Below are 143,413 nucleotides of genomic sequence, written 5' to 3'. Positions count from 1 at the left end.
TTTTTCAGTTCCTCGTGACTGTTCCTTATTCCCTTGATCTCTGTGGCAAGAGATTCTCTGCTGTCCTGTATACTGTTTTCAAGCCCAGCGATTAATTTTATGACTAGTATTCTAAATTCACTTTCTCTTATATTATTTAAATCCTTTTTGATCAGTTCATTAGCTGTTGTTATTTCCTGGAGATCCTTCTGAGGGGAATTCTTCCGTTTGGTCATTTTGGATAGTCCCTGGAGTGGTGAGGACCCGCAGGGCACTTCCCCATTGCTGTGGTGTGTAACTGGATTTGGTGGGCGGGGCCGCAGTCCGACCTGATGTCTGCCCCCAGCCCACCGCTGGGGCCACAGTCAGACTGGTGTGTGCCTTCTCTTCCCCTCTCCTAGGGGCGGGATTCACTGTGGGGTGGCGTGGCACGTCTGGGCTACTTGCACACTGCCAGGCTTGTGGTGCTGGGGATCTGGCGTATTAGCTGGGGTGGGTAGGCAAGGTGCACGGGGGCAGGACGGGCAGGCTTAGCTCGCTTCTCCTTAGGTGATCCACTTCAGGAGGTGCCCTGTGGCAGTGGGAGGGAGTCAGATCCGCTGCCGGAGGTTTGGCTCTGCAGAAGCACAGAGTTGGGTGTTTGCGCTGAGCGAGCAAGTTCCCTGGCAAGAACTGGTTCCCTTTGGGATTCTGGCTGGGGGATGGGTGGGGGAGATGGCGCTGGCGAGCGCCTTTGTTCCCCGCCAAGCTGAGCTCTGCCATCTGGGGGCTCAGCAGCTCTCCTTCCCTTTGTCCTCCAGCCTTCCCGCTTTCTGAGCAGAGCTGTTAACTTATGACCTCCCAGACGCTAAGTCGCGCTTGCTGTCGGAACAGAGTCCTTCAGGCCCCTCTGCTTTTCCCAGCCTGACTCGGGGGCTCTGCTTGGCCGGCGAGCCGCCCCTCCGCCCCGGCTCCCTCCCGCCAGTCCTTGCAGCACGCACCACCTAGCCGCCCTTCCTACCCTCTTCCGTGGGCCTCTCGTCTGCTCTTGGCTCCGGAGATTCCGTTCTGCTAACCTCTGGCGGTTTTCTGGGTTCTTAAGGCAGGTGTACGTGGAATCTAAGTGATCAGCAGGATGAGCGGTGAGTCCAGCGTCCTCCTACGCCGCCATCTTCCGGAACTCCTGCTTCAGAGTCTTTGTCTCTCTCTCAGCCCTTTTCTGCTTGCAATGTCCCTCTCTCTCTCTCTTTTTCTCACTCACTCTCTCAAAAGTGAAATAAATGTTTTAAACTGTTAAAAGACATGGGGTATGGGGGCTCTTGGGTGACTCATTGGTTCAACATTTCTTCATTGCTAAAGTCATGATCTTATGGTTTGCAAGCCCTCCCCCACATCAGTTCTCTCCTGTGAGCAGGGAGACGCCTTGGGATCATCTGTCCCACTCTACCCCTCACTGCCTGCTCTCTCTGTCTCTGTCTCCCTCTCCTCTCTCTTCCTGTCTGTCTCTACCTCTGTCTGAAAAGTAATAAAAAAACACAAAAGAGAGGACAATGGTGGAGTAGGTACATAGAGACACAGTGTTCCTATGAGAGATTCAAATGGGATAATTTTGTGGATGAAATGGCTCCTACAATCTCATGGCAAGCTGACTGTGACAGGAATAAGAAACACCTATGGGCAAGGGCAAAGGGAAACCTCCACTGTTTGCAGTAGGAGTCTTCATGGCAAGATACCTTATTCTTACTCGGGAAAGGGAAGAAAATCTTCGGGAGGTCACTCTTTTCCTTTTGTCACCTGATCAAAGGAGAGAGGCAGCAGTGTTACCAGGGGCCTGGTGTTGTGTTTTGAACTGGCCTGTGGTGCAGTAGTTCTTGAATGGTGTATTTCAGTGCTAACAAGGTCCTCGCGACTGGTGCCCACGGGGGAGCCAAGTGGTCTTCAGAGTGAAAGCATCTTTAACATGCAGGGAGGGAGACACGTTGGCTAACCAACATTTCTTTTCTCAGCCAGTCAGACACCAAGTACTCCCAGGAAGGCAATCTTTCCTGGGGGATATCAGAAACTGATTGCTCTTGGTTTAGCCCAGACAAGAGTCAGAGCTCATTAGGAATGCCTGGGCACTCCCTATGTGGGGGATGGCCTCCTTGGCCTTGCCTAGGACCCAAGACGTAATTATCAATACAGCCAGGGAATTGGAATGGCTACACACACGGCCAAAGGCTTTCCTTTCAGCGGAGAATGAGATAAAGTTGAGAAGCAACTGTCCAGCTCCATGTGCCTCTGGTCCCAGAAGTAAGGATCGCTCCCTCCTGATCCCTCTGACCCTGTGTACACACATGCATTCCTGCTGGGCACCTTGGAACGCCCTGGGCTTATCTTTGCCAAAAGGGTACTGAAAGGCAATTTATTTTCTTTTATTTTACATTTCGAGTTCCATCCAAATTAGTTAGCCTCTAGTGCAACAATGATTTCAAGAGTAGATTCCTTAACCCTTCTTACCCACTTAGCCCACACCCCCTCCCACAACACCTCCAGGGACCCTCTGTGTGTTCTCCATATTTAAGAGTCTCTTATGTTTCGCACCCCTCCCTCTTTGGAGATTATTTGTGCCTCCCTTCCTTTATGTTCTTCTGTTCTGTGTCTTAAAAGCCTCAGATGAGTGAAGTCGCTTGATAGTTATGTGTCTCTGACTGACTACTTTCGCGTACCATAAAACCCTCTAGTTCTTTCAATGTAGCTGCAAAAGGCAAGATGACATTCTTTGTGACTGCTGAGCAACACTCCATTGTATATATCGACCAGACCTTCTTTATCCATTGATCCATCGATGGACATTTGGGCTCTTTCCATACTTTGGCTGTTGCTGACAGTGCTGTTATAAAAGTTGGGGCGCATGTGCCCTTCCAAAACAGCCTTCCTGTCTCCCTTGGATAAATACCTAGTAGTGCAATTGCTGGGTCGTAGGGAGGTTCCATTTTTAATTTTTTGAGTAATGTCCACGGTGGCTGCCCCGCTTGCATTCCCACCAGCAATGCAAAGAGATCCTGTATCTCCACAGCCTCGCCAATCTCAGATGTTGCCTCCGTTGTCAATGTTGGTCTTTCTGGCAGGTATAAGGTCGTATCCCGTTGTGGTTTTGATGTGTAATTCCCTAATGATGAGTGATGTTGAGCATTTTTTTCATGTGTCGGATGGCCATCTGCAAGTCTTCTTTGGAGCAGTGTCTCTTTATGTCTTTGGTTCATTTCTTCACTGGAGTGTTTGTTTTTGGCGTGTCGACTTTGATAAGTTCTTTCTAGATTTTGGATACGAACCCTTTATCTGATATGTCGTTGGCACATAGCTTCTCCCATTCTCTCGGTCGCCCTTTAGTATTGAGGACTGTTTCCTTCGCTGTGCAGAAGCGTGTTATTTTGATGAGGCCCCAATAGTGCATTTTCCCTTTTGACTCATGAACGGCAATTTTTCAGCATATCCTGTGGCCCAGCATATTCTAGAGTGACAAGAACGGGGCCAGAATCCCTAGATAATCGTAGAGGAAATGGCTCTGGGACAGTGTGCCTGAATGTATAACAGGGACAACTGCGCTTGGAAAAGAGCACCAGGGTGGGGGAGAATACACAGAAGGCCAAAGTTCTTTATGAACCAAAGATAATGGCATATAGCAAAAAAAAAAAAAAAAAAAAAAAAAAAAAAAGGAAGCAATTAGCATAATCTCTTGGCAAGATGGTTGTCTCAGCAGTAAGAACACTGTGGGGGCTACAAGAAAGGAGACCTCCTGTGTTGTTCCTTCAAAAGGAGATGGAAAGTTTCTGGCATTGGATTTTTCTTTTCTTTTTTTTTTTTTTCTTTTTTGCCCTCTCCTCTGAGACAGTCATGCTATACAGTTAGCAGCTTGTAGGTTGTGGCTGACCCTCAAGTGTTTGGAAAGTGCCTCTGTTGTACTGGTGCTTGCATGGGCTCTTCCTGCATATTCTGCAGGGCCTGAAGGATTCTGGAAATGTGTGAATTGTCTACTCTTCAGAACGCGGGCATCTGTAGAAGATACTGTTTCAATTCTGCTATTCCCATGCCAACTTGTCTTCAATATGTGTCTGTGTATGGGAGGGGAAGGGGGGACAGGGGAGGTCAGTGGATCCTTCTGTGTAGCAGATATTGAATGCTTTCAGACAGCATTGGAGCAACATGGGAACTTTCCACCAATCCCTGGTTTTCCACTGAGTTATTGACAGGCCCATTGTGCCTAGTGGAAACCAGGATATAAATAGATGAACCACAAGGGATGGGCACATGGATGGCTCAGTCGGTTAAGTGGCTGAGTCGTGATTTCAGCTCAGGTCATGATTTCATCCTTGTGAGGCCATGCCCCACATCAGGCTTTGTGCTCACAGCATGGAGCCTGCTTCGGGTCGGGTGTCTCCCTCTTTCTGTCCCTACCCCACACCTGCTAGCTCTCTCTCTCTCTCTCTCTCTGTCTCTCTCTCTCTCTCTCTCTCATTCCCACTGAAAAATGAAAAATATTTGAACTCAGGATTCAGAAAGGAAAGCAAACCAGTGACAGAATGGGAATGGACACATGGAATGCCAAAGTTCCTCCTGAACTACGAGAACGAGAGCAAGCAAAGAATAGAGTGACTAGTAGAATCTATGTGAAGCTGGCTGTCCTCAGAATAGGAAGCACTCTGCAGCGGGGAAGGGGGAACAAAACCCCTGTTTTTACCTGGAAGCCCAGTCCAGAGGAAATCTCCTTCTGGAATTCAAATGAGAACGGGATACAACTGAAAAAGTACCGTATGGCTCACAGTTTCCTTGTTGCAGAAGACTGGTTTTCTAACTCCTCTGGGCCTGCATACCGGCCAACATTCTTTGCTGGGGCCGACCACTGGCACTAGGTTTCCTGATGTTCGCATGGTTCTCAAACACACGAGATGAGAGGCCCCGTAGCCCAAAGTATCCCAGAGTCCAGGAACTTGACCCAAACCCTCACCTAAAATGAGAAAGAATTCGTCCTGAAATCTGGCCCCAAATCCCTACCAGCTGAAATGTACTTTGAGAAAAGACCAGAAATGGTCGTGGATACACAGAGGCCCAACGATCTTTCTTACCCAGTAGACAAGGAAAAAGCAAAGGATAAAGCGACGAGCATAACCTCAAATGTAAGACACTCCAACGAGTTGCACCCAGAGAAAAGTCCCCTGACTAAACCTGATGCCCCAACTGCAAGCAGTGTTTATCTACAAGGTTGGTAAGCCCGGAATGCTTCTGGCCATTGCCGTTTATCCTGCCCTGTCCATCAAGTAGAGATGGACTCTACAGTATTCCTTCAGTGATTGAAACTCTGCTTGTGGACCTTTAAGTGTTTGGAACCTAGCTCTGGTGCAGGTAGAGCATCTGTAATGTAGAGCCTTGGTCTCCCTTGGAGCCATTGCAACCAATTTGTTATTTTCCAAGCCTTGGGACACATTGTGGGATGCCTGGGCTTTCACTGCCTTCACCCAAGTCGAGCCCAAAGGTTGGCGCTAAGCTCTCGCTCTAGTCCTGTGCTATGGGAGAGCAGAGAGTAACTTCCAGTGTAAGGAAGAATGTCCCTCTTGTCTCTCCCTGAGAGACACCTGAGTGCTTGGTGCTTGGCCAGTTCTGGGTAAGGGCAGTGAAGGGTGGACCTCCCTTCATTTCGACTTACAGACGGTTCCCCTAGGCACACTATGCTTCTGGACCTGGGCAGCACAGAAGGGGCTCCTTCAAGGACCACTGCATCAGGTCCAGGTTCCAAACACGTGCCAAATATCTAGCAGCCTAACCCCTTGCCTCTGCATCAATGGTGCATCTCTTTCCTGATGGGAAAGACAGGACAAACCAGCAAATCCGTTTCTGCCTCTCTTTCTGAAGGAAGAAAACACACCTCCTGCAGAATTGCCTGCTCCGGTGTAGCCAATGGAGGTTTCCTTTTACCACACCCTCACGGGTTTCTTCCTGCCCACACAGTCAGCCTGCCAGGCGATAGCAGGAGGCCCTGAATTCTAACCCTACCCATTCACTTCTGTAATGAAAAGCTTTGGTCCTCGGGGTGTCGACTTGCATGTTATTGCTCTTGTGTTCAAACTAGGATCAGTGTGGGGGCCATTCTGAGCCAGAGCCTGAGAAAAGTACTCTGAACTACATGTTTGCAGTATCCATGGGTCTGAGTCAGGTACACAGTCCAGGTCCAAAAATTGGTGTGGGGTTGCCAGTTAGTTCCTGAGCCAAATGGCCACGATCAGTGTCTGGTATCCCAGACGGTTGCCCGTCTGTCCCCGGGGCCTTGGTGTTTAGTCAGCTAGAGTCATGGCAGGGATGGGTAGCCAGCTGGTCACCCTCCCCTGGCTACCAGAGGTGCCTTCCTCCTGTTGAGTAGATGGCTCATGCATGTGCACTCTGCCTAAGCCCCTGGATGGTGCCAAAAGGGACGTTGTAGTAAATGTTGGAGCCAGGCCAGGTTCTAACCAGTTGATCATCAGCCTGCGGCCCCAAACAGCCACAGCGGAATCACTGCTGCCACTGTCCTCTGAAGGAAAGGGCAAGAAACAGACCCAGGTCCAGGGAATTCCCTCTCTTTCTATAGGAGGAAGGCAGGCCCCTTGTTCACAGAGCTCCCGGGAATAGCCAGTAAAGGGCCCCTTCACCAAAGCCCACAGGTGTTGCTTATCCCTGAGACAGCCAGCTTGCTAGCCTTTTGCTGTAGTCACTGCATTACCACCACAGCCCTTTCTGATTCCTACTTAAGACCTCTGGGCCTCCGTGAATCTATTTTCACCACTTTGCTCTACTTTCAAAGTAGTTCCTCGCTGGGTGCATTCCATCTTCCATGTTTTCAGAGGCTGGTCCCTGGTGTTCAGCTGGGTATCCTAGTCCCATTTTTGTGACCGTGTCTAGGTGAGGTCACAGGGTCCCTGGCAAGTTGCTGTCAAAACCATGCAGTCATTCAGGGGCCTAGGCCATTGGAAAGGCCCAGATTAGAACATTGGCAATTTTTCTGGTCCAGAGGATGGAAAGGGGGCTGGCCACCTACTGTGTGGAGGGAACACGAAGCTACACAGCCCCTTTCCAGATTGACCCCATTCCTATTGAAATATTGAAAAATGAGGCCCTGGTTATGCCACTCCCTTCCCAAGGCTTTATGTCTAACTATGTCCCCGTGTAGATTTAGGAGCCATTGGAACTGAGACTCACTAAACCCACACCGAGGGATTTGTTTTCACACCACCCTATGCGTGTTGGACAGGGTCCCCAAGCAAGGCAAGCCAGCCCCTGCTGATGGCTGTACTTGCACTGACTCAGACTTGGGTTTACCTTCCTTCTGGGGCACAGAGGGGCCAGTGGGACCCAGGGGGCATAGGTGGTGGGTGCAGGTACAAAGCACAAGGAGGTTCCTGGGACAGGTGCCAAGGCATGAACAGCCCTGTGCGTCAAGGCAGTGCCCGAGCAACCTCAGTGGTCCAGCAAAGCCATTCGGTGCTCATGGTGTGGCAACCTTGGCATTGGCCTGTGCATTGCTGTCCTCCTTCAGCATACTCCACAATAGCCACAGTGAGAGTTCTGGCTGCAAGGACTAGATCCACAGCCGCCCTTGCAAGGACTGTGGTAGAAGGCAGGGACTGGCACCTAGGCTGGAGCCCATTGGGGCAGCACCTGGTGTTTGCCTCCTTACCAGTTCACTTCTCCCAGCCCCTGTTTGGAGCACTAAAGGCCTCTCACATGTGTACCCTCACAGCAAATGGATAGTTATGGTGGGTTGTGTTGATGAAAGCCAGGATTCACCTATAAGAAGGATGTACTGAGTCGCGGTGTTGGCCAGCGTGCCATATGCCTGCAAGAAATGCAGAGGTTGGTAACAGCACAGCGTTGCCTCGTCTGTTCACATATCATTCAGGTTGCCCTGTTTTAAAAGGAATAGATCTTGCCCTGAGTATCATTCAGAGAGTGTAACAACTTCCCATTTTACGTTACTTCTTGCCTTTTCCAGAGGCTGGAAAACGCGAGAGGCTCTAGTAGGGTGACGGAGATATAAGTCGTTGATGGAGAATCAAGGCCAGTGGACCCATTATGATTAGGTGGAACTCTGGAGAATCCCAACACTCTACAGGAGAACGCTGAAAACATTTGTTCTGTAGCTGTTGTGTAACTAAGGGGACTTAGCTCATCATAACTCGAGGTGCGCCCAGAGCACTCTCGTCCTTTCTTCTCGAGGCTGCGCCAAGGATGGCCCATGGGTCCAGCAGGCACCTACTCATTTCAGGCATTCCTTGCCCATGTTTGGGCCTTTGAGCATGCAGCCAAGCAAATGGATGCGGGTGCCCCATGGCAGAGCTGTCTCTACCCCGTTGCTTCTTTCTCCATCGTCACTTCCCTAGGGTCTACTTTTTCTTGAAGACATCATCAGAGTGTATGTGCCAAGGCACATGTGGGGAAAGTAAAGTGGATAGTAAAATGACCGCACTTGGACAGCAAGTGAGCATGATTAGAATGCTCAGAATATGAGACTTTCTCCTTTCTAAACTCTATTGGTCGTGACCTGCACCCAATCATGATACCTGTGGTCCTGCGGGCCATCTGTGCCCCACATGGAAGGTAAATCCAAGACGGGTAAGTGCAAGTGCTGTCTCAAGGAGTGGTTGAGCTGCTTTGCTGGGCCCCACCTGCGACGTGCCCAGGCCGGTGTGAAAATGTATCCCTGGGCACGGGTCGAGTGAGTGACAGCTCTATGGCTCCTAAGTCAAAACAGGGAAATTGGTAAAGAAACATGGGAGGGCCACACGAGGACCCAGGTTCCACATGTCCGGATATTTCTCTGGGAAAAAGGCTCTGAATGGCACCCAGAGACAAGGGTCTTTGTATACCGAAAAAACGGGACTCATTGAAACCGAAATGTGAATGGCCAAAGTGATTCATTACTGAAGATACGGGGACGCAGGTGAGAATGAAGTGTCTAGAATGACAATTTCCTGGCAAGGTCCTGCGTAAGGAGGAAGAACACCTGAGGCGAGAGAAACACTAAAACTCTAAAGGGAAAACCTCTGGAAAGTCCAGTCTGCAATGGGTCTGCCTGTGTCCTTCTGCAACAGAGGGACAGCTTCTGGCCTTGGCTGTTTTTCCTGCCGTTCCCATCAGGAGACAGAGGCAGCAGGGATTCAGGGGTAGTGGGTCCATGCTCCAGGCTGTCGCTCAAGTGTTTGCAACCGTTTCTGTTATGCGTTCGATGGTGAAGGGCCACTGTCTGCACTGACCAGGTCCTGGAACATAGCTCGTATGCGTGGATTGTGTGCTCTTCAGAATCTGAGGCCAAGCAGTAAGTACTCTCTGAGAGCAGGGCTATCTTTCCTGTGGGTTGTCAGAAAAAAATTTCCCTTGGTGGGCACGGAAGCAGCGTGAGAACTCACCATGCATGCCTGGGAGCTCACTGTGTGACTGACAGCCTCACTGGCTCACCCGGGCTGCAAACCAAGTCCTAGTTAGCACATAGCATTGGCATGGGAATGGCTCTTCTAAGGACAACGAAAGTTTCCTTTCAGATGAGAATGGGAGAAGGCTGAGAGGGAAATGTGTCGCGTCATTTGTGCTTGTCCCAGACGTGAGGTCAACTGCCTTCCCACACCCTTTGGCCCTAACTACACACAAATATCCTCTGTTGGGTACCTTCCCCTGACCTACATCTCTTGTTGTCAATTTAGATCTGGAAGGCATGTTGCAAGGCTCCTAGGGCCCAACTTATTGTGCTGTCAAAAGAACACATCCAGAATCCCCAATTAAAATCAGAGGGAATTGCTCTGAACCATGGGCCCTGATGTGCCCTTGGAAGATTCTCATTTTAGAAAGGGTAAAAGGGGGCACGTGGATGACTCATTCCCCTAAACCTCAACTCTTGGCTTCTGCTCAGGTCATGGTCTCCCAGTTCTCGAGTTCGGGTCCCTAGTCGGGCTTCGTGCTGAGAGCTCGAAGCCTGGAGCCTGCTTCAGAGTCTTTTGTGTGTGTGTGTGTGTGTGTGTGTGTGTGTGTGTGTGTGTGTGTGTTTATTTTTTTATTTTTTAATATATGAATTTTACTGTCAAACTGGTTTCCATACAACACCCAGTGCTCATCCCAAAAGGTGCCCTCCTCAATACCCATCAACCACCCTGCCCTCCCTCCCACCCCCATCAACCCTCTGTTTGTTCTCAGTTTTTAACAGTCTCTTATGCTTTGGCTCTCTCCCACTCTAACCTCTTTTTTTTTTTTTCCCTTCCCCTCCCCCATGGGTTTCTGCTACGTTTCTCAGGATCCACATAAGAGTGAAACCATATGGTATCTGTCTTTCTCTTTATGGCTTATTTCACTTAGCATCACACTCTCCAGTTCCATCCACGTTGCTACAAAAGGCCATATTTCATTCTTTCTCTTTGCCACGTAGTATTCCATTGTGTATATAAACCACAATTTCTTTATCCATTCATCAGTTGATGGACATTTAGGCTCTTTCCATAATTTGGCGATTGTTGAGAGTGCTGCTATAAACATTGGGGTACAAGTGCCCCTATGCATCAGTACTCCTGTATCCCTTGGATAAATTCCTAGCAGTGCTATTGCTGGGTCATAGGGTAGGTCTATTTTTAATTTTCTGAGGAACCTCCACACTGCTTTCCAGAGCGGCTGCACCAATTTGCATTCCCACCAACAGTGCAAGAGGGTTCCCGTCTCTCCACATCCTCTCCAGCATGTATAGTCTCCTGATTTCTTCATTTTGGCCACTCTGACTGGCGTGAGGTGGTATCTGAGTGTGGTTTTGCTTTGTATTTCCCTGATAAGGAGCGACGTTGAACATCTTTGCATGTGCCTGTTGGCCATCCGGATGTCTTCTTTAGAGAAGTGTCTATTTATGTTTCCTGCCCATTCCTTCACTGGGTTATTTGTTTTTCGGGTGTGGAGTTTGATGAGCTCTTTATACATTTTGGATACTAGCCCTTTGTCCGATGTGTCATTTGCAAATATCTTTTCCCATTCCTTTGGTTGCCTTGTAGTTTTGTTGGTTGTTTCCTTTGCTGTGCAGAAGCTTTTTATCTTCATAAGGTCCCAGTAATTCACTTTTGCTTTTAATTCCCTTGCCTTTGGGGATGTGCCGAGTAAGAGATTGCTACGGCTGAGGTCAGAGAGGTCTTTTCCTGCTTTCTCCTCTAAGGTTTTGATGGTTTCCTGTCTCACATTCAGGTTCTTTATCCATTTTGAGTTTATTTTTGTGAATGGTGTGAGAAAGTGGTCTAGTTTCAACCTTCTGCATGTTGCTGTCCAGTTCTCCAAGCACCATTTGTTAAAGAGACTGTCTTTTTTCCATTGGATGTTCTTTCCTGCTTTGTCAAAGATGAGTTGGCCATACGTTTGTGGGTCTAGTTCTGGGCTTTCTATTCTATTCCATTGGTCTATGTGTCTGTGTTTATGCCAATACCATGCTGTCTTGATGATTTCAGCTTTGTAGTAGAGGCTAAAGTCTGGGATTGTGATGCCTCCTGCTTTGGTCTTCTTCTTCAAAATTACTTTGGCTCTTCGGGGCCTTTTGTGGTTCCATATGAATTTTAGGATTTCTTGTTCTAGTTTCGAGAAGAATGCTGGTGCAATTTTGATTGGGATTGCATTGAATGTGTAGATAGCTTTGGGTAGTATTGACATTTTGACAATATTTATTCTTCCAATCCATGAGCAGGGAATGTCTTTCCATTTCTTTCTATCTTCTTCAATTACCTGCATAAGCTTTCTATAGTTTTCAGCATACAGATCTTTTACATCTTTGGTTAGATTTATCCCTAGGTATTTTATGCTTCTTGGTGCAATTGTGAATGGGATCAGTTTCTTTATTTGTCTTTCTGTTGCTTCATTGTTAGTGTATAAGAATGCAACTGATTTCTGTACATTGATTTTGTATCCTGCAACTTTGCTGAATTCATGTATCAGTTCTAGCAGACTTTTGGTGCAGTCTATCGGATTTTCCATGTATAATATCATGTCATCTGCAAAACGCGAAAGCTTGACTTCATCTTTGCCAATTTTGATGCCTTTGATTTCCTTTTGTTGTCTGATTGCTGATGCTAGAACTTCCAGCACTATGTTAAACAACAGCGGTGAGAGTGGGCATCCCTGTCGTATTCCTGATCTCAGGGAAAAAGCTCTCAGTTTTTCCCCGTTGAGGATGATGTTAGCTGTGGGCTTTTCATAAATGGCTTTTATGATCTTTAAGTATGTTCCTTCTATCCCGACTTTCTCCAGGGTTTTTATTAAGAAAGGGTGCTGGATTTTGTCAAAGGCCTTTTCTGCATCGATTGACAGGATCATATGGTTCTTCTCTTTTTTTTTGTTAATGTGATGTATCACGTTGATCGATTTGCGAATGTTGAACCAGCCCTGCATGCCAGGAATGAATCCCACTTGATCATAGTGAATAATTCTTTTTATATGCTGTTGAATTCGATTTGCTAGTATCTTATTGAGAATTTTTCAATCCATATCTATCAGAGATATTGGTCTGTAGTTCTCTTTTTTTACTGGGTCTCTGTCTGGTTTAGGAATCAAAGTAATACTGGCTTCATAGAATGAGTCTGGAAGTTTTCCTTCCCTTTCTATTTCTTGGAATAGCTTGAGAAGCATAGTTATTATCTCTGCTTTAAACGTCTGGTAGAACTCCCCTGGGAAGCCATCTGGTGCTGGACTCTTATTTGTTGGGAGATTTTTGATAACCGATTCAATTTCTTCGCTGGTTATGGGTCTTTTCAAGCTGTCTATTTCCTCCTGATTGAGTTTTGGAAGAGTGTGGGTGTTTAGGAAGTTGTCCATTTCTTCCAGGTTGTCCAATTTGTTGGCATATAATTTTTCATAGTATTCCCTGATAATTGTTTGTATCTCTGAGGGATTGGTTGTAATAATTCCATTTTCATTCATGATGTTGTCTATTTGGGTCATCTCCCGTTTCGTTTTGAGAAGCCTGGCTAGAGGTTTGTCAATTTTGTTTATTTTTTTAAAAAACCAACTCTTGGTTTCGTTGATCTGCTCTACAGTTTTTTTAGATTCTATATTGTTTATATCTGCTCTGATCTTTATGATTTCTCTTCTTCTGCTGGGTTTAGGCTGCCTTTGCTGTTCTGCTTCTATTTCCTTTAGGTGTGCTGTTAGATTTTGTATTTGGGAGTTTTCTTGTTTCTTGAGATAGGCCTGGATTGCAACGTATTTTCCTCTCAGGACTGCCTTCGTTGCTTCCCAAAGCGTTTGGATTGTTCTATTTTCATTTTCGTTTGCTTCCATATATTTTTAAATTTCTTGCTAATTGCCTGGATGACCCACTCCTTCGTTAGTAGGGTGTTCTTTAACCTCCTCGCTTTTGGAGGTTTTCCAGACTTTTTCCTGTGGTTGATTTCAAGCTTCATAGCATTGTGGTCTGAAAGTATGCATGGTATAATTTCAATTCTTGTGAACTTATGAAGGGCTGTTTTGTGACCCAGTAAATGATCTATCTTGGAGAATGTTCCATGTGCACTCGAGAAGAAAGTATATTCTGTTGCTTTGGGATGCAGAGTTCTAAATATATCTGTCAAGTCCATCTGATCGCATGTATCCTTCAGGGCCCTTGTTTCTTTATTGACTGTGTGTCTAGATGATCTATCCTTTTCTGTAAGTGGGGTGTTAAAGTCCCCTGCAATGACCACATTCTTATCAATAAGGTTGCTTATGTTTATGAGTAACTGTTTTATATATCTGGGGGCTCCGGTATTTGGCGCATAGACATTTATAATTGTTAGCTCTTCCTGATGGATAGACCCTGTAATTATTATATAATGCCCTCCTTCATCTCTTGTTACAGCCTTTAATTGAAAGTCTAGTTTGTCTGATATAAGTATGGCTACTCCAGCTTTCTTGTGGCTTCCAGTAGCATGATAAATAGTTCTCCATCCCCTCACTCTCAATCTAAAGGTGTCCTCAGATCTAAAATGAGTCTCTTGTAGACCGCAAATGGATGGGTCTTGTTTTTTTATCCATTCTGATACCCTATGTCTTTTGGCTGGCGCATTTAATCCATTTACATTCAGTGTTATTCTAGAAAGATACGGGTTTAGAGTCATTGTGATGTCTGTATGTTTTATGCTTGTAGTGATGTCTCTGGTACTTTGTCTCACAGGATCCCCCTTAGGATCTCTTGTAGGGCTGGTTTCGTGGTGACAAATTCCTTCAGTTTTTGTTTGTTTGGGAAGACCTTTATCTCTCCTTCTATTCTAAATGCCAGACTTGCTGGATAAAGGATTCTCGGCTGCATATTTTTTCTGTTTAGCACACTGAAGATATCGTGCCAAGCCTCTCTGGCCTGCCAAGTTTCAAAGGAGAGATCAGTCACGAGTCTTATAGGTCTCCCTTTATATGTGAGGGCACATTTATCCCTTGCTGCTTTCAGAATTTTCTCTTTATCCTTGTATTTTGCCAGTTTCACTATGATATGTCGTGCAGAAGATCGATTCAAGTTACGTCTGAAGGGAGTTCTCTGTGCCTCTTGGATTTCAATGCCTTTTTCCTTCCCCAGTTCAGGGAAGTTCTCAGCTATAATTTCTTCAAGTACCCCTTCAGCACCTTTCCCTCTCTCTTCCTCCTCTGGGATACCAATTATGCGTATATTATTTCTTTTTAGTGTATCACTTAGTTCTCTAATTTTCCCTTCATACTCCTGGATTTTTTTTATCTCTCTTTCTTTCAGCTTCCTCTTTCTCCATCACATTATCTTCTAGTTCACCTATTCTCTCCTCTGCCTCTTCAATCCGAGCCGTCATGGTTTCCATTTTGTTTTGCATTTCGTTTAAAGCGTTTTTCAGTTCCTCGTGACTCTTCCTTAGTGCCTTGATCTCTGTGGCAAGAGATTCTCTGCTGTCCTGTATACTGTTTTCAAGCCCAGCAATTAATTTTATGACTATTATTCTAAATTCACTTTCTGTTATATTATTTAAATCGTTTTTTATCAGTTCATTAGCTGTTGTTATTTCCTGGAGATCCTTCTGAGGGGAATTCTTCCCTTTGGTCATTTTGGATAGTCCCTGGAGTGGTGAGGACCCGCAGGGCACTTCCCCATTGCTGTGGTGTGTAACTGGAGTTGGTGGGCAGGGCCGCAGTCCGACCTGATGTCTGCCCCCAGCCCACCGCTGGGGCCACAGTCAGACTGGTGTGTGCCTTCTCTTCCCCTCTCCTAGGGGCGGGATTCACTGTGGGGTGGCGTGGCACGTCTGGGCTACTTGCACACTGCCAGGCTTGTGGTGCTGGGGATCTGGCGTATTAGCTGGGGTGGGTAGGCAAGGTGCACGGGGGCAGGACGGGCAGGCTTAGCTCGCTTCTCCTTAGGTGATCCACTTCAGGAGGTGCCCTGTGGCAGTGGGAGGGAGTCAGATCCGCTGCCGGAGGTTTGGCTCGGCAGAAGCACAGAGTTGGGTGTTTGCGCTGAGCGAGCAAGTTCCCTGGCAAAAACTGGTTCCCTTTGGGATTCTGGCTGGGGGATGGGTGGGGGAGATGGCGCTGGCGAGCGCCTTTGTTCCCCGCCAAGCTGAGCTCTGCCATCTGGGGGCTCAGCAGCTCTCCTTCCCTTTGTCCTCCAGCCTTCCCGCTTTCTGAGCAGAGCTGTTAACTTATGACCTCCCAGACGCTAAGTCGCGCTTGCTGTCGGAACAGAGTCCTTCCGGCCCCTCCGCTTTTCCCAGCCAGACTCGGGGACTCTGCTTGGCCTGCGAGTCGCCCCTCCGCCCCGGCTCCCTCCCGCCAGTCCTTCGAGCACGCACCGCCTCGCCGCCCTTCCTACCCTCTTCCGTGGGCCTTTCGTCTGCTCTTGGCTCCGGAGACTCCGTTCTGCTAACCCTCTGGCGGTTTTCTGGGTTCTTAAGGCAGGTGTAGGTGGAATCTAAGTGATCAGCAGGACGAGCGGTGAGCCCAGCGTCCTCCTACGCCGCCATCTTCCGGAACTCCTGCTTCAGAGTCTTTGTCTCTCTCTCAGCACTTTTCTGCTTGCAATGTCCCTCTCTCTCTCTCTTTATCTCACTCACTCTCTCAAAAGTGAAATAAATGTTTTAAACTGTTAAAAGACATGGGGCTACGGGAGCTCTTGGGTGACTCATTGGTTCAACATTGCTTCATTGCTAAAGTCATGATCTTATGGTTTGCAAGCCCTCCCCCACCTCAGTTCTCTCCTGTGAGCAGGGAGACGCCTTGGGATCATCTGTCCCACTCTACCCCTCACTGCCTGCTCTCTCTGTCTCTGTCTCCCTCTCCTCTCTCTTCCTCTCTGTCTCTCCCTCTGTCTGAAAAGTAATAAAAAAACACAAAAGAGAGGACAATGGTGGAGTAGGTACATAGAGACACAGTGTTCCTATGAGAGATGCAAATGGGATAATTTTGTGGATGAAATGGCTCCTACAATCTCCTGGCAAGCTGACTGTGTCAGGAATAAGAAACACCTATGGGCAAGGGCAAAGGGAAACCTCCCCTGTTTGCAGTAGGAGTCTTCATGGCAAGATACCTTATTCTTACTCGGGAAAGAGAAGAAAAGCTTCGGGAAATCACTCTTTTCCTTTTGTCCCCTGATCAAAGGAGAGAGGCAGCAGTGTTACCAGGGGCCTGGTGTTGTGTTCAAGTGTTTTGAACTGGCCTGTGGTGCAGTAGTTCTTGAATGGTGTATTTCAGTGCTAACAAGGTCCTCGCGACTGGTGCCCACGGGGGAGCCAACTGCTCTTCAGAGTGGAAGCATCCTTAACATGCAGGGGGGGAGACACGTTGGCTAACCAACATTTCTTTTCTCAGCCAGTCAGACACCAAGTACTCCAAGGAAGGCAATCTTTCCTGGGGGATATCAGAAACTGATTGCTCTTGGCTTAGCCCAGACAAGAGTCAGAGCTCATTAGGAATGCCTGGGCACTCCCTATGTGGGCGATGGCCTCCTTGGCCTTGCCTGGGACCCAAGACGTCATTATCAATACAGCCAGGGAATTGGAATGGCTACACACACGGCCAAAGGCTTTCCTTTCAGCGGAGAATGAGATAAAGTTGAGAAGCAACTGTCCAGCTCCATGTGCCTCTGGTCCCAGAAGTAAGGATCGCTCCCTCCTGATCCCTCTGACCCTGTGTACACACATGCATTCCTGCTGGGCACCTTGAAACGCCCTGGGCTTATCTTTGCCAAAAGGGTACTGAAAGGCAATTTATTTTCTTTTATTTTACATTTCGAGTTCCATCCAAATTAGTTAGCCTCTAGTGCAACAATGATTTCAAGAGTAGATTCCTTAACCCTTCTTACCCACTTAGCCCACACCCCCTCCCACAACACCTCCAGGGACCCTCTGTGTGTTCTCCATATTTAAGAGTCTCTTATGTTTCGGACCCCTCCCTCTTTGGAGATTATTTGTGCCTCCCTTCCTTTATGTTCTTCTGTTCTGTGTCTTAAAAGCCTCAGATGAGTGAAGTCGCTTGATAGTTATGTGTCTCTGACTGACTACTTTCGCGTACCATAAAACCCTCTAGTTCTTTCAATGTAGCTGCAAAAGGCAAGATGACATTCTTTGTGACTGCTGAGCAACACTCCATTGTATATATCGACCACAGCTTCTTTATCCATTCATCCATCGATGGACATTTGGGCTCTTTCCATACTTTGGCTGTTGCTGACAGTGCTGTTATAAAAGTTGGGGCGCATGTGCCCTTCGAAACAGCCTTCCTGTCTCCCTTGGATAAATACCTAGTAGTGCAATTGCTGGGTCGTAGGGAGGTTCCATTTTTAATTTTTTGAGTAATTTCCAGAGTGGCTGCCCCGCTTGCATTCCCACCAGCAATGCAAAGAGATCCTGTATCTCCACAGCCTCGCCAATCTCAGATGTTGCCTCCGTTGTCAATGTTGGTCTTTCTGGCAGGTATAAGGTGGTATCCCGTTGTGGTTTTGATGTGTAATTCCCTGATGATGAGTGATGTTGAGCATTTTTTTCATGTGTCGGGTGGCCATCTGAAAGTCTTCTTTGGAGCAGTGTCTCTTTATGTCTTTGGTTCATTTCTTCACTGGAGTGTTTGTTTTTGGCGTGTCGACTTTGATAAGTTGTTTCTAGATTTTGGATACGAACACTTTATCTGATATGTCGTTGGCACATAGCTTCTCCCATTCTCTCGGTCGCCCTTTAGAATTGAGGACTGTTTCCTTCGCTGTGCAGAAGCGTGTTATTTTGATGAAGCCCCAATAGTGCATTTTCCCTTTTGCCTCCTGAAAGGCAATTTTTCAGCATATCCTGTGGCCCAGCATATTCTAGAGTGACAAGAACGGGGCCAGAATCCCTAGATAATCGTAGAGGAAATGGCTCTGGGACAGTGTGCCTGAATGTACAACATGGACAACTGCGCTTGGAAAAGAGCACCAGGGTGGGGGAGAATACACAGAAGGCCAAAGTTCTTTATGAACCAAAGAGAATGGCATATAGCAAAAAAAAAAAAAAAAAAAAAAAAAAGGAAGCAATTAGCAGAATCTCCTGGCAAGATGGTTGTCTAAGCAGTAAGAACACTGTGGGGGCTACAAGAAAGGAGACCTCCTACGTTGTTCCTTCAAAAGGAGATGGAAAGTTTCTGGCATTGGATTTTTCTTTTTTTTTTTTTTTTCTTTTTTGACCTCTCCTCTGAGACAGTCATGCTATACAGTTAGCAGCTTGCAGGTTGTGGCTGACCCTCAAGTGTTTGGAAACTGGCGCTGTTGTACTGGTGCTTGCATGGGCTCTTCCTGCATATTCTGCAGGGCCTGAAGGATTCTGCAAATGTGTGAATTGTCTACTCTTCAGAACGCGGGCATCTGTAGAAGATAGTGTTTCAATTCTGCTATTCCCATGTCAACTTGTCTTCAATATGTGTCTGTGTGTGGGAGGGGAAGGGGGGACAGGGGAGGTCAGTGGATCCTTCTGTGTAGCAGATACTGAATGCTTTCAGACAGCATTGGAGCAACATGGGAACTTTCCACCAATCCCTGGTTTTCCACTGAGTTATTGACAGGCCCATTGTGCCTAGTGGAAACCAGGATATAAATAGATGAACCACAAGGGATGGGCACATGGATGGTTCAGTCGGTTAAGTGGCTGCGTCGTGATTTCAGCTCAGGTCATGATTTCATCCTTGTGAGGCCATGCCCCGCATCAGGCTTTGTGCTCACAGAATGGAGCCTGCTTCGTGTCGGGTGTCTCCCTCTTTCTGTCCCTACCCCACACCTGCTAGCTCTCTCTCTCTCTCTCTGTCTCTCTCTCTCTCTCTCATTCCCACTGAAAAATGAAAAATATTTGAACTCAGGATTCAGAAAGGAAAGCAAACCAGTGACCGAATGGGAATGGACACATGGAATGCCAAAGTTCCTCCTGAACTACGAGAACGAGAGCAAGCAAAGAATAGAGTGACTAGTAGAATCTATATGAAGCTGGCTGTCCTCAGAATAGGAAGCACCTCTGCAGCGGGGAAGGGGGAACAAAACCCCTGTTTTTACCTGGAAGCCCAGTCCAGAGGAAATCTCCTTCTGGAATTCAAATGAGAACGGGATACAACTGAAAAAGTACCGTATGGCTCACAGTGTCCTTGTTGCAGAAGACTGGTTTTCTAACTCCTCTGGGCCTGCATACAGGCCAACATTCTGTGCTGGGGCCGTCCACTGGCGCTAGGTTTCCTGATGTTCGCATGGTTCTCAAACACACGAGATGAGAGGCCCCGTAGCCCAAAGTATCCCAGAGTCCAGGAACTTGACCCAAACCCTCACCTAAAATGAGAAAGAATTCGTCCTGAAATCTGGCCCCAAATGCCTACCAGCTGAAATGTACTTTGAGAAAAGACCAGAAATGGTCGTGGATACACAGAGGCCCAACGATCTTTCTTACCCAGTAGACAAGGAAAAAGCAAAGGATAAAGCGACGAGCATAACCTCAAATGTAAGACACTCCCACGAGTTGCACCCAGAGAAAAGTCCCCTGACTAAACCTGATGCCCCAAGTGCAAGCAGTGTTTATCTACAAGGTTGGTAAGCCCGGAATTCTTCTGGCCATTGCCTTTCCTCCTGCCCTGTCCATCAAGTAGAGATGGACTCTACAGTATTCCTTCAGTGATTGAAAGTCTGCTTGTGGACCTTCAAGTGTTTGGAACCTGGTTCTGGTGCAGGTAGAGCATCTGTAATGTAGAGCCTTGGTCTCCCTTGGAGCCATTGCCACCAATTTGTTATTTTCCAAGCCTTGGGACACATTGTGGGATGCCTGGGCTTTCACTGCCTTCACCCAAGTCGAGCCAAAGGTTGGCGCTAAGCTCTCGCTCTGGTCCTGTGCTATGGGAGAGCAGAGAGTAACTTCCAGTGTAAGGAAGAATGTCCCTCTTGTCTCTCCCTGAGAGACACCTGAGTGCTTGGTGCTTGGCCAGCTCTGGGTAAGGGCAGTGAAGGGTGGACCTCCCTTCATTTCGACTCACAGATGGTTCCCCTAGGCAGAGTATGCTTCTGGACCTAGGCAGCACAGAAGGGGCTCTTTCAAGGTCCACTGCATCAGGTCCAGGTTCCAAACACGTGCCAAATATCTAGCAGCCTAACCCCTTGCCTCTGCATCAATGGTGCATCTCTTTCCTGATGGGAAAGACAGGAGAAACCAGCAAAACCCTTTCTGCCTCTCTTTCTGAAGGAAGAAAACACACCTCCTGCAGAATTGCCTGCTCCGGTGTAGCCAGTGGAGGTTTCCTTTCACCACACCCTCACGGGTATCTTCCTGCCCACACAGTCAGCCTGCCAGGCGATAGCAGGAGGCCCTGAATTCTAACCCTACCCATTCACTTCTGTAATGAAAAGCTTTGGTCCTCGGGGTGTCAACTTGCATGTTATTGCTCTTGTGTTCAAAGTAGGATCAGTGTGGGGGCCATTCTGAGCCAGAGCCTGAGAAATGTACTCTGAACTACATGTTTGCAGGCTCCATGGGTCTGTGTGAGGTACACAGTCCAGGTCCAAAAATTGGTGTGGGGTTGCCAGTTAGTTCCTGAGCCAAATGGCCACGATCAGTGTCTGGTATCCCAGACGGTAGCCCGTCTGTCCCCGGGGCCTTGGTGCTTAGTCAGCTAGAGTCATGGCAGGGATGGGTAGCCAGCTGGTCACCCTCCCCTGGCTACCAGAGGTGCCTTCCTCCTGCTGAGTAGATGGCTCATGCATGTGCACTCTGCCTAAGCCCCTGGATGGTGCCCAAAGTGACGTTGTAGTAAATGTTGGAGCCAGGCCAGGTTCTAACCAGTTGATCATCAGCCTGCGGCCCCAAGCAGCCACAGCGGAATCACTGCTGCCACTGTCCTCTGAAGGAAAGGGCAAGAAACAGACCCAGGTCCAGGGAATTCCCTCTCTTTCTAAAGGAGGAAGGCAGGCCCCTTGTTCACAGAGCTCCCGGGTATAGCCAGTAAAGGGCCCCTTCACCAAAGCCCACAGGTGTTGCTTATCCCTGAGACAGCCAGCTTGCTAGCCTTTTGCTGTAGTCACTGCATTACCACCACAGCCCTTTCTGATTCCTACTTAAGACCTCTGGCCCTCCGTGAATCTATTTTCACCACTTTGCTCTAGTTTCAAAGTAGTTCCTCGCTGGGTGCATTCCATCTTCCATGTTTTCAGAGGCTGGTCCCTGGTGTTCAGCTGGGTATCCTAGTCCCATTTTTGTGACCGTGTCTAGGTGAGGTCACAGGGTCCCTGGCAAGTTGCTGTCAAAACCATGCAGTCATTCAGGGGCCTAGGCCATTGGAAAGGCCCAGATTAGAACATTGGCAATTTTTCTGGTCCAGAGGATGGAAAGGGGGCTGGCCACCTACTGTGTGGAGGGAACACGAAGCTACACAGCCCCTTTCCAGATTGACCCCATTCCTATTGAAATATTGAAAAATGAGGCCCTGGTTATAGCCACTCCCTTCCCAAGGCTTTATGTCTAACTATGTCCCCGTGTAGATTTAGGAGCCATTGGAGCTGAGACTCACTAAACCCACACCCAGGGATTTGTTTTCACACCACCCTATGCGTGTTGGACAGGGTCCCCAAGCAAGGCAAGCCAGCCCCTGCTAATGGCTGTACTTGCCCTGACTCAGACTTGGGTTTACCTTCCTTCTGGGGCACAGAGGGGCCAGTGGGACCCAGGGGGCATAGGTGGTGGGTGCAGGTCCAAAGCACAAGGAGGTTCCTGGGACAGGTGCCAAGGCATGAACAGCCCTGTGCGTCAAGGCAGTGCCCGAGCAACCTCAGTGGTCCAGCAAAGCCATTCGGTGCTCATGGTGTGGCAACCTTGGCATTGGCCTGTGCATTGCTGTCCTCCTTCAGCATACTCCACAATAGCCACAGTGAGAGTTCTGGCTGCAAGGACTAGGTCCACAGCCGCCCTTGCAAGGACTGTGGTAGAAGGCAGGGACTGGCACCTAGGGTGGAGCCGATTGGGGCAGCACCTGGTGTTTGCCTCCTTACCAGTTCACTTCTCCCAGCCCCTGTTTGGAGCACTAAAGGCCTCTCACATGTGTACCCTCACAGCAAATGGATAGTTATGGTGGGTTGTGTTGATGAAAGCCAGGATTCACCTCTAAGAAGGATGTACTGAGTCGCGGTGTTGGCCAGCGTGCCATATGCCTGCAAGAAATGCAGCGGTTGGTAACAGCAGAGCGTTGCCTCGTCTGTTCACATATCATTCAGGTTGCCCTGTTTTAAAAGGAATAGATCTTGTCCTGAGTATCATTCAGAGAGTGTAACAACTTCCCATTTTACGTTACTTCTTGCCTTATCCAGAGGCTGGAAAACGCGAGAGGCTCTAGTAGGGTGACGGAGATATAAGTTGTTGAGGGAGAATCAAGGCCAGTTGACCCATTATGATTAGGTGGAACTCTGGAGAATCCCAACACTCTACAGGAGAACGCGGAAAACATTTGTTCTTAGCGGTTGTCTAACTAAGGGGACTTAGCTCATCATAATTCGAGGTGCCCCCAGAGCACTCTCGTCCTTTCTTCTCGAGGCTGCGCCAAGGATGGCCCATGGGTCCAGCAGGCACCTACTCATTTCAGGCATTCCTTGCCCATGTTTGGGCCATTGAGCATGCAGCCAAACAAATGGATGCGGGTGCCCCATGGCAGAGCTGTCTCTACCCCTTTCCTACTTTCTCCATCGTCACTTCCCTAGGGTCTACTTTTTCTTGAAAACATCATCAGTGTGTATGTGCCAAGGCACATGTGGGGAAAGTAAACTGGATAGTAAAATGACCGCACTTGGACAGCAAGTGAGCATGATTAGAATGCTCAGAATATGAGACTTTCTCCTTTCTAAACTCTATTGGTCGTGACCTGCACCCAATCATGATACCTGTGGTCCTGCGGGCCATCTGTGCCCCAGATGGAAGGTAAATCCAAGACGGGTAAGTGCAAGTGCTGTCTCAAGGAGTGGTTGAGCTGCTTTGCTGGGCCCCACCTGCGACGTGCCCAGGCCGGTGTGAAAATGTATCCCTGGGCACGGGTCGAGTGAGTGACAGCTCTATGGCTCCTAAGTCAAAACAGGGAAATTGGTAAAGAAACATGGGAGGGCCACACGAGGACCCAGGTTCCACATGTCCGGATATTTCTCTGGGAAAAAGGCTCTGAATGGCACCCAGAGACAAGGGTCTTTGTATACCGAAAAAACGGGACTCATTGAAACCGAAATGTGAATGGCCAAAGTGATTCATTACTGAAGAGACAGGGACGCAGGTGAGAATGAAGTGTCTAGAATGACAATTTCCTGGCAAGGTCCTGCGTAAGGAGGAAGAACACCTGAGGCGAGAGAAAAACTCAAACTCTAAAGGGAAAACCTCTGGAAAGTCCAGTCTGCAATGGGTCTGCCTGTGTCCTTCTGCAACAGAGGGACAGCTTCTGGCCTTGGCTGTTTTTCCTGCCGTGCCCATCAGGAGACAGAGGCAGCAGGGATTCAGGGGTACTGGGTCCTTGCTCCAGGCTGTCGCTCAAGTGTTTGCAACCGTTTCTATTATGCATTCGATGGTGACGGGCCACTGTCTGCACTGACCAGGTCCTGGAACATAGCTCGTATGCGTGGATTGTGTGTTCTTCAGAATCTGAGGCCAAGCAGTAAGTAGTCTCTGAGAGCAGGGCTATCTTTCCTGTGGGTTGTCAGAAAATAATTTCCCTTGGTGGGCACGGAAGCAGCGTGAGAACTCACCATGCATGCCTGGGAGCTCACTGTGTGACTGACAGCCTCACTGGCTCACCCGGGCTGCAAACCAAGTCCTAGTTAGCACATAGCATTGGCATGGGAATGGCTCTAAGGACAACGAGAGTTTCCTTTCAGATGAGAATGGGAGAAGGCTGAGAGGGAAATGTGTGGCGCCATTTGCCCTTGTCCCAGACGTGAGGTCAACTGCCTTCCCACACCCTTTGGCCCTAACTACACACAAATATCCTCTGTTGGGTACCTTCCCCTGACCTACATCTCTTGTTGTCAATTTAGATCTGGAAGGCATGTTGCAAGGCTCCTAGCGCCCAACTTATTGTGCTGTCAAAAGAACACATCCAGAATCCCCAATTAAAATCAGAGGGAATTGCTCTGAACCATGGGCCCTGATGTGGCCTTGGAAGATTCTCATTTTAGAAAGGGTAAAAGGGGGCACGTGGATGACTCATTCCCCTAAACCTCAACTCTTGGCTTCTGCTCAGGTCATGGTCTCCCAGTTCTCGAGTTCGGGTCCCTAGTCGGGCTTCGTGCTGAGAGCTCAAAGCCTGGAGCCTTCTTCAGAGTCTTTTTTTTCTGTGTGTGTGTGTGTGTGTGTGTGTGTGTGTGTGTTTATTTTTTTATTTTTTAATATATGAATTTTACTGTCAAACTGGTTTCCATACAACACCCAGTGCTCATCCCAAAAGGTGCCCTCCTCAATACCCATCAACCACCCTGCCCTCCCTCCCACCCCCATCAACCCTCTGTTTGTTCTCAGTTTTTAACAGTCTCTTATGCTTTGGCTCTCTCCCACTCTAACCTCTTTTTTTCTCCTTCCCCTCCCCCATGGGTTTCTGTTACGTTTCTCAGGATCCAAATAAGAGTGAAAACATATGGTATCTGTCTTTCTCTGTATGGCTTATTTCACTTAGCATCAAACTCTCCAGTTCCATCCACGTTGCTACAAAAGGCCATATTTCATTTTTTCTCATTGCCACGTAGTATTCCATTGTGTATATAAACCACAAGTTCTTTATCCATTCATCAGTTGATGGACATTTAGGCTCTTTCCAAAATTTGGCTATTGTTGAGAGTGCTGCTATAAACATTGGGGTACAAGTGCCCCTATGCATCAGTACTCCAGTATCCCTTGGATAAATTCCTAGCAGTGCTATTGCTGGGTCATAGGGTAGGTCTATTTTTAATTTTCTGAGAAACCTCCACACTGCTTTCCAATGCGCCTGCAACAATTTGCATTCCCACCAACAGTGCAAGAGGGTTCCCGTTTCTCCACATCCTCTCCAGCATCTATAGTCTCCTGATTTCTTCATTTTGGCCACTCTGACTGGCGTGAGGTGGTATCTCAGTGTGGTTTTGCTTTGTATTTCCCTGATAAGGAGCGACGTTGAACATCTTTGCATGTGCCTGTTGGCCATCCGGATGTCTTCTTTAGAGAAGTGTCTATTCATGTTTTCTGCCCATTCCTTCACTGGGTTATTTGTTTTTCGGGTGTGGAGTTTGATGAGCTCTTTATACATTTTGGATACTAGCCCTTTGTCCGATGTGTCATTTGCAAATATCTTTTCCCATTCCTTTGGTTGCCTTGTAGTTTTGTTGGTTGTTTCCTTTGCTGTGCAGAAGCTTTTTATCTTCATAAGGTCCCAGTAATTCACTTTTGCTTTTAATTCCCTTACCTTTGGGGATGTGCCGAGTAAGAGATTGCTACGGCTGAGGTCAGAGAGGTCTTTTCCTGCTTTCTCCTCTAAGGTTTTGATGGTTTCCTGTCTCACATTCAGGTTCTTTATCCATTTTGAGTTTATTTTTGTGAATGGTGTGAGAAAGTGGTCTAGTTTCAACCTTCTGCATGTTGCTGTCCAGTTCTCCCAGCACCATTTGTTAAAGAGACTGTCTTTTTTCCATTGGATGTTCTTTCCTGCTTTGTTAAAGATGAGTTGGCCATACGTTTGTAGGTCTAGTTCTGGGGTTTCTATTCTATTCCATTGGTCTATGAGTCTGTGTTTATGCCAATGCCATGCTGTCTTGATGATTTCAGCTTTGTAGTAGAGGATAAAGTCTGGGATTGGGATGCCTCCTGCTTTGGTCTTCTTCTTCAAAATTACTTTGGCTCTTTGGGGCCTTTTGTGGTTCCATATGAATTTTAGGATTTCTTGTTCTAGTTTCGAGAAGAATGCTGGTGCAATTTTGATTGGGATTGCATTGAATGTATAGATCGCTTTGGGTAGTATTGACATTTTGACAATATTTATTCTTCCAATCCATGAGCAGGGAATGTCTTACCATTTCTTTCTATCTTCTTCAATTACCTGCATAAGCTTTCTATAGTTTTCAGCATACAGATCTTTTACATCTTTGGTTAGATTTATCCCTAGGTATTTTATGCTTCTTGGTGCAATTGTGAATGGGATCAGTTTCTTTATTTGTCTTTCTGTTGCTTCATTGTTAGTGTATAAGAATGCAACTGATTTCTGTACAGTGATTTTGTATCCTGCAACTTTGCTGAATTCATGTATCAGTTCTAGCAGACTTTTGGTGGAGTCTATCGGATTTTCCATGTATAATATCATGTCATCTGCAAAAAGCGAAAGCTTGACTTCATCTTTGCCAATTTTGATGGCTTTGATTTCCTTTTGTTGTATGATTGCTGATGCTAGAACTTCCAGCACTATGTTAAACAACAGCGGTGAGAGTGAGCATCTCTGTCGTGTTCCTGATCTCAGGGAAAAAGCTCTCAGTTTTTCCCCGTTGAGGATGATGTTAGCTGTGGGCTTTTCATAAATGGCTTTTATGATCTTTAAGTATGTTCCTTCTATCCCGACTTTCTCCAGGGTTTTTATTAAGAAAGGGTGCTGGATTTTCTCAAAGGCCTTTTCTGCTTCGATTGACAGGATCATATGGTTCTTCTCTTTTTTTTTTTTTGTTAATGTGATGTATCACGTTGATCGATTTGCGAATGTTGAACCAGCCCTGCATGCCAGGAATGAATCCCACTTGATCATAGTGAATAATTCTTTTTATATGCTGTTGAATTCGATTTGCTAGTATCTTATTGAGAATTTTTGCATCCATATTCATCAGAGATATTGGTCTGTAGTTCTCTTTTTTTACTGGGTCTCTGTCTGGTTTAGGAATCAAAGTAATACTGGCTTCATAGAATGAGTCTGGAAGTTTTCCTTCCCTTTCTATTTCTTGGAATAGCTTGAGAAGGATAGGTATTATCTCTGCTTTAAACGTCTGGTAGAACTCCCCTGGGAAGCCATCTGGTCCTGGACTCTTATCTGTTGGGAGATTTGTGATAACCGGTTCAATTTCTTCGCTGGTTATGGGTCTGTTCAAGCTGTCTATTTCCTCCTGATTGAGTTTTGGAAGAGTGTGGGTGTTTAGGAATTTGTCCATTTCTTCCAGGTTGTCCAATTTGTTGGCATATAATTTTTCATAGTATTCCCTGATAATTGTTTGTATCTCTGAGGGATTGGTTGTAACAATTCCATTTTCATTCATGATGTTATCTATTTGGGTCATCTCCCTTTTCTTTTTGAGAAGCCTGGCTAGAGGTTTGTCAATTTTGTTTATTTTTTCAAAAAAACCAACTCTTGGTTTCGTTGATCTGCTCTACAGTTTTTTTAGATTCTATATTGTTTATTTCTGCTCTGATCTTTATGATTTCTATTCTTCTGCTGGGTGTAGGCTGCCTTTGCTGTTCTGCTTCTATTTCCTTTAGGTGTGCTGTTAGATTTTGTATTTGGGAGTTTTCTTGTTTCTTGAGATAGGCCTGGATTGCAATGTATTTTCCTCTCAGGACTGCCTTCGCTGCATCCCAAAGCGTTTGGATAGTTGTATTTTCATTTTCGTTTGTTTCCATATATTTTTTAATTTCTTGTCTAATTGCCTGGTTGACCCACTCCTTCGTCAGTAGGGTGTTCTTTCCGCTGCCGGAGGTTTGGCTCGGCAGAAGCACAGAGTTGGGTGTTTGCGCTGAGGGAGCAAGTTCCCTGGCAAGAACTGGTTTCCCTTTGGGATTCTGGCTGGGGGATGGGTGGGTGTGATGGCACTGGCGAGCGCCTTTTTTCCCCGCCAAGCTGAGCTCTGCCGTCCCTGGGCTCAGCAGCTCTCCCTCCCTTTGTCCTCCAGCCTTCCCGCTTTCTGAGCAGAGCTGTTAACTTATGACCTCCCAAATGCTAAGTCGTGCTTGCTGTCGGAACACAGTCCTTCTGGCCCCTCCGCTTATCCCAGCCAGACTCGGGGACTCTGCTTGGCCAGCGAGCCGCCGCTCCACCCCGGCTCCCTCCCGCCAGGCCTTGGAGCACGCACCGCCTCGCCACCCTTCCTACACTCTTCCGTGGGCATCTCGTCTGCTCTTGGCTCCGGAGACTCTGTTCTGCTAATCCTCTGGCGGTTTTCTGGGTTCTTAAGGCAGGTGTAGGTGGAATATAAGTGATCAGCAGGATGAGCGGTGAGCCCAGCGTCCTCCTACGCCGCCATCTTCCGGAACTCCTGCTTCAGAGTCTTTGTCTCTCTCTCAGCCCTTTTCTGCTTGCAATGTCCCTCTCTCTTTCTCTCACTCACTCTGTCAAAAGTGAAATAAATGTTTTAAACTGTTAAAAGATATGGGGGTACGGGGGCTCTTGGGTGACTCCCTGGTTCAACATTGCTTCATTGCTAAAGTCATGATCTTATGGTTTGCAAGCCCTCCCCCACCTCAGTTCTCTCCTGTGAGCAGGGAGACGCCTTGGGATCATCTGTCCCACTCTACCCATCACTGCCTGCTCTCTCTGTCTCTGTCTGCCTCTCCTCTCTCTTCCTCTCTGTCTCTACCTCTGTCTGAAAAGTAATAACAACACACAAAAGAGAGGACAATGGTGGAATAGTTACATAGAGACACAGTGTTCCTATGAGAGATACAAATGGGATAATTTTGTGGATGAAATGGCTCCTACAATCTCCTGGCAAGCTGACTGTGTCAGGAATGAGAAACACCTATGGGCAAGGGCAAAGGGAAACGTCCAGTGTTTGCAGTAGGAATCTTCATGGCAAGATACCTTATTCTTAATCGGGAAAGAGAAGAAAAGCTTCGGGAGTTCACTCTTTTCCTTTTGATCAAAGGAGAGAGGCAGCAGTGTTACCAGGGGCGTGGTGTTGTGTTCAAGTGTTTTGAACTGGCCTGTGGTGCAGTAGTTCTTGAATGGTGTCGTTCAGTGCTAACAAGGTCCTCGCGACTGGTGCCCACTGGGGAGCCAACTGGTCTTCAGAGTGAAAGCATCCTTAACATGCAGGGAGGGAGACACGTTGGCTAACCAACATTTCTTTTCTCAGCCAGCCAGACACCAAGTACTCCCAGGAAGGCAATCTTTCCTGGGGGATATCAGAAACGGATTGCTCTTGGTTTAGCCCAGACAAGAGTCAGAGCTCATTAGGAATGCCTGGGCACTCCCTATGTGTGGGATGGCCTCCTTGGCCTTGCCTGGGACCCAAGACGTAATTATCAATACAGCCAGGGAATTGGAATGGCTACACACACGGCCAAAGACTTTCATTTCAGCGGAGAATGAGATAAAGTTGAGAAGCAACTGTCCAGCTCCATGTGCCTCTTGTCCCAGAAGTAAGGATAGCTCCCTCCTGATCCCTCTGACCCTGGGTACACACATATATTCCTGCTGGGCACCTTGAAACGCCATGGGCTTATCTTTGCCAACAGGGTACTGAAAGGCAATTTATTTTATTTTATTTTATTTTATTTTACGTTTTGAGTTCCATCCAAATTAGTTAGCCTCTAGTGCAACAATGATTTCAAGAGTAGATTCCTTAACACTTCTTACCCAGTTAGCCCACACCCCCTCCCACAACACCTCCAGGGACCCTCTGTGTGTTCTACATATTTAAGAGTCTCTTATGTTTTGGCCCCCTCCCTCTTTGTACATTATTTGTGCCTCCCTTCCTTTATCTTCATCTGTTCTGTGTCTTAAAGGCCTCAGATGAGTGAAGTCGCTTGATAGTTGTGTTTCACTGACTGACTACTTTCGCGTACCATAAAACCTTCTAGTTCTATCAATGTAGCTGCACAAGGCAAGATGACATTCTTTGTGACTGATGAGCAACACTCCATTGTATATATCGACCACACCTTCTTTATCCATTCATCCATCGATGGACATTTGGGCTCTTTCCATACTGTGGCTGTTGCTGACAGTGCTGTTAGAAAAGTTGGGGCGCATGTGCCCTTTCGAAACAGCCTTCCTGTTTCCCTTGGATAAATACCTAGTAGTGCAATTGCTGGGTCGTAGGGAGGTTCCATTTTTAATTTTTGAGTAATGTCCAGGGTGGCTGCCCCGCTTGCATTCCCACCAGCAATGCAAAGAGATCCTTTTTCTCCACAGCCTCGCCAACCTCAGATGTTGCCTCCGTTGTCAATGTTGGTCTTTCTGGCAGGTATAAGGTGGTATCCCGTTGTGGTTTTGATGTGTAATTCCCTGATGATGAGTGATGTTGAGCATTTTTTTCATGTGTCGGTTGGCCATCTGCAAGTCTTCTTTGGAGCAGTGTCTCTCCATGTCTTTGGCTCATTTCTTCACTGGAGTGTTTGTTTTTGGGGTGTCGACTTTGATAAGTTCTTTCTAGATTTTGGATACGAACCCTTTATCTGATATGTCGTTGGCACATAGCTTCTCCCATTCTCTCGGTCGCCCTTTACTATTGAGGACTGTTTCCTTCGCTGTGCAGAAGCGTGTTATTTTGATGAAGCCCCGATAGTGCATTTTCCCTTTTGCCTCCTGAAAGGCAATTTTTCAGCATATCCTGTGGCCCAGCATATCCCAGAGTGACAAGAACGGGGCCAGAATCCCTAGATAAACGTAGAGGAAATGGCTCTGGGACAGTGTGCCTGAATGGACAACAGGGACAACCGCGCTTGGAAAAGAGCAACAGCGTGGGGGAGAATACACAGAAGGCCAAAGTTCTTTATGAACCAAAGAGAATGGCATATAACAAAAAATAAATGACGCGACTAGCAGAATCTCCTGGCAAGATGGTTGTCTCAGCAGTAAGAACACTGTGGGGGCTACAACAAAGGAGACCTCCTGCGTTGTTCCTTCCAAAAGAGATGGAAAGTTTCTGGCATTGGATTTTTCTTTTTTTTTTTTTTTCTTTTTTGCCCTCTCCTCTGAGACAGTCATTCTATACAGTTAGCAGCTTGTAGGTTGTGGCTGACCCTCAAGTGTTTGGAAAGTGCCTCTGTTGTACTGGTGCTTGCATGGGCTCTTCCTGCACATTCTGCAGGGCCTGAAGGATTCTGCAAATGGGTGAACTGTCTACTCTTCAGAACGCGGGCATCTGCAGAAGAGAGTGTTACAATTCTGCTATTCCCATGCCAACTTGTCTTCAATATGTGTCTGTGCGAGGGGGGATGTGTAGGTGGGACAGGGGAGATCAGTGGATCCTTTTGTGTAGCAGATACTGAATGCTTTCAGACAGCATTGGAGCAACATGGGAACTTTCCACCAATCCCTGGTTTTCCACTGAGTTATTGACAGGGCAATTGTGCCGAGTGGAACCAGCATATAAATAGATGAACCACAAGGGATGGGCACATGGATGGCTCAGTCGGTTAAGTGGTTGAGTCGTGATTTCAGCTCAAGTCATGATTTCATCCTTGTGAGGCCATGCCCCGCATCAGGCTTTGTGCTCACAACATGGAGCCCGCTTCGGGTCGGGTGTCTCCCTCTCTCTGTCCCTACCCCACCCCTGCTAGCACTCTCTCTCCCTCTGTCTCTCTCTCTGTGTCTCTCTCTCTCTCATTCCCACTCAAAAATGAAAAATGTTTGAAATCAGGATTCACAAAGGAAAGCAAACCAGTGACAGAATGGGAATGGACACATGGAAGGCCAAAGTTCCTCCTGAACTAGGAGAATGAGAGCAAGCAAAGAGTAGAGTGACTAGTAGAATTTATGTGAAGCTGGCTGTCCTCAGAATAGGAAGCACCTCTGCAGTGGGGAAGGGGGAATACAACCCCTGTTTTTACCTGGAAGCCCAGTCCAGAGGAAATCTCCTTCTGGAATTCAAATGAGAACGGGATACAACTGAAAAAGTACCGTATGGCTCACAGTTTCCTTGTTGCAGAAGTAAGACTGGTTTTCTAACTCCTCTGGGCCCGCATACAGGCCTACATTCTGTGCTGGGCCCCTCCACTAGGCTAGGTTTCCTGATGTTCGCATGGTTCTCAAACACACGAGATGAGAGGCCCCGTAGTCCAAACTATCCCAGAGTCCAGAGAACTGACCCAAACCCTCACCTAAAATGAAAAAGAATTGGTCCTAATATGTGGACCCAAATGCCTACCAGCTGAAATGTACTTTGAGAAAAGACCAGAAATGGTCGTGGATACACAGAGGCCCAACGATCTTTCTTACCCAGTAGACAAGGAAAAAGCCAAGGATAAAGCGACGAGCATAACCTCAAATATAAGCCACTCCAACGAGTTGCACCTAGAGAAATGTCCCTTGACTAAACCTGATGCCCCAACTGCAAGCAGTGTTTATCTAGAAGGTTGGTATGCCCGGAATTCTTCTGGCCATTGCCTTTCCTCCTGTCCTGTCCATCAAGTATAGATGGACTCTACAGTATTCCTTCAGTGATTGAAGGTGGGCTTGTGGACCTTCAAGTGTTTGGATCCTGGCTCTGGTGCAGGTAGAGCATCTGTAATGTAGAGCCTTGGTCTCCCTTGGAGCCATTGCCACCAATTTGTTATTTTCCAAGCCTTGGGACACATTGCGGGATGCCTGGGCTTTCACTCCCTTCACCTAAGCCGAGCCCAAAGGTTGGCACTAAGCTCTCGCGCTGGTCCTGTGCTATGGGTGAGCAAACAGTAACTTCCAGTGTAAGGAAGGATTTCCCTCTTGTCTCCCCCTGAGTGCTTGGTGCTTGGCCAGCTCTGGGAAAGGGCAGTGAAGGGTGGACCTCCCTTCATTTGGACTCACAGATGGTTCCCCTGGCAGACTATGCTTCTGGACATGGGCAGCACAGAAGGGACTCCTTCAAGGACCACTTCATCAGGTCCAGGTTGCAAACACGTGCGAAACATCTAGCAGCAGAACCCCTTGCCTCTGCATCAATGGTGCAACTCTTTCCTGATGGGACGGACGGGACAAACGAGCAAATCCTTTTCTGCCTCTCTTTCTGAAGGAAGAAAACACATCTCCTGCAGAATTGCATGCTAAGGTGTAGCCAATGGAGGGTTCCGTTTACCGCACCCTCACGGGTTTCTTCCTGCCCACACAGTCAGCCTGCCAGGTGATAGCAGGAGGCCCTAAATTCTAACACAACCCATTCATTTCTGTAATGATAAGCTTTGGTCCTCTGGGTGTCAACTTGCATGTTATTGCTCTTGGGTTCACACTAGGATTTGTCTCAGGGCCATTCTCAGCCAGAGCCTAAGAAATGTACTCTGAACTACATGTTTGCAGGATCCATGGGTCTGAATCAGGTACACAGTCCAGGTCCAAAAATTGGTGTGGGGTTGCCAGTGATTTCTTGAGCCAACTGACCGCGATCACTGTCTGGCATCCCAGACGGTAGCCCGTCTGTCCCCAGGGCCATGGTGCTTAGTCAGCTAGAGTCATGGCAGGGAAGGGTAGCCAGCTGGTCACCCTCTCCTGGCTACCAGAGGTGCCTTCCTCTTGCTGAGTAGAAGGCTCATGCATGTGCACTCTGCCTAAGCCACTGGATGGTGCCCAAAGGGACGTTGTAGTAAATATTGGAGCCAGGCCAGGTTCTAACCTGTTGATCATCAGCCTGGGGCCCAAAACAGCCACAGCTTTATCACTGCAGCCACTTTCCTCTGAAGGAAAGGGCAAGAAACAGACCCAGGTCCAGGGAATTCCCTCTCTTTCTAAAGGAGGAAGGCAGGCCCCTTTTTCACAGAGCTCCCGGGGATAACCAGTAAAGGGCCCCTTCACCAAAGCCCACAGGTGTTGCTTACCCTGAGACAGCCAGCTTGCCAGCCTTTTGCTGCAGTCACTGCATTACCACCACAGCCCTTTCTGATTCCTACTTAAGACCTCTGGCCCTCCGTGAATCTATTTTCACCACTTTGCTCTAGTTTCAAAGTAGTTCCTCGCTGGGTGCATTCCTCCTTCCATGTTTTCAGAGGCTGGTCCCTGGTATTCAGCTGGGTATCCTAGTCCCATTTTTGTGACCGTGTCTAGGTGAGGTCACAGGGTCCCTGGCAAGTTGCTGTCAAAACCATGCAGTCATTCAGGGGCCTAGGCCATTGGAAAGGCCCAGATTAGAACATTGGCAATTTTTCTGGTCCAGAGGATGGAAAGGGGGCTCTCCACCTACTGTGTGGAGGGAACACGAAGCTACACAGCCCCTTTCCAGATTGACCCCATTCCTATTGAAATATTGAAAAATGAGGCCCTGGTTATGGCCACTCCCTTCCCAAGGCTCTATGTTTAACTATGTCCCCGTGTAGATTTAGGAGCCATTGGAGCTGTGACTCACCAAACCCAAACCCATATATTGATTTTCACACCACCCTATGCGTGTTGGACATGGTCCCCAAGCAAGGCAAGCCAGCCCCTGCTAATGGCTGTACTTGCACTGACTCAGACTTGGGTTTACCTTCCTTCTGAGACACAGAGGGGCCAGTGGGACCCAGGGGGCATAGGTGGTGGGTGCAGGTCCCCAGCACAAGGAGGTTCCTGGGACAGGTGCCAAGGCATGAACAGCCCTGTGCGTCAAGGCAGTGCCCGAGCAACCTCAGTGGTCCAGCAAAGCCATTCGGTGCTCATGGTGTGGCAACCTTGGCATTGGCCTGTGCATTGCTGTCCTCCTTCAGCATACTCCACAATAGCCACAGTGAGAGTTCTGGCTGCAAGGACTAGGTCCACAGCCGCCATTGCAAGGACTGTGGTAGAAGGCAGGGACTGGCACCTAGGCTGGAGCCGATTGGGCAGCACCTGGTGTTTGCCTCCTTACCAGTTCACTTCTCTCAGCCCCTGTTTGGAGCACTAAAGGCCTCTCACATGTGTACCCTCACAGCAAATGGATAGTTATGGTGGGTTGTGTTGATGAAAGCCAGGATTCACCTATAAGAAGGATGTACTGAGTCGCGGTGTTGGCCAGCGTGCAATATGCCTGCAAGAAATGCAGAGGTTGGTAACAGCACAGCGTTGCCTCGTCTGTTCACATATCATTCAGGTTGCCCTGTTTTAAAATGAATAGATCTTGCCCTGAGTATTATTCAGAGAGTGTAACAACTTCCCATTTTACGTTCGTTCTTGCCTTTTCCAGAGGCTCGAAAACGCGAGAGGCTATGGTAGGGTGACGGAGATATAAGTCGTTGAGGGAGAGTCAAGGCCAGTTGACCCATTATGATTAGATGGAACTCTGGAGAAACCCAACACTCTACAGGAGAACGCTGAAAGCATTTGTTCTGTAGCTGTTGTCTAACTAAGGGGACTTAGCTCATCATAATTCGCGGTGCCCCCAGAGCACCCTCGTCCTTTCTTCTGGAGGCTGCGCCAAGGATGGCCCATGGGTCCAGCAGGCACCTACTCATTTCAGGCATTCCTTGTCCATGTTTGGGCCATTGAGCATACAGCCAAGCAAATGGATGCAGCTGCCCTATGGCAGAGCTGTCTCTACCCCTTTGCTTCTTTCTCCCTAGCCACTTCCGTAGGGTCTACTTTTTCTTGAAATCATCATCAGTGTGTATGTGCCAAGGCACATGTGTGGAAAGTAAACTCGATAAGAAAATGACCGCACATGGACAGCAAGTGAGCATGATTAGAATGCTCAGAATATTAGACTTTCTCCTTTCTAAACTCTATTGGTCGTGACCTGCACCCAATCATGATACCTGTGGTCCTGCGGGCCATCTGTGCCCCAGATGGAAGGTAAATCCAAGACGGGTAAGTGCAAGTGCTGTCTCTAGGAGTGGTTGAGCTGCTTTGCTGGGCGCCACCAGCGACGTGCCCAGGCCGTTGTGAAAATGTATCCCTGCGCACGGGTCGAGTGAGTGACAGCTCTATGGCTCCTAAGTCATAACAGGGAAATTGGTAGATAAAGAAATATGGGAGGGCCACAGGAGGACCCAGGTTCCACATGTCCGGATATTTCTCTGGGACACAGGCTCTGAATGACACCCAGAGACAAGGGTCTTTGTATACCGAAAAAAGGGTATTCATGGAAACGGAAATGCGAATGGCCAAAGTGATTCATTACTGAAGAGACAGGGACACAGGTGAGAATGAAGTGTCTAGAATGACAATTTCCTGGCAAGGTGCTGCGTAAGGAGGAAGAACACCTGAGGCGAGAGAAAAACTAAAACTCTAAAGGGAAAACCTCTGGAAAGTCCAGTCTGCAATGGGTCTGCCTATGTCCTTCTGCAACGCATGGACAGCTTCTGGACCTGGCTGTTTTTCCTGCCATTGCCATCAGGAGACAGAGTCAGCAGGGATTCAGGGGTAGTGGGGCCATGCTCCAGGCTGTCGCTCAAGTGTTTGCAACCGTTTCTGTTATGCATTCGATGTTGAAGGACCACTGTCTGCACTGACCAGGTCCTGGAACATAGCTCGTATGCGTGGATAGTGTGCTCTTCACAATCTGAGGCCAAGTAGTAAGTGCTCTCTGAGAAAAGGGCTATCTTTCCTGTGGGTTGTCAGAAAATAATTTCCCTTGGTGGGCACGGAAGCAGCGTGAGAACTCACTATGCATGCCTGGGAGCTCACTGTGTGACTGACAGCCTCACTGGCTCACCCGGGCTGCAAACCAAGTCCTAGTTAGCACATAGCATTCGCATGGGAATGGCTCTAACGACATCGAAAGTTTCCTTTCAGATGAGAATGGGAGAAGGGTGAGAGGGAAATGTGTCGCGCCATTTGCCCTTGTCCCAGACGTGAGGTCAACTGCCTTCCCACACCCTTTGGCCCTAACTACACACAAATATCCTCTGTTGGGTACCTTCCCCTGACCTACATCTCATGTTGTCAATTTAGATCTGGAAGGCATGTTGCAAGGCTCCTAGGGCCCAACTTATTGTGCTGTCACAAGAACTCATCCAGAATCCCCAATTAAAATCAGAGGGAATTGCTCTGAACCATGGGCACTGATGTGCCCATGGAAGATTCTCATTTTAGCAAGGGCAAAAGGGGGCACGTGGATGACTCATTACCCTAAACCTCAACTCTTGGCTTTTGCTCAGCTCATGGTCTCCCAGTTCTCGAGTTCGGGTCCCTAGTGGGGCTCCGTGCTGAGAGCTCGAAGCCTGGAGCCTGCTTCAGAGTCTTTGTCTCTCTCTCACCCCTTTTCTGCTTGCAATATCCCTTTCTCTCTCTTTCTCTCACTCACTCTCTCAAAAGTGAAATAAATGTTGTAAACTGTTAAAAGACATGGGGCTACGGGGGTCTTGGGTGACTCATTGGTTCAACATTGCTTCATTGCTAAAGTCATGTTCTTATGGTTTGCAAGCCCTCCCCCACATCAGTTCTCTCCTGTGAGCAGGGAGACGCCTTGGGATCATCTGTCCCACTCTACCCCTCACTGCCTGCTCTCTCTGTCTCTCTCTCCCTCTCCTCTCTCTTTCTCTCTGTCTCTCCCTCTGTCTGAAAAGTAATAAAAACACACCAAAGAGAGGAAAATGGTGGAATAGGTACATAGAGACACAGTGTTCCTATGAGAGATGCAATGGGATAATTCTGTGGATGAAATGGCTCCTACAATCTCCTGGCAACCTGACTGTGTCAGGAATAGGAAACACCTATGGGCAAGGGCAAAGGGAAACCTCCACTGTTTGCAGTAGGAGTCTTCATGGCAAGATACCTTATTCTTACTCGGGAAAGAGAAGAAAAGCTTCGGCAGTTCACTCTTTTCCTTTTGATCAATGGAGAGAGGCAGCAGTGTTACCAGGGGCGTGGTGTTGTGTTCAAGTGTTTTGAACTGGCCTGTGGTGCAGTAGTTCTTGAATGGTGTCTTTCAGTGCTAACAAGGTCCTCGCGACTGGTGCCCACGGGGGAGCCAACTGGTCTTCAGAGTGAAAGCATCCTTAACGTGCAGGGAGGGTGACACGTTGGCTAACCATCATTTCTTCTCTCAGCCAGCCAGACACCAAGTACTCCCAGGAAGGTAATCTTTCCTGGGGGATATCAGAAACTGATTGCTCTTGGTTTAGCCCAGACAAGAGTCAGAGCTCATTAGGAATGCCTGGGCACTCCCTATGTGTGGGATGGCCTCCTTGTCCTTGCCAGGGACCCCAGACGTAATTATCAATACAGCCAGGGAATTGGAATGGCTACACACATGGCCAAAGGCTTTCATTTCAGCGGAGAATAAGATAAAGTTGAGAAGCAACTGTCCAGCTCCATGTGCCTCTTGTCCCAGAAGTAAGGATAGCTCCCTCCTGATCCCTCTGACCCTGTGTACACACATGCATTCCTGCTGGGCACCTTGAAACGCCCTGGGCTTATCTTTGCCAACCGTGTACTGAAAGGCAATTTATTTTTTTTCTTTTATTTTACGTTTTGAGTTCCATTCAAATTAGTTAGCCTCTAGTGCAACAATGATTTCAAGAGTAGATTCCTTAACACTTCTTACCCAGTTAGCCCACACCCCCTCCCACAACACCTCCAGGGACCCTCCGTGTGTTCTCCATATTTAAGAGTCTCTAATGTTTTGGCACCCTCCCTCTTTGGAGATTATTTGTGCCTCCCTTCCTTTATGTTCCTCTGTTCTGTGTCTTAAAGGCCTCAGATGAGTGAAGTCGCTTGATAGTTGTGTTTCTCTGACTGACTACTTTCGCGTACCATAACACCTTCTAGTTCTATCAATGTAGCTGCAAAAGGCAAGATGACATTCTTTGTGACTGCTGAGCAACACTCCATTGTATACATCGACCACACCTTCTTCATCCATTCATCCATTGATGGACATTTGGGCTCTTTCCATACGTTGGCTCTTGCTGACAGTGCTGTTATAAAAGTTGGGGCGCATGTGCCCTTCCGAAACAACCTTCCTGTCTCCCTTGGATAAATACCTAGTAGTGCAATTGCTGGGTCGTAGGGAGGTTCCATTTTTAATTTTTTGAGTAATGTCCACGGTGGCTGCCCCGCTTGCATTCCCACCAGCAATGCAAAGAGATCCTATTTCTCCACAGCCTCGCCAACCTCAGATGTTGCCTCCGTTGTCAATGTTGGTCTTTCTGGCAGGTATAAGGTGGTATCCCGTTGTGGTTTTGATGTGTAATTCCCTGATGATGAGTGATGTTGAGCATTTTTTTCATGTGTCGGGTGGCCGTCTGGAAGTCTCATTTGGAGCAGTGTCTCTTCATGTCTTTGGCTCATTTCTTCACTGGAGTGTTTGTTTCTGGGGTGTCGACTTTGATAAGTTCTTTCTAGATTTTGGATACGAACCCTTTATCTGATATGTCGTTGGCACATAGCTTCTCCCATTCTCTTGGTCGCCCTTTAGTATTGAGGACTGTTTCCTTCGCTGTGCAGAAGCTTGTTATTTTGATGAGGCCCCAATAGTCCATTTTCCCTTTTGCCTCCTGAAAGGCAATTTTTCAGCATATCCTGTGGCCCAGCATATCCCAGAGTGACAAGAACGGGGCCAGAATCCCTAGATAAACGTAGAGGAAATGGCTCTGGGACAGTGTGCCTGAATGGAAAACAGGGACAACTGAGCTTGGAAAAGAGCAACAGGGTGGGGGAGAATACACAGAAGGCCAAAGTACTTTATGAACCAAAGAGAATGGCATATAGCAACAAAAAAAAAAATGAAGCGACTAGCAGAATCTCCTGGCAAGATGTTTGTCTCAGCAGTAAGAACACTGTGGGGGCTACAACAAAGGAGAACTCCTGCGTTGTTCCTTCAAAAGGAGATGGAAAGTTTCTGGCATTGGATTTTTCTTTTTTTTTCTTTTTTTCTTTTTTGCCCTCTCCTCTCAGACAGTCATGCTATATATACATTTAGCAGCTTGTAGGTTGTGGCTGACCCTCAAGTGTTTGGAAAGTGCCTCTGCTGTACTGTTGCTTGCATGGGCTCTTCCTGCACATTCTGCAGGGCCTGAAGGATTCTGCAAATGGGTGAACTGTCTCCTCTTCAGAACGCGGGCATCTGTAGAAGATAGTGTTTCAATTCTGCTATTCCCATGCCAACTGGTCTTCAATATGTGTCTGTGCGTGGGGTGGTGTGTAGGGGGGACAGGGGAGGTCAGTGGATCCTTCTGTGTAGCAGATACTGAATGCTTTCAGACAGCATTGGAGCAACATGGGAACTTTCCTCCAATCCCTGGTTTTCCACTGAGTTATTGACAGTCCCATTGTGCCTAGTGGAAACCAGGATATAAATAGATGAACCACAAGGGATGGGCACATGGATGGCTCAGTCGGTTAAGTGGCTGAGTCGTGATTTCAGCTCAGGTCATGATTTCATCCTTGTGAGGCCATGCCCCGCATCAGGCTTTGTGCTCACAGCATAGAGCCTGCTTCGGGTCGTGTGTCTCCCTCAATCTGTCCCTACCCCACACCTGCTAGCTCTCTCTCTCTGTCTGTCTCCCTCTCTCTCTCTCTCTCTCATTCCCACTCAAAAATGAAAAATGTTTGAAATCAGGAGTCACAAAGGAAAGCAAACCAGTGACAGAATGGGAATGGACACATGGAAGGCCAAAGTTCCTCCTGAACTACGGGAACGAGAGCAAGCAAAAATCGAGTGACTAGTAGAATCTATGTGAAGCTGGCTGTCCTCAGAATAGGAAGCACCTCTGCAGTGGGGAAGAGGGAATAAAACCCCTGTTTTACCTGGAAGCCCAGTGCAGAGGAAATCTCCTTCTGTTTTTCAAATGAGAACGGGATAAAACTGAAAAATTCCCGTATGGCTCATAGTTTCCTTGTTGCAGAAGTAAGACTGGTTTTCTAACTCCTCTGGGCCCGCATACAGGCCAACATTCTGTGCTGGGCCCCTCCAGTGCGCTATGTTTCCTGATGTTCGCATGGTTCTCAAACACAGGAGATGAGAGGCCCCGTAGCCCAACGTATCCCAGAGTCCAGAGAACTTGACCCAAACCCTCACCTAAAATGAGAAAGAATTGGTCCTAAAATCTGGCCCCACATGCCTACCAGCTGAAATGTACTTTGAGAAAAGACCAGAAATGGACGTGGATACACAGAGGCCCAACGATCTTTCTTACCCAGTAGACAAGGAAAAAGCAAAGGATAAAGCATCGAGCATAACCTCAAATGTAAGACACTCCAACGAGTTGCACCCAGAGAAAAGTCCCCTGACTAAACCTGATGCCCCAACTGCAAGCAGTGTTTATCTAGAATGTTGGAAAGCCCGGAATTCTTCTGGCCATTGCCTTTCCTCCTGCCCTGTCCATCAAGTAGAGATAGACTATACAGTATTCCTTCAGTGATTGAAGGTCTGCTTGTGGACCTTCAAGTGTTTGGAACCTGGCTCTGGGGCAGGTAGAGCATCTGTAATGTAGAGCCTTGGTCTCCCTTGGAGCCATTGCCACCAATTTGTTATTTTCCAAGCCTTGCGACACATTGCGGGATGCCTGGGCTTTCACTCCCTTCACCCAAGCCGAGCCCAAAGGTTGGCGCTAAGCTCTCGCTCTGGTCCTGTGGTATGGGAGAGCAAACAGTAACTTCCAGTGTAAGGAAGGATGTCCCTCTTGTCTCTCCCTGAGTGCTTGGTGCTTGGCCTGCTGTGGGTAAGGGCAGTGAAGGGTGGAGCTCCCTTCATTTGGACTCACAGATGGTTCCCCTAAGCACACTATGCTTCTGGACCTGGGCAGCACAGAAGGGGCTCCTTCAAGGACCACTGCATCAGATCCAGGTTCCAAACACGTGCCAAACATCTAGCAGCAGAACCCCTTGCCGCTGCATCAATGGTGCATCTCTTTCCTGATGGGAAGGGCAGGACAAACCAGCAAATCCCTTTCTGCCTCTCTTTCTGAAGGAAGAAAACACACCTCCTGCAGAACTGCATGCTCAGGTGTAGCCAGTGGAGGTTTCCTTTTACCACACCCTCACGGGTTTCTTCCTGCCCACACAGTCAGCCTGCCAGGCGATAGCAGGAGGCCCTGAATTCTAACCCTACCCATTCACTTCTGTAATGAAAAGCTTTGGTCCTCGTGGTGTCAACTTCCATGTTATTGCTCTTGTGTTCAAACTATTATCTGTCTGGGGGCCATTCTGAGCCAGAGCCTGAGAAATGTACTCTGAACTACATGTTTGCAGGATCCATGGGTCTGTGTCAGGTACACAGTCCAGGTCCAAAAATTGGTGTGGGGTTGCCAGTGAGTTCCTGAGCCAACTGACCACGATCAGTGTCTGGTATCCCAGACGGTAGGCCGTCTGTCCCTGGGGGCTTGGTGCTTAGTCAGCTAGAGTCATGGCAGGGATGGTTAGCCAGCTGGTCACCCTCCCCTGGCTACCAGAGGTGCCTTCCTCCTGCTGAGTAGATGGCTCATGCGTGTGCACTCTGCCTAAGCCACTGGATGGTGCCCAAAGGGACGTAGTAGAAAATGTTGGAGCGAGGCCAGGTTCTAACCAGTTGATCATCAACCTGGGTCCCCAAACAGCTAGAGCGGAATCACTGCTGCCACTGTCCTCTGAAGGAAAGAGCAAGACGCAGACCCAGGTCCAGGGAATTCCCTCTCTACTGAAAGGCAATTTATTTTCTTTTATTTTATTTTACGTTTTGAGTTCCATCCAAATTAGTTAGCCTCTAGTGCAACAATGATTTCAAGAGTAGATTCCTTAACACTTCTTACCCAGTTAGCCCACACCCCCTCCCACAACACCTCCAGGGACCCTCTGTTAGCCCAGTTAGCCCACACCCCCTCCCACAACACCTCTAGGGACCCAACTAGAAAAGTTGGGGCGCATGTGCCCTTCCGAAAATCCTTCCTGTCTCCCTTGGATAAATACCTAGTAGTGTAATTGCTGGGTCGTAGGGAGGTTCCATTTTTAATTTTTTGAGTAATGTCCAGAGTGGCTGATCAGCTTGCATTCCGACCAGCAATGCAAAGAGATCCTGTTTCTCCACAGCCTCGCCAACCTCAGATGTTGCCACCGTTGTCAATGTTGGTCTTTCTGGAAGACCATCTGGAAGTCTTCTTTGGAGCAGTGTCTCTTCATGTCTTTGGCTCATTTCTTCACTGGAGTGTTTGTTTTTGGGGTGTCGACTTTGATATGTTCTTTCTAGATTTTGGATGCGAACCCTTTATGTGATATGTCGTTGGCACATAGCTTCTCCCATTCTCTCGGTCGCCCTTTAGTATTGAGGACTGTTTCCTTCGCTGTGCAGAAGCGTGTTATTTTGATGAGGCCCCCATAGTGCATTTTCCCTTTTGCCTCCTGGAAGGCAATTTTTCAGCATATCCTGTGGCCCAGCATATCGCAGAGTGACAAGAACGGGGCCAGAATCCCTAGATAAACGTAGAGGAAATGGCTCTGGGACAGTGTGCCTGAATGGACAACAGGGACACTGAGCTTGGAATAGAGAACCAGGGTGGGGGAGAATACACAGAAAGCCAAAGTTCTTTATGAAGCAAAGAGAATGGCATATACCAAAAAAAAAAAAAAAATGAAGCCACTAGCAGAATCTCCTGGCAAGATGGTTGTCTCAGCAGTAAGAACACTGTGGGGGCTACAACAAAGGAGACATCCTGTGTTGTTCCTTCAAAAGGAGATGGAAAGTTTCTGGCATTGGATTTTTCTATTTTTTTTTCTTTTTTGCCCTCTCCTCTGAGACAGGCATGCTATACAGTTAGCAGCTTGTAGGTTGTGGCTGACCCTCAAGTGGTTGGAAAGTGCCTCTGTTGTACTGGTGCTTGCATGGGCTCTTCCTGCACATTCTGCAGGGCCTGAAGGATTCTGCAATTGGGTGAACTGTCTACACTTCAGAACGCGGGCATCTGTAGAAGATAGTGTTTCAATTCTGCTATTCCCATGCCAACTGGTCTTCAATATGTGTCTGTGCGGGGGGTGGTGGGTAGGGGGGACAGGGGAGGTCAGTGGATCGTTCCGTGTAGCAGATACTGAATGCTTTCAGACAGCATTGGAGCAACATGGGAAATTTCCACCAATCCCTGGTTTTCCACTGAGTTATTGACAGGCCCATTGTGCCTAGTGGAAACCAGGATATAAATAGATGAACCACAAGGGATGGGCACATGGATGGCTCAGTCGGTTAAGTGGCTGAGTCGTGATTTCAGCTCAGGTCATGATTTCATCCTTGTGAGGCCATGCCCCGTATCAGGCTTTGTGCTCACAGCATGGAGCCCGCTTCGGGTCGGGTGTCTCCCTCTTTCTGTCCCTACCCCACACCTGCTAGCTCTCTCTCTCTGTCTGTCTCGCTCTCTCTCTCCTTCCCTCTCAAAAATGAAAAATGTTTGAAATCAGGATTCACAAAGGAAAGGAAACCAGTGACAGAATGGGAATGGACACATGGAAGGCCAAAGTTCCTCCTGAACTACGAGAACGAGGGCAGGCAAAGAATAGAGTGACTAGTCGAATCTATGAGAAGCTGGCTGTCCTCAGAATAGGAAGCACCTCTGCAGTGGGGAAGGGGGAATAAATCCCCTGTTTTTACCTGGAAGCCCAGTGCAGAGGAAATCTCCTTCTGGAATTCAAATGAGAACGGGATACAACTGAAAAAGTACCGTATGGCTCACAGTTTCCTTGTTGCAGAAGTAAGACTGGTTTTCTAAATCCTCTGGGCCCGCATACACCCAACATTCTGTGCTGGGCCCCTCCAATGGCGCTAGGTTTCCTGACGTTCGCATGGTTGTCAAACAGGTCATGGTCTCCAAATTTTCGAGTTCGGGTCCCTAGTCGGGCTTCGTGCTGAGAGCTCGAAGCCTGGAGCCTGCTTCAGAGTCTTTGTCTCTCTCTCAGCCCTTTTCTGCTTGCAATGTCCCTCTCTCTCTCTTTCTCTCACTCACTCTCTCAAAAGTGAAATAAATGTTGTAAACTGTTAAAAGACATGGGGCTACGGGGGTCTTGGGTGACTCATTGGTTCAACATTGCTTCATTGCTAAAGTCATGATCTTATGGTTTGCAAGCCCTTCCCCACATCAGTTCTCTCCTGTGAGCAGGGAGACGCGTTGGGATCAACTGTCCCACTCTACCCCTCACTGCCTGCTCTCTCTGTCTCTCTCTCCCTCTCCTCTCTCTTTCCCTCTGTCTCTCCCTCTGTCTGAAAAGTAATAAAAACACACAAAAGAAAGGAAAATGGTGGAAAAGGTACATAGAGACACAGTGTTCCTATGAGAGATGCAAATGGGATAATTCTGTGGATGAAATGGCTCCCACAATCTCCTGTCAAGCTGACTGTGTCAGGAATAAGAAACTCCTATGGGCAAGGGCAAAGGGAAACCTCCACTGTTTGCAGTAGGAGTCTTCATGGCAAGATACCTTAATCTTACTCGGGAAAGAGACGAAAAGCTTCGGGAGTTCACTCTTTTCCTTTTGATCAAAGGAGAGAGGCAGCAGTGTTACCAGGGGCGTGGTGTTGTGTTCAAGTGTTTTGAACTGGCCTGTGGTGCAGTAGTTCTGGATGGTGTCTTTCCGTGCTCACAAGGTTCTCGTGACTGGTGCCCACTGGGGAGCCAACTGGTCTTCAGAGTGAAAGCATCTTTAACATGCAGGGAGGGAGACACGTTGGCTAACCATCATTTCTTTTCTCAGCCTGCCAGACACCAAGTACTCCCAAGAAGGCAATCTTTCCTGGGGGATATCAGAAGCTGATTGCCCTTGGTTTAGCCCAGACAAGAGTCAGAGCTCGTTAGGAATGCCTGGGCACTCCCTATGTGGGGGATGGCCTCGTTGGCCTTGCCTGGGACCCAACACGTAATTATCAATACAGCCAGGGAATTGGAATGGCTACACACACGGCCAAAGGCTTTCCTTTCAGCTGAGAATGAGATAAAGTTTAGAAGCAACTGTCCAGCTCCATGTGCCTCTTGTCCCAGAAGTAAGGATAGCTCCCTCCTGATCCCTCTGACCCTGTGTACACACATGCATTCCTGCTGGGCACCTTGAAACGTCCTGGGCTTATCTTTGCCAACAGGGTACTGAAAGGCAATTTATTTTCTTTTATTTTACGTTTGAGTTCCATCCAAATTAGTTAGCCTCTAGTACAACAATGATATCAAGAGTAGATTCCTTAACACTTCTTACCCAGTTAGCCCAAACCCCCTCCCACAACACCTCCAGGGACCCTCTGTGTGCTCTCCATATTTAAGAGTCTCTTATGTTTTGGCCCCCTCCCTCTTTGGAGATTATTTGTGCCTCCCTTCCTTTATGTTCATCTGTTCTGTGTCTTCAAGGCCTCAGATGAGTGAAGTCGCTTGATAGTTGTGTTTCTCTGAATGACTACTTTCGCGTAACATAAAACCCTCTAGTTCTATCAATGTAGCTGCAAAAGGCAAGACGACATTCTTTGTGACTGCTGAGCAACACTCCATTGTATATATCGACCACACCTTCTTTATCCATTCATCCATCGACGGACATTTGGGCTCTTTCCATACTTTGGCTGTTGCTGACAGTGCTGTTAGAAAAGTTGGGGCACATGTGCCCTTCCGAAACAGCCTTCCTGTCTCCCTTGGATTAATACCTAGTAGTGCAATTGCTGGGTCGTAGGGAGGTTCCATTTTTAATTTTTTGAGTAATGTCCAGAGTGGCTGCCCCGCTTGCATTCCCACCAGCAATGCAAAGAGATCCTGTTTCTCCACAGCCTCGCCAACCTCAGATGTTGCCTCCGTTGTCAATGTTGGTCTTTCTGGCAGGTATAAGGTGGTATCCCGTTGTGGTTTTGGTATGTCATTCCCTGATGATGAGTGATGTTGAGCATTTTTTTCATGTGTCGGGTGGCCATCTGCAAGTCTTCTTTGGAGCAGTGTCTCTTCATGTCTTTGGCTCATTTCTTCACTTGAGTGTTTGTTTTTGGGGTGTCGACTTTGATAAGTTCTTTCTAGATTTTGGATACGAACCCTTTATCTGATATGTCGTTGGCACATAGCTTCTCCCATTCTCTCGGTCACCCTTTAGTATTGACGACTGTTTCCTTCGCTGTGCAGAAGCGTGTTATTTTGATGAGGCCCCGATAGTGCATTTTCCTTTTTGCCTCCTGGAAGGCAATTTTTCAGCATATCCTGTGGCCCAGCATATCCCATAGTGACAAGAACGGGGCCAGAATCCCTAGATAAACGTAGAGGAAATGGCTCTGGGACAGTGTGCCTGAATGGACAACAGGTACAACTGAGCTTGGTAAAGAGAACGAGGGTGGGGGAGAATACACAGAAGGCCAAAGTTCTTTATGAACCAAAGAAAATGGCATATAGCAAAAAAGAAAAAAAAAAAAATGAGGCGACTACCAGAAACTCCTAGCAAGATGGTTGTCTCCGCAGAAAGAACACTGTGAGGGCTACAACAAAGGAGACCTCCTGCGTTGTTCCTTCAAAAGGGGATGGAACGTTTCTGGCTGTGCATTTTTTTTTCTTTTTTTCTTTTTTGCCCTCTCCTCTCAGACAGTCATGCTATACAGTTAGCAGCTTATAGGTTATGGCTGACCCTCAAGTGTTTGGAAAGTGCCTCTGTTGTACTGTTGCTTGCATGGGCTCTTCCTGCACATTCTGCAGGGCCTGAAGGATTCTGCAAATGGGTGAATTGTCTACTCTTCAGAACGCGGGCATCTGTAGAAGACAGTGTTTCAATTCTGCTATTCCTATGCCAACTTGTCTTCAATATGTGTCTGTGTGGGGGGTGGGGTTAGGGGGGACAGGGGAGGTCAGTGGATCCTTCTGTGTAGCAGATACTGAATGCTTTCAGACAGCATTGGAGCAACATGGGAACTTTCCACCAATCCCTGGTTTTCCACTGAGTTATTGACAGGCCCATTGTGCCTAGTGGAAACCAGGATATAAATAGATGAACCACAAGGGATGGGCACATGGATGGCTCAGTCGGTTAAGGGGCTGAGTCGTGATTCAGCTCAGGTCATGATTTCATCCTTGTGAGGCCATGCCCCGCATCAGGCTTTGTGCTCACAGCATGGAGCCTACTTCAGGTCGGGTGTCTCCCCATTTCTGTCCTTACCCCACACCTGCTAGCTCTCTCTTTCTCTCTCTCTCTCTCTCTCTGTCTATCTCTGTCTCTCTCTCTCTCTCTCTTTCTCTCATTTCCTCTCAAACATGAAAAATGTTGGAAATCAGGTGTCACAAAGGAAAGCAAACAAGTGACAGAATGGGAATGGACACATGGAAGGCCATAGTTGCTCCTGACCTACGAGAACGAGAGCAAGCAAAGAATAGAGTGACTAGAAGAAGCTATGTTAAGCTGGCTGTCCTCAGAATAGGAAGCACCTCTGCAGTGGGGAAGGGGGAATAAAACCCCTCTTTTTACCTGGTAGCCCAGTCCAGAAGAAATCTCCTTCTGGAGTTCAAATGAGAACGGGATACTACTGAAAAAGTACCGTATGGCTCACAGATTCCTTGTTGCAGAAGTAAGACTGGTTTTCTAACTCCTCTGGCCCCCGTACAGGCCAACATTCTGTGATGTGTCCCTCCACTTCTCTAGGTTTCCTGATGTTCGCATGGTTCTCAAACACACGAGATGAGAGGCCCCGTAGCCCAAAGTATCCCAGAGTCCAGAGAACTTGACCCAAACCCTCACCTAAAATGAGAAAGAATTGGTCCTAAAATCTGGCAGCAAATGCCTACCAGCTGAAATGTACTTTGAGAAAAGACCAGAAATGGACGTGGATACACAGAGGCCCAACGATCTTTCTTTCCCAGTAGACAAGGAAAAAGCAAAGGATAAAGCGACCAGCATAACCTCAAATGTAAGACACTCCAACGAGTTGCACCCAGAGAAATGTCCCCTGACTAAACCTGATGCCCCAACTACAAGCAGTGTTTATCTAGAAGGTTGGTAAGCCCGGAATTCTTCTGGCCATTGCCTTGCCTCCTGACCTGTCCATCAAGTAGAGATGGACTCTACAGTATTCCTTCAGTGATTGAAGGTCTGCTTGTGGACCTTCAAGTGTTTGGAACCTGGCTCTGGTGCAGGTAGAACATCTGTAATGTAGAGCCTTGGTCTCCCTTGGAGCCATTGCCACCAATGTGTTATTTTCCAAGCCCTGGGACACATTGCCGGATGCCTTGGCTTTCACTCCCTTCACCCAAGCCGAGCCAAAGGTTGGCGCTAAGCTCTCGCTCTGGTCCTGTGCTATGGGAGAGCAAACAGTAACTTCCAGTGTGAGGAAGGATGTCCCTCTTGTCTCCCCTGAGTGCTTGGTGCTTGGCCAACTCGGGGTAAGGGCAGTGAAGGGTGGACCTCCCTCCATTTGGACTCACAGATGGTTGCCCTAAGCACACTATGCTTCTGGACCTGGGCAGCACAGAAGGGGCTCCTTCAAGGACCACTTCATCAGGTCCAGGTTCCAAACACGTGCCAAACATCTAGCAGGAGAACGCCTTGCCTCTGCATCAAAGGTGCATCTCTTTCCTGATGGGAAGGACAGGACAAACCTGCAAATCCCTTTCTTCCTCTCATTCTGAAGGAAGAAAACACACCTCCTGCAGAATTGCATGCTCAGATGTAGCCATTGGAAGTTTCCTTTTACCATACCCTCACGGGTTTCTTCCTGCCCACACAGTCAGCCTGCCAGGCGATAGCAGGAGACCCTGAATTCTACCCATACCCGTTCACTTCTGTAATGAAAAGCTTTGGTTCTCGGGGTGTCAACTTGCATGTTATTGCTCTTGTGTTCCAACTAGGATCTGTCTGGGGGCCATTCTGAGCCAAAGCCTCAGAAATGTACTCTGAACTACATGTTTGCAGGATCCACTGGTCTGTGTCAGGTACACAGTCCAGGTCCAAAAATTGGTGTGGGGTTGCCAGTGAGTTCCTGAGCCAACTGACCACGATCAGTGTCTGGTATCCCAGACGGTAGCCCATCTGTCCCCGGTGGCTTGGTGCTTAGTCAGCCAGAGTCATGGCAGGGATGGGTAGCCAGCTGGTCACCCTCCCCTGGCTACCAGAGGTGCCTTCCTCCTGCTGAGTAGATGTCTCATGCACGTGCACTCTGCCTAATCCATTGGATGGTGCCCAAAGGGACGTTGTAGTAAATGTTGGAGCCAGGCCAGGTTCTAACCAGTTGATCATCAGCCTGAGGCCCCAAACAGCCACAGCTGAATCACTGCTGCCACTGTCCTCTGAAGGTAAGGGCAAGATACAGACCCAGGTCCAGGGAATTCCCTCTCTTTCTAAAGGAGGAAGGCAGGACCCTTGAACACAGAGCTCCCGGGTATAGCCAGTAAAGGGCCCCTTCACCAAAGCCCACAGGTGTTGCTTATCCCTGAGACAGCCAGCTTGCTAGCCTTTTGCTGTAGTCACTGCATTACCACCACAGCCCTTTCTGATTCCTACTTAAGACCTCTGGCCCTCCGTGAATCTATTTTCACCACTTTGCTCTAGTTTCAAAGTAGTTCCTCGTTGGGTGCATTCCTCCTTACATGTTTTCAGAGGCTGGTCCCTGGTGTTCAGCTGGGTATCCTAGTCCCATTTTTTTGACCGTGTCTAGGTTAGGTCACAGGGTCCCTGGCAAGTTTCTGTCAAAACCATGCAGTCATTCAGGGGCCTAGGCCATTGGAAAGGCCCAGATTAGACCATTGGCAAGTTTTCTGGTCCAGAGGATGGAAAGGGGGCTCGCCACCTACTGTGTGGAGGGAACACGAAGCTACACAGCCCCTTTCCAGATTGACCCCATTCCTATTGAAATATTGTAAAATGAGGCCCTGGTTATGGCCACTCCCTTCCCAAGGCTCTATGTCTTGCTATTTCCCGTGTAAATTTAGGAGCCGGTGGAGATGTGACTCACTAAACCCACACCCAGGGACTGATTTTCACACCACCCTATGCGTGTTGGACATTGTCCCCAAGCAGGGCAAGCAGCCCCTGCTAATGGCTGTACTTGCCTTGACTCAGACTTGGGTTTACCTTCCTTCTGGGGCACAGAGGGGCCCTTGGGACCCAGGCGGCATAGGTGGTGGGTGCAGGTCCCCAGCACAGGGAGGTTCCTGGGACAGGTGCCAAGGCATGAACAGCCCTGTGCGTCAAGGCAGTGCCCGAGCAACCTCAGTGGTCCAGGAAAGCCATTCGGTGCTCATGGTGTGGCAACCTTGGCATTGGCCTGTGCATTGCTGTCCTCCTTCAGCATACTCCACAATAGCCACAGTGAGAGTTCTGGCTGCAAGGACTAGGTCCACAGCCGCCCTTGCAAGGACTGTGGTAGAAGGCAGGGTCTGGCACCTAGGCTGGAGCCCATTGGGGCAGCACCTGGTGTTTGCCTCCTTACCAGTTCACTTCTCCCACCCCTGTTTGGAGCACTAAAGGCCTCTCACATGGGTACCCTCACAGCAAATGGATAGTTATGGAGCGTTGTGTTGACGAAAGCCAGGATTAACCTCTAAGAAGGATGTACTGAGTCGCGGTGTTGGCCAGCGTGCAATATGCCTGCAAGAAATGCAGAGGTTGGTAACAGCGTTGCCTCTTCTGTTCACATATCATTCAGGTTGCCCTGTTTTAAAATGAATAGATCTTGCCCTGAGTATCATTCAGAGAGTGTAACAACTTCCCATTTTACGTTGGTTCTTGCCTTTTCCAGAGGCTGGAAAACGCGAGAGGCTCTGGTAGGGTGACGGAGATATAAGTCGTTGAGGGAGAGCCAAGGCCAGTTGACCCATTATGATTAGATGGAACTCTGGAGAATCCCAACACTCTACAGGAGAACGCTGAAAGCATTTGTTCTGTAGCTGTTGTCTAAGTAAGGGGACTTAGCTCATCATAATTCGAGGTGCCCCCAGAGCACCCTCGTCCTTCCTTCTGGAGGCTGCGCCAAGGATGGCCCATGGGTCCAGCAGGCACCTACTCATTTCAGGCATTCCTTGTCCATGTTGGGCCATTGAGCATGCAGCCAAGCAAATGGATGCGGCTGCCCCATGGCAGAGCTGTCTCTACCCCTTTGCTTCTTTCTCCCTAGTCACTTCCCTAGGGTCTACTTTTTCTTGAAAACATCATCAGTGTGTATGTGCCAAGGCACATGTGGGGATAGTAAACTGGATACTAAAATGACCGCCCATGGACAGCAAGTGAGCATGATTTCTCTCAGAATATTAGACTTTCTCATTTCTAATCTCTATTGGTCGTGACCTGCACCCAATCATGATACCTGTGGTCCTGCGGGCCATCTGTGCCCCAGATGGAAGGTAAATCCAAGACGGGTAAGTGCAAGTGCTGTCTCTAGGAGTGGTTGAGCTGCTTTGCTGGGCCCCACCTGCGACGTGCCCAGGCCGGTTGGAAAACGTATCCCTGGGCACGGGTCGAGTGAGTGACAGCTCTATGGCTCCTAAGTCAAAACAGGGACATTGGTAGATAAAGAAACATGGGAGGGCCACAGGAGGACCCAGGTTCCACATGTCCGGATATTTCTCTGCGTCACAGGCTCTGAATGGCACCCAGAGGCAAGGGTCTTTGTATACAGAAAAATGGGTATGCATTGAAATGGAAATGCGAATGGCCAAAGTGATTCATTACTGAAGAGACGGGGACATAGGTTAGAATCAAGTGTCTAGAATGACAATTTCCTGGCAAGGTCCTGCGTAAGGAGGAAGAACACCCGAGGCGAGAGAAAAACTAAAACTCTCTGGAAAAGGGAAAACCTCTGGAAAGTCCAGTCTGCCATGGGTCTGCCTATGTCCTTCTGCAACAGAGGGACAGCTTCTGGCCTTGGCTGTTTTTCCTGCCGTTCCCATCAGGAGACAGAGGCAGCAGGGATTCAGGGGTAGTGGGTCCATGCTCCAGGCTGTAGCTCAAGTGTTTGCAACCGTTTCTGTTATGCATTCGATGGTGACGGGCCACTGTCTGCACTGACCAGGTCCCGGAACAAAGCTCGTATGCGTGGATTGTGTGCTCTTCAGAATCTGAGGCCAAGCAGTAAGTGCTCTCTGAGAGCAGGGCTATCTTTCCTGTGGGTTGTCAGAAAATAATTTCCCTTGGTGGGCACGGAAGCAGCGTGAGAACTCACCATGCATGCCTGGGAGCTCACTGTGTGACTGAACAGCCTCACTGGCTCACCGGGGCTGCAAACCTAGTCCTTGTTAGCACATAGCATTTGCATGGGAATGGCTCTAAGGACAACGAAAGTTTCCTTTCAGATGAGAATGGGAGAAGGCTGAGATGGAAATGTGTCGCGCCATTTGCCCTTGTCCCAGATGTGAGGTCAACTGCCTTCCCACACCCTTTGGCCCTAACTACACACAAATATCCTCTCTTGGGTGTCTTCCCATGACCTACATCTCATGTTGTCAATTTAGATCTGGAAGGCATGTTGCAAGGCTCCTAGGGCCCTACTTATTGGGCTGTCACAAGAAATCATCCAGAATCCCCAATTAAAATCACAGGGAATTGCTCTGAACCATGGGCCCTGATGTGCCCATGGAAGATTCTCATTTTAGAAAGGGTAAAAGGGGGCACATGGATGACTCATTCCCCTGAACCTCAACTCTTGACTTCTGCTCAGGTCATGGTCTCCCAGTTCTCAAGTTCGGGTCCCTAGTCAGGCTGCATGCTGAGAGCTCGAAGCCTGGAGCCTACTTCAGAGTCTTTGTCTCTCTCTCAGCCCTTTTCTGCTTGCAATTCCCTCTCTCTCTCTTTCTCTCACTCAATCTCTCAAAAGTGAAATAAATGTTTTAAACTGTTAAAAGACATGGGGCTACGGGGGCTCTTGGGTGACTCATTGGTTCAACATTGCTTCATTACTAAAGTCATGATCTTATGGTTTGCAAGCCCTCCCCCACCTCATTTCTCTCCTGTGAGCAGGGAGACGCCTTGGGATCATCTGTCCCACTCTACCCCTCACTGCCTGCTCTCTCTGTCTCTGTCTCCCTCTCCTCTCTCTTCCGCTCTGTCTCTCCCTCCGTCTGAAAAGTAATAGAAAAACACAAAAAGAGGACAATGTTGGAGTAGGTACATAGAGACACAGTGTTCCTATGAGAGATGCAAATGGGATAATTCTGTGGATGAAGTGGCTCCTACAATCTCCTGGCAAGCTGAGTGTGTCAGGAATAAGAAACACCTATGGGCAAGGGCAAAGGGAAACCTCCACTGTTTGCAGAAGGAGTCTTCATGGCAAGATACCTTATTCTTACTCGGGAAAGAGAAGAAAAGCTTCGGGAGTTCACTGTTTTCCTTTTGATCAAAGGAGAGAGGCAGCAGTGTTACCAGGGGCGTGGTGTTGTGTTCAAGTGTTTTGAACTGGCCTGTGGTGCAGTAGTTCTTGAATGGTGTCTTTTGGTGCTAATAAGATCCTCGCGACTGGTGCCCACGGAGGAGCCAACTCGTCTTCAGAGCGAAAGCATCCTTAACATGCAGGGAGGGAGACACGTTGGCTAACCATCGTTTCTTTTCTCAGCGAGCCAGACACCAAGTACTCCCAGGAAGGCAATCTTTCCTGGGGGATATCAGAAACTGATTGCTCTTGGTTTAGCCCAGACAAGAGTCAGAGCTCATTAGGAATGCCTGGGCACTCCCTATGAGGGGGATGGCCTCCTTGGCCTTGCCTGGGACCCAACACGTAATTATCATTACAGCCAGGGAATTGGAATGGCTTCACACACGGCCAAAGGCTTTCCTTTCAGCTGAGAATTAGATAAAGTTGAGAAGCAACTGTCCAGCTCCATGTGCCTCTTGTCCCAGAAGTAAGGATAGCTCCCTCCTGATCCCTCTGACCCTGTGTACACACATGCATTCCTGCTGGGCACCTTGAAACGTCCTGGGCTTATCTTTGCCAACAGGGTACTGAAAGGCAATTTCTGTTCTTTTCTTTTACGTTTTGAGTTCCATTCAAATTAGTTACCTTCTAGTGCAACAATAATTTCATGAGTAGATTCCTTAACACTTCTTAGCCACTTAGCACACACCCCCTCCCACAACACCTCCAGGGACCCTCTGTGTGTTCTCCATATTTAAGAGTCTCTAATGTTTTGGCCCCCTCCCTCTTTGTACATTATTTGTGCCTCCCTTCCTTTATGTTCATCTGTACTGTGTCTTAAAGGCCTCAGATGAGTGAAGTCGCTTGATAGTTGTGTTTCTCTGACTGACTACTTTCGCATACCATAAAACCCTCTAGTTCTATCAATGTATCTGCAAAAGGCAAGATGACATTCTCTGTGACTGCTGAGCAACACTCCATTGTATATATCGACCACACCTTCTTTATCCATTCATCCATCGATGGACATTTGGGCTCTTTCCATACTTTGGCTGTTGCTGACAGTGCTGTTATAAAAGTTGGGGCGCATGTGCCCTTTCGAAACAGCCTTCCTGTCTCCCTTGGATAAATACCTAGCAGTGCAATTGCTGGGTCGTAGGGAGGTTCCATTTTTAATTTTATGAGTAATGTCCACAGTGGCTGCCCCGCTTGCATTCCCACCAGCAATGCAAAGACATCCTGTTTCTCCACAGCCTCGCCAACCTCAGATGTAGCCTCCGTTGTCAATGTTGGTCTTTCTGGCAGGTATAAGGTGGTATCCCAACCATGGGTTGTGGTTTTGATGTGTAATTCCCTGATGATGAGTGATGTTGAGCATTTTTTTCATGTGTTGTGTGGCCATCTGGAAGTCTTTGGAGCAGTATCTCTTCATGTCTTTGGCTCATTTCTTCACTGGAGTGTTTGTTTTTGGGGTGTCGACTTTGATAAGTTCTTTCTAGATTTTGGATACGAACCCTTTATCTGATATGTCGTTGGCACATAGCTTCTCCCATTCTCTCGGTCGCCCTTTAGTATTGAGGACTGTTTCCTTCGCTGTGCAGAAGCGTGTTATTTTGATGACGCCCCGATAGTGCATTTTCCCTTTTGCCTCCTGAAAGGCAATTTTTCAGCATATCCTGTGGCCCAGCATATCCCAGATTGACAAGAACGGGGCCAGAACCCCTAGATAAACGTAGAGGAAATGGCTCTGGGACAGTGTGTCTGAATGGACAACAGGGACAACTGAGCTTGGAAAAGAGCAGCAGGGTGCGGGAGAATACACAGAAGGCCAAGTTCTTTATGACCCAAAGAGAATGACATATAGCAAAAATAAATGAAGCGACCAGCAGAATCTCCTGGCAAGATGGTTGTCTCAGCAGTAAGAACACTGTGCCGGGCTACAACAAAGAGACCTCCTGCGTTGTTCCTTCAAAAGGAGATGGAAAGTTTCTGGCATTGGATTTTTCTTTCTCTCTTTTTTTTTTCTTTTTTGCCCTCTCCTCTGAGACAGTCATACTATACAGTTAGCAGCTTGTAGGTTGTGGCTGACCCTCAATTTTTTCGAAAGTGCCTCCTTTGTACTGGTGCTTGCATGGGCTCTTCCTGCATATTCTGCAGGGCCTGAAGGATTCTGCAAATGGGTGCACTGTCTACTCTTGAGAACGCGGGCATCTGTAGAAGATAGTGTTTTAATTCTGCTATTCCCACGTCAACGTGTCATCAATATGTGTCTGTGCGGGGGAGGGGGGTAGGGGGGACAGGGGAGGTCAGTGGATCCTTCTGTGTAGTAGATACTGAATGCTTTCAGACAGCGTTGGAGCAACATGGGAACTTTCCACCAATCCCTGGTTTTCCACTGAGTTATTGACAGGCCCATTGTGCCTAGTGGAAACCAGGATATAAATAGATGAACCACAAGGGATGGGCACATGGATGGCTCAGTCGGTTAAGTGGCTGAGTCGTGATTTCAGCTCAGGTCATGATTTCATCCTTGTGAGGCCATGCCCCGCATCAGGCTTTGTGCTCACAGCATAGAGCCTGCTTCGGGTCGTGTGTCTCCCTCAATCTGTCCCTACCCCACACCTGCTAGCTCTCTCTCTCTGTCTGTCTCCCTCTCTCTCTCTCTCTCTCATTCCCACTCAAAAATGAAAAGTGTTTGAAATCAGGATTCACAAAGGAAAGCAAACCAGTGACAGAATGGGAATGGACACATGGAAGGCCAAAGTTCCTCCTGAACTGTGAGAACGAGAGCAAGCAAAGAATAGAGTGACTAGTAGAATCTATGTGAAGCTGGCTGCCCTCAGAATAGGAAGCACCTCTGCAGTGGGGAAGGGGGAATAAAACCCCTGTTTTTACCTGGAAGCCCAGTCCAGAGGAAATCTCCTTCTAGAATTCAAATGAGAACGGGATACAACTGAAAAAGCACCGTATGGCTCACAGTTTCCTTGTTGCAGAAGTAAGACTGGTTTTCCAACTCCTCTGGGCCCCCATACAGGCCAACATTCTGTGCCGGGCCCCTCCACTGGCGCTAGGTTTCCTGATGTTCGCATGGTTCTCAAACACACGAGATGAGAGGCCCCGTAGCCCAAAGTATCCCAGAGTCCAGAGAACTTGACCCAAACGCTCACCTAAAATGGGAAAGAATTGGTTCTAAAATCTGGCCCCAAATGCCTGCCAGCTGAAATGTACTTTGAGAAAAGACAAAAAATGGAAGTGGATACACAGAGGCCCAACGATCTTTCTTTTTTTTTTTTGTATTTTACATTTTATTTTTATTTATTTATTTATTTATTTATTTATTTATTTATTTTTTTAATATATGAAATTTACTGTCAAATTGGTTTCCATACAACACCCAGTGCTCATCCCAAAAGGTGCCCTCCTCAATACCCATCACCCACCCTGCCCTCCCTCCCACCCCCCATCAACCCTCAGTTTGTTCTCAGTTTTTAACAGTCTCTTATGCTTTGGCTCTCTCCCACTCTAACCTCTTTTTTTTCTCCCCTTCCCCTCCCCCATCTTTCTTACACAGTAGAGAAGGAAAAAGCAAAGGATAAAGGGACGAGCATAACCTCAAATGTGAGACACTCCAAAGAGTTGCACCCAGACAAATGTCCCCTGACTAAACCTGATGCCCCAACTGCAAGCAGTGTTTCTCTAGAAGGTTTGTAAGCCCGGAATTCTTCTGGCCATTGCCTTTCCTCCTGCCCTGTCCGTCAAGTATAGATGGACTATACAGTATTCCTTCAGTGATTGAAGGTCTGCTTGTGTACCTTCAAGTGTTTGGAACCTGGCTCTGGTGCAGGTAGAGCATCTGTAAAGTAGAGCCTTGGTCTCCCTTGGAGCCATTGCCACCAATTTGTTATTTTCCAAGCCTTGGGACACATTGCGGGATGCCTGGGCTTTCACTGCCTTCACCCAAGCCGAGCCCAAAGGTTGGCGCTGAGCTCTCGCCCTGGTCCTGTGCTATGGGAGAGCGAACAGTAACTTCCAGTGTAAGGAAGGATGTCCCTCTTGTCTCTCCCTGAGTGCTTGGTGCTTGGCCAGCTCTGGGTAAGGGCAGTGAAGGGTGGACCTCCCTTCATTTGGACTCAACGATGGTTCTCCTAGGCACACTATGCTTCTGGACCTGGGCAGCACAGAAGGGGCTCCTTCAAGGACCACTGCATCAGGTCCAGGTTCCAAACAAGTGCCAAACATCTAGCAGCAGAACCCCTTGCCTCTGCATCAATGTTGCATCTCTTTCCTGATGGGAAGGACAGGACAAACAGCAAATCCCTTTCTGCCTCTCTTTCTGAAGGAAGAAAACACACCTCCTGCAGAATTGCATGCTCAGGTGTAGCCAATGGAGGTTTCTTTATACCACATCCTCACGGGTTTCTTCCTGCCCACACAGTCAGCCTGCAAGGCGATAGCAGGAGGCCATGAATTCTACCCCTACCCATTCACTTCTGTAATGAAAAGCTTTGGTGCTCGGTGTGTCAACTTGCATGTTATTGCTCTTGTGTTCAAACTAGGATCTGTCTGGGGGCCATTCTGAGCCAGAGCCTCAGAAATGTATTCTGAACTACATTTTTGCAGGATCCATGGGTCTGTGTCAGGTACACAGTCCAGGTCCAAAAATTGGTGTGGGGTTGCCAGTGAGTTCCTGAGCCAATTGACCACGATCAGTGTTTGGTATCCCAGACGGTAGCCCGCCTGTCCCCGGGGGCTTGGTGCTTAGTAAGCTAGAGTCATGGCAGGGAAGGGTAGCCAGCTGGTTACCCTCCCCGGGCTACCGGAGATGCCTTCCTCCTGCTGAATAGATGGCTCATGCATGTGCACTCTGCCTAAGCCCCTGGATGGTGCCCGAAGGGACGTTGTAGTAAATGTTGGAGCCAGGCCAGATTCTAACCAGTTGATCATCAGCCTGGGGCCCTAAACAGCCACAGCTGAATCACTTCTGCCACTGTCCTCTGAAGGAAAGGGCAAGAAACAGACCCAGGTCGAGGGAATTCCCTCTCTTTCTGAAGGAGGAAGGTAGGCCCCTTGTTCACAGAGCTCCCGGGTATGGCCAGGAAAGGGCCCCTTCACCAAAGCCCACAGGTGTTGCTTATCCCTGAGACAGCCAGCTTGCCAGCCTTTTGCTGTAGTCACTGCATTACCACCACAGCCCTTTCTGATTCCTACTTAAGACCTCTGACCTTCCGTGAATCTATTTTCACCACTTTGCTCTCGTTTCAAAGTAGTTCCTCGCTGGGTGCATTCCATATTCCATATTTTCAGAGGCTGGTCCCTGGTGTTCAGCTGGGTATCCTAGTCCCATTTTTGTGACCGTGTCTAGGTTAGGTCACAGGTTCCCTGGCAAGTTGCTGTCAAAAGCATGCAGTCATTCAGGGGCCTAGGCCATTTGAAAGGCCCAGATTAGAACATTGGCAAGTTTTCTGGTCCAGAGGATGGAAGGGGGCTGGCCACCTACTGTGTGGAGGGAACACGAAGCTACACAGCCCCTTTCCAGATTGACCCCATTCCTATTGAAATATTGAAAAATGAGGCCCTGGTTATGGCCACTCCCTTCCCAAGGCTCTATGTCTAACAATGTCTCCGTGTAGATTTAGGAGCCATTGGAGCTGTGACTCACTCAACCCACACCCAGGGATTGGTTTTCTCACCACCCTATGCGTGTTGGACATGGTCCCCAAGCAAGGCAAGCCAGCCCCTGCTAATGGCTGTACTTGCACTGACTCAGACTTGGGTTTACCTTCCTTCTGGGGCACAGAGGGGCCAGTGGGACCCAGGGGGCATAGGTGGTGGGTGCAGGTCCCCAGCACAGGGAGGTTCCTGGGACAGGTGCCAAGGCATGAACAGCCCTGTGCGTCAAGGCAGTGCCCGAGCAACCTCAGTGGTCCAGCAAAGCCATTCGGTGCTCATGGTGTGGCAACCTTGGCGTTGGCCTTTGCATTGCTGTCCTCCTTCAGCATACTCCACAATAGCCACAGTGAGAGTTCTGGCTGCAAGGACTAGGTCCACAGCCGCCCTTGAAAGGACTTTGGTAGAAGGCAGGGACTGGCACCTAGGCTGGAGCCCATTGGGGCAGCACCTGGTGTTTGCCTCCTTACCAGTTCACTTCTCCCAGCCCCTGTTTGGAGCACTAAAGGCCTCTCACATGTGTACCCTCACAGCAAATGGATAGTTATGGTGGGTTGTGCTGATGAAAGCCAGGATTACCCTGTAAGAAGTATGTACTGAGTCGCGGTGTTGGCCAGCGTGCAATATGCCTGCAAAAAGTGCAGAGGTTGGTAACAGCACAGCGTTTCCTCGTCTGTTCACATATCATTCAGGTTGCCCTGTTTTAAAATGAATAGATCTTGCCCTGAGTATCATTCAGAGAGTGTAACAACTTCCCATTTTACGTTGGTTCTTGCCTTTTCCAGAGGCTGGAAAACGCGAGAGGCTCTGGTAGGGTGACGGAGATATAAGTCGTTGAGGGAGAGCCAAGGCCAGTTGACCCATTATGATTAGGTGGAACTCTGGAGAATCCCAACACTCTACAGCAGAACGCTGAAAGCATTTGTTCTGTAGCTGTTGTCTAACTAAGGGGACTTAGCTAATCATAATTCGAAGTGTCCCAAGAGCACCCTCGTCATTTCTTCTGGAGGCTGCGCCAAGGATGGCCCATGGGTCCAGCAGCCACCTACTCATTTCAGGCATTCCTTGTCCATGTTTGGGCCATTGAGCATGCAGCCAAGCAAATGGATGTGGCTGCCCCATGGCAGAGCTGTCTCAACCCCGTTGCTTCTTTCTCCCTCGTCACTTCCCTAGGGTCTACTTTTTCTTGAAAACTTCATCAGTGTGTATGTGCCAAGGCACATGTGGGGATAGAGAACTGTTTAGTAAAATGACCGCACATGGACAGCAAGTGAGCATGATTAGAATGCTCAGAATATGAGACTTTCTCATTTCTACACTCTATTAGTCGTGACTTGCACCCAATCATGATACCTGTGGTCCTGCGGGCCATCTGTGCCCCAGATGGAAGTTAAATCCAAGACGGGTAAGTGCAAGTGCTGTGTCTAGGAGTGGATGAACTGCTTTGCTGGGCCCCACCTGCGACGTGCCCAGGCCGGTGTGAAAATGTATCCCTGGGCACGGGTTGAGTGAGTGACAGCTCTATGGCTCCTAAGTCAAAACAGCAAAATTGGTAGATAAAGAAACATGGGAGGGCCACAGGAGGTCCCAGGTTCCACATGTCCGGATATTTCTCTGGGACACAGGCTCTGAATGGCACCCAAAGACGAGGGTCTTCGTATACCGAAAAGAGGGTATTCATTGAAACGGAAATGCGAATGGCCAAAGTGATTCATTACTGAAGAGACGGGGTTGCAGGTTAGAATGAAGTGTCTAGAAGGAAAATTTCCTGGCAAGGTCCTGCGTAAGGAGGAAGAACACCTGAGGCGAGAGAAAAACTAAAACTCTCTGGAAAAGGGAAAACCTCTGGAAAGTCCAGTCTGCAATGGGTCTGCCTGTGCCTTCTGCAACAGAGGGACAGCTTCTGGCCTTGGCTGTTTTTCCTGCCGTTCCCATCAGGAGACAGAGGCAGCAGGGATTCAGGGGTAGTGGGTCCATGCTCCAGGCTGTCGCTCAAGTGTTTGCAACCGTTTCTGTTATGCATTCGATGGTGACGGGCCACTGTCTGCACTGACCAGGTCCTGGAACATAGCTCGTATGCGTGGATTGTGTGCTCTTCAGAATCTGAGGCCAAGCAGTAAGTGCTCTCTGAGAGCAGGGCTATCTTTCCTGTGTGTTGTCAGAAAAAGATTTCCCTTGGTGGGCACGGAAGCAGCGTGAGAACTCACCATGCATGCCTGGGAGCTCACTGTGTGACTGACAGCCTCACTGGCTCACCCGGGCCGCAAACCAAGTCCTAGTTAGCACATAGCATTGGCATGGGAATGGCTCTAAGGACAACGAAAGTTTCCTTTCAGATGAGAATGGGAGAAGGCTGAGAGGGAATTGTGTCGCGCCATTTGCCCTTGTCCCAGAGTGAGGTCAACTGCCTTCCCACACCCTTTGGCCCTAACTACACACAAATATCCTCTGTTGGGTACCTTCCCCTGACCTACATCTCATGTTGGCAATTTAGATCTGGAAGGCATGTTGCAATGCTCCTAGGGCCCAAGTTATTGTGCTGTCACAAGAACTCATCCAGAATCCCCAATTAAAATCAGAGGGAATTGCTCTGAAACATGGGCCCTGATGTGCCAATGGAAGATTCTCATTTTAGAAAGGGTAAAAGGGGGCACCTGGATGACTCATTCCCTTAAACCTCAACTATTGGCTTCTGCTCAGGTCATGGTCTCCTAGTTCTCTAGTTCGGGTCCCTAGTCGGGCTTCGTGGTGAGAGCTCGAAGCCTGGAGCCTGCTTCAGAGTCTTTTCTTTTTCTTTTCTTTTTTTTTTTTGTGTGTGTGTTTATTTTTTTATTTTTTTATTTTTTAATATATGAAATTTAGTGTCAAATTGGTTTCCATACAACACCCAGTGCTCATCACAAAAGGTGCCCTCCTCAATACCCATCAACCACCCTACCCTCCCTCCCACCCCCATCAACCCTCAGTTTGTTCTCAGTTTTTAACAGTCTCTTATGCTTTGGCTCTCTCCCACTCTAACCTCTTTTTTTTTTCCTTCCCCTCCCCCATGGGTTTCTGTTACGTTTCTCAGGATCCACATAAGTGTGAAACCATATGGTATCTGTCTTTCTCTGTATGGCTTATTTCACTTAGCATCACACTCTCCAGTTCCATCCACGTTGCTACAAAAGGCCATATTTCATTTTTTCTCATTGCCACGCAGTATTCCATTTTGTATATACACCACGTGTTCTTTATCCATTCATCAGTTGATGGACATTTAGGCTCTTTCCATAATTTGGGTGTTGTTGAGAGTGCTGCTATAAACATTGGGGTACAAGTGCCCCTATGCATCAGTACTCCTGTATCCCTTGGATAAATTCCTAGCAGTGCTATTGCTGGGTCATAGGGTAGGTCTATTTTTAATTTTCTGAGGAACCTCCACACTGCTTTCCAGAGCGGCTGCAACAATTTGTATTCCCACCATCAGTGCAAGAGGGTTCCCGTTTCTCCACATCCTCTCCAGCATCTATAGTCTCCTGATTTCTTCATTTTGGCCACTCTGACTGGCGTGAGGTGGTATCTGAGTGTGGTTTTGATTTGTATTTCCCTGATAAGGAGCGACGTTGAACATCTTTGCATGTGCCTGTTGGCCATCCGGATGTCTTCTTTAGAGAAGTGTCTATTCATGTTTTCTGCCCATTTCTTCACTGGGTTATTTGTTTTTCGTGTGTGGAGTTTGATGAGTCTTTATATATTTTGGATACTAGCCCTTTGTCCGATGTGTCATTTGCAAATATCTTTTCCCATTCCTTTGGTTGCCTTTTCGTTTTGTTGGTTGTTTCCTTTGCTGTGCAGAAGCTTTTTATCTTCATAAGGTCCCAGTAATTCACTTTTGCTTTTAATTCCCTTGCCTTTGGGGATGTGCCGAGTAAGAGATTGCTACGGCTGAGGTCAGAGAGGTCTTTTCCTGCTTTCTCCTCTAAGGTTTTGATGGTTTCCTGTCTCACATTCAGGTCCTTTATCCATTTTGAGTTTATTTTTGTGAATGGTGTGAGAAAGTGGTCTAGTTTCAACCTTCTGCATGTTGCTGTCCAGTTCTCCCAGCACCATTTGTTAAAGAGACTGTCTTTTTTCCATTGGATGTTCTTTCCTGCTTTGTCAAAGATGAGTTGGCCATACGTTTGTGGGTCTAGTTCTGGGGTTTCTATTCTATTCCATTGGTCTATGTGTCTGTGTTTATGCCAATACCATGCTGTCTTGATGATTTCAGCTTTGTAGTAGAGGCTAAAGTCTGGGATTGGGATGCCTCCTGCTTTGGTCTTCTTCTTCAAAATTACTTTGGCTCTTCGGGGCCTTTTGTGGTTCCATATGAATTTTAGGATTGCTTGTTCTAGTTTCGAGAAGAATGCTGGTGCAATTTTGATTGGGATTGCTTTGAATGTGTAGATCGCTTTGGGTAGTATTGACATTTTGACAATATTTATTCTTCCAATCCATGAGCAGGGAATGTCTTTCCATTTCTTTCTATCTTCTTCAATTACCTGCATAAGCTTTCTATAGTTTTCAGCATACAGATCTTTTACATCTTTGGTTAGATTTATCCCTAGGTATTTTATGCTTCTTGGTGCAATTGTGAATGGGATCAGTTTCTTTATTTGTCTTTCTGTTGCTTCATTGTTAGTGTATAAGAATGCAACTGATTTCTGTACAGTGATTTTGTATCCTGCAACTTTGCTGAATTCATGTATCAGTTCTAGCAGACTTTTGGTGGAGTCTATCGGATTTTCCATGTATAATATCATGTCATCTGCAAAAAGCGAAAGCTTGACTTCATCTTTGCCAATTTTGATGCCTTTGATTTCCTTTTGTTGTCTGATTGCTGATGCTAGCACTTCCACCACTATGTTAAACAACAGCGGTGAGAGTGGGCATCCCTGTCGTGTTCCTGATCTCAGGGAAAAAGCTCTCAGGTTTTCCCCGTTGAGGATGATGTTAGCTGTGGGCTTTTCATAAATGGCTTTTATGATCTTTAAGTATGTTCCTTCTATCCCGACTTTCTCCAGGGTTTTTATTAAGAAAGGGTGTTGATTTTGTCAAAGGCCTTTTCTGCATCGATTGACAGGATCATATGGTTCTTCTCTTTTTTTTTGTTAATGTAATGTATCACGTAGATCGATTTGCGAATGTTGAACCAGCCCTGCATGCCAGGAATGAATCCCACTTGATCATAGTGAATAATTCTTTTTATATGCTGTTGAATTCGATTTGCTAGTATCTTATTGAGAATTTTTGCATCCATATTCATCAGAGATAGTGGCCTGTAGTTCTCTTTTTTTACTGGGTCTCTGTCTGGTTTAGGAATCAAAGCAATACTGGCTTCATAGAATGAGTCTGGAAGTTTTCCTTCCCTTTCTATTTCTTGGAATAGCTTGAGAAGGATAGGTATTATCTCTGCTTTAAACGTCTGGTAGAACTCCCCTGGGAAGCCATCTGGTCCTGGACTCTTATTTGTTGGGAGATTTGTGATAACCGGTTCAATTTCTTCGCTGGTTATGGGTCTGTTCAAGCTGTCTATTTCCTCCTGATTGAGTTTTGGAAGAGTGTGGGTGTTTAGGAATTTGTCCATTTCTTCCAGGTTGTCCAATTTGTTGGCATATAATTTTTCATAGTATTCGCTGATAATTGTTTTTATCTCTGAGGGATTGGTTGTAATAATTCCATTTTCATTCATGATGTTATCTATTTGGGTCAGCTCCCTTTTCTTTTTGAGAAGCCTGGCTAGAGGTTTGTCAATTTTGTTTATTTTTTCAAAAAGCCGAGTCTTGGTTTCGTTGATCTGCTCTACAGTTTTTTTAGATTCTATATTGTTTATTTCTGCTCTGAAATTTATGATTTCTCTTCTTCTGCTGGCGTAGGCTGCCTTTGCTGTTCTGCTTCTGTTTCCTTTAGGTGTGATGTTAGATTTTGTATTTGGGAGTTTTCCTGTTTCTTGAGATAGGCCTGGATTGCAATGTATTTTCCTCTCAGGACTGTCTTAGCTGCATCCCAAAGCGTTTGGATTGTTGTAATTTCATTTTCGTTTGTTTCCATATATTTTTTACTTTCTTCTCTAATTGCCTGGTTGACCCACTCCTTCGTTAGTAGGGTGTTCTTTCACCTCCATGCTTTTGGAGGTTTTCCAGACTTTTTCCTGTGGTTGATTTCAAGCTTCATAGCATTGTGGTCTGAAAGTATGCAGGGCATAATTTTAATTCTTGTAAACTGATGAAGGGCTGTTTTGTGACCCAGTATATGATCTATCTTGGAGAATGTTCCATGTGCACTCGAGAAGAAAGTATATTCTGTTGCTTTGGGATACAGAGTTCTAAATATATCTGTCAAGTCCATCTGATCGAATGTATCATTCAGGGCCCTTGTTTCTTTATTGACTGTGTGTCTAGGTGATCTATCCATTTCTGTAAGTGGGGTGTTAAAGTCCCCTGCAATGACCACATTCTTATCAATAAGGTTGCTTATGTTTATGAGTAACTGTTTTATATATCTGGGGGCTCCGGTATTTGGCGCATAGACATTTATAATTGTTAGCTCTTCCTGATGGATAGACCCTGTAATTATTATATAATGCCCTTCTTCATCTCTTGTTACAGCCTTTAATTGAAAGTCTAGTTTGTCTGATATAAGTATGGCTACTCCAGCTTTCTTGTGGCTTCCAGTAGCATGATAAATAGTTCTCCATCCCCTCACTCTCAATCTAAAGGTGTCCTCAGATCTAAAATGAGTCTCTTGTAGACCGCAAATAGATGGGTCTTGTTTTTTTATCCATTCTGATACCCTATGTCTTTTGGCTGGCGCATTTAATCCATTTACATTCAGTGTTATTCTAGAAAGATACGGGTTTAGAGTCATTGTGATGTCTGTATGTTTTAGGCTTGTAGTGATGTCTCTGGTACTTTGTCTCACAGGATCCCCCTTAGGATCTCTTGTAGGGCTGGTTTCGTGGTGACAAATTCCTTCAGTTTTTGTTTGTTTGGGAAGACCTTTATCTCTCCTTCTATTCTAAATGCCAGACTTGCTGGATAAAGGATTCTCGGCTGCATATTTTTTCTGTTTAGCACACTGAAGATATCGTGCCAAGCCTTTCTGGCCTGCCAAGTTTCAAAGGAGAGATCAGTCACGAGTCTTATAGGTCTCCCTTTATATGTGAGGGCACGTTTATCCCTTGCTGCTTTCAGAATTTTCTCTTTATCCTTGTATTTTGCCAGTTTCACTATGATATGTCGTGCAGAACATCGATTCAAGTTACGTCTGAAGGGAGTTCTCTGTGCCTCTTGGATTTCAATGCCTTTTTCCTTCCCCAGTTCAGGGAAGTTCTCAGCTATAATTTCTTCAAGTACCCCTTCAGCACCTTTCCCTCTCTCTTCGTCCTCTGGGATACCAATTATGCGTATATTATTTCTTTTTAGTGTATCACTTAGTTCTCTAATTTTCCCCTCCTACTCCTGGATTTTTTTTATCTCTCTTTCTTTCAGCTTCCTCTTTCTCCATCACATTACCTTCTAGTTCACCTATTCTCTCCTCTGCCTCTTCAATCCGAGCCGTCATGGTTTCCATGTTGTTTTGCATTTCGTTTAAAGCGTTTTTCAGCTCCTCGTGACTGTTCCTTATTCCCTTGATCTCTGTGGCAAGAGATTCTCTGCTGTCCTGTATACTGTTTTCAAGCCCAGCGATTAATTTTATGACTAGTATTCTAAATTCACTTTCTGTTATATTATTTAAATCGTTTTTGATCAGTTCATTAGCTGTTGTTATTTCCTGGAGATCCTTCTGAGGGGAATTCTTCCGTTTGGTCATTTTGGATAGTCCCTGGAGTGGTGAGGACCCGCAGGGCACTTCCCCCTTGCTGTGGTGTATAACTGCAGTTGGTGGGCGGGGCCGAAGACCGACCTGATGTCTGCCCCCAGCTCACCTCTGGGGCCACAGTCAGACTGGTGTGTGCCTTGTCTTCCCCTCTCCTAGGGGCGGGATTCACTGTGGGGTGGCGTGGCCCGTCTGGGCTACTTGCACACTGCCAGGCTTGTGGTGCTGTGGATCTGGCGTATTAGCTGGGGTGGGTAGGCAAGGTGCACGGGGGCAGGAGGGGCAGGCTTAGCTCGCTTCTCCTTAGGTGATCCACTTCAGGAGGGGCCCTGTGGCAGTGGGAGGGAGTCAGATCCGCTGCCGGAGGTTTGGCTCGGCAGAAGCACAGAGTTGGGTGTTTGCACGGAGAAGCGAGCAAGTTCCCTGGCAAGAACTGGTTCCCTTTGGGATTCTGGCTGGGGGATGGGTGGCGGAGATGGCGCTGGCGAGTGCCTTTGTTCCCCGCCAAGCTGAGCTCTGCCTTCCGGGGGCTCAGCAGCTCTCCCTCCCTTTGTCCTCCAGCCTTCCCGCTTTCTGAGCAGACCTGTTAACTTATGACCTCCCAGACGCTAAGTCGCGCTTGCTGTCGGAACACAGTCCTTCCGGCCCCTCCGCTTTTCCCAGCCAGACTCGGGGACTCTGCTTGGCCTGCGAGCCGCCCCTCCGCCCCGGCTCCCTCCCGCCCGTCCTTGGAGCTCGCACCGCCTCGCCGCCCTTCCTACCCTCTTCCGTGGGCCTCTCGTCTGCTCTTGGCTCCGGAGACTCCGTTCTTCTAACCCTCTGGCGGTTTTCTGGGTTCTTAAGGCAGGTATAGGTGGAATCTAAGTGATCAGCAGGACGAGCGGTGAGTCCAGCGTCCTCCTACGCCGCCATCTTCCGGAACTCCGGCTTCAGAGTCTTTGTCTCACTCTCAGCCCTTTTCTGCTTGCAATGTCCCTCTCTCTCTCTCTTTATCTCACTCACTCTCTCAAAAGTGAAATAAATGTTTTAAACTGTTAAAAGACATGGGGCTACGGGGGCTCTTGGGTGACTCATTGGTTCAACATTTCTTCATTGCTAAAGTCATGATCTTATGGTTTGCAAGCCCTCCCCCACATCAGTTCTCTCCTGTGAGCAGGGAGACGCCTTGGGATCATCTGTCCCACTCTACCCCTCACTGCCTGCTCTCTCTGTCTCTGTCTCCGTCACCTCTCTCTTCCTCTCTGTCGCTCCCTCTGTCTGAAAAGTAATAAAAAAACACAAAAGAGAGGACAATGGTGGAGTAGGTACATAGAGACACAGTGTTCCTATGAGAGATGCAAATGGGATAATTTGTGGATGAAATGGCTCCTACAATCTCCTGGTAAGCTGACTGTGTCAGGAATAAGAAACACCTATGGGCAAGGGCAAAGGTAAGCCACCACTGTTTGCAGTAGGAGTCTTCATGGCAAGATACCTTATTCTTACTCGGGAAAGAGAAGAAAAGCTTCGGGAGTTCACCCTTTTCCTTTTGTCACCTGATCAAAGGAGAGAGGCAGCAGTGTTACCAGGGGCCTGGTGTTGTGTTCAGGTGTTTTGAACTGGCCTGTGGTGCAGTAGTTCTTGAATGGTGTCTTTCAGTGCTAACAAGGTCCTCGCGACTGGTGCCCACGGGGGAGCCAACTGGTCTTCAGAGTGAAAGCATCCTTAACATGCAGGGAGGGAGACACGTTGGCTAACGAACATTTCTTTTCTCAGCCAGCCAGACACCAAGTACTCCCAGGAAGGCAATCTTTCCTGCGGGATATCAGAAACTGATTGCTCTTGGCTTAGCCCAGACAAGAGTCAGAGCTCATTAGGAAAGCCTGGGCACTCCCTATGTGGGGGATGGCCTCCTTGGCCTTGCCTGGGACCCAAGACGTCATTATCAATACAGCCAGGGAATTGGAATGGCTACACACACGGCCAAAGGCTTTCCTTTCAGCTGAGAAGGAGATAAAGTTGAGAAGTAACTGTCCAGCTCCATGTGCCTCTTGTCCCAGAAGGAAGGATAGCTCCCTCCTGATCCCTCTGACCCTGTGTACACACATGCATTCCTGCTGGGCACCTTGAAACGCCCTGGGCTTATCTTTGCCAACAGGGTACTGAAAGGCAATGTATTTTCTTTTCTTTTATTTTACGTTTTGAGTTCCATTCAAATTAGTTAGCCTCTAGTGCAACAATGATTTCAAGAGTAGATTCCTTAACACTTCTTACCCAGTTAGCCCACACCCCCTCCCACAACACCTCCAGGGACCCTCTGTGTGTTCTCCATATTTAAGAGTCTCTTATGTTTTGGCCCCCTCCCTCTTTATACATTATTTGTGCCTCCCTTCCTTTATATTCATCTGTTCTGTGTCTTAAAGGCCTCAGATGAGTGAAGTCGCTTGATAGTTGTGTTTCTCTGACTGACTACCTTCGCGTACCATAAAACCCTCTAGTTCTATCAATGTAGCTGCAAAAGGCAACATGACATTCTTTGTGACTGCTGAGGAACACTCCATTGTATATATCGACCACATCTTCTTTATCCATTCATCCATCGATGGACATTTGGGCTCTTTCCATACTTTGGCTGTTGCTGACAGTGCTGTCAGTAAAGTTGGGGTGCATGTGCCCTTTCGAAACAGCCTTCCTGTCTCCCTTGGATAAATACCTAGTAGTGCAATTGCTGGGTCGTAGGGAGGTTCCATTTTAATTTTTTGAGTAATGTCCAGAGTGGCTGCCGCGCTTGCATTCCCACCAGCAATGCAAAGAGATCCTGTTTCTCCACAGCCTCGCCAACCTCAGATGTTGCCTCCGTTGTCAATGTTGGTCTTTCTGGCAGGTATAAGGTGGTATCCCGTTGTGGTTTTGATGTGTAATTCCCTGATGATGAGTGATGTTGAGCATTTTTTTCATGTGTCGGGTGGCCATCTGTAACTCTCCTTTGGAGCAGTGTCTCTCATGTCTTTGGTTCATTTCTTCACTGGAGTGTTTGTTTTTGGGGTGTCGACTTTGATAAGTTCTTTCTAGGTTTTGGATACGAACCCTTTATCTGATATGTCGTTGGCACATAGCTTCTCCCATTCTCTCGGTCGCCCTTTAGTATTGAGGACTGTTTCCTTCACTATGCAGAAGCGTGTTATTTTGATTAGGCCCCAGTAGTGCATTTTCCCTTTTGCCTCCTGAAAGGCAATTTTTCAGCATATCCTGTGGCCCAGCATATCCCAGAGTGACAAGATCGGGGACAGAATCCCTAGATAAACGTAGAGGAAATGGCTCTGGGACAGTTGCCTGAATGGACAATAGGGACAACTGAGCTTGGCAAAGAACACCAGCGTGGGGGAGAATACACAGAAGGCCAAATTTCTTTATGAACCAAAGAGAATGGCATATAGAAAAAAAAAAAAAAGAAGAAGAAGCGACTAGCAGAAACTCCTGGCAAGATGGTTGTCTCAGCAGTAAGAACACTGTGGGGGCTACAACAAAGGAGACCTCCTGCGTTGTTCCTTCAAAAGGAGATGGAAAGTTTCTGGCATTGGATTTTTCTTTTTCTTTTTCTTTTTTGCCCTCTCCTCTGAGACAGTCATGCTATACAGTTAGCAGCTTGTAGGTTGTGGCTGACCCTCAAGTGTTTGGAATGTGCCTCTGATGTACTGGTGCTTGCATGGGCTCTTCCTGCACATTCTGCAGGGCCTGAAGGATTCTGCAAATGGTTGAACTGTCTACTCTTCAGAACCCGGGCATCTGTAGAAGATAGTGTTTCAATTCTGCTATTCCCATGCTAACTTGTATTCAATATGTGTCTGTGCGGGCGGGGGGTAGGGGGGACAGGGGAGGTGAGTGGATCCTTTTGTGTAGCAGATACTGAATGATTTCAGACAGCATTGGAGCAACATGGGAACTTTCCACCAATCCCTGGGTTTCCACTGAGTTATTGACAGCACCATTGTGCTTAGTGAAAACCAGGATATAAATAGATGAACCACAAAGGATGGGCACATGGATGGCTCAGTCGGTTAAGTGGCTGAGACGTGATTTCAGCTCAGGTCATGAATTCATCCTTGTGAGGCCATGCCCCATATCAGGCTTTGTGCTCACAGCATGGAGCCTGCTTAGGGTCGGGTGTCTCCCTCTTTCTGTCCCTACCCCACACCTGCTAGCTCTCTCTCTCCCTCTGTCTCACTCTCACTCTCTCTCATTACCACTCAAAAAGGAAAAATGTTTGAAATCAGGATTCACAAAGGAAAGCAAACCAGTGACAGAATGGGAATGGACACATGGAAGGCCAAAGTTCCGCCTGAAGTACGAGAACGAGAGCAAGCAAAGAATAGAGTGACTAGTAGAAACCATGTGAAGCTGGCTGTCCTCAGAATAGGAAGCACCTCTGCAGTGGGGAAGGGGGAATAAAACCCCTGTTTTTACCTGGAAGCCCAGACCAGAGGAATTCTCCTTCTGAAATTCAAATGAGAACGGGATACAACTGAAAAAGTTCCGTATGGCTCACAGTTTCCTTGTTGCAGAAGTAAGACTGGTTTTCTAACTCCTCTGGGCCCGCATACAGGCCAACATTCTGTGCTGGGCCCCTCCACTGCGCTAGGTTTCCTGATGTTAGCAAGGTTCTCAAACACACGAGATCAGAGGCCCCGTAGACCAAAGTATCCCAGAGTCCAGAGAACTTGACCAAACCCTCACCTAAAATGCGAAAGAATTGGTCGTAAAAGCTGGCCCCAAATGCCTACCAGCTGAAATGTACTTTGAGAAAAGACCAGGAATGTTCGTGGATACACAGAGTCCCAACGGTCTTTCTTACCCAGTAGACAAGGAAAAAGCAAAGGATAAAGCGACGAGCATAACCTCAAATGTAAGACACTCCAATGAGTTGCACCCAGAGAAAAGTCACCTGACTAAACCTGATGCACCAACTGCAAGCAGTGTTTATCTACAAGGTTGGTAAGCCCGGAATTCCTCTGGCCATTGCCTTTCCTCCTGCCCTGTCCATCAAGTAGAGGTGGACTCTACAGTATTCCTTCAGTGATTGAAGGTCTGCTTGTGGACCTTGAAGTGTTTGGAACCTGGCTCTGGTGCAGGTAGAGCATCTGTAATGTAGAGCCTTGGTCTCCCTTGGAGCCATTGCCACCAATTTGTTATTTTCCAAGCCTTGGGACACATTGCGGGATGCCTGGGCTTTCACTCCCTTCACCCAAGCCGAGCCCAAAGGTTGGCGCTAAGCTCTCGCTCTTGTCCTGTCCTATGGGGGAGCAAACAGTAACTTCCAGTGTAAGGAAGGATTTCCCTCTTGTCTCTCCCTGAGTGCTTGGTGCTTGGCCAGCTGTGGGTAAGGGCAGTGAAGGGTGGACCTCCCTTCATTTCGACTCACAGATGGTTCCCCTAGGCACACTATGCTTCTGGACCTGGGCAGCACTGAAGGGGCTCCTTCAAAGACCACTGCATCAGGTCCAGGTTCCAAACACGTGCCAAACATCTAGCAGCAGAACCCCTTGCCTCTTCATCAATGGTGCATCTCTTTCCTAATGGGAAGGACAGGACAAACCAGCAAATCATTTTGTGCTTCTCTCTCTGAAGGAAGAAAACACACCTCCTGCAGAATTGCATGCTCAGGTGTAGCCAGTGGAGGTTTCCTTTTACCACACCCTCACGGGTTTCTTCCAGCCCACACAATCAGCCTGCCAGGCGATAGCAGGAGGCCCTGAATTCTAACCCTACCCATTCACTTCTGTAATGAGAAACTTTGGTCCTTGGGGTGTCAACTTGCATTTTATTGCTCTTGTGTTCAAACTGTGATCTGTCTGGGGGGCATTGTGAGCCAGAGCCTCAGAAATGTACTATGAACTACATTTTTGCAGGATCCATGGGTCTGTGTCAGGTACACAGTCCAGGTACAAAAATTGTTGTGGGGTTGCCAGTGAGTTCCTGAGCCAATTGACCACGATCAGTGTCTGGTAACCGAGACGGTAGCCCGTCTGTCCCCGGGGGCTTGGTGCTTAGTCAGCTAGAGTCATGGCAGGGATGGGTAGCCAGCTGGTCACCCTCCCCTGGCTACCAGAAATGCCTTGCTCCTGCTGAGTAGATGGCTCATGCATGTGCACTGTGCCTAAGCCACTGGATGGTGCCCAAAGGGACGTTGTAGTAAATGTTGGAGCCAGGCCAGGTTCTAACCAGTTGATCATCAGCCTGGGGCCCCAAACAGCCACAGCGGAATCACTGCTGCCACTGTCGTCTGAGGGAAAGGGCAAGAAACAGACCCAGGTCGAGGGAATTCTCTCTCTTTCTAAAGGAGGAAGGCAGGCCCCTTGTTCACAGAGCTCCCGGGTATGGCCAGGAAAGGGCCCCTTCACCAAAGCCCACAGGTGTTGCTTATCCGTGAGACAGCCAGCTTGCTAGCCTTTTGCTGTAGTCACTGCATTACCACCACAGCCCTTTCTGATTCCTACTTAAGACCTCTGGCCCTCCGTGAATCTATTTTCACCACTTTGCTCTAGTTTCAAGTAGTTCCGCGTTGGGTGCATTCCATCTTCCATGTTTTCAGAGGCTGGTCCCTGGTGTTCAGCTGGGTATCCTAGTCCCATTTTTGTGACCGTGTCTAGGTGAGGTCACAGGGTCCCTGGCAAGTTGCTGTCAAAACCATGGAGTCATTCAGGGGCCTAGTCCATTGGAAAGGCCCAGATTGGAACATTGGCAATTTTTCTGGTCCAGAGGATGGAAAAGGGGCTGCCTGCCTACTGTGTGGAGGGAACACGAATCTACACAGCCCCTTTCCAGATTGACCCCATTCCTATTGAAATATTGAAAAATGAGGCCCTGGTTATGGCCACTCCCTTCCGAAGGCTTTATGTCTAACTATGTCCCCATGTAGATTTAGGAGCCATTGGAGCTGTGACTCAGTAAACCCACACCCAGGGATTGATTTTCACACCACCCTATGCGTGTTGGACATGGGCCCCAAGGAAGGCAAGCAGCCCCTGCTAATGGCTGTACTTGCACTGTCTCAGACTTGGGTTTTCCTTCCTTCTGGGGCACAGAGGGGCCAGTGGGACCCAGGGGGCATAGGTGGTGGGTGCAGGTCCAAAGCACAAGGAGGTTCCTGGGACAGGTGCCAAGGCATGAACAGCCCTGTGCGTCAAGGCAGTGCCCGAGCAACCTCAGTGGTCCAGCAAAGCCATTCGGTGCTCATGGTGTGGCAACCTTACCATTGGCCTGTGCATTGCTGTCCTCCTTCAGCATACTCCACAATAGCCACAGTGAGAGTTCTGGCTGCAAGGACTAGTTCCACCGCCGCCCTTGCAAGGACTGTGGTAGAAGGCAGGGACTGGCACCTAGGCTGGAGCCCATTGGGGCAGCACCTGGTGTTTGCCTACTTACCAGTTCACCTCTCCCAGCCCCTGTTTGGAGCACTAAAGTCCTCTCACATGTGTACCCTCACAGGAAATGGATAGTTATGGTGGGTTGTGTTGATGAAAGCCAGGAATCACCTCTAAGAAGGATGTACTGAGTCGCGGTGTTAGGCAGCGTGCAATATGCCTGCAAGAAATGCAGAGGTTGGTAACAGCACAGCGTTGCCTCGTCTGTTCACATGTCATTCAGGTTGCCCTATTTTAAAATGAATACATCTTGCCCTGAGTATCATTCAGAGAGTGTAACAACTTCCCATTTTACGTTCGTTCTTGCCTTTTCCAGAGGCTGGAATACGAGAGAGGCTCTGGTACGGTGACGGAGATATAAGTCGTTGAGGGAGAGCCAAGGCCAGTTGACCCATTATGATTAGATGGAACTCTGGAGAATCCCAACACTCTACAGGAGAACGCTGAAAGCATTTGTTCTGTAGCTGTTGTCTAACTAAGGGGACTTAGCTCATCATAATTCGAGGTGCCCCCAGAGCACCCTCGTCCTTTCTTCTGGAGGCTGCGCCAAGGATGGCCCATGGGGCCAGCAGGCACCTACTCATTTCAGGCATTCCTTGTCCATGTTTCGGCCATTGAGCATGTAGCCAAGCAAATGGATGCGTCTGCCCCATGGCAGAGCTGTCTCTACCCCTTTGCTTCTTTCTCCCTCGTCACTTCCCTAAGGTCTACTTTTTCTTGAAAGCATCATCAGTGTGTATGTGCCAAGGCACATGTGGGGATAGGAAAGTGGATAGTAAAATCACCGCACATGGACAGCAAGTGAGCATGATTAGAATGCTCAGAATATGAGACTTTCTCATTACTAAACTCTATTGGTCGTGACCTGCACCCAATCATGATACCTGTGGTCCTGCGGGCCATCTGTGCCCCAGATGGAAGGTAAATCCAAGACGGGTAAGTGCAAGTGCTGTCTCAAGGAGTGGTTGAGCTGCTTTGCTGGGCCCCACCTGCGACGTGCCCAGGCCGGTGGGAAAATGTATCCCTGGGCACGAGTCGAGTGAGTGACAGCTCTATGGCTCCTAAGTCAAAACAGGGAAATTGGTAGATAAAGAAACATGGGAGGGCCACAGGAGGACCCAGGTTCCACATGTCCGAATATTTCTCTGGGACACAGGCTCTGAATGGCACCCAGAGACAAGGGTCTTTGTATACCGAAAAAAGGGTATTCATGGAAACGGAAATGCGAATGGCCAAAGTGATTTATTACTGAAGAGACGGGGACGCAGGTTAGAATGAAGTGTCTAGAATGACAATTTCCTGGCAAGGTCCTGCGTAAGGAGGAAGAACACCTGAGGCGAGAGAAAAACTCAAACTCTAAAGGGAAAACCTCTGGAAAGTCCAGTCTGCAATGGGTCTGCCTATGTCCTTCTGCAACAGAGGGACAGCTTCTGGCCTTGGCTGTTTTTCCTGCCGTTCCCATCAGGAGACAGAGGCAGCAGGGATTCAGGGGTAGTGGGTCCATGCTCCAAGCTGTTGCTCAAATGTTTGCAACCGTTTCTGTTATGCATTCGATGGTGACGGGCCACTGTCTGCACTGACCAGGTCCTGGAACATAGCTCGTATGCGTGGATTGTGTGCTCTTCAGAATCTGAGGCCAAGCAGTAAGTGCTCTCTGAGAGCAGGGCTATCTTTCCTGTGTGTTGTCAGAAAAAGATTTCCCTTGGTGGGCACGGAAGCAGCGTGAGAACTCACCATGCATGCCTGGGAGCTCACTGTGTGACTGACAGCCTCACTGGCTCACCCGGGCTGCAAACCAAGTCCTAGTTAGCACATAGCATTGGCATGGGAATGGCTCTAAGGACCACGAAAGTTTCCTTTCAGATGAGAATGGGAGAAGGCTGAGAGGGAAATGTGTCGCGTCATTTGCCCTTGTCCCAGACGTGAGGTCAACTGCCTTCCCACACCCTTTGGCCCTAACTACACACAAATATCCTCTGTTGGGTACCTTCCCCTGACCTACATCTCATGTTGTCAATTTAGATCTGGAAGGCATGTTGCAAGGCTCCTAGGGCCCAACTTATTGTGCTGTCACAAGAACTCATCCAGAATCCCCAATTAAAATCAGAGGGAATTGCTCTGAACCATGGGCCCTGATGTGACCATGGAAGATTCTCATTTTAGAAAGGGTAAAAGGGGGCACGTGGATGACTCATTCCCCTAAACCTCAACTCTTGGCTTCTGCTCAGGTCATGGTCTCCCAGTTCTCGAGTTCGGGTCCCGAGTCGGGCTTTGTGCTGAGAGCTCGAAGCCTGGAGCCTGCTTCAGAGTCTTTGTCTCTCTCAGCCCTTTTCTGCTTGCAATTCCCTCTCTCTCTCTTTCTCTCACTCACTCTCTCAAAAGTGAAATAAATGTTTTAAACTGTTAAAAGACATGGGGCTACGGGGGCTCTTGGGTGACTCATTGGTTCAACATTGCTTCATTGCTAAAGTCATGATCTTATGGTTTACAAGCCCTCCCCCACCTCAGTTCTCTCCTGTGAGCAGGGAGACACCTTGGAATCATCTGTCCCACTCTACCCCTCACTGCCTGCTCTCTCTGTCTCTGTCTGCCTCTCCTCTCTCTTCCTCTCTGTCTCTCCCTCTGTCTGAAAAGTAATAAAAAGACACAAAAGAGAGGAAAATGGTAGAATAGGTACATAGAGACACAGCGACTGGTGCCTACGGGGAGCCAACTGGTCTTCAGAGTGAAAGCATCCTTAACATGCAGGGAGGGAGACACGTTGGCTAACGAACATTTCTTTTCTCAGCCAGCCAGACACCAAGTACTCCCAGGAAGGCAATCTTTCCTGGGGGATATCAGAAACTGATTGCTCTTGGTTTAGCCCAGACAAGAGTCAGAGCTCATTAGGAATGCCTGGGCACTCCCTATGTGGGGGATGGCCTCCTTGGCCTTGCCTGGGACCCAACACGTAATTATCAATACAGCCAGGGAATTGGAATGGCTACACACATGGCCAAAGGCTTTCATTTCAGCGGAGAATGAGATAAAGTTGAGAAGCAACTGTCCAGCTCCATGTGCCTCTTGTCCCAGAAGTAAGGATAGCTCCCTCCTGATCCCTCTGACCCTGTGTACACATATGCATTCCTGCTGGGCACCTTGAAACGCCCTGGGCTTATCTTTGCCAACAGGGTACTGAAAGGCAATTTCTTTTCTTTTCTTTTCTTTTCTTTTCTTTTCTTTTCTTTTCTTTTCTTTTCTTTTCTTTTACGTTTTGAGTTCCATCCAAATGAGTTAGCCTCTAGTGCAACAAATATTTCAAGAGTAGATTTCTCGGGGCGCCTGAGTGGCTTGGTCGGTTGGGTGTCCGACTTTGGCTCAGGTCACGATCTCACGGTCCGTGAGTTCGAGCCCCGCGTCGGACTCTGGGCTGACAGCTCAGAGCCTGGAGCCTGCTTCAGATTCTGTGTCTCCCTCTCTCTCTGCCCCTCCCCTGTTCATGCTCTGGCTCTCTCTGTCTCAAAAATAAATAAACGTCAAAAACAAAATTTGTAAAAAAAAATAATTAAAAGGGTAGATTCCTTAACACTTTTTACCCTGTTAGCCCACACCCCCTCCCAAAACACCTCCACGGACCCTCTGTGTGTTCTCCATATTTAAGAGTCTCTTATGTTTTGGCCCCCTCCCTCTTTGTACATTATTTGTGCCTCCCTTCCTTTATGTTCATCTGTTCTGTGTCTTAAAGGCCTCAGATGAGTGAAGTCGCTTGATAGTTGTGTTTCTCTGACTGACTACTTTCGCATACCATAAAACCCTCTAGTTCTATCAATGTATATGCAAAAGGCAAGATGACATTCTCTGTGACTGCTGAGCAAAACTCCATTGTATATATCGACCACACCTTCTTTATCCATTCATCCATCGATGGACATTTGGGCTCTTTCCATACTTTGGCTGTTGCGGACAGTGCTGTTAGAAACGTTGGGGCGCATGTGCCCTTCCGAAACAGCCTTCCTGTCTCCCTTGGATAAATACCTAGTAGTGCAATTGCTGGGTGGTAGGGAGGTTCCATTTTTAATTTTTTGAGTAATGTCCAGAGTGGCTGCCCCGCTTGCATTCCCACCAGCAATGCAAAGAGATCCTGTTTCTCCACAGCCTCGCCAACCTCAGATGTAGCCTCCGTTGTCAATGTTGGTCTTTCTGGCAGGTATAAGGTGGTATCCCGTTGTGGTTTTGATGTGTAATTCCCTGATGATGAGTGATGTTGAACATTTTTTTCATGTGTCGGGTGGCCATCTGCAAGTCTTCTTTGGAGCAGTGTCTCTTCATGTCTTTGGCTCATTTCTTCACTGGAGTGTTTGTTTTTGGGGTGTCGATTTTGATAATTTCTTTCTAGATTTTGGATACGAACCCTTTATCTGATATGTCGTTGGCACATAGCTTCTCCAATTCTCTCGGTCGCCCTTTAGTATTGAGGACTGTTTCCTTCGCTGTGCAGAAGCGTGTTATTTTGATGAGGCCCCAATAGTGCATTTTCCCTTTTGCCTCCTGAAAGGCAAATTTTCAGCATATCCCGTGGCCCAGCATATCGCAGAGTGCCAAGAACGGGGCCAGAATCCCTAGATAAACGTAGAGGAAATGGCTCTAGGACAGTGTGCCTGAATGGACAACAGGGACCACTGAGCTTGGACAAGAGCACCAGGGTGGGGGAGAATACACAGAAGGCCAAAGTTATTTATGACCCAAAGAGAATTGCATATAGAAAAAAAAAATGAAGCCAGTAGCAGATTCTCCTGGCAAGATGGTTGTCTCAGCAGTAAGAACATTGTGGGGGGCTACAACAATGGAGACCTGCTGCGTTTTTCCTTAAAAAGGAGATGGAAAGTTTCTGGCATTGGATTCTTTTTTTTTTTTTCCTTTTTTTTTTCGTTTTTGCCCTGTCCTCTGAGACAGTATTGCTATACAGTAAGCAGCTTGTAGGTTGTGGCTGACCCTCAAGTGTTTGGAAAGTGCATCTTTTGTACTGGTGCTTGCATGGGCTCCTCCTGCACATTCTGCAGGGCCTGAAGGGTTCTTCAATGGGTGAACTGTCTACTCTTCAGAACGCGAGCATCTGTAGAAGACAGTGTTGTAATTCTGCTATTCCCATGTCAACTTGTCTTCAATATGTGTCTGTGCGGGAGAGGGGGGTAGGGGGGAGAGGGGAGGTCAGTGGATCCTTCTGTGTAGCAGATACTGAATGCTTTCAGACAGCATTGGAGCAACATGGGAACTTTCCACCAATCCCTGGTTTTCCACTGAGTTATTGACAGGCCCATTGTGCCTAGTGGAAACCAGGATATAAATAGATGAACCACAAGGGATGGGCACATGGATGGTTCATTCGGTTAAGAGGCTGAGCCGTGATTTCAGCTCAGGTCATGATTTCATCCTTGTGAGGCCATGCCCCGCATCAGGCTTTGTGCTCACAGCATGGAGCCTGCTTCGGGTCGGGTGTCTCCCTCTTTCTGTCCCTACCCCACACCCGCTAGCTCTCTCTCTCTCTCTCTCTGTCTCTCTCTCTCTCTCTCTCTCTCTCTCTAATTGCCACTCAAAAATGAAAAGTGTTTGAAATCAGGATTCACAAAGGAAAGCAAACCAGTGACAGAATGGGAATGGACACATGGAAGGCCAAAGTTCCTCCTGAACTACGAGAACGAGAGCAAGCAAAGAATAGAGTGACTAGTAGAATCTATGTGAGGCTGGCTGTCCTCAGAATAGGAAGCACCTCTGCAGTGGGGAAGGGGGAATAAAACCCCTGTTTTTACTTGGAAGCCCAGTCCAGAGGAAATCTCCTTCTGTAATTCAAATGAGAACGGGATACAACTGAAAAAGTACCGTATGGCTCACAGTTTCCTTGTTGCAGAAGTAAGACTGGTTTTCTAACTCCTCTGGGCCCCCATACAGTCCTACATTCTGTGCTGGGCCCCTCCTACTGCGCTACGTTTCCTGATGTTCGCATGGTTCTCAAACACACGAGATGAGAGGCCCCGTAGCCCAAAGTATCCCAGAGTCCAGAGAACTTGACCCAAACCCTCACTCAAAATGAGAAAGAATTGGTACTAAAATCTGGACCCAAATGCCTACCAGCTGAAATGTACTTTGAGAAAAGACCAGAAATGGACGTGGATACACAGAGGCCCAACGATCTTTCTTACCCAGTAGACAAGGAAAAAGCAAAGGATAAAACGATGAGCATAACCTCAAATGTAAGACACTCCAACGAGTTGCACCCAGACAAATGTCCCCTGACTAAACCTGATGCCCCAACTGCAAGCAGTGTTTCTCTAGAAGGTTGGTAAGCCTGGAATTCTTCTGGACATTGCCTTTCCTCCTGCCCTGTCCATCAAGTAGAGATGGACTATACAGTATTCCTTCAGTGATTGAAGGTCTACTTGTGGACCTTCAAGTGTTTGGAACCTGGCTCTGGTGCAGGTAGAGCATCTGTAATGTAGAGCCTTGGTCTCCCTTGGAGCCATTGCCACCAATGTGTTATTTTCCAAGCCTTGGGACACATTGCGGGATGCCTGGGCTTTCACTGCCTTCACCCAAGCCGAGCCCAAAGGTTGGCGCTAAGCTCTCGCTCTGGTCCTGTGCTATGGGAGAGCAAACAGTAACTTCCAGTGTAAGGAAGGATGTCCCTCTTGTCTCTCCCTGAGTGCTTGGTGCTTGGCCAACTTGGGGTAAGGGCAGTGAAGGGTGGACCTCCCTTCATTTCAACGCCCAGATGGTTCCCCTAGGCACACTAAGCTTCTGGACGTGGGCAGCACAGAAGGGGCTCCTTCAAGGACCACTGCATCAGGTCCAGGTTCCAAACACGTGCCAAACATCTAGCAGCAGAACCCCTTGCCTCTGCATCAATGTTGCATCTGTTTCCTGATGGGAAGGACAGGACAAACCAGCAAATCCCTTTCTGCCTCTCTTTCTGAAGGAAGAAAACACACCTCCTGCAGAATTGCATGCTCAGGTGTAGCCAATGGCGGTTTCCTTTCACCACACCCTCACGGGTTTCTTCCTGCCCACACAGTCAGCCTGCCAGGCGATAGCAGGAGGCCCTGAATTCTAACTCTACCCATTCCCTTCTGTAATGAAAAGCTTTGGTCCTCGGGGTGTCAACTTGCATGTTATTGCTCTTGTGTTCAAACTATTATCTGTCTGGGGGCCATTCTGAGCCAGAGCCTCAGAAATGTACTCTGAACCACATTTTTGCAGGATCCAGGGTTCTGTGTCAGGTACACAGTCCAGGTACAAAAATTGGTGTGGGGTTGTCAGTGAGTTCCTGAGCCAATTGACCACGATCAGTGTCTGGTATCCCAGACGGTAGCCCGTCTGTCCCCGGGGGCTTGGTGCTTAGTCAGCTAGAGTCATGGCAGGGATGGGTAGCCAGCTGGTCACCCTCCCCTGGCTACCAGAGGTGCCTTCCTCCTGCTGAGTAGATGGCTCATGCATGTGCACTCTGCCTAAGCCCCTGGATGGTGCCCAAAGGGACGTTGTAGTAAATGTTGGAGCCAGGCCAGGTTCTAACCAGTTGATCATCAGCCTGGGGCCCCAAACAGCCAAAGCGGAATCACTGCTGCCACTGTCCTCTGAAGGAAAGGGCAAGAAACAGACCCAGGTCCAGGGAATTCCCTCTCTTTCTATAGGAGGAACGCAGGCCCCTTGTTCACAGAGCTCCCGGGTATAGCCAGTAAAGGACCCCTTCACCAAAGCCCACAGGTGTTGCTTATCCCTGAGACAGCCAGCTTGCTAGCCTTTTGCTGTAGTCACTGCATTACCACCACAGCCCTTTCTGATTCCTAGTTAAGACCTCTGGCACTCCGTGAATCTATTTTCACCACTTTGCTCTAGTTTCAAAGTAGTTCCTTGCTGGGTGCATTCCATCTTCCATGTTTTCAGAGGCTGGTCCCTGGTGTTCATCTGGGTATCCTAGTCCCATTTTTGTGACCGTGTCTAGGTGAGGTCACAGGGTCCCTGGCAAGTTGCTGTCAAACCATGCAGTCATTCAGGGGCCTAGGCCATTGGGAAGGCCCAGATTAGAACATTGGCAATTTTTCTGGTCCAGAGGATGGAAAGGGGGCTGGCCACCCACTGTGTGGAGGGAACACGAAGCTACACAGCCCCTTTCCAGATTGACCCCATTCCTATTGAAATATTGAAAAATGACGCCCTGGTTATGGCCACTCCGTTCCCAAGGCTCTATGTCTAACTATGTCCCCGTGTAGATTTAGGAGCCATTGGAGCTGTGACTCACGAAACCCACACCCAGGGATTGATTTTCACACCACCCTATGCGTGTTGGTCAGGGTCCCCAAGCAAGGCAAGCCAGACCCTGCTAATGGCTGTACTTGCACTGACTCAGCCTTGGGTTTACCTTCCTTCTGGGGCACAGAGGGGCCAGTGGGACCCAGGGGGCATAGGTGGTGGGTGCAGATCCCCAGCACAAGGAGGTTCCTGGGACAGGTGCCAAGGCATGAACAGCCCTGTGCGTCAAGGCAGTGCCCGAGCAACATCAGTGGTCCAGCAAAGCCATTCGGTGCTCATGGTGTGGCAACCTTGGCATTGGCCTGTGCATTGCTGTCCTCCTTCAGCATACTCCACAATAGCCACAGTGAGAGTTCTGGCTGCAAGGACTAGGTCCACAGCCGCCCTTGCAAGGACTGTGGTAGAAGGCAGGGACTGGCACCTAGGCTGGAGCCCATTGGGGCAGCACCTGGTGTTTGCCTCCTTACCAGTTCACTTCTCCCAGCCCCTATTTGGAGCACTAAAGGCCTCTCACATGTGTACCCTCACAGCAAATGATTAGTTATGGTGGGTTGTGTTGATGAAAGCCAGGATTCACCTATAAGAAGGATGTACTGAGTCGCGGTGTTGGCCAGCGTGCAATATGCCTGCAAGAAATGCAGAGGTTGGTAACAGCACAGCGTTGCCTCGTCTGTTCACATATCATTCAGGTTGCCCTATTTTAAAATAAATAGATCTTGTCCTGAGTATCATTCAGAGAGTGTAACAACTTCCCACTTTACGTTACTTCTTGCCTTTTCCAGACGCTGGAAAACGCGAGAGGCTCTGGTAGGGTGACGGAGATATAAGTCGTTGAGGGAGAGTCAAGGCCAGTTGACCGATTATGATTAGATGGAACTCTGGAGAATCCCAACACTCTACAGGAGAACACTGAAAGCATTTGTTCTGTAGCTGTTGTCTAACTAAGGGGACTTAGCTCATCATAATTCGAGGTTACCCCAGAGCACCCTCATCCTTTCTTCTGGAGGCTGCGCCAAGGATGGCCCATGGGTCCAGCAGGCACCTACTCATTTCGGGCATTCCTTGTCCATGTTTGGGCCATTGAGCATGCAGCCAAGGAAATGGATGTGGCTGCCCCATGGCAGAGCTGTCTCTACCCCTTTGCTTCTTTCTCCCTAGCCACTTCCCTAGGGTCTTCTTTTTCTTGAAATCATCATCAGTGTGTATGTGCCAAGACACATGTGGGGATAGTAAAGTGGATAGTAAAATGACCGCACTTGGACAGCAAGTGAGCATGATTAGAATGGTCAGAATATTAGAATTTCTCATTTCTAAAGTCTATTGGTCGTGACCTGCACCCAATCATGATACCTGTGGTCCTGCGGGCCATCTGTGCCCCCAGATGGATGGTAAATCCAACACTGGTAAGTGCAAGGGCTGTCTCTAGGAGTGGTTGAGCTGCTTTGCTGAGCCCCACCTGCGAAGTGCCCAGGCCGGTGTGAAAATGTATCCCTGGGCACGGGTCGAGTGAGTGACAGCTCTATGGCTCCTAAGTCAAAACAGCAAAATTGGTAGATAAAGAAACATGGGAGGGCCACAGGAGGACCCAGGTTCCACATGTCCGGATATTCCTCTGGGACACAGGCTCTGAATGGCACCCAGAGACAAGGGTCTTTGTATACCGAAAAAAGGGTATTCATTGAAACGGAAATGCGAGTGGCCAAAGTGATTCATTACTGAAGAGACGGGGACGCAGGTTATAATGAAGTGTCTAGAAGGACAATTTCCTGGCAAGGTCCTGCGTAAGGAGGAAGAACACCTGAGGCGAGAGAAAAACTCAAACTCTAAAGGGAAAACCTCTGGAAAGTCCAGTCTGCAATGGGTCTGCCTGTGTCCTTCTGCAACAGAGGGACAGCTTCTGGCCTTGGCTGTTTTTCCTGCCGTTCCCATCAGGAGACAGAGGCAGCAGGGATTCAGGGGTAGTGGGTCCATGCTCCAGGCTGTCGCTCAAGTGTTTGCAACCGTTTCTGTTATGCATTAGATGGTGACGGGCCACTGTCTGCACTGACCAGGTCCTGGAACATAGCTCTTATGCGTGGATTGTGTGCTCTTCAGAATCTGAGGCCAAGCAGTAAGTGCTCTCTGAGAGCAGGGCTATCTTTCCTGTGTGTTGTCAGAAAAAGATTTCCCTTGGTGGGCACGGAAGCAGCGTGAGAACACACCATGCATGCCTGGGAGCTCACTGTGTGACTGACAGCCTCACTGGCTCACCCGGGCTGCAAAACAAGTCCTAGTTAGCACATAGCATTGGCATCGGAATGGCTCTAAGGACAACGAAAGTTTCCTTTCAGATGAGAATGGGAGAAGGCTGAGAGGGAAATGTGTCGCGCCATTTGCCCTTGTCCCAGACGTGAGGTCAACTGCCTTCCCACACCCTTTGGCCCTAACTACACACAAATATCCTCTGTTGGGTACCTTCCCCTGACCTACATCTCATGTTGTCAATTTAGATCTGGAAGGCATGTTGTAAGGCTCCTAGGGACCATGTTATTGTGCTGTCACAAGAACTCATCCAGAATCCCCAATTAAAATCAGAGTGAATTGCTCTGAAACATGGGCCCTGATGTGACCATGGAAGATTCTCATTTTAGAAAGGGTAAAAGGGGGCACGTGGATGACTCATTCCCCTAAACCTCAACTCTTGGCTTCTGCTCAGGTCATGGTCTCCCAGTTCTCGAGTTCGGGTCCCTAGTCGGGCTTCGTGCTGAGAGCTCGAAGCCTGGAGCCTGCTTCAGAGTCTTTTCTTTTCTTTTCTTTTCTTTGTGTGTGTGTGTGTGTGTGTGTGTGTGTGTTTATTTTTTTATTTTGTTATTTTTTAATATATGAAATTTACTGTCAAATTGGTTTCCATACAACACCCAGTGCTCATCCCAAAAGGTGCCCTCCTCAATACCCATCAACCACCCTACCCTCCCTCCCACCCCCATTAACCCTCAGTTTGTTCTCAGTTTTTAACTGTCTCTTATGCTTTGGCTCTCTCCCACTCTAGCCTCTTTTTTTTTTTCCTTCCCCTCCCCCATGGGTTTCTGTTACGTTTCTCAGGATCCACCTAAGAGTGAAACCATATGGTATCTGTCTTCCTCTGTATGGCTTATTTCACTTAGCATCACACTCTCCAGTTCCATCCACGTTGCTACAAAAGGCCATATTTCATTTTTTCTCATTGCCACGTAGTATTCCATTGTGTATATAAACCACAAGTTCTTTTTTTTTTTTATTAAATTTTTTTTTGCAACGTTTTTTATTTTTTTATTTTTGGGACAGAGAGAGACAGAGCATGAACCGGGGAGGGCAAGAGAGAGAGGGAGACACAGAATCGGAAACAGGCTCCAGGCTCTGAGCCATCAGCCCAGAGCCTGACGCGGGGCTCGAACTCACGGACCGCGAGATCGTGACCTGGCTGAAGTCGGACGCTTAACCAACTCCGCACCCAGGCGCCCCTAAACCACAAGTTCTTTATGCATTCATCAGTTGATGGACATTTAGGTTCTTTCCATACTTTGGCTATTGTTGAGAGTGCTGCTATAAACAATGGGGTACAAGTGCCCCTATGCATCAGTACTCCTGTATCCCTTGGATAAATTCCTAGCAGTGCTATTGCTGGGCCATAGGGTAGATCTATTTTTAATTTTCTGAGGAACCTCCACACTGCTTTCCAGAGCGGCTGCACCAATTTGCATTCCCACCAACAGTGCAAGAGGGTTCCCGTTTCTCCACATCCTCTCCAGCATCTATAGTCTCCTGATTTCTTCATTTTGGCCACTCTGGCGTGAGGTGGTATCTGAGTGTGGTTTTGATTTGTGTTTCCCTGATAAGGAGCGACGTTGAACATCTTTGCATGTGCCTGTTGGCCATCCGGATGTCTTCTTTAGAGAAGTGTCTATTCATGTTTTCTGCCCATTTCTTCACTGGGTTATTTGTTTTTCGTGTGTGGAGTTTGATGAGTCTTTATATATTTTGGATACTAGCCCTTTGTCCGATGTGTCATTTGCAAATATCTTTTCCCATTCCTTTGGTTGCCTTTTCGTTTTGTTGGTTGTTTCCTTTGCTGTGCAGAAGCTTTTTATCTTCATAAGGTCCCAGTAATTCACTTTTGCTTTTAATTCCCTTGCCTTTGGGGATGTGCCGAGTAAGAGATTGCTACGGCTGAGGTCAGAGAGGTCTTTTCCTGCTTTCTCCTCTAAGGTTTTGATGGTTTCCTGTCTCACATTCAGGTCCTTTATCCATTTTGAGTTTATTTTTGTGAATGGTGTGAGAAAGTGGTCTAGTTTCAACCTTCTGCATGTTGCTGTCCAGTTCTCCCAGCACCATTTGTTAAAGAGACTGTCTTTTTTCCATTGGATGTTCTTTCCTGCTTTGTCAAAGATGAGTTGGCCATACGTTTGTGGGTCTAGTTCTGGGGTTTCTATTCTATTCCATTGGTCTATGTGTCTGTGTTTATGCCAATACCATGCTGTCTTGATGATTTCAGCTTTGTAGTAGAGGCTAAAGTCTGGGATTGGGATGCCTCCTGCTTTGGTCTTCTTCTTCAAAATTACTTTGGCTCTTCGGGGCCTTTTGTGGTTCCATATGAATTTTAGGATTGCTTGTTCTAGTTTCGAGAAGAATGCTGGTGCAATTTTGATTGGGATTGCTTTGAATGTGTAGATCGCTTTGGGTAGTATTGACATTTTGACAATATTTATTCTTCCAATCCATGAGCAGGGAATGTCTTTCCATTTCTTTCTATCTTCTTCAATTACCTGCATAAGCTTTCTATAGTTTTCAGCATACAGATCTTTTACATCTTTGGTTAGATTTATCCCTAGGTATTTTATGCTTCTTGGTGCAATTGTGAATGGGATCAGTTTCTTTATTTGTCTTTCTGTTGCTTCATTGTTAGTGTATAAGAATGCAACTGATTTCTGTACAGTGATTTTGTATCCTGCAACTTTGCTGAATTCATGTATCAGTTCTAGCAGACTTTTGGTGCAGTCTATCGGATTTTCCATGTATAATATCATGTCATCTGCAAAAAGCGAAAGCTTGACTTCATCTTTGCCAATTTTGATGCCTTTGATTTCCTTTTGTTGTCTGATTGCTGATGCTAGCACTTCCACCACTATGTTAAACAACAGCGGTGAGAGTGGGCATCCCTGTCGTGTTCCTGATCTCAGGGAAAAAGCTCTCAGGTTTTCCCCGTTGAGGATGATGTTAGCTGTGGGCTTTTCATAAATGGCTTTTATGATCTTTAAGTATGTTCCTTCTATCCCGACTTTCTCCAGGGTTTTTATTAAGAAAGGGTGTTGATTTTGTCAAAGGCCTTTTCTGCATCGATTGACAGGATCATATGGTTCTTCTCTTTTTTTTTGTTAATGTAATGTATCACGTAGATCGATTTGCGAATGTTGAACCAGCCCTGCATGCCAGGAATGAATCCCACTTGATCATAGTGAATAATTCTTTTTATATGCTGTTGAATTCGATTTGCTAGTATCTTATTGAGAATTTTTGCATCCATATTCATCAGAGATAGTGGCCTGTAGTTCTCTTTTTTTACTGGGTCTCTGTCTGGTTTAGGAATCAAAGCAATACTGGCTTCATAGAATGAGTCTGGAAGTTTTCCTTCCCTTTCTATTTCTTGGAATAGCTTGAGAAGGATAGGTATTATCTCTGCTTTAAACGTCTGGTAGAACTCCCCTGGGAAGCCATCTGGTCCTGGACTCTTATTTGTTGGGAGATTTGTGATAACCGGTTCAATTTCTTCGCTGGTTATGGGTCTGTTCAAGCTGTCTATTTCCTCCTGATTGAGTTTTGGAAGAGTGTGGGTGTTTAGGAATTTGTCCATTTCTTCCAGGTTGTCCAATTTGTTGGCATATAATTTTTCATAGTATTCGCTGATAATTGTTTTTATCTCTGAGGGATTGGTTGTAATAATTCCATTTTCATTCATGATGTTATCTATTTGGGTCAGCTCCCTTTTCTTTTTGAGAAGCCTGGCTAGAGGTTTGTCAATTTTGTTTATTTTTTCAAAAAGCCGAGTCTTGGTTTCGTTGATCTGCTCTACAGTTTTTTTAGATTCTATATTGTTTATTTCTGCTCTGAAATTTATGATTTCTCTTCTTCTGCTGGCGTAGGCTGCCTTTGCTGTTCTGCTTCTGTTTCCTTTAGGTGTGATGTTAGATTTTGTATTTGGGAGTTTTCCTGTTTCTTGAGATAGGCCTGGATTGCAATGTATTTTCCTCTCAGGACTGTCTTAGCTGCATCCCAAAGCGTTTGGATTGTTGTAATTTCATTTTCGTTTGTTTCCATATATTTTTTACTTTCTTCTCTAATTGCCTGGTTGACCCACTCCTTCGTTAGTAGGGTGTTCTTTCACCTCCATGCTTTTGGAGGTTTTCCAGACTTTTTCCTGTGGTTGATTTCAAGCTTCATAGCATTGTGGTCTGAAAGTATGCAGGGCATAATTTTAATTCTTGTAAACTTCTGAAGGGCTGTTTTGTGACCCAGTATATGATCTATCTTGGAGAATGTTCCATGTGCACTCGAGAAGAAAGTATATTCTGTTGCTTTGGGATACAGAGTTCTAAATATATCTGTCAAGTCCATCTGATCGAATGTATCATTCAGGGCCCTTGTTTCTTTATTGACTGTGTGTCTAGGTGATCTATCCATTTCTGTAAGTGGGGTGTTAAAGTCCCCTGCAATGACCACATTCTTATCAATAAGGTTGCTTATGTTTATGAGTAACTGTTTTATATATCTGGGGGCTCCGGTATTTGGCGCATAGACATTTATAATTGTTAGCTCTTCCTGATGGATAGACCCTGTAATTATTATATAATGCCCTTCTTCATCTCTTGTTACAGCCTTTAATTGAAAGTCTAGTTTGTCTGATATAAGTATGGCTACTCCAGCTTTCTTGTGGCTTCCAGTAGCATGATAAATAGTTCTCCATCCCCTCACTCTCAATCTAAAGGTGTCCTCAGATCTAAAATGAGTCTCTTGTAGACCGCAAATAGATGGGTCTTGTTTTTTTATCCATTCTGATACCCTATGTCTTTTGGCTGGCGCATTTAATCCATTTACATTCAGTGTTATTCTAGAAAGATACGGGTTTAGAGTCATTGTGATGTCTGTATGTTTTAGGCTTGTAGTGATGTCTCTGGTACTTTGTCTCACAGGATCCCCCTTAGGATCTCTTGTAGGGCTGGTTTCGTGGTGACAAATTCCTTCAGTTTTTGTTTGTTTGGGAAGACCTTTATCTCTCCTTCTATTCTAAATGCCAGACTTGCTGGATAAAGGATTCTCGGCTGCATATTTTTTCTGTTTAGCACACTGAAGATATCGTGCCAAGCCTTTCTGGCCTGCCAAGTTTCAAAGGAGAGATCAGTCACGAGTCTTATAGGTCTCCCTTTATATGTGAGGGCACGTTTATCCCTTGCTGCTTTCAGAATTTTCTCTTTATCCTTGTATTTTGCCAGTTTCACTATGATATGTCGTGCAGAACATCGATTCAAGTTACGTCTGAAGGGAGTTCTCTGTGCCTCTTGGATTTCAATGCCTTTTTCCTTCCCCAGTTCAGGGAAGTTCTCAGCTATAATTTCTTCAAGTACCCCTTCAGCACCTTTCCCTCTCTCTTCGTCCTCTGGGATACCAATTATGCGTATATTATTTCTTTTTAGTGTATCACTTAGTTCTCTAATTTTCCCCTCCTACTCCTGGATTTTTTTTATCTCTCTTTCTTTCAGCTTCCTCTTTCTCCATCACATTACCTTCTAGTTCACCTATTCTCTCCTCTGCCTCTTCAATCCAAGCCGTCATGGTTTCCATGTTGTTTTGCATTTCGTTTAAAGCGTTTTTCAGCTCCTCGTGACTGTTCCTTATTCCCTTGATCTCTGTGGCAAGAGATTCTCTGCTGTCCTGTATACTGTTTTCAAGCCCAGCGATTAATTTTATGACTAGTATTCTAAATTCACTTTCTGTTATATTATTTAAATCGTTTTTGATCAGTTCATTAGCTGTTGTTATTTCCTGGAGATCCTTCTGAGGGGAATTCTTCCGTTTGGTCATTTTGGATAGTCCCTGGAGTGGTGAGGACCCGCAGGGCACTTCCCCCTTGCTGTGGTGTATAACTGCAGTTGGTGGGCGGGGCCGAAGACCGACCTGATGTCTGCCCCCAGCTCACCTCTGGGGCCACAGTCAGACTGGTGTGTGCCTTGTCTTCCCCTCTCCTAGGGGCGGGATTCACTGTGGGGTGGCGTGGCCCGTCTGGGCTACTTGCACACTGCCAGGCTTGTGGTGCTGTGGATCTGGCGTATTAGCTGGGGTGGGTAGGCAAGGTGCACGGGGGCAGGAGGGGCAGGCTTAGCTCGCTTCTCCTTAGGTGATCCACTTCAGGAGGGGCCCTGTGGCAGTGGGAGGGAGTCAGATCCGCTGCCGGAGGTTTGGCTCGGCAGAAGCACAGAGTTGGGTGTTTGCACGGAGAAGCGAGCAAGTTCCCTGGCAAGAACTGGTTCCCTTTGGGATTCTGGCTGGGGGATGGGTGGCGGAGATGGCGCTGGCGAGTGCCTTTGTTCCCCGCCAAGCTGAGCTCTGCCTTCCGGGGGCTCAGCAGCTCTCCCTCCCTTTGTCCTCCAGCCTTCCCGCTTTCTGAGCAGACCTGTTAACTTATGACCTCCCAGACGCTAAGTCGCGCTTGCTGTCGGAACACAGTCCTTCCGGCCCCTCCGCTTTTCCCAGCCAGACTCGGGGACTCTGCTTGGCCTGCGAGCCGCCCCTCCGCCCCGGCTCCCTCCCGCCCGTCCTTGGAGCTCGCACCGCCTCGCCGCCCTTCCTACCCTCTTCCGTGGGCCTCTCGTCTGCTCTTGGCTCCGGAGACTCCGTTCTTCTAACCCTCTGGCGGTTTTCTGGGTTCTTAAGGCAGGTATAGGTGGAATCTAAGTGATCAGCAGGACGAGCGGTGAGTCCAGCGTCCTCCTACGCCGCCATCTTCCGGAACTCCGGCTTCAGAGTCTTTGTCTCACTCTCAGCCCTTTTCTGCTTGCAATGTCCCTCTCTCTCTCTCTTTATCTCACTCACTCTCTCAAAAGTGAAATAAATGTTTTAAACTGTTAAAAGACATGGGGCTACGGGGGCTCTTGGGTGACTCATTGGTTCAACATTTCTTCATTGCTAAAGTCATGATCTTATGGTTTGCAAGCCCTCCCCCACATCAGTTCTCTCCTGTGAGCAGGGAGACGCCTTGGGATCATCTGTCCCACTCTACCCCTCACTGCCTGCTCTCTCTGTCTCTGTCTCCGTCACCTCTCTCTTCCTCTCTGTCGCTCCCTCTGTCTGAAAAGTAATAAAAAAACACAAAAGAGAGGACAATGGTGGAGTAGGTACATAGAGACACAGTGTTCCTATGAGAGATGCAAATGGGATAATTTGTGGATGAAATGGCTCCTACAATCTCCTGGTAAGCTGACTGTGTCAGGAATAAGAAACACCTATGGGCAAGGGCAAAGGTAAGCCACCACTGTTTGCAGTAGGAGTCTTCATGGCAAGATACCTTATTCTTACTCGGGAAAGAGAAGAAAAGCTTCGGGAGTTCACCCTTTTCCTTTTGTCACCTGATCAAAGGAGAGAGGCAGCAGTGTTACCAGGGGCCTGGTGTTGTGTTCAGGTGTTTTGAACTGGCCTGTGGTGCAGTAGTTCTTGAATGGTGTCTTTCAGTGCTAACAAGGTCCTCGCGACTGGTGCCCACGGGGGAGCCAACTGGTCTTCAGAGTGAAAGCATCCTTAACATGCAGGGAGGGAGACACGTTGGCTAACGAACATTTCTTTTCTCAGCCAGCCAGACACCAAGTACTCCCAGGAAGGCAATCTTTCCTGCGGGATATCAGAAACTGATTGCTCTTGGCTTAGCCCAGACAAGAGTCAGAGCTCATTAGGAAAGCCTGGGCACTCCCTATGTGGGGGATGGCCTCCTTGGCCTTGCCTGGGACCCAAGACGTCATTATCAATACAGCCAGGGAATTGGAATGGCTACACACACGGCCAAAGGCTTTCCTTTCAGCTGAGAAGGAGATAAAGTTGAGAAGTAACTGTCCAGCTCCATGTGCCTCTTGTCCCAGAAGGAAGGATAGCTCCCTCCTGATCCCTCTGACCCTGTGTACACACATGCATTCCTGCTGGGCACCTTGAAACGCCCTGGGCTTATCTTTGCCAACAGGGTACTGAAAGGCAATGTATTTTCTTTTCTTTTATTTTACGTTTTGAGTTCCATTCAAATTAGTTAGCCTCTAGTGCAACAATGATTTCAAGAGTAGATTCCTTAACACTTCTTACCCAGTTAGCCCACACCCCCTCCCACAACACCTCCAGGGACCCTCTGTGTGTTCTCCATATTTAAGAGTCTCTTATGTTTTGGCCCCCTCCCTCTTTATACATTATTTGTGCCTCCCTTCCTTTATATTCATCTGTTCTGTGTCTTAAAGGCCTCAGATGAGTGAAGTCGCTTGATAGTTGTGTTTCTCTGACTGACTACCTTCGCGTACCATAAAACCCTCTAGTTCTATCAATGTAGCTGCAAAAGGCAACATGACATTCTTTGTGACTGCTGAGGAACACTCCATTGTATATATCGACCACATCTTCTTTATCCATTCATCCATCGATGGACATTTGGGCTCTTTCCATACTTTGGCTGTTGCTGACAGTGCTGTCAGTAAAGTTGGGGTGCATGTGCCCTTTCGAAACAGCCTTCCTGTCTCCCTTGGATAAATACCTAGTAGTGCAATTGCTGGGTCGTAGGGAGGTTCCATTTTAATTTTTTGAGTAATGTCCAGAGTGGCTGCCGCGCTTGCATTCCCACCAGCAATGCAAAGAGATCCTGTTTCTCCACAGCCTCGCCAACCTCAGATGTTGCCTCCGTTGTCAATGTTGGTCTTTCTGGCAGGTATAAGGTGGTATCCCGTTGTGGTTTTGATGTGTAATTCCCTGATGATGAGTGATGTTGAGCATTTTTTTCATGTGTCGGGTGGCCATCTGTAACTCTCCTTTGGAGCAGTGTCTCTCATGTCTTTGGTTCATTTCTTCACTGGAGTGTTTGTTTTTGGGGTGTCGACTTTGATAAGTTCTTTCTAGGTTTTGGATACGAACCCTTTATCTGATATGTCGTTGGCACATAGCTTCTCCCATTCTCTCGGTCGCCCTTTAGTATTGAGGACTGTTTCCTTCACTGTGCAGAAGCGTGTTATTTTGATTAGGCCCCAGTAGTGCATTTTCCCTTTTGCCTCCTGAAAGGCAATTTTTCAGCATATCCTGTGGCCCAGCATATCCCAGAGTGACAAGATCGGGGACAGAATCCCTAGATAAACGTAGAGGAAATGGCTCTGGGACAGTTGCCTGAATGGACAATAGGGACAACTGAGCTTGGCAAAGAACACCAGCGTGGGGGAGAATACACAGAAGGCCAAATTTCTTTATGAACCAAAGAGAATGGCATATAGAAAAAAAAAAAAAAGAAGAAGAAGCGACTAGCAGAAACTCCTGGCAAGATGGTTGTCTCAGCAGTAAGAACACTGTGGGGGCTACAACAAAGGAGACCTCCTGCGTTGTTCCTTCAAAAGGAGATGGAAAGTTTCTGGCATTGGATTTTTCTTTTTCTTTTTCTTTTTTGCCCTCTCCTCTGAGACAGTCATGCTATACAGTTAGCAGCTTGTAGGTTGTGGCTGACCCTCAAGTGTTTGGAATGTGCCTCTGATGTACTGGTGCTTGCATGGGCTCTTCCTGCACATTCTGCAGGGCCTGAAGGATTCTGCAAATGGTTGAACTGTCTACTCTTCAGAACCCGGGCATCTGTAGAAGATAGTGTTTCAATTCTGCTATTCCCATGCTAACTTGTATTCAATATGTGTCTGTGCGGGCGGGGGGTAGGGGGGACAGGGGAGGTGAGTGGATCCTTTTGTGTAGCAGATACTGAATGATTTCAGACAGCATTGGAGCAACATGGGAACTTTCCACCAATCCCTGGGTTTCCACTGAGTTATTGACAGCACCATTGTGCTTAGTGAAAACCAGGATATAAATAGATGAACCACAAAGGATGGGCACATGGATGGCTCAGTCGGTTAAGTGGCTGAGACGTGATTTCAGCTCAGGTCATGAATTCATCCTTGTGAGGCCATGCCCCATATCAGGCTTTGTGCTCACAGCATGGAGCCTGCTTAGGGTCGGGTGTCTCCCTCTTTCTGTCCCTACCCCACACCTGCTAGCTCTCTCTCTCCCTCTGTCTCACTCTCTCTCTCTCTCATTACCACTCAAAAAGGAAAAATGTTTGAAATCAGGATTCACAAAGGAAAGCAAACCAGTGACAGAATGGGAATGGACACATGGAAGGCCAAAGTTCCGCCTGAAGTACGAGAACGAGAGCAAGCAAAGAATAGAGTGACTAGTAGAATCCATGTGAAGCTGGCTGTCCTCAGAATAGGAAGCACCTCTGCAGTGGGGAAGGGGGAATAAAACCCCTGTTTTTACCTGGAAGCCCAGACCAGAGGAATTCTCCTTCTGAAATTCAAATGAGAACGGGATACAACTGAAAAAGTTCCGTATGGCTCACAGTTTCCTTGTTGCAGAAGTAAGACTGGTTTTCTAACTCCTCTGGGCCCGCATACAGGCCAACATTCTGTGCTGGGCCCCTCCACTGCGCTAGGTTTCCTGATGTTAGCAAGGTTCTCAAACACACGAGATCAGAGGCCCCGTAGACCAAAGTATCCCAGAGTCCAGAGAACTTGACCAAACCCTCACCTAAAATGCGAAAGAATTGGTCGTAAAAGCTGGCCCCAAATGCCTACCAGCTGAAATGTACTTTGAGAAAAGACCAGGAATGTTCGTGGATACACAGAGTCCCAACGGTCTTTCTTACCCAGTAGACAAGGAAAAAGCAAAGGATAAAGCGACAAGCATAACCTCAAATGTAAGACACTCCAATGAGTTGCACCCAGAGAAAAGTCACCTGACTAAACCTGATGCACCAACTGCAAGCAGTGTTTATCTACAAGGTTGGTAAGCCCGGAATTCCTCTGGCCATTGCCTTTCCTCCTGCCCTGTCCATCAAGTAGAGGTGGACTCTACAGTATTCCTTCAGTGATTGAAGGTCTGCTTGTGGACCTTGAAGTGTTTGGAACCTGGCTCTGGTGCAGGTAGAGCATCTGTAATGTAGAGCCTTGGTCTCCCTTGGAGCCATTGCCACCAATTTGTTATTTTCCAAGCCTTGGGACACATTGCGGGATGCCTGGGCTTTCACTCCCTTCACCCAAGCCGAGCCCAAAGGTTGGCGCTAAGCTCTCGCTCTTGTCCTGTCCTATGGGGGAGCAAACAGTAACTTCCAGTGTAAGGAAGGATTTCCCTCTTGTCTCTCCCTGAGTGCTTGGTGCTTGGCCAGCTGTGGGTAAGGGCAGTGAAGGGTGGACCTCCCTTCATTTCGACTCACAGATGGTTCCCCTAGGCACACTATGCTTCTGGACCTGGGCAGCACTGAAGGGGCTCCTTCAAAGACCACTGCATCAGGTCCAGGTTCCAAACACGTGCCAAACATCTAGCAGCAGAACCCCTTGCCTCTTCATCAATGGTGCATCTCTTTCCTAATGGGAAGGACAGGACAAACCAGCAAATCATTTTGTGCTTCTCTCTCTGAAGGAAGAAAACACACCTCCTGCAGAATTGCATGCTCAGGTGTAGCCAGTGGAGGTTTCCTTTTACCACACCCTCACGGGTTTCTTCCAGCCCACACAATCAGCCTGCCAGGCGATAGCAGGAGGCCCTGAATTCTAACCCTACCCATTCACTTCTGTAATGAGAAACTTTGGTCCTTGGGGTGTCAACTTGCATTTTATTGCTCTTGTGTTCAAACTGTGATCTGTCTGGGGGGCATTGTGAGCCAGAGCCTCAGAAATGTACTATGAACTACATTTTTGCAGGATCCATGGGTCTGTGTCAGGTACACAGTCCAGGTCCAAAAATTGTTGTGGGGTTGCCAGTGAGTTCCTGAGCCAATTGACCACGATCAGTGTCTGGTAACCGAGACGGTAGCCCGTCTGTCCCCGGGGGCTTGGTGCTTAGTCAGCTAGAGTCATGGCAGGGATGGGTAGCCAGCTGGTCACCCTCCCCTGGCTACCAGAAATGCCTTGCTCCTGCTGAGTAGATGGCTCATGCATGTGCACTGTGCCTAAGCCACTGGATGGTGCCCAAAGGGACGTTGTAGTAAATGTTGGAGCCAGGCCAGGTTCTAACCAGTTGATCATCAGCCTGGGGCCCCAAACAGCCACAGCGGAATCACTGCTGCCACTGTCGTCTGAGGGAAAGGGCAAGAAACAGACCCAGGTCGAGGGAATTCTCTCTCTTTCTAAAGGAGGAAGGCAGGCCCCTTGTTCACAGAGCTCCCGGGTATGGCCAGGAAAGGGCCCCTTCACCAAAGCCCACAGGTGTTGCTTATCCGTGAGACAGCCAGCTTGCTAGCCTTTTGCTGTAGTCACTGCATTACCACCACAGCCCTTTCTGATTCCTACTTAAGACCTCTGGCCCTCCGTGAATCTATTTTCACCACTTTGCTCTAGTTTCAAGTAGTTCCGCGTTGGGTGCATTCCATCTTCCATGTTTTCAGAGGCTGGTCCCTGGTGTTCAGCTGGGTATCCTAGTCCCATTTTTGTGACCGTGTCTAGGTGAGGTCACAGGGTCCCTGGCAAGTTGCTGTCAAAACCATGGAGTCATTCAGGGGCCTAGTCCATTGGAAAGGCCCAGATTGGAACATTGGCAATTTTTCTGGTCCAGAGGATGGAAAAGGGGCTGCCTGCCTACTGTGTGGAGGGAACACGAATCTACACAGCCCCTTTCCAGATTGACCCCATTCCTATTGAAATATTGAAAAATGAGGCCCTGGTTATGGCCACTCCCTTCCGAAGGCTTTATGTCTAACTATGTCCCCATGTAGATTTAGGAGCCATTGGAGCTGTGACTCAGTAAACCCACACCCAGGGATTGATTTTCACACCACCCTATGCGTGTTGGACATGGGCCCCAAGGAAGGCAAGCAGCCCCTGCTAATGGCTGTACTTGCACTGTCTCAGACTTGGGTTTTCCTTCCTTCTGGGGCACAGAGGGGCCAGTGGGACCCAGGGGGCATAGGTGGTGGGTGCAGGTCCAAAGCACAAGGAGGTTCCTGGGACAGGTGCCAAGGCATGAACAGCCCTGTGCGTCAAGGCAGTGCCCGAGCAACCTCAGTGGTCCAGCAAAGCCATTCGGTGCTCATGGTGTGGCAACCTTACCATTGGCCTGTGCATTGCTGTCCTCCTTCAGCATACTCCACAATAGCCACAGTGAGAGTTCTGGCTGCAAGGACTAGTTCCACCGCCGCCCTTGCAAGGACTGTGGTAGAAGGCAGGGACTGGCACCTAGGCTGGAGCCCATTGGGGCAGCACCTGGTGTTTGCCTACTTACCAGTTCACCTCTCCCAGCCCCTGTTTGGAGCACTAAAGTCCTCTCACATGTGTACCCTCACAGGAAATGGATAGTTATGGTGGGTTGTGTTGATGAAAGCCAGGAATCACCTCTAAGAAGGATGTACTGAGTCGCGGTGTTAGGCAGCGTGCAATATGCCTGCAAGAAATGCAGAGGTTGGTAACAGCACAGCGTTGCCTCGTCTGTTCACATGTCATTCAGGTTGCCCTATTTTAAAATGAATACATCTTGCCCTGAGTATCATTCAGAGAGTGTAACAACTTCCCATTTTACGTTCGTTCTTGCCTTTTCCAGAGGCTGGAATACGAGAGAGGCTCTGGTACGGTGACGGAGATATAAGTCGTTGAGGGAGAGCCAAGGCCAGTTGACCCATTATGATTAGATGGAACTCTGGAGAATCCCAACACTCTACAGGAGAACGCTGAAAGCATTTGTTCTGTAGCTGTAGTCTAACTAAGGGGACTTAGCTCATCATAATTCGAGGTGCCCCCAGAGCACCCTCGTCCTTTCGTCTGGAGGCTGCGCCAAGGATGGCCCATGGGGCCAGCAGGCACCTACTCATTTCAGGCATTCCTTGTCCATGTTTCGGCCATTGAGCATGTAGCCAAGCAAATGGATGCGTCTGCCCCATGGCAGAGCTGTCTCTACCCCTTTGCTTCTTTCTCCCTCGTCACTTCCCTAAGGTCTACTTTTTCTTGAAAGCATCATCAGTGTGTATGTGCCAAGGCACATGTGGGGATAGGAAAGTGGATAGTAAAATCACCGCACATGGACAGCAAGTGAGCATGATTAGAATGCTCAGAATATGAGACTTTCTCATTACTAAACTCTATTGGTCGTGACCTGCACCCAATCATGATACCTGTGGTCCTGCGGGCCATCTGTGCCCCAGATGGAAGGTAAATCCAAGACGGGTAAGTGCAAGTGCTGTCTCAAGGAGTGGTTGAGCTGCTTTGCTGGGCCCCACCTGCGACGTGCCCAGGCCGGTGGGAAAATGTATCCCTGGGCACGAGTCGAGTGAGTGACAGCTCTATGGCTCCTAAGTCAAAACAGGGAAATTGGTAGATAAAGAAACATGGGAGGGCCACAGGAGGACCCAGGTTCCACATGTCCGAATATTTCTCTGGGACACAGGCTCTGAATGGCACCCAGAGACAAGGGTCTTTGTATACCGAAAAAAGGGTATTCATGGAAACGGAAATGCGAATGGCCAAAGTGATTTATTACTGAAGAGACGGGGACGCAGGTTAGAATGAAGTGTCTAGAATGACAATTTCCTGGCAAGGTCCTGCGTAAGGAGGAAGAACACCTGAGGCGAGAGAAAAACTCAAACTCTAAAGGGAAAACCTCTGGAAAGTCCAGTCTGCAATGGGTCTGCCTATGTCCTTCTGCAACAGAGGGACAGCTTCTGGCCTTGGCTGTTTTTCCTGCCGTTCCCATCAGGAGACAGAGGCAGCAGGGATTCAGGGGTAGTGGGTCCATGCTCCAAGCTGTTGCTCAAATGTTTGCAACCGTTTCTGTTATGCATTCGATGGTGACGGGCCACTGTCTGCACTGACCAGGTCCTGGAACATAGCTCGTATGCGTGGATTGTGTGCTCTTCAGAATCTGAGGCCAAGCAGTAAGTGCTCTCTGAGAGCAGGGCTATCTTTCCTGTGTGTTGTCAGAAAAAGATTTCCCTTGGTGGGCACGGAAGCAGCGTGAGAACTCACCATGCATGCCTGGGAGCTCACTGTGTGACTGACAGCCTCACTGGCTCACCCGGGCTGCAAACCAAGTCCTAGTTAGCACATAGCATTGGCATGGGAATGGCTCTAAGGACCACGAAAGTTTCCTTTCAGATGAGAATGGGAGAAGGCTGAGAGGGAAATGTGTCGCGTCATTTGCCCTTGTCCCAGACGTGAGGTCAACTGCCTTCCCACACCCTTTGGCCCTAACTACACACAAATATCCTCTGTTGGGTACCTTCCCCTGACCTACATCTCATGTTGTCAATTTAGATCTGGAAGGCATGTTGCAAGGCTCCTAGGGCCCAACTTATTGTGCTGTCACAAGAACTCATCCAGAATCCCCAATTAAAATCAGAGGGAATTGCTCTGAACCATGGGCCCTGATGTGACCATGGAAGATTCTCATTTTAGAAAGGGTAAAAGGGGGCACGTGGATGACTCATTCCCCTAAACCTCAACTCTTGGCTTCTGCTCAGGTCATGGTCTCCCAGTTCTCGAGTTCGGGTCCCGAGTCGGGCTTTGTGCTGAGAGCTCGAAGCCTGGAGCCTGCTTCAGAGTCTTTGTCTCTCTCAGCCCTTTTCTGCTTGCAATTCCCTCTCTCTCTCTTTCTCTCACTCACTCTCTCAAAAGTGAAATAAATGTTTTAAACTGTTAAAAGACATGGGGCTACGGGGGCTCTTGGGTGACTCATTGGTTCAACATTGCTTCATTGCTAAAGTCATGATCTTATGGTTTACAAGCCCTCCCCCACCTCAGTTCTCTCCTGTGAGCAGGGAGACACCTTGGAATCATCTGTCCCACTCTACCCCTCACTGCCTGCTCTCTCTGTCTCTGTCTGCCTCTCCTCTCTCTTCCTCTCTGTCTCTCCCTCTGTCTGAAAAGTAATAAAAAGACACAAAAGAGAGGAAAATGGTAGAATAGGTACATAGAGACACAGCGACTGGTGCCTACGGGGAGCCAACTGGTCTTCAGAGTGAAAGCATCCTTAACATGCAGGGAGGGAGACACGTTGGCTAACGAACATTTCTTTTCTCAGCCAGCCAGACACCAAGTACTCCCAGGAAGGCAATCTTTCCTGGGGGATATCAGAAACTGATTGCTCTTGGTTTAGCCCAGACAAGAGTCAGAGCTCATTAGGAATGCCTGGGCACTCCCTATGTGGGGGATGGCCTCCTTGGCCTTGCCTGGGACCCAACACGTAATTATCAATACAGCCAGGGAATTGGAATGGCTACACACATGGCCAAAGGCTTTCATTTCAGCGGAGAATGAGATAAAGTTGAGAAGCAACTGTCCAGCTCCATGTGCCTCTTGTCCCAGAAGTAAGGATAGCTCCCTCCTGATCCCTCTGACCCTGTGTACACATATGCATTCCTGCTGGGCACCTTGAAACGCCCTGGGCTTATCTTTGCCAACAGGGTACTGAAAGGCAATTTCTTTTCTTTTCTTTTCTTTTCTTTTCTTTTCTTTTCTTTTCTTTTCTTTTCTTTTCTTTTCTTTTACGTTTTGAGTTCCATCCAAATGAGTTAGCCTCTAGTGCAACAAATATTTCAAGAGTAGATTTCTCGGGGCGCCTGAGTGGCTTGGTCGGTTGGGTGTCCGACTTTGGCTCAGGTCACGATCTCACGGTCCGTGAGTTCGAGCCCCGCGTCGGACTCTGGGCTGACAGCTCAGAGCCTGGAGCCTGCTTCAGATTCTGTGTCTCCCTCTCTCTCTGCCCCTCCCCTGTTCATGCTCTGGCTCTCTCTGTCTCAAAAATAAATAAACGTCAAAAACAAAATTTGTAAAAAAAAATAATTAAAAGGGTAGATTCCTTAACACTTTTTACCCTGTTAGCCCACACCCCCTCCCAAAACACCTCCACGGACCCTCTGTGTGTTCTCCATATTTAAGAGTCTCTTATGTTTTGGCCCCCTCCCTCTTTGTACATTATTTGTGCCTCCCTTCCTTTATGTTCATCTGTTCTGTGTCTTAAAGGCCTCAGATGAGTGAAGTCGCTTGATAGTTGTGTTTCTCTGACTGACTACTTTCGCATACCATAAAACCCTCTAGTTCTATCAATGTATATGCAAAAGGCAAGATGACATTCTCTGTGACTGCTGAGCAAAACTCCATTGTATATATCGACCACACCTTCTTTATCCATTCATCCATCGATGGACATTTGGGCTCTTTCCATACTTTGGCTGTTGCGGACAGTGCTGTTAGAAACGTTGGGGCGCATGTGCCCTTCCGAAACAGCCTTCCTGTCTCCCTTGGATAAATACCTAGTAGTGCAATTGCTGGGTGGTAGGGAGGTTCCATTTTTAATTTTTTGAGTAATGTCCAGAGTGGCTGCCCCGCTTGCATTCCCACCAGCAATGCAAAGAGATCCTGTTTCTCCACAGCCTCGCCAACCTCAGATGTAGCCTCCGTTGTCAATGTTGGTCTTTCTGGCAGGTATAAGGTGGTATCCCGTTGTGGTTTTGATGTGTAATTCCCTGATGATGAGTGATGTTGAACATTTTTTTCATGTGTCGGGTGGCCATCTGCAAGTCTTCTTTGGAGCAGTGTCTCTTCATGTCTTTGGCTCATTTCTTCACTGGAGTGTTTGTTTTTGGGGTGTCGATTTTGATAAGTTCTTTCTAGATTTTGGATACGAACCCTTTATCTGATATGTCGTTGGCACATAGCTTCTCCCATTCTCTCGGTCGCCCTTTAGTATTGAGGACTGTTTCCTTCGCTGTGCAGAAGCGTGTTATTTTGATGAGGCCCCAATAGTGCATTTTCCCTTTTGCCTCCTGAAAGGCAAATTTTCAGCATATCCCGTGGCCCAGCATATCGCAGAGTGCCAAGAACGGGGCCAGAATCCCTAGATAAACGTAGAGGAAATGGCTCTAGGACAGTGTGCCTGAATGGACAACAGGGACCACTGAGCTTGGACAAGAGCACCAGGGTGGGGGAGAATACACAGAAGGCCAAAGTTATTTATGACCCAAAGAGAATTGCATATAGAAAAAAAAAAATGAAGCCAGTAGCAGATTCTCCTGGCAAGATGGTTGTCTCAGCAGTAAGAACATTGTGGGGGGCTACAACAATGGAGACCTGCTGCGTTTTTCCTTAAAAAGGAGATGGAAAGTTTCTGGCATTGGATTCTTTTTTTTTTTTTCCTTTTTTTTTTCGTTTTTGCCCTGTCCTCTGAGACAGTATTGCTATACAGTAAGCAGCTTGTAGGTTGTGGCTGACCCTCAAGTGTTTGGAAAGTGCATCTTTTGTACTGGTGCTTGCATGGGCTCCTCCTGCACATTCTGCAGGGCCTGAAGGGTTCTTCAATGGGTGAACTGTCTACTCTTCAGAACGCGAGCATCTGTAGAAGACAGTGTTGTAATTCTGCTATTCCCATGTCAACTTGTCTTCAATATGTGTCTGTGCGGGAGAGGGGGGTAGGGGGGAGAGGGGAGGTCAGTGGATCCTTCTGTGTAGCAGATACTGAATGCTTTCAGACAGCATTGGAGCAACATGGGAACTTTCCACCAATCCCTGGTTTTCCACGGAGTTATTGACAGGCCCATTGTGCCTAGTGGAAACCAGGATATAAATAGATGAACCACAAGGGATGGGCACATGGATGGTTCATTCGGTTAAGAGGCTGAGCCGTGATTTCAGCTCAGGTCATGATTTCATCCTTGTGAGGCCATGCCCCGCATCAGGCTTTGTGCTCACAGCATGGAGCCTGCTTCGGGTCGGGTGTCTCCCTCTTTCTGTCCCTACCCCACACCCGCTAGCTCTCTCTCTCTCTCTCTCTGTCTCTCTCTCTCTCTCTCTCTCTCTCTCTAATTGCCACTCAAAAATGAAAAGTGTTTGAAATCAGGATTCACAAAGGAAAGCAAACCAGTGACAGAATGGGAATGGACACATGGAAGGCCAAAGTTCCTCCTGAACTACGAGAACGAGAGCAAGCAAAGAATAGAGTGACTAGTAGAATCTATGTGAGGCTGGCTGTCCTCAGAATAGGAAGCACCTCTGCAGTGGGGAAGGGGGAATAAAACCCCTGTTTTTACTTGGAAGCCCAGTCCAGAGGAAATCTCCTTCTGTAATTCAAATGAGAACGGGATACAACTGAAAAAGTACCGTATGGCTCACAGTTTCCTTGTTGCAGAAGTAAGACTGGTTTTCTAACTCCTCTGGGCCCCCATACAGTCCTACATTCTGTGCTGGGCCCCTCCTACTGCGCTACGTTTCCTGATGTTCGCATGGTTCTCAAACACACGAGATGAGAGGCCCCGTAGCCCAAAGTATCCCAGAGTCCAGAGAACTTGACCCAAACCCTCACCCAAAATGAGAAAGAATTGGTACTAAAATCTGGACCCAAATGCCTACCAGCTGAAATGTACTTTGAGAAAAGACCAGAAATGGACGTGGATACACAGAGGCCCAACGATCTTTCTTACCCAGTAGACAAGGAAAAAGCAAAGGATAAAACGACGAGCATAACCTCAAATGTAAGACACTCCAACGAGTTGCACCCAGACAAATGTCCCCTGACTAAACCTGATGCCCCAACTGCAAGCAGTGTTTCTCTAGAAGGTTGGTAAGCCTGGAATTCTTCTGGACATTGCCTTTCCTCCTGCCCTGTCCATCAAGTAGAGATGGACTATACAGTATTCCTTCAGTGATTGAAGGTCTGCTTGTGGACCTTCAAGTGTTTGGAACCTGGCTCTGGTGCAGGTAGAGCATCTGTAATGTAGAGCCTTGGTCTCCCTTGGAGCCATTGCCACCAATGTGTTATTTTCCAAGCCTTGGGACACATTGCGGGATGCCTGGGCTTTCACTGCCTTCACCCAAGCCGAGCCCAAAGGTTGGCGCTAAGCTCTCGCTCTGGTCCTGTGCTATGGGAGAGCAAACAGTAACTTCCAGTGTAAGGAAGGATGTCCCTCTTGTCTCTCCCTGAGTGCTTGGTGCTTGGCCAACTCGGGGTAAGGGCAGTGAAGGGTGGACCTCCCTTCATTTCAACGCCCAGATGGTTCCCCTAGGCACACTAAGCTTCTGGACGTGGGCAGCACAGAAGGGGCTCCTTCAAGGACCACTGCATCAGGTCCAGGTTCCAAACACGTGCCAAACATCTAGCAGCAGAACCCCTTGCCTCTGCATCAATGTTGCATCTGTTTCCTGATGGGAAGGACAGGACAAACCAGCAAATCCCTTTCTGCCTCTCTTTCTGAAGGAAGAAAACACACCTCCTGCAGAATTGCATGCTCAGGTGTAGCCAATGGCGGTTTCCTTTCACCACACCCTCACGGGTTTCTTCCTGCCCACACAGTCAGCCTGCCAGGCGATAGCAGGAGGCCCTGAATTCTAACTCTACCCATTCCCTTCTGTAATGAAAAGCTTTGGTCCTCGGGGTGTCAACTTGCATGTTATTGCTCTTGTGTTCAAACTATTATCTGTCTGGGGGCCATTCTGAGCCAGAGCCTCAGAAATGTACTCTGAACCACATTTTTGCAGGATCCAGGGTTCTGTGTCAGGTACACAGTCCAGGTACAAAAATTGGTGTGGGGTTGTCAGTGAGTTCCTGAGCCAATTGACCACGATCAGTGTCTGGTATCCCAGACGGTAGCCCGTCTGTCCCCGGGGGCTTGGTGCTTAGTCAGCTAGAGTCATGGCAGGGATGGGTAGCCAGCTGGTCACCCTCCCCTGGCTACCAGAGGTGCCTTCCTCCTGCTGAGTAGATGGCTCATGCATGTGAACTCTGCCTAAGCCCCTGGATGGTGCCCAAAGGGACGTTGTAGTAAATGTTGGAGCCAGGCCAGGTTCTAACCAGTTGATCATCAGCCTGGGGCCCCAAACAGCCAAAGCGGAATCACTGCTGCCACTGTCCTCTGAAGGAAAGGGCAAGAAACAGACCCAGGTCCAGGGAATTCCCTCTCTTTCTATAGGAGGAACGCAGGCCCCTTGTTCACAGAGCTCCCGGGTATAGCCAGTAAAGGACCCCTTCACCAAAGCCCACAGGTGTTGCTTATCCCTGAGACAGCCAGCTTGCTAGCCTTTTGCTGTAGTCACTGCATTACCACCACAGCCCTTTCTGATTCCTAGTTAAGACCTCTGGCACTCCGTGAATCTATTTTCACCACTTTGCTCTAGTTTCAAAGTAGTTCCTTGCTGGGTGCATTCCATCTTCCATGTTTTCAGAGGCTGGTCCCTGGTGTTCATCTGGGTATCCTAGTCCCATTTTTGTGACCGTGTCTAGGTGAGGTCACAGGGTCCCTGGCAAGTTGCTGTCAAACCATGCAGTCATTCAGGGGCCTAGGCCATTGGGAAGGCCCAGATTAGAACATTGGCAATTTTTCTGGTCCAGAGGATGGAAAGGGGGCTGGCCACCCACTGTGTGGAGGGAACACGAAGCTACACAGCCCCTTTCCAGATTGACCCCATTCCTATTGAAATATTGAAAAATGACGCCCTGGTTATGGCCACTCCGTTCCCAAGGCTCTATGTCTAACTATGTCCCCGTGTAGATTTAGGAGCCATTGGAGCTGTGACTCACGAAACCCACACCCAGGGATTGATTTTCACACCACCCTATGCGTGTTGGTCAGGGTCCCCAAGCAAGGCAAGCCAGACCCTGCTAATGGCTGTACTTGCACTGACTCAGCCTTGGGTTTACCTTCCTTCTGGGGCACAGAGGGGCCAGTGGGACCCAGGGGGCATAGGTGGTGGGTGCAGATCCCCAGCACAAGGAGGTTCCTGGGACAGGTGCCAAGGCATGAACAGCCCTGTGCGTCAAGGCAGTGCCCGAGCAACATCAGTGGTCCAGCAAAGCCATTCGGTGCTCATGGTGTGGCAACCTTGGCATTGGCCTGTGCATTGCTGTCCTCCTTCAGCATACTCCACAATAGCCACAGTGAGAGTTCTGGCTGCAAGGACTAGGTCCACAGCCGCCCTTGCAAGGACTGTGGTAGAAGGCAGGGACTGGCACCTAGGCTGGAGCCCATTGGGGCAGCACCTGGTGTTTGCCTCCTTACCAGTTCACTTCTCCCAGCCCCTATTTGGAGCACTAAAGGCCTCTCACATGTGTACCCTCACAGCAAATGATTAGTTATGGTGGGTTGTGTTGATGAAAGCCAGGATTCACCTATAAGAAGGATGTACTGAGTCGCGGTGTTGGCCAGCGTGCAATATGCCTGCAAGAAATGCAGAGGTTGGTAACAGCACAGCGTTGCCTCGTCTGTTCACATATCATTCAGGTTGCCCTATTTTAAAATAAATAGATCTTGTCCTGAGTATCATTCAGAGAGTGTAACAACTTCCCACTTTACGTTACTTCTTGCCTTTTCCAGACGCTGGAAAACGCGAGAGGCTCTGGTAGGGTGACGGAGATATAAGTCGTTGAGGGAGAGTCAAGGCCAGTTGACCGATTATGATTAGATGGAACTCTGGAGAATCCCAACACTCTACAGGAGAACACTGAAAGCATTTGTTCTGTAGCTGTTGTCTAACTAAGGGGACTTAGCTCATCATAATTCGAGGTTACCCCAGAGCACCCTCATCCTTTCTTCTGGAGGCTGCGCCAAGGATGGCCCATGGGTCCAGCAGGCACCTACTCATTTCGGGCATTCCTTGTCCATGTTTGGGCCATTGAGCATGCAGCCAAGGAAATGGATGTGGCTGCCCCATGGCAGAGCTGTCTCTACCCCTTTGCTTCTTTCTCCCTAGCCACTTCCCTAGGGTCTTCTTTTTCTTGAAATCATCATCAGTGTGTATGTGCCAAGACACATGTGGGGATAGTAAAGTGGATAGTAAAATGACCGCACTTGGACAGCAAGTGAGCATGATTAGAATGGTCAGAATATTAGAATTTCTCATTTCTAAAGTCTATTGGTCGTGACCTGCACCCAATCATGATACCTGTGGTCCTGCGGGCCATCTGTGCCCCCAGATGGATGGTAAATCCAACACTGGTAAGTGCAAGGGCTGTCTCTAGGAGTGGTTGAGCTGCTTTGCTGAGCCCCACCTGCGAAGTGCCCAGGCCGGTGTGAAAATGTATCCCTGGGCACGGGTCGAGTGAGTGACAGCTCTATGGCTCCTAAGTCAAAACAGCAAAATTGGTAGATAAAGAAACATGGGAGGGCCACAGGAGGACCCAGGTTCCACATGTCCGGATATTCCTCTGGGACACAGGCTCTGAATGGCACCCAGAGACAAGGGTCTTTGTATACCGAAAAAAGGGTATTCATTGAAACGGAAATGCGAATGGCCAAAGTGATTCATTACTGAAGAGACGGGGACGCAGGTTATAATGAAGTGTCTAGAAGGACAATTTCCTGGCAAGGTCCTGCGTAAGGAGGAAGAACACCTGAGGCGAGAGAAAAACTCAAACTCTAAAGGGAAAACCTCTGGAAAGTCCAGTCTGCAATGGGTCTGCCTGTGTCCTTCTGCAACAGAGGGACAGCTTCTGGCCTTGGCTGTTTTTCCTGCCGTTCCCATCAGGAGACAGAGGCAGCAGGGATTCAGGGGTAGTGGGTCCATGCTCCAGGCTGTCGCTCAAGTGTTTGCAACCGTTTCTGTTATGCATTAGATGGTGACGGGCCACTGTCTGCACTGACCAGGTCCTGGAACATAGCTCTTATGCGTGGATTGTGTGCTCTTCAGAATCTGAGGCCAAGCAGTAAGTGCTCTCTGAGAGCAGGGCTATCTTTCCTGTGTGTTGTCAGAAAAAGATTTCCCTTGGTGGGCACGGAAGCAGCGTGAGAACACACCATGCATGCCTGGGAGCTCACTGTGTGACTGACAGCCTCACTGGCTCACCCGGTCTGCAAAACAAGTCCTAGTTAGCACATAGCATTGGCATCGGAATGGCTCTAAGGACAACGAAAGTTTCCTTTCAGATGAGAATGGGAGAAGGCTGAGAGGGAAATGTGTCGCGCCATTTGCCCTTGTCCCAGACGTGAGGTCAACTGCCTTCCCACACCCTTTGGCCCTAACTACACACAAATATCCTCTGTTGGGTACCTTCCCCTGACCTACATCTCATGTTGTCAATTTAGATCTGGAAGGCATGTTGTAAGGCTCCTAGGGACCATGTTATTGTGCTGTCACAAGAACTCATCCAGAATCCCCAATTAAAATCAGAGTGAATTGCTCTGAAACATGGGCCCTGATGTGACCATGGAAGATTCTCATTTTAGAAAGGGTAAAAGGGGGCACGTGGATGACTCATTCCCCTAAACCTCAACTCTTGGCTTCTGCTCAGGTCATGGTCTCCCAGTTCTCGAGTTCGGGTCCCTAGTCGGGCTTCGTGCTGAGAGCTCGAAGCCTGGAGCCTGCTTCAGAGTCTTTTCTTTTCTTTTCTTTTCTTTGTGTGTGTGTGTGTGTGTGTGTGTGTGTGTGTTTATTTTTTTATTTTGTTATTTTTTAATATATGAAATTTACTGTCAAATTGGTTTCCATACAACACCCAGTGCTCATCCCAAAAGGTGCCCTCCTCAATACCCATCAACCACCCTACCCTCCCTCCCACCCCCATTAACCCTCAGTTTGTTCTCAGTTTTTAACTGTCTCTTATGCTTTGGCTCTCTCCCACTCTAGCCTCTTTTTTTTTTTTCCTTCCCCTCCCCCATGGGTTTCTGTTACGTTTCTCAGGATCCACCTAAGAGTGAAACCATATGGTATCTGTCTTCCTCTGTATGGCTTATTTCACTTAGCATCACACTCTCCAGTTCCATCCACGTTGCTACAAAAGGCCATATTTCATTTTTTCTCATTGCCACGTAGTATTCCATTGTGTATATAAACCACAAGTTCTTTTTTTTTTTTATTAAATTTTTTTTTGCAACGTTTTTTATTTTTTTATTTTTGGGACAGAGAGAGACAGAGCATGAACCGGGGAGGGCAAGAGAGAGAGGGAGACACAGAATCGGAAACAGGCTCCAGGCTCTGAGCCATCAGCCCAGAGCCTGACGCGGGGCTCGAACTCACGGACCGCGAGATCGTGACCTGGCTGAAGTCGGACGCTTAACCAACTCCGCACCCAGGCGCCCCTAAACCACAAGTTCTTTATGCATTCATCAGTTGATGGACATTTAGGTTCTTTCCATACTTTGGCTATTGTTGAGAGTGCTGCTATAAACAATGGGGTACAAGTGCCCCTATGCATCAGTACTCCTGTATCCCTTGGATAAATTCCTAGCAGTGCTATTGCTGGGCCATAGGGTAGATCTATTTTTAATTTTCTGAGGAACCTCCACACTGCTTTCCAGAGCGGCTGCACCAATTTGCATTCCCACCAACAGTGCAAGAGGGTTCCCGTTTCTCCACATCCTCTCCAGCATCTATAGTCTCCTGATTTCTTCATTTTGGCCACTCTGGCGTGAGGTGGTATCTGAGTGTGGTTTTGATTTGTGTTTCCCTGATAAGGAGCGACGTTTAACATCTTTGCATGTGCCTGTTGGCCATCCGGATGTCTTCTTTAGAGAAGTGTCTATTCATGTTTTCTGCCCATTTCTTCACTGGGTTATTTGTTTTTCGTGTGTGGAGTTTGATGAGTCTTTATATATTTTGGATACTAGCCCTTTGTCCGATGTGTCATTTGCAAATATCTTTTCCCATTCCTTTGGTTGCCTTTTCGTTTTGTTGGTTGTTTCCTTTGCTGTGCAGAAGCTTTTTATCTTCATAAGGTCCCAGTAATTCACTTTTGCTTTTAATTCCCTTGCCTTTGGGGATGTGCCGAGTAAGAGATTGCTACGGCTGAGGTCAGAGAGGTCTTTTCCTGCTTTCTCCTCTAAGGTTTTGATGGTTTCCTGTCTCACATTCAGGTCCTTTATCCATTTTGAGTTTATTTTTGTGAATGGTGTGAGAAAGTGGTCTAGTTTCAACCTTCTGCATGTTGCTGTCCAGTTCTCCCAGCACCATTTGTTAAAGAGACTGTCTTTTTTCCATTGGATGTTCTTTCCTGCTTTGTCAAAGATGAGTTGGCCATACGTTTGTGGGTCTAGTTCTGGGGTTTCTATTCTATTCCATTGGTCTATGTGTCTGTGTTTATGCCAATACCATGCTGTCTTGATGATTTCAGCTTTGTAGTAGAGGCTAAAGTCTGGGATTGGGATGCCTCCTGCTTTGGTCTTCTTCTTCAAAATTACTTTGGCTCTTCGGGGCCTTTTGTGGTTCCATATGAATTTTAGGATTTCTTGTTCTAGTTTCGAGAAGAATGCTGGTGCAATTTTGATTGGGATTGCATTGAATGTGTAGATAGCTTTGGGTAGTATTGACATTTTGACAATATTTATTCTTCTAATCCATGAGCAGGGAATGTCTTTCCATTTCTTTCTATCTTCTTCAATTACCTGCATAAGCTTTCTATAGTTTTCAGCATACAGATCTTTTACATCTTTGGTTAGATTTATCCCTAGGTATTTTATGCTTCTTGGTGCAATTGTGAATGGGATCAGTTTCTTTATTTGTCTTTCTGTTGCTTCATTGTTAGTGTATAAGAATGCAACTGATTTCTGTACAGTGATTTTGTATCCTGCAACTTTGCTGAATTCATGTATCAGTTCTAGCAGACTTTTGGTGGAGTCTATCGGATTTTCCATGTATAATATCATGTCATCTGCAAAAAGCGAAAGCTTGACTTCATCTTTGCCAATTTTGGTGCCTTTGATTTCCTTCTGTTGTCTGATTGCTGATGCTAGAACTTCCAGCACTATGTTAAACAACAGCGGTGAGAGTGGGCATCCCTGTCGTGTTCCTGATCTCAGGGAAAAAGCTCTCAGTTTTTCCCCGTTGAGGATGATGTTAGCTGTGGGCTTTTCATAAATGGCTTTTATGATCTTTAAGTATGTTCCTTCTATCCCGACTTTCTCCCGGGTTTTTATTAAGAAAGGGTGCTGGATTTTGTCAAAGGCCTTTTCTGCATCGATTGACAGGATCATATGGTTCTTCTCTTTTTTTTGGTTAATGTGATGTATCACGTTGATCGATTTGCGAATGTTGAACCAGCCCTGCATGCCAGGAATGAATCCCACTTGATCATAGTGAATAATTCTTTTTATATGCTGTTGAATTCGATTTGCTAGTATCTTATTGAGAATTTTTGCATCCATATTTATCAGAGATATTGGCCTGTAGTTCTCTTTTTTTACTGGGTCTCTGTCTGGTTTAGGAATCAAAGTAATACTGGCTTCATAGAATGAGTCTGGAAGTTTTCCTTCCCTTTCTATTTCATGGAATAGCTTGAGAAGGATAGGTATTATCTCTGCTTTAAACGTCTGGTAGAACTCCCCTGGGAAGCCATCTGGTCCTGGACTCTTATCTGTTGGGAGATTTGTGATAACCGGTTCAATTTCTTCGCTGGTGATGGGTCTGTTCAAGCTGTCTATTTCCTCCTGATTGAGTTTTGGAAGAGTGAGGGTGTTTAGGAATTTGTCCATTTCTTCCAGGTTGTCCAATTTGTTGGCATATAATTTTTCATAGTATTCGCTGATAATTGTTTGTATCTCTGAGGGATTGGTTGTAACAATTTCATTTTGATTCATGATGTTATCTATTTGGGTCATCTCCCTTTTCTCTTTGAGAAGCCTGGCTAGAGGTTTGTCAATTTTGTTTATTTTTTCATAAAACCAACTCTTGGTTTCGTTGATCTGCTCTACAGTTTTTTTAGATTCTGTATTGTTTATTTCTGCTCTGATCTTTATGATTTCTCTTCTTCTGCTGGGTTTAGGCTGCCTTTGCTGTTCTGCTTCTGTTTCCTTTAGGTGTGCTGTTAGATTTTGTATTTGGGAGTTTTCTTGTTTCTTGAGATAGGCCTGGATTGCAATGTAGTTTCCTCTCAGGACTGCCTTCGCTGCATCCCAAAGCGTTTGGATAGTTGTATTTTCATTTTCGTTTGTTTCCATATATTTTTTAATTTCTTCTCTAATTGCCTGGTTGACCCACTCCTTCGTTAGTAGGGTGTTCTTTCACCTCCATGCTTTTGGAGGTTTTCCAGACTTTTTCCTGTGGTTGATTTCAAGCTTCATAGCATTGTGGTCTGAAAGTATGCATGGTATAATTTCAATTCCTGTAAACTTATGAAGGGCTGTTTTGTTACCCAGTATATGATCTATCTTGGAGAATGTTCCATGTGCACTCGAGAAGAAAGTATATTCTGTTGCTTTGGGATGCAGAGTTCTAAATATATCTGTCAAGTCCATCTGATCCAATGTATCATTCAGGGCCCTTGTTTCTTTATTGACTGTGTGTCTAGATGATCTATCCATTTCTGTAAGTGGGGTGTTAAAGTCCCCTGCAATGACCACATTCTTATAAATAAGGTTGCTTATGTTTCTGAGTAATTGTTTTATATATCTGGGGGCTCCGATATTTGGCGCATAGACATTTATAATTGTTAGCTCTTCCTGATGGATAGACCCTGTAATTATTATATAATGCCCTTCTTCATCTCTTGTTACAGCCTTTAATTGAAAGTCTAGTTTGTCTGATATAAGTATGGCTACTCCAGCTTTCTTGTGGCTTCCAGTAGCATGATAAATAGTTCTCCATCCCCTCACTCTCAATCTAACGGTGTCCTCAGATCTAAAATGAGTCTCTTGTAGACAGCAAATAGATGGGTCTTGTTTTTTTATCCATTCTGATACCCTATGCCTTTTGGCTGGCGCATTTAATCCATTTACATTCAGTGTTATTCTAGAAAGATACGGGTTTAGAGTCATTGTGATGTCTGTATGTTTTAGGCTTGTAGTGATGTCTCTGGTACTTTGTCTCACAGGATCCCCCTTAGGATCTCTTGTAGGGCTGGTTTCGTGGTGACAAATTCCTTCAGTTTTGTTTGTTTGGGAAGACCTTTATCTCTCCTTCTATTCTAAATGACAGACTTGCTGGATAAAGGATTCTCGGCTGCATATTTTTTCTGTTTAGCACAATGAAGATATCGTGCCAAGCCTTTCTGGCCTGCCAAGTTTCAAAGGAGAGATCAGTCACGAGTCGTATAGGTCTCCCTTTATATGTGAGGGCACGTTTATCCCTTGCTGCTTTCAGAATTTTCTCTTTATCCTTGTATTTTGCCAGTTTCACTATGATATGTCGTGCAGAACATCGATTCAAGTTACGTCTGAAGGGAGTTCTCTGTGCCTCTTGGATTTCAATGCCTTTTTCCTTCCCCAGTTCAGGGAAGTTCTCAACTATAATTTCTTCAAGTACCCCTTCAGCACCTTTCCCTCTCTCTTCCTCCTCTGGGATACCAATTATGCGTATATTATTTCTTTTCAGTGTATCACTTAGTTCTCTAATTTTCCCCTCATACTCCTGGATTTTTTTATCTCTCTTTCTTTCAGCTTCGTCTTTCTCCATCACATTACCTTCTAGTTCACCTATTCTCTCCTCTGCCTCTTCAATCCGAGCCGTCATGGTTTCCATTTTGTTTTGCATTTCGTTTATAGCGTTTTTCAGCTCCTCGTGACTGTTCCTTAGTCCCTTGATCTCTGTGGCAAGAGATTCTCTGCTGTCCTGTATACTGTTTTCAAGCCCAGCGATTAATTTTATGACTAGTATTCTAAATTCACTTTCTGTTATATTATTTAAATCCTTTTTGATCAGTTCATTAGCTGTTGTTATTTCCTGGAGATCCGTCTGAGGGGAATTCTTCCGTTTGGTCATTTTGGATAGTCCCTGGAGTGGTGAGGACCCGCAGGGCACTTCCCCCTTGCTGTGGTGTGTAACTGGAGTTGGTGGGCGGGGCCGCAGTCCGTCCTGATGTCTGCCCCCAGCCCACCGCTGGGGCCACAGTCAGACTGGTGTGTGCCTTGTCTTCCCCTCTCCTAGGGGCGGGATTCACTGTGGGGTGGCGTGGCCCGTCTGGGCTACTTGCACACTGCCAAGCTTGTGGTGCTGGGGATCTGGCGTATTAGCTGGGGTGGGTAGGCAAGGTGCACGGGGGCAGGATGGGCAGGCTTAGCTCGCTTCTCCTTAGGTGATCCACTTCAGGAGGGGCCCTGTGGCAGTGGGAGGGTGTCAGATTCGCTGCCGTAGGTTTGGCTCGGCAGAAGCACAGAGTTGGGTGTTTGCGCTGAGCGAGCAAGTTCCCTGGCAAGAACTGGTTCCCTTTGGGATTCTGGCTGGGGGATGGGTGGGGGAGATGGCGCTGGCGAGCGCCTTTGTTCCCCGCCAAGCTTAGCTCTGCCGTCCGGGGGCTCAGCAGCTCTCCCTCCCTTTGTCCTCCAGCCTTCCCGCTTTCTGAGCAGAGCTGTTAACTTATGACCTCCCAGACGCTAAGTCGAGCTTGCTGTCGGAACACAGTCCTTGTGGCCCCTACGCTTATCCCAGCCAGACTCGGGGACTCTGCTTGGCCGGCGAGCCGCCCCTCCGCCCCGGCTCCCTCCCGCCAGTTCTTGCAGCACACACCGCCTCGCCGCCCTTCCTACCCTCTTCCGTGGGCCTCTCGTCTGCTCTTGGCTCCGGAGACTCCGTTCTGCTAATCCTCTGGCGGTTTTCTGGGTTCTTAAGGCAGGTGTAGGTGGAATCTAAGTGATCAGTAGGACACGCTGTGAGCCCAGCGTCCTCCTATGCCGCCAACTTCCGGAACTCCTGCTTCAAAGTCTTTGTCTCTCTCTCAGCACTTTTCTGCTTGCAATGTCCCTCTCTCTCTCTTTCTCTCACTCACTCTCTCAAAAGTGAAATGAATGTTTTAAACTGTTAAAAGACATGGCGCAACGAGGGTTCTTCCGTGACTCATTGGTTCAACATTGCTTCATTGCTAAAGTCATGATCTTATGGTTTGCAAGCCCTCCCCCACATCAGTTCTCTCCTGTGAGCAGGGAGACGCCTTGGGATCATCTGTCCCACTCTACCCCTCACTGACTGCTCTGTCTGTCTCTGTCTCCCTCTCCTCTCTCTTTCTCTCTGAGTCTCCCTGTGTCTGAAATGTAATAAAAACACACCAAAGAGAGGACAATGGTGGAATAGGTACATAGAGACACAGTGTTCCTATGAGAGATGCAAATGGGATAATTCTGTGGATGAAGTGGCTCCTACAATCTCCTGGCAAGCTGACTGTGTCACGAATGAGAAACACCTATGGGCAAGGGCAAAGGGAAACCTCCACTGTTTGCAGTAGGAGTCTTCATGGCAAGATACCTTATTCTTACTCGGGAAAAAGAAGAAAAGCTTCGGGAGTTCACTCTTTTCCTTTTGATCAAAGGAGAGAGGCAGCAGTGTTACCAGGGGCGTGGTGTTGTGTTCAAGTGTTTTGAACTGGCCTGTGGTGCAGTAGTTCTTGAATGGTGTCTTTCCGTGCTAACAAGGTCCTCGCGACTGGTGCCCACGGGGGAGCCAAGTGGTCTTCAGAGTGAAAGCATCCTTAACATGCAGGGAGGGAGACACGTTGGCTAACCATCATTTCTTTTCTCAGCCAGCCAGACACCAAGTACTCCCACGAAGGCTATCTTTCCTGGGGGATATCAGAAACTGATTGCTCTTGGTTTAGCCCAGACAAGAGTCAGAGCTCATTAGGAATGCCTTGGCACTCCCTATGGGGGATGGCCTCCTTGGCCTTGCCTGGGACCCAAGACGTAATTATAAATACATCCATGGGAATTGGAACGGCTACACACACGGCCAAAGGCTTTCATTTCAGCTAAGAATGAGATAAAGTTGAGAAGCAACTGTCCAGCTCCATGTGCCTCTTGTCCCGGAAGTAAGGATCGCTCCCTCCTGATCCCTCTGACCCTGTGTACACACATGCATTCCTGCTGGGCACCTTGAAACGCCCTGGGCTTATCTTTACCAACAGGTTACTGAAAGGCAATTTATTTTCTTTTAGTTTATTGTACGTTTTGAGTTCCATCCAAATTAGTTAGCCTCTAGTGCAACAATGATTTCAAAAGTAGATTCCTCGGGGCGCCTGGGTGGCTTGGTCGGTTGGGTGTCCGACTTCGGCTCAGGTCACGATCTCACGGTCCGTGATTTCGAGTCACGCGTCGGACTCTGTGCTGACAACTCAGAACCTGGAGCCTGTTTCAGATTCTGTGTCTCCCTCTCTCTCTGCCCCTCCCCTGTTCATGTTCTGGCTCTCTCTGTCTCAAAAATAAATAAACGTCAAAAAATATATTTATAAAAAAATAATAAATAAAAGAGTATATTCCTTAACACTTCTTACCCCGTTAGCCCCCACCCTCTCCCACAACACCTCCAGGGACCCTCTGTGTCTTCTCCATATTTAAGAGTCTCTTATGTTTTGGCCCCCTCCCTCTTTGGAGATTATTTGTGCCTCCCTTCCTTTATGTTCCTCTGTTCTGTGTCTTAAAGGCCTCAGATGAGTGAAGTCGCTTGATAGTTGTGTTTCTCTGACTGACTACTTTCGCGTACCATAAAACCCTCCAGTTCTATCAATGTAGCTGCAAAAGGCAAGATGACATTCTTTGTGATTGCTGAGCAACCCTCCATTGTATATATCGACCACACCCTCTTTATCCATTCATCCATCGATGGACATTTGGGCTCTTTCCATACTTTGGCTGTTGCTGACAGTGCTGTTATAAAAGTTGGGGCGCATGTGCCCTTCCGAAACAGCCTTCCTGTCTCCCTTGGATAAATACCTAGTAGTGCAATTGCTGGGTCGTAGGAAGGAACCATATTTAATTTTTTGAGTAATGTCCAGCGTGGCTGCACCGCTTGCATTCCCACCAGCAATGCAAAAAGTTCCTGTTTCTCCACAGCCTCACTGGCCTCCATTGTCAATGTTGGTCTTTCTGGCAGGTATAAGATGGTATCCCGTTGTGGTTTTGATGTGTAATTCCCTGATGATGAGTGATGTTGAGCATTTTTTTCATGTGTCGGGTGGCCATCTGCAAGTCTCCTTTGAAGCAGTGTCTCTTCATGTCTTTGTTTCATTTCTTCACTGGAGTGTTTGTTTTTGGGGTGTCGACTTTGATAAGTTCTTTCTAGATTTTGGATACGAACCCTTTATCTGATATGTCGTTGGCACATAGCTTCTCCCATTCTCTCGGTCGCCCTTTAGTATTGAGGACTGTTTCCTTCGCTGTGCAGAAGCGTGTTATTTTGATGAGGCCCCGATAGTGCATTTTCCCTTTTGCCTCCTGAAAGGCAATTTTTCAGCATATCCTGTGGCCCAGCATATCCCAGAGTGACAAGAACGGGGCCAGAATGCCTAGTAAACGTAGAGGAAATGGCTCTGGGACAGTGTGCCTGAATGGACAACAGGGACAACTGAGGTTGGAAAAGAGCACCAGGGTGGGGGAGAATACACAGAAGGCCAAAGTTCTTTATGAACCAAAGAGAATGGCATATAGCAAAAAAAAAAAGTAAGCGACTAGCAGAATCTCCTGGCAAGATGGTTGTCTCAGCAGTAAGAACACAGTGGGGGCAACAACAAAGGAGACCTCCTGCATTGTTCTTTCAAAAGGAGATGGAAAGTTTCTGGCTTTGGATTTTTCTTTTTTTTTTCTTTTTTCCCTCTCCTCTGAAACAGTCATGCTATACAGTTAGCCTCTTATAGGTTGTGGCTGACCCTCAAGTGTTTGGAAAGTGCCTCTGTTGTACTGTTGCTTGCACGGGCTCTTCCTGAACATTCTGCAGGGCCTGAAGGATTCTGCAATTGGGTGAACCTTCTACACTTCAGAACGCGGTCATCTGTAGAAGATAGTGTTTCAATTCTGCTATTCCCATGCCAACTTTCTTCAATATGTGTCTGTGCGGGGGCGGGGGGGGTAGGGTGGACAGGGGAGGTCAGTGGATAATTCTGTGTAGCAGATACTGAATGCTTTCAGACAGAATTGGAGCAACATCGGAACTTTCCACCAATCCCTGGGTTTCCACTGAGTTATTGACAGCACCATTGTGCCTAGTGGAGCCAGCATATAAATAGATGAACCACAAGGAATGGGCACATGGATGGCTCAGTCGGTTAAGTGGCTGAGTCGTGATTTCAGCTCAGGTCATGATTTTATCCTTTTGAGGCCATGCCCCGCATCACGCTTTGTGCTCACAGCCTGGAGCCTGCTTCGGGTCGGGTGTCTCCTTCTTTCTGTCCCTACCCCACACCTGCTAGCTCTCTCTCTCTCTCTCTCTCTGTCTCTCTCTCTCTCTCTCTCTCTCTCTCATTCCCACTCAAAAATGAAAAATATTTGAAATCAGGATTCAGAAAGGAAAGCAAACCTGTGACAGAATGGGAATGGACACATGGAAGGCCAAAGTTCCTCCTGAACTACGAGAACGAGTGGAAGCAAGAATAGAGTGACTAGAAGAATCTATGTGAAGCTGGCTGTCCTCAGAATAGGAAGCACCTCTGCCGTGGGGAAGGGGGAATAAAACCCCTGTTTTTACCTGGAAGCCCAGTCCAGAGGAAATCTCCTTCTGGAATTCAAATGAGAACGGGATACTACTGAAAAAGTACCATAAGGCTCACAGATTCCTTGTTGCAGATGTCAGACTGGTTTTCTAACTCCTCTGGGCCTGCGTACAGGCCAACATTCTGTGCTGGGCCCCTCCACTGCGCTAGGTTTCCTGATGTTCGCATGGTTCTCAAACACACGAGATGAGAGGCCCCGTAGCCCAAACTATCCCAGAGTCCAGAGAACTTGACCCAAACCCTCACCAAAAATGAGAAAGAATTGGTCCTAAAATCTGGCCCCAAATGCCTACCAGCTGAAATGTACTTTGAGAAAAGACCAGAAATGGACGTGGATACACAGAGGCCCAACGATCTTTCTTTCCCAGTAGACAAAGAAAAAGCAAAGGATAAAGCGACGAGCATAACCTCAAATGTAAGACACACCAACGAGTTGCACCCAGACAAATGTCCCCTGACTAAACCTGATGCCCCAACTACAAGCAGTCTTTATCTAGAATGTTGGTAAGCCTGGAATTCTTCTGGCCATTGCCTTTCCTCCTGCCCTGTCCATCAAGTAGAGATGGACTATATAGTATTCCTTCAGTGATTTAAGGTCTGCTTGTGGACCTTCAAGTGTTTGGAACCTGACTCTGGTGCAGGTAGAGCATCTGTAATGTAGAGCCTTGGTCTCCCTTGGAGCCATTGCCACCAATGTGTTATTTTCCAAGCCCTGGGACACATTGCGGGATGCCTGGGCTTTCACTGCCTTCACCCAAGCCGAGTCCAAAGGTAGGCGCTAAGCTCTCGCTCTGGTCCTGTGCTATGGGAGAGCAAACAGTAACTTCCAGTGTAAGGAAGGATGTCCCTCTTGACTCCCCTGAGTGCTTGGTGCTTGGCCAGCTCTGGGTAAGGGCAGTGAAGGGTGGACCTCCCTCCATTTGGACTCACAGATGGTTCCCCTAAGCACACTATGCTTCTGGACCTGAGCAGCACAGAAGTGGCTCCTTCAAGGACCACTGAATCAGGTCTAGGTTCCAAACACGTGCCAAACATCTAGCATCAGAACCCCTTGCCTCTGCATCAATGGTGCATCTCTTTCCTGACGGGAAGGACGGGGCAAACGAGCAAATCCTTTTCTGCCTCTCTTTCTGAAGGAAGAAAACACATCTCCTGCAGAATTGCATGCTAACGTGTAGCCAATGATGGCTAACCATCATTTCTTTTCTCAGCCAGCCAGACACCAAGTACTCCCAGGAAGGCAATCTTTCCTGGGGGATATCAGAAACTGATTGCTCTTGGTTTAGCCCAGACAAGAGTCAGAGCTCATTAGGAATGCCTGGGCACTCCCTATGTGGGGGATGGCCTCCTTGGCCTTGCCTGGGAACCAAGACGTCATTATCAATACAGCCAGGGAAGTTGAATGGCTACACACACGGCCAATGGCTTTCATTTCAGCTGAGAATGAGATAAAGTTGAGAAGCAACTGTCCAGCTCCATGTGCCACTTGTCCCAGAAGGAAGGATAGCTCCCTCCTCATCCCTCTGACCCTGTGTACACACATGCATTCCTGCTGGGCACCTTGAAACGCCCTGGGCTTATCTTTGACAACAGGGTACGGAAAGGCAATTTATTTTCTTTTTTTTTACATTTCGAGTTCCATCCAAATTAGTTAGCCTCTAGTGCAACAATGATTTCAAGAGTAGATTCCTTAACCCTTCTTACCCACTTAGCCCACACCCCCTCCCACAACACCTCCAGGGACCCTCTGTGTGTTCTCCATATTTAAGAGTCTCTTATGTTTTGGCCCCCTCCCTCTTTGGAGATTATTTGTGCCTCCCTTCCTTTATGTTCATCTGTTCTGTGTCTTAAAGGCCTCAGATGAGTGAAGTCGCTTGATAGTTGTGTTTCTCTAACTACTTTCGCGTACCATAAAATCCTCTAGTTCTATCAATGTAGCTGCAAAAGGCAAGATGACATTCTTTGTGACTGCTGAGCAACACTCCATTGTATATATCGACCACACCTTCTTTATCCATTCATCCATCGATGGACATTTGGGCTCTTTCCATACTTTGGCTGTTGCTGACAGTGCTGTTAGAAAGGTTGGTGCGCATGTGCCCTTTCGAAACAGCCTTCCTGTCTCCCTTGGATAAATACCTAGTAGTGCAATTGCTGGGTCATAGGGAGGTTCCATTTTTAATTTTTTGAGTAATGTCCAGAGTGGCTGCCCCGCTTGCATTCCCACCAGCAATGCAAAGAGATCCTGTTTCTCCACAGCCTCGCCAACCTCAGATGTTGCCTCCGTTGTCAATGTTGGTCTTTCTGGCAGGTATAAGGTGGTATCCCGTTGTGGTTTTGATGTGTAATTCCCTGATGATGAGTGATGTTGAGCATTTTTTTCATGTGTCGGGTGGCCATCTGGAAGTCTTCTTTGGAGCAGTGTCTCTTCATGTCTTTGGCTCATTTCTTCACTGGAGTGTTTGTTTTTGGGGTGTCGACTTTGATAAGTTCTTTCTAGATTTTGGATACGAACCCTTTATGTGGTATGTCGTTGGCACATAGCTTCTCCCATTCTCTCGGTCGCCCTTTAGTATTGAGGACTGTTTCCTTCACTGTGCAGAAGAATGTTATTTTGATGAGGCCCCCATAGTGCATTTTCCCTTTTGCCTCCTGGAAGGCAATTTTTCAGCATATCCTGTGGCCCAGCATATCCCAGAGTGACAAGAACGGGGCCAGAATCCCTAGATAAATGTAGAGGAAATGGCTCTGGGACAGTGTGCCTGAATGGACAACAGGTAAAACTGAGCTTGGTAAAGAGCACGATGGTGGGGGAGAATACACAGAAGGCCAAAGTTCTTTATGAACCAAAGAGAATGGCATATAGCCAAAAAAAAAAAAAAAAAGTAAGCGACTAGCAGAATCTCCTGGCAAGATGGTTGTCTCAGCAGTAAGAACACAGTGAGGGCAACAACAAAGGAGACCTCCTGCGTTGTTCTTTCAAAAGGAGATGGAAAGTTTCTGGCATTGGATTTTTCTTTTTTTTTTCTTTTTTCCCTCTCCTCTGAGACAGTCATGCTATACAGTTAGCCTCTTATACGTTGTGGCTGACCCTCAAGTGTTTGGAAAGTTCCTCTGTTGTACTGGTGTTTGCACGGGCTCTTCCTGCACATTCTGCAGGGCATGAAGGATTCTGCAATTGGGTGAACCTTCTACACTTCAGAACGCGGTCATCTGTAGAAGATTGTGTTTCAATTCTGCTATTCCCATGCCATCTTGTCTTCAATATGTGTCTGTGCGGGGAGGGGGGCGTAGGGTGGACAGGGGAGGTCAGTGGATAATTCTGTGTAGCAGATACTGAATGCTTTCAGATAGCATTGGAGCAACATGGGAACTTTCCACCAATCCCTGGGTTTCAACTGAGTTATTGACAGCACCATTGTGCCTAGTGGAACCAGCATATAAATAGATGAACCACAATGGATGGGCACATGGATGGCTCAGTCGGTTAAGTGGCTGAGTCGGGATTTCAGCTCAGGTCATGATTTCATCCTTGTGAGCACATGCCCCGCATCACGCTTTGTGCTCACAGCCTGGAGCCTGCTTCGGGTCGGGTGTCTCCTTCTTTCTGTCCCTACCCCACACCTGCTAGCTCTCTCTCTCTCTGTCTCTCTCTCTCTCTCTCTCTCTCTCTCACTCTCTCTCTCATTGCCACTTAAAAATGTAAAATGTTTGAAATCAGGAGTCACAAAGGAAAGCAAACCTGTGACAGAATGGGAATTGACACATGGAAGGCCATAGTTGCTCCTGAACTACGAGAACGAGAGCAAGCAAAGAATAGAGTGACTAGTAGAATCTATGTGAATCTGGCTGTCCTCAGAATAGGAAGCACCTCTGCCGTGGGGAAGGGGGAATAAAACCCCTGTTTTTACCTTGAAGCCCAGTCCAGAGGAAATCTCCTTCTGGAATTCAAATGAGAACGGGATACTACTGAAAAAGTAACGTATGGCTCACAGATTCCTTGTTGCAGAAGTCAGACTGGTTTTCTAACTCCTCTGGGCCCATGTACAGGCCAACATTCTGTGCTGGGCCCCTCCACTGCGCTAGGTTTCCTGATGTTCGCATGGTTCTCAAACACACGAGATGAGAGGCCCCGTAGCCCAAAGTATCCCAGAGTCCAGAGAACTTGACCCAAACCCTCACCTAAAATGAGAAAGAATTGGTTCTAAAATCTGGCCCCACATGCCTACCAGCTGAAATGTACTTTGAGAAAAGACCAGAAATGGACGTGGATACACAGAGGCCCAACGATCTTTCTTTCCCAGTAGACAAGGAAAAAGCAAAGGATAAAGCGTCGAGCATAACCTCAAATGTAAGACACACCAACGAGTTGCACCCAGACAAATGTCCCCTGACTAAACCTGATGCCCCAACTACAAGCAGTCTTTATCTAGAATGTTGGAAAGTCCGGAATTCTTCTGGCCATTGCCTTTCCTCCTGCCCTGTCCATCAAGTATAGATGGACTATATAGTATTCCTTCAGTGATTGAAGGTCTGCTTGTGGACCTTCAAGTGTTTGGAACCTGACTCTGATGCAGGTAGAGCATCTGTAATGTAGACCCTTGGTCTCCCTTGGAGCCATTGCCACCAATTTGTTATTTTCCAAGCCCTGGGACACATTGCGGGATGCCTGGGCTTTCACTGCCTTCACCCAAGCCGAGCCCAAAGGTTGGCGCTAAGCTCTCGCTCTGGTCCTGTGCTATGGGAGAGCAAACAGTAACTTCCAGTGTAAGGAAGGATGTCCCTCTTGTCTCCCCTGAGTGCTTGGTGCTTGGCCAGCTCTGGGTAAGGGCAGTGAAGGGTGGACCTCCCTCCATTTGGACTCACAGATGGTTCCCCTAAGCACAGTATGTTTCTGGACCTGGGCAGCACAGAAGGGGCTCCTTCAAGGACCACTGAATCAGGTCCAGGTTCCAAACACGTGCCAAACATCTAGCAGCAGAACCCCTTGCCTCTGCATCAATGGTGCATCTCTTTCCTGATGGGAAGGATGGGGCAAACGAGCAAATCCTTTTCTGCCTCTCTTTCTGAAGGAAGAAAACACATCTCCTGCAGAATTGCATGCTAACGTGTAGCCAATGGAGGGTTCCGTTTACCACACCCTCACGAGTTTCTTCCTGCCCACACAGTCAGCCTGCCAGGCGATAGCAGGAGGCCCTGAATTCTAACCCTACCCATTCACTTCTGTAATGATAAGCTTTGGTCCTCGGGGTGTCAACTTGCATGTTATTGTTCTTGTTTTCAAACTAGGATCTGTCTGGGGGACATTCTGAGCCAGAGCCTGAGAAATGTACTCTGAACTACATGTTTGCAGGATCCATGGGTCTGTGTCAGGTACACAGTCCAGGTCCAAAATTTGGTGTGGGTTTGCCAGAGAGTTCCTGAGCCAATTGACCACGATCAGTGTGTGGTATCCCAGACGGTAGCCCGTCTGTCCCCGGGGGCTTGGCGCTTAGTCAGCTAGAGTTATGGCAGGGATGGGTAGCCAGCTGGTCACCATCCCCTGGCTACCAGAGGTGCCTTCCTCCTGCTGAGTAGATGGCTCACGCATATGCACTCTGCCTAAGCCCCTGGATGGTGCCCAAAGGGACGTTGTAGTAAATGTTGGAGCCAGGCCAGGTTCTAACCAGTTGATCATCAGCCTGGGGCCCCAAACAGCCACAGCGGAATCACTGCTGCCACTGTCCTCTGAAGGAAAGTGCAAGAAACAGACCCAGGTCCATGGAATTCCCTCTCTTTCTAAAGGAGGAATGCAGGCCCCTTGTTCACAGAGCTCCCGGGTATAGCCAGTAAAGGGCCCCTTCAACAAAGCCCGCAGGTGTTGCTTATCCGTGAGACAGCCAGCTTGCTAGCCTTTTGCTGTAGTCACTACATTACCACCACAGCCCTTTCTGATTCCTACTTAAGACCTCTGGCCCTCTGTGAATCTATTTCACCACTTTGCTCTAGTTTCAAGTAGTTCCTCGTTGGGTGCATTCCATCTTCCATGTTTTCAGAGGCTGGGCCTGGTGTTCAGCTGGGTATCCTAGTCCCATTTTTGTGACCGTGTCTAGGTGAGGTCACAGGGTCCCTGACAAGTTGCTGTCAAAACCATGCAGTCATTCAGGGGCCTAGGCCATTGGAAAGGCCCAGATGAGAACATTGGCAATTTTTCTGGTCCAGAGGATGGAAAGGGGGCTGGCCACCTCCTGTGTGGAGGGAATACGAAGCTACACAGCCCCTTTCCAGATTGACCCCATTCCTATTGAAATATTGAAAAATGAGGCCCTGATTATGGCCACTCCTGTCCCAAGACTCTATGTCTAACTATGTCCCCGTGTAGATTTAGGAGCCATTGGAGCTGTGACTCACTCAACCCACACCCAGGGATTGATTTTCACACCACCCTATGCGTGTTGGGCATGGTCCCCAAGCAAGGCAAGCCAGCCCCTGCTAATGGATGTACTTGCACTGACTCAGACTTGGGTTTACCTTCCTTCTGGGGCACAGAGGGGCCAGCGGGACCCAGGGGGCATAGGTGGTGGGTGCAGGTCCCCAGCACAAGGAGGTTGCTGGGACAGGTGCCAAGGCATGAACAGCCCTGTGCGTCAAGGCAGTGCCCGAGCAACCTCAGTGGTCCAGCAAAGCCATTCGGTGCTCCTGGTGTGGCAACCTTGGCATTGGCCTGTGCATTGCTGTCCTCTTTCAGCATACTCCACAATAGCGACAGTGAGAGTTCTGGCTGCAAGGACTAGGTCCACAGCCGCCCTTGCAAGGACTGTGGTAGAAGGCAGGGACTGGCACCTAGGCTGGAGCCCATTGGGGCAGCACCTGTTGTTTGCCTCCTTACCAATTCACTTCTCCCAGCCCCTGTTTGGAGCACTAAAGGCCTCTCACATGTGTACCCTCACACGAAATGGATAGTTATGGTGGGTTGTGTTGATGAAAGCCAGGATTAACCTGTAAGAAGGATGTATTGAGTCGCGGTGTTGGCCAGCGTGCAATATGCCTGCAAGAAATGCAGAGGTTGGTAACAGCACAGCGTTGCCTTGTCTGTTCACATATCATTCAGGTTGCCCTGTTTTAAAATGAATAGATCTTGCCCTGAGTATCATTCAGAGAGTGTAACAACTTCCCATTTTACGTTGGTTCTTGCCTTTTCCAGAGGCTGGAAAACGCGAGAGGCTCTGGTAGGGTGACGGAGATATAAGTCGTTGAGGGAGAGCCAAGGCCAGTTGACCCATTATGATTAGATGGCACTCCGGAGAATCCGAACACTCTACAGCAGAACGCTGAAAACATTTGTTCTGTAGCTGTTGTCTAACTAAGGGGACTTAGGTCATCATAATTCGAGGTTACCCCAGAGCACCCTCGTCCTTTCTTCTGGAGGATGCGCCAAGGATGGCCCATGGGTCCAGCAGGCACCTACTCATTTCAGGCATTCCTTGTCCATGTTTGGGCCATTGAGCATGCAGCCAAGCAAATGGATGCGGCTGCCCCATGGCAGAGCTGTCTCTACCCCTTTGCTTCTTTCTCCCTCGTCACTTCCCTAGGGTCTACTTTTTCTTGAAAATATCATCAGTGTGTATGTGCCAAGGCACATGTGGGGTAGTAAACTGGATAGTAAAATGACCGCACATGGACAGCAAGTGAGCATGATTAGAATGCTCAGAATATTGGACTTTCTCATTTCTAATCTCTATTGGTCGTGACCTGCACCCAATCATGATACCTGTGGTCCTGCAGGCCATCTGTGCCCCAGATGGAAGGTAAATCCAAGACGCGTAAGTGCAAGTGCTGTCTCTAGGAGTGGTTGAGCTGCTTTGCTGGGCCCCACCTGCGACGTGCCAAGGCCCGTGGGAAAATGTATCCCTGGACACGGGTCGAGTGAGTGACAGCTGTATGGCTCCTAAGTCAAAATAGGGAAATTGGTAGATAAATAAACATGGGAGGGCCACAGGAGGACCCAGGTTCCACATGTCCGGATATTTCTCTGGGACACAGGCTCTGAATGGCATCCAGAGACAAGGGTCTTTGGATACCGAAAAAAGGGTATTCATTGAAACGGAAATGTGAATGGCCAAAGTGATTCATTACTGAAGAGACGGGGACGCAGGTTAGAATGAAGTGTCTAGAATGACAATTTCCTGGCAAGGTCCTGCGTAAGGAGGAAGAACACCTGAGGCGAGAGAAAAACTAAAACTCTCTGGAAAGGGAAAACCTCTAGAAAGTCCAGTCTGCAATGGGTCTGCTTATGTCCTTCTGCAACAGAGGGACAGCTTCTGGCCTTGGCTGTTTTTTTGCCATTCCCATCAGGAGACAGAGGCAGCAGGGATTCAGGGGTAGTGGGTCCATGCTCCAGGCTGTCGCTCAAGTGTTTGCAACCGTTTGTGTTATGCATTCGATGGTGAAGGGCCACTGTCTGCACTGACCAGGTCCTGGAACATAGCTCGTATGCGTGGATTGTGTGCTCTTCAGAATCTGAGGCCAAGCAGTAAGTGCTCTCTGAGAGCAGGGCTATCTTTCCTGTGGGTTGTCAGAAAAGAATTTCCCTTGGTGGGCACGGAAGCAGCGTGAGAACTCACTATGCATGCCTGGGAGCTCACTGTGTGACTGACAGCCTCACTGGCTCACCCGGGCTGCAAACCAAGTCCTAGTTAGCACATAGCATTGGCATGGGAATGGCTCTAAGGACAACGAAAGTTTCCTTTCAGATGAGAATCGGAGAAGGCTGAGAGGGAAATGTGTCGCGCCATTTACCTTTGTCCCAGACGTGAGGTCAACTGCCTTCCCACACCCTTTGGCCCTAACTACACACAAATATCCTCTGTTGGGTACCTTCCCCTGACCTACATCTCATGTTGGCAATTTAGATCTGGAAGGCATGTTGCAAGGCTTCCAGGGCCCAAGTTATTGTGCTGTCACAAGAACTCATCCAGAATCCCCAATTAAAATCAGAGGGAATTGCTCTGAACCATGGGCCCTGATGTGCCCATGGAAGATTCTCATTTTAGAAAGGGTAAACGGGGGCACCTGGATGACTCCTTCCCCTAAACCTCAACTCTTGGCTTCTGCTCAGGTCATGGTCTCCCAGTTCTCGAGTTCGGGTCCCTAGTCGGGCTTCGTGCTGAGATCTCGAAGCCTGGAGCCTGCTTCAGAGTTTTTTCTTTCTTTTTGTGTGTGTGTGTGTGTGTGTGTGTGTTTATTTTTTAATTTTTTTATTTTTTAATATATGAAATTTACTTTCAAATTGGTTTCCATACAACACCCATTGCTCATCCCAAAATGTGCCCTCCTCAATACCCATCAACCACCGTGCCCTCACTCCCACCCCCATCAACCCTCAGTTTGTTCTCAGTTTTTAACAGTCTCTTATGCTTTGGCTCTCTCCCACTCTAACCTCTTTTTTTTTTCCTTCCCCTCCCCTATGGGTTTCTGTTACGTTTCTCAGGATCCACATAAGAGTGAAACCATATGGTATCTGTCTTTCTCTGTATGGCTTATTTCACTTAGCATCACACTCTCCAGTTCCATCCACGTTGCTACAAAAGGCCATATTTCATTTTTTCTCATTGCCAAATAGTATTCCAATGTGTATATAAACCACGTGTTCTTTATCCATTCATCAGTTGATGGACATTTAGGCTCTTTCCATAATGTGGCTGTTGTTGAGAGTGGTGCCATAAACATTGGGGTACAAGTGCCCCTATGCATCAGTACTCCTGTATCCCTTGGATAAATTCCTAGCAGTGCTATTGCTGGGTCATAGGGAAGGTCTATTTTTAATTTTCTGAGGAACCTCCACACTGCTTTCCAGAGCGGCTGCGCCAATTTGCATTCCCACCATCAGTGCAACAGGGTTCCCGTTTCTCCACATCCTCTCCAGCATCTATAGTCTCCTGATTTCTTCATTTTGGCCACTCTGACTTGCGTGAGGTGGTATCTGAGTGTGGTTTTGATTTGTATTTCCCTGATAAGGAGCGACGTTGAACATCTTTGCATGTGCCTGTTGGCCATCCGGATGTCTTCTTTAGAGAAGTGTCTATTCATGTTTTCTGCCCATTCCTTCACTGGGTTATTTGATTTTCGGGTGTGGAGTTTGATGAGCTCTTTATAGATTTTGGATACTAGCCCTTTGTCCCATGTGTCATTTGCAAATATCTTTTCCCATTCCTTTGGTTGCCTTGTAGTTTTGTTGGTTGTTTCCTTTGCTGTGCAGAAGCTTTTTATCTTCATAAGGTCCCAGTAATTCACTTTTGCTTTTAATTCCCTTGCCTTTGGGGATGTGCCGAGTAAGAGATTGCTACGGCTGAGGTCAGAGAGGTCTTTTCCTGCTTTCTCCTCTAAGGTTTTGATGGTTTCCTGTCTCACATTCAGGTTCTTTATCCATTTTGAGTTTATTTTTGTGAATGGTGTGAGAAAGTGGTCCAGTTTCAACCTTCTGCATGTTGCTGTCCAGTTCTCCCAGCACCATTTGTTAAAGAGACTGTCTTTTTTCCATTGGATGTTCTTTCCTGCTTTGTCAAAGATGAGTTGGCCATACGTTTGTGGGTCTAGTTCTGGGGTTTCTATTCTATTCCATTGCTCTATGTGTCTGTGTTTATGCCAATACCATGCTGTCATGATGATTACAGCTTTGTAGTAGAGGCTAAAGTCTAGGATTGTGATGCCTCCTGCTTTGGTCTTCTTCTTCAAAATTACTTTGGCTCTTCGGGGCCTTTTGTGGTTCCATATGAATTGTAGGATTGCTTGTTCTAGTTTCGAGAAGAATGCTGGTGCAATTTTGATTGGGATTGCTTTGAATGTGTAGATAGCTTTGGGTAGTATTGACATTTTGACAATATTTATTCTTCCAATCCATGAGCAGGGAATGTCTTTCCATTTCTTTCTATCTTCTTCAATTACCTGCATAAGCTTTCTATAGTTTTCAGCATACAGATCTTTTACATCTTTGGTTAGATTTATCCCTAGGTATTTTATGCTTCTTGGTGCAATTGTGAATGGGATCAGTTCCTTTATTTGTCTTTCTGTTGCTTCATTGTTAGTGTATAAGAATGCAACTGATTTCTGTACATTCATTTTGTATCCTGCAACTTTGCTGAATTCATGTATCAGTTCTAGCAGACTTTTGGTGGAGTCTATCGGATTTTCCATGTATAATATCATGTCATCTGCAAAAAGCGAAAGCTTGACTTCACCTTGCCAATTTTGATGCCTTTGATTTCCTTTTGTTGTCTGATTGCTGATGCTAGAACTTCCAGCACTATGTTAAACAACAGCGGTGAGAGTGGGCATCCCTGTCGTGTTCCTGATCTCAGGGAAAAAGCTCTCAGTTTTTCCCCGTTGAGGATGATGTTAGCTGTGGGCTTTTCATAAATGGCTTTTATGATCTTTAAGTATGTTCCTTCTATCCCGACTTTCTCCAGGGTTTTTATTAAGAAAGGGTGCTGGATTTTGTCAAAGGCCTTTTCTGCATCGATTGACAGGATCATATGGTTCTTCTTTTTTTTTTTTTTTGTTAATGTGATGTATCACGTTGATCGATTTGCGAATGTTGAACCAGCCCTGCATCCCAGGAATGAATCCCTGTTGATCATAGTGAATAATTCTTTTTATATGCTGTTGAATTCGATTTGCTAGTATCTTATTGAGATTTTTGCATCCATATTCATCAGAGATATTGGTCTGTAGTTCTCTTTTTTTACTGGGTCTCTGTCTGGTTTAGGAATTAAAGTAAAAATGGCTTCATAGAATGAGTCTGGAAGTTTTCCTTCCCTTTCTATTTCTTGGAATAGCTTGAGAAGGATAGGTATTATCTCTGCTTTAAACGTCTGGTAGAACTCCCCTGGGAAGCCATCTGGTCCTGGACTCTTATCTGTTGGGAGATTTGTGATAACCGGTTCAATTTCTTCGCTGGTTATGGGTCTGTTCAAGCTTTCTATTTCTTCCTGATTGAGTTTTGGAAGAGTGTGGGTGTTTAGGAATTTGTCCATTTCTTCCAGGTTGTCCAATTTGTTGGCATATAATTTTTCATAGTATTCGCTGATAATTGTTTGTATGTCTGAGGGATTGGTTGTAACAATTCCATTTTCATTCATGATGTTATCTATTTGGGTCATCTCCCTTTTCTTTTTGAGAAGCCTGGCTAGAGGTTTGTCAATTTTGTTTATTTTTTCAAAAAACCGACTCTTGGTTTCGTTGATCTGCTCTACAGTTTTTTTAGATTCTATATTGTTTATATCTGCTCTGATCTTTATGATTTCTCTTCTGCTGCTGGGTTTAGGCTGCCTTTGCTGTTCTGCTTCTATTTCCTTTAGGTGTGCTGTTAGATTTTGTATTTGGGAGTTTTCTTGTTTCTTGAGATAGGCCTGGATTGCAATGTATTTTCCTCTCAGGACTGCCTTCGCTGCATCCCAAAGCGTTTGGATAGTTGTATTTTCATTTTCGTTTGTTTCCATATATTTTTTACTTTCTTCTCTAATTGCCTGGTTGACCCACTCCTTCGTTAGTAGGGTGTTCTTTCACCTCCATGCTTTTGGAGGTTTTCCAGACTTTTTCCTGTGGTTGATTTCAAGCTTCATAGCATTGTGGTCTGAAAGTATGCATGGTATAATTTCAATTCTTGTAAACTTCTGAAGGGCTGTTTTGTGACCCAGTAAATGATCTATCTTGGAGAATGTTCCATGTGCACTCGAGAAGAAAGTATATTCTGTTGCTTTGGGATGCAGAGTTCTAAATATATCTGTCAAGTCCATCTGATCGAATGTATCATTCAGGGCCCTTGTTTCTTTATTGACTGTGTGTCTAGATGATCTATCCTTTTCTGTAAGTGGGGTGTTAAAGTCCCCTGCAATGACCACATTCTTATCAATAAGGTTGCTTATGTTTCTGAGTAATTGTATTATATATATGGGGGCTCCGGTATTTGGCGCATAGACATTTATAATTGTTAGCTCTTCCTGATGGATAGACCCTGTAATTATTATATAATGCCCTGCTTCATCTCTTGTTACAGCCTTTAATTGAAAGTCTAGTTTGTCTGATATAAGTATGGCTACTCCAGCTTTCTTGTGGCTTCCAGTAGCATGATAAATAGTTCTCCATCCCCTCACTCTCAATCTAAAGTTGTCCTCAGATCTAAAATGAGTCTCTTGTAGACCGCAAATAGATGGGTCTTGTTTTTTTATCCATTCTGATACCCTATGTCTTTTGGCTGGCGCATTTAATCCATTTACATTCAGAGTTATTCTAGAAAGATACGGGTTTAGAGTCATTGTGATGTCTGTATGTTTTAGGCTTGTAGTGATGTCTCTGGTACTTTGTCTCACAGGATCCCCCTTAGGATCTCTTGTAGGGCTGGTTTCGTGGTGACAAATTCCTTCAGTTTTTGTTTGTTTGGGAAGACCTTTATCTCTCCTTCTATTCTAAATGCCAGACTTGCTGGATAAAGGATTCTCGGCTGCATATTTTTTCTGTTTAGCACACTGAAGATATCGTGCCAAGCCTTTCTGGCCTGCCAAGTTTCAAAGGAGAGATCAGTCACGAGTCTTATAGGTCTCCCTTTATATGTGAGGGCACGTTTATCCCTTGCTGCTTTCAGAATTTTCTCTTTATCCTTGTATTTTGCCAGTTTCACTATGATATGTCGTGCAGAAGATCGATTCAAGTTACGTCTGAAGGGAGTTCTCTGTGCCTCTTGGATTTCAATGCCTTTTTCCTTCCCCAGTTCAGGGAAGTTCTCAGCTATTAATGTCTTCAAGTACCCCTTCAGCACCTTTCCCTCTCTCTTCGTCCTCTGGGATACCAATTATGCGTATATTATTTCTTTTTAGTGTATCACTTAGTTCTCTAATTTTCCCCTCATACTCCTGGATTTTTTTATCTCTCTTTCTTTCAGCTTCCTCTTTCTCCATCACATTATCTTCTAGTTCACCTATTCTCTCCTCTGCCTCTTCAATCCGAGCCGTCATGGTTTCCATTTTGTTTTGCATTTCGTTTAAAGCGTTTTTCAGCTCCTGGTGACTGTTCCTTAGTCCCTTGATCTCTGTGGCAAGAGATTCTCTGCTGTCCTGTATACTGTTTTCAAGCCCAGCGATTAATTTTATGACTAGTATTCTAAATTCACTTTCTGTTATATTATTTAAATCCTTTTTGATCAGTTCATTAGCTGTTGTTATTTCCTGGATATCCTTCTGAGGGGAATTCTTCCGTTTGGTGATTTTGGATAGTCCCTGGAGTGGTGAGGACCCACAGGGCACTTCCCCCTTGCTGTGGTGTGTAACTGGAGTTGGTGGGCGGGGCCGCAGTCCGACCTGATGTCTGCCCCCAGCCCACCGCTGGGGCCACAGTCAGACTGGTGTGTGCCTTCTCTTCCCCTCTCCTAGGGGCGGGATTCACTGTGGGGCGGCGTGGCCCGTCTGGGCTACTTGCACACTGCCAGGCTTGTGGTGCTGGGGATCTGGCGTATTAGCTGGGGTGGGTAGGCAAGGTGCACGGGGGCAGGAGGGGCAGTCTTAGCTCCCTTCTCCTTAGGTGATCCACTTCAGGAGGTGCCCTGTGGCAGTGGGAGGGAGTCAGATCCGCTGCCGGAGGTCTGGCTCGGCAGAAGCACAGAGTTGGGTGTTTGCGCTGAGCGAGCAAATTCCCTGGCAAGAACTGGTTCCCTTTGGGATTCTGGCTGGGGGATGGGTGGGGGAGATGGCGCTGGCGAGCGCCTTTGTTCCCCGCCAAGCTGAGCTCTGCCGTCCTGGGGCTCAGCAGCTCTCCCTCCCTTTGTCTTCCAGCCTTCCCGCTTTCTGAGCAGAGCTGTTAACTTATGACCTCCCAGACGCTAAGTCGCGCTTGCTGTCGGAACACAGTCCTTCTGGCCCCTCCGCTTTTCCCAGCCAGACTCGGGGACTCTCCTTGGCCGGCGAGCCGCCCCTCCGCCCGGGCTCCCTCCTGCCAGTCCTTGGAGCACGCACCGCCTCGCCGCCCTTCCTACCCTCTTCCGTGTGCCTCTCGTCTGCTCTTGGCTCCGGAGACTCCGTTCTGCTAACCCTCTGGCGGTTTTCTGGGTTCTTAAGGCAGGTGTAGGTGGAATCTAAGTGATCAGCAGGACGAGCGGTGAGTCCAGCGTCCTCCTACGCCGCCATCTTCCGGAACTCCTGCTTCAGAGTCTTTGTCTCTCTCTCAGCCCTTTTCTGCTTGCAATGTCCCTCTCTCTCTCTCTTTATCTCACTCACTCTCTCAAAAGTGAAATAAATGTTTTAAACTGTTAAAAGACATGGGGCTACGGGGGGCTCTTGGGTGACTCATTGGTTCAACATTTCTTCATTGCTAAAGTCATGATCTTATGGTTTGCAAGCCCTCCCCCACCTCAGTTCTCTCCTGTGAGCAGGGAGACGCCTTGGGATCATCTGTCCCACTCTACCCCTCACTGCGTGCTCTCTCTGTCTCTGTCTCACTCTCCTCTCTCTTCCTCTCTGTCTCTCACTCTGTCTGAAAAGTAATAAAAAAACACAAAAGAGAGGACAATGGTGGAATAGTTACATAGAGACACAGTGTTCCTATGAGAGATACAAATGGGATAATTTTGTGGATGAAATGGCTCCTACAAACTCATGGCAAGCAGACTGTGTCAGGAATAAGAAACACCTATGGGCAAGCGCAAAGGGAAACCTCCACTGTTTGCAGTAGGAATCTTCATGGCAAGATACCTTATTCTTAATCGGGAAAGAGAAGAAAAGCCTCGGGAGTTCATTCTTTTCCTTTTGATCAAAGGAGAGAGGCAGCAGTGTTAACAGGGGCGTGGTGTTGTGTTCAAGTGTTTTGAACTGGCCTGTGGTGCAGTAGTTCTTGAATGGTGTCATTCAGTGCTAACAAGGTCCTCGCGACTGGTGCCCACGGGGGAGCCAACTGGTCTTCAGAGTGAAAGCATCCTTAACATGCAGGGAGGGAGACACGTTGGCTAACCATCATTTCTTTTCTCAGCCAGCCAGACACCAAGTACTCCCAGGAAGGGTATCTTTCCTGGGAGATATCAGAAACTGATTGCTCTTGGTTTAGCCCAGACAAGAGTCAGAGCTCATTAAGAATGCCTGGGCACTCCCTATGTGGGGGATGGCCTCCTTGGCCTTGCCTGCGAACCAAGACGTCATTATCAATACAGCCAGGGAAATGGAATGGCTACACACACGGCCAAAAGCTTTCATTTCAGCGGAGAATGAGATAAAGTTGAGAAGCAACTGTCCAGCTCCATGTGCCTCTTGTCCCAGAAGTAAGGATAGCTCCCTCCTGATCCCTCTGACCCTGTGTACACATATGCATTCCTGCTGGGCACCTTGAAACGCCGTTGGGTTATCTTTGCCAAGAGGGTACTGAAAGGCAATTTATTTTATTTTATTTTATTTTATTTTATTTTATTTTATTTTACGTTTCGAGTTCCATCCAAATTAGTTAGCCTCTAGTGCAACAATGATTTCAAGAGTAGATTCCTTAACACTTCTTACCCAGTTAGCCCACACCCCCTCCCACAACACCTCCAGGGACCCTCTGTGTGTTCTCCATATTTAAGAGTCTCTTATGTTTTGGCCCCCTCCCTCTTTGGAGATTATTTGTGCCTCCCTTCCTTTATGTTCATCTGTTCTGTGTCTTAAAAGCCTCAGATGAGTGAAGTCGCTTGATAGTTGTGTTTCTCTGACTGACTACTTTCGCGTACCATAAAACCTTCTAGTTCTATCAATGTAGCTGCACAAGGCAAGATGACATTCTTTGTGACTGATGAGCAACACTCCATTGTATATATCGACCACACCTTCTTTATCCATTCATCCATCGATGGACATTTGGGCTCTTTCCATACTGTGGCTGTTGCTGACAGTGCTGTTATAAAAGTTGGGGCGCATGTGCCCTTTCGAAACAGCCTTCCTGTCTCCCTTGGATAAATACCTAGTAGTGCAATTGCTGGGTCGTAGGGAGGTTCCATTTTTAATTTTTTGAGTAATGTCCAGAGTGGCTGCCCCGCTTGCATTCCCACCAGCAATGCAAAGAGATCCTGTTTCTCCACAGCCTCGCCAACCTCAGATGTTGCCTCCGTTGTCAATGTTGGTCTTTCTGGCAGGTATAAGGTAGTATCCCGTTGTGGTTTTGGTGTGTCATTCCCTGATGATGAGTGATGTTGAGCATTTTTTTCATGTGTCGGGTGGCCATCTGCAAATCTTCTTTGGAGCAGTGTCTCTTCATGTCTTTGGCTCATTTCTTCACTGGAGTGTTTGTTTTTGGGGTGTCGACTTTGATAAGTTCTTTCTAGATTTTGGATACGAACCCTTTATCTGATATGTCGTTGGCACATACCTTCTCCCATTCTCTCGGTCGCCCTTTAGTATTGAGGACTGTTTCCTTCGCTGTGCAGAAGCGTGTTATTTTGATGACGCCCCGATAGTGCATTTTCCCTTTTGCCTCCTGAAAGGCAATTTTTCAGCATATCCTGTGGCCCAGCATATCGCAGAGTGAGAAGAACGGGGCCAGAATCCCTAGATAAACGTAGAGGAAATGGCTCTGGGACAGTGTGTCTGAATGGACAACAGGGACAACTGAGCTTGGAAAAGAGCACCAGGGTGGGGGAGAATACACAGAAGGCAAAAGTTCTTTATGAACCAAAGAGAATGGCATATAGCAAAAAAAAAAAAAAAAAAAAAAAAATGAAGCGACCAGCAGAATCTCCTGCAAGGTGGTGGTTTCAGCAGTAAGAACACTCTGGGGGCTACAACAAAGGAGACCTCCTGCGTTGTTCCTTAAAAAGGAGATGGAAAGTTTCTGGCATTGGATTTTTCTTTCTTTCTTTCTTTTTTCTTTTTTGCCCTCTCCTCTGAGACAGGCATGCTATACAGTTAGCAGGTTGTACGTTGTGGCTGACCCTCAAGTGTTTGGAAAGTGCCTCTGTTGTACTGGTGCTTGCATGGGCTCTTCCGGCACATTCTGCAGGGCCTGAAGGATTCTGCAAATGGGTGAACTGTCTACTCTTCAGAACGCGGGCATCTGTAGAAGATAGTGTTTTAATTCTGCAATCCCATGCCAACTTTTCTTCAATATGTGCTTGTGCGGGGGAGGGGTGTAAGGGGGACAGGGGAGGTCAGTGGATCCTTCTGTGTAGCAGATACTGAATGCTTTCAGACAGCATTGGAGCAACATGGGAACTTTTCATCCAATCCCTGGTTTTCCACTGAGTTATTGACAGGCCCATTGTGCCTAGTGGAAACCAAGATATAAATAGATGAACCACAAGGGATGGGCACATGGATGGCTCAGTCGGTTAAGTGGCTGAGCCGTGATTTCAGCTCAGGTCATGATTTCATCCTTGTGAGGCCATGCCCCGCATCAGGCTTTGTGCTCACAGCATGGAGCCTGCTTCGGGTCGGGTGTCTCCCTCTTTCTGTCCCTACCCCACACCTGCTAGCTCTCTCTCTCTGTCTCTCTCTCTCTGTCTCTCTCTCTCTCTCTCATTCCCACTGAAAAATGAAAAATATTTGAACTCAGGATTCAGAAAGGAAAGCAAACCAGTGACAGAATGGGAATGGACACATGGAATGCCAAAGTTCCTCCTGAACTACGAGAACGAGAGCAAGCAAAGAATAGAGTGACTAGTAGAATCTATGTGAAGCTGCCTGTCCTCAGAATAGGAAGCACCTCTGCAGTGGGGAAGGGGGAATAAAACCCCTGTATTTACTTGGAAGCCCAGTCCAGAGGAAATCTCCTTCTGGAATTCAAATGAGAACGGGATACAACTGAAAAAGTACCGTATGGCTCACAGTTTCCTTGTTGCAGAAGACTGGTTTTCTAACTCCTCTGGGCCTGCATACAGGCCAACATTCTGTGCTGGGCCCGTCCACTGGCGCTAGGTTTCCTGATGTTCGCATGGTTCTCAAACACACGAGATGAGAGGCCCCGTAGCCCAAAGTATCCCAGAGTCCAGAGAACTTGACCCAAACCCTCACCTAAAATGAGAAAGAATTGGTCCTGAAATCTGGCCTCACATGCCTACCAGCTGAAATGTACTTTGAGAAAAGACCAGAAATGGACGTGGATACACAGAGGCCCAACGATCTTTCTTACCCAGTAGACAAGGAAAAAGCAAAGGATAAAGCGACGATCATAACCTCAAATGTAAGACACTCCAACGAGTTGCACCCAGAAAAAGTCCCCTGACTAAACCTGACGCCCCAACTGCAAGCAGTGTTTATCTAGGAAGTTGGTAAGCCCGGAATTCTTCTGGCCATTGCCTTTCCTCCTGCCCTGTCCATCAAGTATAGATGGACTATACAGTATAACTTCAGTGATTGAAGGTCTGCTTGTGGACCTTCAAGTGTTTGGAACCTGGCTCTGGTGCAGGTAGAGCATCTGTAATGTGGAGCCCTGGTCTCCCTTGGAGCAATTGCCACCAATTTGTTATTTTCCAAGCCTTGGGACACATTGCGGAATGCCTGGGCTTTCACTCCCTTCACCCAAGCCGAGCCCAAAGGTTGGCGCTAAGCTCTCGCTCTGGTCCTGGGCTATGGGAGAGCAAATAGTAACTTCCAGTGTAAGGAAGGATGTCCCTCTTGTCTCTCACTGAGTGCTTGGTGCTTGGCCAGTTCTGGGTAAGTGCAGTGAAGGGTGGACCTCCCTTCATTTCGACTCCCAGATGGTTCCCCTAGGCACACTAAGCTTCTGGACCTGGGCAGCACAGAAGGGGCTCCTTCAAGGACCACTGCATCAGGTTCAGGTTCCAAACACGTGCCAAACATCTAGCAGCAGAACCCCTTGCCTCTGAATCAATGGTGCATCTCTTTCCTGATGGGAAGGTCAGGACAAACCAGCAAATCCCTTTCTGCCTCTCTTTCTGAAGGAAGAAAACACACCTCCTGCAGAACTGCATGCTCAGGTGTAGCCAATGGAGGTTTCCTTTTACCACACGGTCACGGGTTTCTTCCTGCCCACACAGTCAGCCTGTCAGGCGATAGCAGGAGGCCATGAATTCTAACCCTACCCATTCACTTCTGTAAGTAAAAGCTTTGGTCCTCGGGGTGTCAACTTGCATGTTATTGCTCTTGTGTTCAAACTAGGATCTGTCTGGGGGCCATTCTGAGCCAGAGCCTCAGAAATGTACTCTGAACTACATGTTTGCAGGATCCATGGGTCTGTGTCAGGTACACAGTCCAGGTCCAAAAATTGGTGTGGGGTTGCCAGTGAGTTCCTGAGCCAATTGACCACGATCAGTGTCTGGTATCCCAGACGGTAGCCCGTCTATCCCCGGGGGCTTGGTGCTTAGTCAGCTAGAGTCATGGCAGGGATGGGTAGCCAGCTGGTCACCCTCCCCTGGCTACCAGAGGTGCCTTCCTCCTGCTGAGTAGATGGCCCATGCATGTGCACTCTGCCTAAGCCACTGGATGGTGCCCAAAGTGACGATGTAGTAAATGTTGGAGCCAGGCCAGGTTCTAACCAGTTGATCATCAGCCTGGGGCCCCAAACAGCCACAGCGGAATCACTGCTACCACTGTCCTCTGAAAGAAAGGGCAAGAAACAGACCCAGGTCCAGGGAATTCCCTCTCTTTCTAAAGGAGGAAGGCAGGCCCCTTGTTCACAGAGCTCCCGGGTATAACCAGTAAAGGGCCCCTTCACCAAAGCCCACAGGTGTTGCTTATGCCTGAGACAGCCAGCTTGCTAGCCTTTTGCTGTAGTCACTGCATTACCACCACAGCCCTTTCTGATTCCTACTTAAGACCTCTGGCCCTCCGTGAATCAATTTTCACCGCTTTGCTCTAGTACCAACTAGTTCCTCGCTGGGTACATATCATCTTCCATGTTTTCAGAGGCTGGTCCCTGGTATTCAGCTGGGTATCCTAGTCCCATTTTTGTGACCGTGTCTAGGTTAGGTCACAGGGTCCCTGGCAAGTTGCTGTCAAAACCATGCAGTCGTTCAGGGGCCTAGGCCATTGGAAAGGCCCAGATTAGAACATTGGCAAATTTTCTCGTCCAAAGGATGGAAAGGGGGCTGGCCGCCTACTTTGTGGAGGGAACACAGAGCTACACAACCCCTTTCCAGATTGACCCCATTCCTATTGATATATTGAAAAATGAGGCCCTGGTTATGGCGACTCCTTTCCCAAGGCTCTATGTCTAACTATGTCCCCGTGTAGATTTAGGAGCCATTGGAGCTGTGTCTCACTCAACCCACACCCAGGGATTGATTTTCACAACACCCTATGCGTGTTGGACATGGTCCCCAAGCAAGGCAAGCCAGCCCCTGCTAATGGCTGTACTTGCACTGACTCAGACTTGGGTTTACCTTCCTTCTGGGGCACAGAGGGGCCAGTGGGAACCAGGGGGACAAGGTGGTGGGTGCAGGACCCCAGCACAGGGAGGTTCCTGGGACAGGTGCAAAGGCATGTACGGCCCTGTGCGTCAAGGCAGTGCCCGATCAACCTCAGTGGTCCAGCAAAGCCATTCGGTGCTCATGGTGTGGCAACCTTGGCATTGGCATCTACATTGCTGTCCTCCTTCAGCATACTCCACAATAGCCACAGTGAGAGTTCTGGCTGCAAGGACTAGATCCACAGCCGCCCTTGCAAGGACTGTGGTAGAAGGCAGGGACTGGCACCTAGGGTGGAGCCGATTGGGGCAGCACCTGGTGTTTGCCTCCTTACCAGTTCACTTCTCCCAGCCCCTGTTTGGAGCACTAAAGGCCTCTCACATGTGTACCCTCACAGGAAATGGATAGTTATGGTGGGTTGTGTTGATGAAAGCCAGGATTCATCTCTAAGAAGGATGTACTGAGTAGCGGTGTTGGCCAGCGTGCAATATGCCTGCAAGAAATGCAGAGGTTGGTAACAGCACAGCGTTGCCTCGTCTGTTCACATATCATTCAGGTTGCCCTGTTTTAAAATGAATACATCTTGTCCTGAGTATCATTCAGAGAGTGTAACAACTTCCCATTTTACGTTACTTCTTGCCTTTTCCAGATGCTGGAGAACGCGAGAGGCTCTGGTGGGTTGACGGAGATATAAGTCATTGAGGGAGAGTGAAGGCCATTTGACCCATTATGATTAGGTGGAACTCTGGAGAATCCCAACACTCTACAGGAGAACGCTGAAAACATTTGTTCTGTAGCTGTTGTCTAACTAAGGGGACTTAGATCATCATAATTCGAGGTGCCCCCAGAGCACTCTCGTCCTTTCTTCTGGAGGCTGCGCCAAGGATGGCCCATGGGTCCAGCAGGCACCTACTCATTTCAGGCATTCCTTGTCCATGTTTGGGCCATTGAGCATGCAGCCAAGCAAATGGATGCGGCTGCCCCATGGCAGAGCCGTCTCTACCCCTTTGCTTCTTTCTCCCTCGTCACTTCCCTAGGGTCTACTTTTTCTTGAAAACATCATCAGTGTGTATGTGCCAAGGCCCATGTGGGGAAAGTAAAGTGGATAGTAAAATGACCGCACATGGACAGCAAGTGAGTATGATTAGAATGCTGAGAATATGAGACTCTCTCATTCCTAAACTCTATTGGTCGTGACCTACACCCAATCATGATACCTGTGGTCCTGCGGGCCATCTGTGCCCCAGATGGAAGGTAAATCAAGGACGGGTAAGTGCAAGTGCTGTCCCTAGGAGTGGTTGAGCTGCTTTGCTGGGCCCCACCTGCGACGTGCCCAGGCCGGTGGGAAAATGTATCCCTGGGCACGAGTCGAGTGAGTGACAGCTCTATGGCTCCTAAGTCAAAACAGGGAAATTGGTAGATAAAGAAACATGGGAGGGCCACAGGAGGACCCAGGTTCCAAATGTCCGGATATTTCTCTGGGAAAAAGGCTCTGAATGGCACCCAGAGACAAGGGTCTTTGTATACCGAAAAAACGGGATTCATTGAAACGGAAATGTGAATGGCCAAAGTGAATCATTACTGAAGAGACAGGGACGCAGGTGAGAATGAAGTGTCTAGAATGACAATTGCCTGGCAAGGTCCTGCCTAAGGAGGAAGAACACCTGAGGCGAGAGAAAAACTAAAACTCTCTGGAAAAGGGAAAACCTCTGGAAAGTCCAGTCTGCAATGGGTCTGCCTGTGTCCTTCTGCAACAGAGGGACAGCTTCTGGCTTTCGCTGTTTTTCCTGCCATTCCCATCAGGAGACAGAGGCAGCAGGGATTCAGGGGTAGTGGGTCCATGCT

Source organism: Neofelis nebulosa, chromosome 16 (assembly GCF_028018385.1).
Source record: "Neofelis nebulosa isolate mNeoNeb1 chromosome 16, mNeoNeb1.pri, whole genome shotgun sequence".
In the NCBI taxonomy this organism is placed as follows: Eukaryota; Metazoa; Chordata; class Mammalia; order Carnivora; family Felidae; genus Neofelis; species Neofelis nebulosa.
This window is presented reverse-complemented; position numbering follows the sequence as displayed.